The 144179-nt window shown below is 35.6% G+C and overlaps 1 protein-coding gene and 1 long non-coding RNA gene across 2 annotated transcripts; both read right to left on the bottom strand.

Annotated features, from left to right (window-relative positions):
- Window positions 1–31057: 31057 nt before the first annotated feature.
- On the bottom strand, window positions 31058–137475 carry LOC141494740 (uncharacterized). Its single transcript, XR_012470555.1, has 3 exons — window positions 137343–137475; window positions 129933–130116; window positions 31058–31172 (listed from the first exon to the last, which is right to left on the bottom strand). It is a non-coding gene; the product is annotated as an uncharacterized LOC141494740 (long non-coding RNA).
- LOC141494715 (alpha-aspartyl dipeptidase-like) lies at window positions 54722–55378 on the bottom strand. Its single transcript, XM_074195932.1, has one exon. It carries the CDS (start codon window positions 55376–55378, stop codon window positions 54722–54724), a length of 657 nt encoding a protein of 218 aa, XP_074052033.1.
- Window positions 137476–144179: the final 6704 nt, after the last annotated feature.

The following is a 144179-nucleotide window of genomic DNA, read 5'->3' as shown; positions in this document are numbered from 1 at the left end:
TTGTTCAGGGAGGACTAGCACCTCTGATGTGAGGGCTTGCTGAGCCCTTTTTAGGGCTGCTTATCCACATTTGATATCTACCTCCCACCCAATTCACACCCTAATAAACCATTTTGGGAGACAGGCTAAAGTTTTTTCCTCTTTGTTTTCTTTCTTTCCTTTGCCTTTCTTGGTATTCCCAACACTTAGCACAATGCCTAGCACATATAAGCCCTTAAAATAAACATAATGAGTTGATGATAATTTTCAGCAAAGTTCCCATCATCAGTCATATTTCAAAGCAGAAAATATTACTGACACCAGGTTGCAAAGCCCCCTCTCCCTAGGTTACTAATGATATATCCTGAGTATTGCCAACTTAACAATGTCAGAAAAAAATTAGCATGGACATACACCACAGCCCTAGCTTCATTGTGTATTTCAACCCATGAGCATTAAGAATATAAATAAGTCAAATGTCCAATTCCCCCTAATCTCTTTTCCCTTAAAATATTTAAGGTTAAATATGTTATACTACTCATTCATTTATATGTATTATTATAAGATATTTAGCTGAAGCATATTAATATCTGAAAGGAGCTTTGAACTTTTTTCAAATCACATTCCTCTTCCTTCTTGAAAACAAGTTCTATCAAAACTAAAAAGTAAAACTTGTACAGGAAAAATGTTCTGATTCAATTTGAATTCCTCATTTAATGGAGATCTAGAATTTATTCATTATCATTTTGACAAGGAGATGCAATTAAGGAGAAGGAATAGAAATAAAATCAAATAGTTAATCCCATGAAATTTTAATGGTTGGACTTTCAAATTATATTTTAAAAACTAGGTTATCCATATTCAGGCAATGAGTGGATCGGTCAATAAACGTTTATTAAGTACTCTGCCCCAGATATTTCACTGGGATACAAAATTAGGCAAAATTCTGTCCCTGCTTTCAAGGAGCTTACAAACTAATTAGGGAAAGAACATGCAAACAAATATATACAAAGCAAAGTATATACAGAATAAATAGGAAATAATTAATAGAGTGGTGTCATTAGAAGTTAGAGGATTTAGAAAAGACTTCTTGTAAAAGATGAAATTTCAGTTGGGATGTAAAGGAAGTCAGGGATGTCAGAAGGCAGAGTAGAAGAAGGAGGGCATCACAAATGAAGAAATCTCCAATAGGTGGCTGTGATGTTGAGCTCATCACTTTTTGCCTTTAAATCTCAATTTTCCTCATCAAATCAATGAGGTGGGTGGACTAGACCATCGCTAAGCTCCTTCTATTTCAAAATATTCTAGGAAAGAAGACTGTTTCTAATCCAAAAACATTCCTGAACATATTCTATTATTTAGAGATTTGGGTTTAGAAGCTTCTCTTTTGAAACAAAAATATCCCCAGGAAAGTTAAATCTATCAATCATCCACACTTTAGTGTAACCTGCTTAAGACTGATGAATAATTTAATATTTCAATGAAATCAAAAGCACTGAGAAAAAGAGAATTTTGAATGTGAAGACCAAAGAATGTTTTGGGAGCTCAAGAGCACTGCAGGGTGAATAGGATTTGTCTTGTCAGAAGACAACATTGATTAGAGAGAAAAGGTAAACAAATGGAAAGCAGTCTCTCTGGGGGCTACAACTGTTTCTATAAATAGGGAGGCAAAATACTGCATCTGAGGGGACAGAAGTACAAGAGTTGTCAATAGCCTTAACGAAGATGCCAAATTTTCTCTCCTTGGTCACAGAGAAGTAAAAACAAGATAGTTTGGATTCACTGGATTAACATTTGTTATAGGGTGGTCCATTTTATCTCTATTTCAGAACTTATTTGGTTTTTTGTTTGTTTGTTTGTTTGGGGTTTTTTTTTTAGGTTTTTGCAAGGCAATAGGGTTAAGTGGCTTGCCAAAGGCCACACATCTAGGTAATTATTAAGTGTCTGAGGCCGGATTTGAACTCAGGTACTCCTGACTCCAGGGCTGGTGCTCTATCCACTGTGCCACCTAGCCACCCCTTATTTGTTTTTTTTAAGAAAGATCACATTTATTTTTAGTTTTACAGTTTTTCCCCCCTAGTCTTGCTTCCCTCCCCCCCCCACCCACAGTAGGCAGTCTGTTAGTCATTACATTGTTTCCATGGTATACATTGATCTAAGTTGAATGTGATGAGAGAGAAATCATATCCTTAAGGAAGAAAAATAAAGTATAAGAGATAGCAAAATCACATAATAAGATAATGGGTGTTTTTTCCTAAATTGAAGGTAATAGTCTTTGGTCTTTTGTTCAAACTCCACAATTCTTTCTCTGGATACAGATGGTATTTTCCATTGCAGATACCCCAAAACTGTCCCTGGTTGTTGCACTGATGGAATGAGCAAGTCCATCAAGGTTGATCATCACCCCCATGTTGCTGTTAGGGTGTACAATGTTTTTCTGGTTCTGCTCATCTCACTCAGCATCAGTTGATGCAAATGCTTCCAGGCTTCCCTGAATTCTCATCCCTCCTGGTTTCTAATAGAACAATAGTGTTCCATGACATACATATACCACAGTTTGCTAAGCCATTCCCCAATTGAAGGACATTTACTTAATTTCCAATTCTTTGCCACCACAAAGAGGGCTGCTATGAATATTTTTGTACAAGTGATGTTTTTACCCTTTTTCATAATCTCTTCAGGGTACAGAACCAGTAGTGGTATTGCTAGATTGAAAGGTATGCACATTTTTGTTGCCCTTTGGGTATAATTCCTAATTGCTCTCCAGAAAGTTTGGATGAGTTCACAGCTCCACCAACAACGTTGGTGACAATTGTGTTGGGGGTTCCTTCACCTCTGACGAAGTCCCACGATTTCTAGTATGGTCATGAAAAAGAATGCCAGGCTCATCACCACCATAAATTTGAGGATTGTGAAAATGGATCATGGAAATCATTTACTCCAGTGGCTCTTAATTTTGTTGTTGTTGGTGTGCATAAACTCCTCTCAAAGACAACAAAAATAAAAGGCAATATGAACCTTCAGAATAATTTAACATACTACTTATAATATTCTATAATTATTTACTGTTAAAGTTGGCATTAAAGAATTTTTAGAATAGTATCTTTGGCAAAGATACTGGAGAGATTTGCCATTTCCTTCTCCACCTCATTTTAAGATGAAGAAATTGAGGCAAATAGGGTTAAGTGACTTGCTCGGGGTCACAGCTGTTAAGTGCCTGAGGCTGTATTTGAACTTAGGAAGATGAGTCTTCCTGACTTTAAGGCAGGACTCTCTCTTCCTGACTCTACCTTAGTTGCCACTTTGTATAAAAAGTAACTAATGTTCAGGGAAGATTAGCCCCATATTCAAATTCATAGAGTTAATAAGAAGATCAAAACTTCAACATGAGGCTTATCAGCTTTAAAATTAGAGATCTTTCTCCTATGTCTTTCTGTTTGTCTAAGGCGGTTGTTGTCAAGGGAACATCTACTACTTACCTTGTGACATGGTCATCACTGCTCGACCTTGAGTCTGTGCTGCACCTAAATCCTCCAATAATTTGTTGCATGGTCCAGTGTGCATTGGATTCTCCCCTAGGATACTTGAAGCACAGTAGAATATAAATGAAGTCTCATAAGGAAAGCTACCCAGATAGACTTCGCTATTCTGATACAAAAAGATCTTCCTGGGATCTTGTGTCCTCCTTATTAATGCTTAGTATTAGGGACAATTGGGGGTCACAAACTCTAAGTGGTGTAATATGGAAATATGTTAAATATGATTCTATATGTACAGCCTATATCAGATTGTTCACTTCCATGGGGAGGAGGGAAAGAAGTGAAGATGGTAGAAAAAGAATGAATGCTGAAAACTATCTCTGCATGTAATTGGAAATAAAAAGAAATGAAAAAGGAAAAAAACTCAGTAGTATAAGATAGTTCTGCTTTTATAGGCTGACAATAGGTAGTATCAGAAGGAAAGAAATGTTGATGCCTTTTCTCAAGATAATTAGCAATAGCATCTGTCTTTCTGTTCCACAAACTAGATGTTCTTCCTTGATGGTATAAACATTCCTTCCTTGCTAAATGGTACAGTGAGTAGAGTACTGGATCTGGAGACAAAAAAAACTTTTCAGTTTCAGAGACTTATTAGTTATGTGATCCTGGGCAAGTCACAATCTCTGTCTGCTTCAGTTTTTCCCTCAATTGTAAGAGTAGGGATAAGAATAGCACCTTCCTCACAGGGTTATTTTTAAGATCAAATATAATAATAAAAAGGAAACAAAGATGAAAACGAAACAGTCCTTGTCCTCAAAGAGCTTGATTCTATCAGGAAGACAAACCTGTACATTTATAGGTGCTTCTCTTCTATCTAAAATGAAAAGGATAAAATTAGTCCAAGTTCCCTCCTAGGGTCCTTATGCAGAAGAATAATATAAGTAGATATGAAAAGTACTTGAATTCTTTTTAAAAATTCTCATCCCAGTACATTCCTGAAAACTTCAATTCCATTGAAAACTTTTAGTTTTTCCAATTACACATAAAGACAGTTTTCACATTCATTTTTACAAGATTTTGATTTCCACATTTTTCCTCCCTTCCACCCCTCACCTGTCTCCAAGATGGAAGTAACATAATATAGGTTTTGCATGCACAATCATGTTATACATATTTCCACATTGGTCATGTTATGAAAGAAGAAACAGGACAAAAGGAAACACACAAAAAAGAAAATGAAAAGAGTATCTTCAATTCAACCTCCATCAGTTCTTTCTCTGGATTGCTTTTTCCAAGACAATTCCAAAGGACACATGAAGAAAAAAAGGAAACTAATGAACTCAGTTCAATTTGATGCATACATGCTTTGCTTATCTTCATATGTATAATTGATATCCTACTAATTGCCTTTTCAATGAATGGAAGAGATGAGGGAAGAAGAGAATTTGGAACTCAAAATTTAAGAAGAAAAGATTTTTTTTAATTTGACAAATATCTTATTTGTTTCCCAATTATATACCAATCATTTTTTGCAAGATTTTGAATTTTACAATTTTCCCCCTTCCCTTCCTTCCACCCCCCCACAACAGAAGGCAATCTGATGAAGTCTTTTTTTTGTTTTGTTTTGTTTTATAGTTTTTGCAAGGCAATGGGGTTAAGTGGCTTGCCCAAGGCCACACAGCTAGGTAATTATTAAGTGTCTAATGCCAGATTTTAACTCAGGTACTCCTGACTCCAGGGCCAGTACTCCATCCACTGTGCCACCTAGCCACCCCTGATGAAGTCTTTACATTTGTTTCCATGATATGCATAGATCACAATTGAATGTTTTGAGAGAAAAAATATCCATAATGAAGAAAGAAAATATTAGAGATGGCAAAATTATGTAATATAAAAGACAACTTTTTAAAAATTGAAGACAATAACCTTTAGTCTTTGTTTAAATTCCACAGTTCCTTTTCTGGATGCAGATAGTATTCTCTACCATGGATCCCCTAAAATTGTCCCTGCTCGTTGCACTGATGGAGTGAGCATGTCCATCAAGGTTGATTATCACCCCATGTTGTTAAGGTATATAATGTTAGAGGAAAAGAATGTTTAAAATGAATGCATAATGAATTTTTTTAAAAGAGAAAATACTACAGTCCATCCAGACCTTGTGATCTAGCACAGGTGACTGGAGGAGTGAAATGCCAAGGCAGTGGGAAGGGAGATGGAAACAACATTATCCAGTGTGAGTCAGCCCTGAGCTGCTATTTAGAAAAGAAATAAGTAATCCAAGTGATGTTTTAGAGAATAAATGTCCTTAAAAGACAGGTGGTGGGTGAATGTAGTGGGGTGCTGACAAGATTATTAGATATATTTAGTGACCCATCTTCAGAATCTCCCAAGTCATCAAATGAGATGATTCAATGTAAATTGGCCAAGTAAGATGATCTCCTACTTTCTACACTGAAAACCTCAAATTAATTAAAGTCCTCAAACTTTTCATTTTTTTTTATTTATCCACTCGATCCACTTATTCAGTCCTACAGCTGCATAATTAAGGAAGCAATATTCAAGTATCCTGAATCAAATCCAAACATGTCCTAAATGCAAGTGTCCATGGTCAGGAAAACTGTATATACTCCTTTCATCAGTTTTCAGACTAAACCTACTCATTAAATTATTCTATTGAAGAGCAGAAGAATTCTACTTTGCCTAAGTGGATGGGTATCCACACAAATCATTGAAGTTTTGAAATATGCTTAATAGCCACTAACTCTGTATGTATTTTTAGAGGTCACATGTGGAAGTCTGTTTTTTATAATAATCTTAACTTCTTAGACTCCCTAATTTTCTTCAAAGATCAACTTAAGAATCATTTCTTATATACTTTTCCTGATTTCCTCAACTGCTCCCAAAATTACATTGTATAGGGTATTCCAAAAGTTTTCATGTGATTTTAAGCTGTTAATCACATGAAAGCATAAAAATGCACTAAAAGTGAATTTTACCTTTCTTCATATGCATCATATTCTTCCCCTTGCCCTACAATATAAGCTTCTTCAAAGTAAAAACTATTTCATTTCTGTCTTTGTATTCTCTATGCTTAATACCTTGCCTTGCCTATTTCAGACATCTTCATGGCCATGGGAACATATTGCTCTCATCGGTCCATTCCATTGAGAGGTCTTCACATGCTTTGATAGACCCCACTAACTCACCAAAGAATTTGAGAGTGCTCATTTGCCCTCAAACTTTTTAGCCATCTGCTGACACAGGTTACTGGGGCATGGCTGCTGACTTGTGATATACTTCTTGAAGCCATAGGTGAGAGTTGGATGTAGCAGGAAGATACCAAAGGTAGAAAGCAGCCCAGAAAAGGGTTCAGCAACTTTCACACCAGAAGGACTATTCTTCCTTGAACATACTCTACACTATTTTATGGATCACTTATACAAAGAAAGATCTCACAAGGTGATGCAAGAAGCAATAACAGGACTCTCTCAAGGTCTCTACAGAACTTTGGAATTGATTGTGAGATATGGAAGATGCTGGCAAAGTGCGGGGGTCCAGCCTCCGCGGGGTCCTTGGAAGTTGACAGGAGGGATAGAGTCGGCGAAATGAGTTGAGTCAACAAGTGGGTAAAGGCAGGAGCAGGTTGACTGACTGTCAGCTGCTTAGATTTATTTTTATAGTCTCAGAATCATATGAAACAGGCAAACTAAAATCATTTCCTTGGTTACAAAAGTATACAATTTTCGTCATTAATCACATAGTTCATATGGTTACAAGTTTGATCATGTAGTGGTTACAAGTGTGATTATCAATCATGTAATTAATTTTCTTGTCCCTGCTCAGACCGTGATGACCTCAACCTGCCTGTTGCCTAGTTTGTTGCTGCATAGTAAAGTTATTGATTAAACAGAACTTTCCTTAGAATAATCTTTGATATAATTTGTTTAATGGAATGCTTCTATGTTTTTGTACCACATATGTAATGTTTTCAATATGCTCCCTTGACAACCTATAGTGAGGGTAGATATGCTTGTCCACCTGTCCGTTGGCTCCTACAATAACTAATTTTCCTTTCAGCCCTTGTTGGTAGATGCTACGGTTTCTATGACTTTTTATTCTTTGCCAATAAACTAAGGCTGTTAAAGTTCAAAAATTGGTTACCTATACTAACTATTCTCTCACCATCTTTATCATATATTCCTGTGTATGATAAGGGGGGCAAAACTGTTAATTTCCCTGGAATTGTATCTGACCCATCTTGTATCTGGTTTCCCTATATATATTCTGACATCTCCCTGGAACTCCCAGTGCTGTGTCTTCCAAAGATTTCATAATGCTGAAGCCTTTTGTATGTCTCAGGGAGAGGCAGTCCTGTTAAATTTGGACAGAGTTCACAATCTGTTTTATTCAAGGAATTTCTCTGAAATCCTTCCTTTATAGTCATTCCACTATTAGGATGAGTTTTGCAATCAATAATAGACCTATAAATATGGGTATACATGGAATCCCTATATATATTGAAGAAGGAAATGCTGTTCCATCAGGCAGTGTGACTGCCCTGAGTCTTTTTGCCACGACTATGTCAAACAGCTTAGAGACCCTGGCTCCCAACAGCAAAGTACCACTCAACATGTTTTACCCACACCAATGAAAGTGCTGTATCCTATGAGCAAAGCAGAATTACCACTTCAAATGCTTATTTCTGACCAGTGGTGGAGTGTTCTGAACTTGTATTGATCTGATCAGCCACAATCAGATACATTGTACCTTGATTCCTTTGGGTCTCTTCTAAAATGAAGTACAACAATCAACCAACATTGCCTTGAATATAGTAGGCATTTAATGAATCAATGAATAGATTTCTTAAGTAATTGCCCTGGGTCAGGCATATACTAGATAAAAAAGACACAAATATGAAAACAAAATAGTCCTTGCCCTCAAAGAGTTTAATTCTATCAGGAAGATGAACCTGTACATTTATAGATGGTTCTCTCTTCCTAAAATGAGAAGGATAAAATTAGTCCAAGTTCTCTCCCAGGGTCCTTATACATAAGAATAATATAGTAGATGTGAAAAGTACTTGAATTCTTTTTAAAAATCAATGTCATTATTATTGATAACAGAAGTTATTTGAAATATTTCACAAATGCTATGAGCTTTCTTGTCCCTAGTACATTCCTGACAATTTCAATTCAGTTCAAAAAGTCCTTCTTGTGATGTACTGCATAAATAGAAATTATATACTGGGGCTGAGAGAAACCAGGAGAAGCAAGTCTCTAACTGCTGATGAAAATTTATTTTAAAATAGAAATAAGATGATTGAGAAGAATTGAGAATTGATAAGAAAAAAACTCATGTAAAAGTATGAACTGTGTTTTGAATAAAATTATAACTTCTAAGAGGGAGAAGTGAAGAAGAGCTGTACTCAAAGCATTGCACACAACTAATCCAAACATTCAAAGATAGGAAATTGAATGCCATAGATGAAGAACAGTAAAATGATCATCTTCGCTAGGTTGTAGAATACAAAAGTGAGCAACATGTAATAGACTAGAAAGGCATGAAGGGCAGAAAACTGTCTTTGAAAATGACTAAACAAACCCTAAGTTCAGAGAATCATTCGAGACCATTCATAATATAAATTGTGGTTAAAGACTATAGTTTTGAGTTTGCTTAAGTTGGATTCCATCTTAGGGGCTTCTCATAAAACATTCTCTTTGGCTTGGGATTCAACCTAAGGGTTACCCTTAGATCAAGAGACTACAACTCACCTCCAGTTCTCTAGGAAACAGTTAAAAAAAATTCTCAGTTCTCATGAAAACATTCATGCTAATATACAATGAATATAAGATGTTTCATTTAACTTGACTAAAAAAAATCTTTTAAAATAATCTCACAGACTCATGTGAACAGTCTAAACACCTCTTTTCCCTCTACAATAGGCTTCTTCCATATTCAGTAACCTATTCAGTCCTTCAATCTTATACAACCCTTCCAAGGGATTAAGAGTCCGAAAAAGGAGCAACAAGTTTCTTCTCTGGATCTGTGCAAACCAAAGAACTTAAAGTGGTAGAAAAGGGGAAGGTCTGGGTTTGCTTCTTCATCGACATCAATATAATTTATTGTATTGTATATATTTATTGTATAAAATAAGCATTTATTAAGCACCTACCATGTGTCAGTTATATTCCAGGAGAACAATTAATAAAACACACACACACACACACACACACACACACTCAGTTTCTTCCCTCAAGGAATTTACAGTCTAAAGTAGGAGACAACACATGAAAGGAAGCAAGAAAGGGGCATCCTGTTCCAGGGAACTGAAAACAGGCAGGTCAACAGATGCAAAATAGCTGGATCCAGTTTTGGTTATCTATAAAAGACTGTATTGGGAAGAGCTGGTACTCCACCCTCCAACCAGATAATCTGAAGAGAAAGGTAGCTGAGGAGGTATATCAGTCAAGCCTTAAATTAACAGCACAGTGATTAAGATTAGAAGAGATAAGTTTATTCATCTTGTTCCTGAAGTTTTAACAAGTCTAGGCAGCAGATACAAATAACATCATGACATTACATCTTGCTTCTCATCAGCTCTGGTTTCTGATTGAGCAAAAAACTTCTTCACTTGTTTGAAGAACACCATGTTATCCAAAACTTCTTCCTTTTCTCTCCAGGAAGTTTGTTCCAGGACCTTCGTATAATTTAATAAATTTTACCCTTCTTCCAGTGCTGCCATCTACTGTCATCTCTTGTGTCCTTCTTATCTAGAAATACATAGATCTTTGATAGCTATGAGTCCTTGGGGAAGACTACATAGTCTTCTTTCCAAAGAACTAGACCAACTGCTCTCTCTGGCTGCCTCAGTATTTTATTTTAGTCTCTGAAGCTTCCATTCACTACTTTTTCTTTGAGTTAGGTTGACAATCTATTATTCTACTTATCAGCTTTTTTTTTTCAACCTTGAAGGGAGTGCTCTCTTGTGAGCCTATTCTCAGTTTGAGAACAGATCAACACAATTCAGCTTTCTTAGTCCAGTCTACAAAGCTCTTGGCTAGGACATAAAAGGATTTTATAAACTTGTTCTCACCTCCCATCAACAGGAATTCCCCCAGTCCTTTTTCCTGCTTCACTTAGGTCAAGGGAAATATTTTTAACTCTCACCATGGTCCTGGCAACTCTTGTCAGAGTTTTTTAAACTATCCTGAAGCTTTAATGGCACTCTCAAGCAGGCACTTAGAGATGATGGTGCAGGGGGAAAAAACCTTTGCCCTTCACTCATGAAACCAGAACATAGATCCTTTTCATCCTATACCAACAATTACAGGGTCAATATACCTTGAAAATGGTATGATTCTGAAATAAATATCAAATTGTTTTGGACTTGAGCTGAGTTTAACAGAATCCTTGCCTAAATAGGCATTACTTCTGATTTCTTCTTTGTCCTTCATTGTCAATACAATAAAGTCAAATACCTCAGAATTATCTCCTAATGAAAGTCTTTGTTTCCTCTTACTCTGCTTAGTTCAAGGAGTTTGAATCATCCTAAACTACTCTCTGAACCTGATCTGAGGCTATCTATACATTCAAAGATAACACAATTATTTGCAAATGGATGAATTTTTGAGGCAATGACCTTAGGACAAATACACACATATAAATTGATATGAAATTTCCAAAATACTTACAAGACTAACCATAGTACAAAAATAGTGCAAAATATTAGAATTTAGTGGTATATGGGAATATAATTGCTAACCTGTAAACTCTGTCTTAAAACTGATATGTAGTATGGAACAATGTGCCTGTTATGGGAAATCATATTTATAGTCTCAGCTTGAGAAGACTGTTTCATAAATAAGAGATCAAAGTAGAATCATATATAAAAGCCAGTGATACATAAATTAGACCTGTCAAGAAAGAAATACAGATTTAAAATCCAACAAAGGAAGATTGGTCTGTCCCCTCTATTAGCATGGAATAGTGGACTGCAAGCTGCATTTGGAGTCACAAAAACTTGGGTTCCAATACTTTCTCTGATATACTAGCCATGTGATCAAAAGCAAGTCATTTAGGCCTAAATATTAGTTTCTTCATCTGTAAAATGAAGGGGTTTGAACTTGACAGCCTTTCTTACCTCTCTAAATCTATGACCCTACAGTTATGACAATATGTATTAAAACAGAAAAGAAAAGAATTTAATAGAACTGTGTACCCAGTGAAATAATTGGAAGCACTGCTCTATTTGAGGAAGCCTTGACCATAGCTGGAAATTCTTACGTCCCAGAAGTTAATGGATCATATGATCATAAATTCAAAGCAAAGGAAGAGACCTTAAGGCTCATCTAATTCACCGCATTCACTTAAAGATGAAATACTGAAGGAGACTCAGGAAGGTTGGACAACTTGATGACAGTAATACAGGCAGTAAAGAGCATGTCCTCTGATTCTAAATCCAGTGATTTTTCCCAGAGGGAGATACCAAATTATAGTTTGATTTCCTGTCTGATGTTATCTTGAATTTTTGCCACAATGGTACACATCAGACAACCTCAGAATGCTGCTGGGGACCTTCGCTGTTAGATCAGCAAAAGAGAGTTCCAGAAGGACAAAGATGAGGGCACACAAACTCGGTGAACTTCAACTTCCATGTATCCTTGGTTACTGGCTGACTGGGCTGTTAATTCATGTCAAAAATACAGCAAAATCCTGACAATTATTTTTTTTTAATCCTCCTGGCTGGTCTGATGCTAACTGACAGATAACTTAAGCAGTTGGTGACATTGGTAGAGAGATGAAAAGAGAGTAGTTTTAACCCCCTGCATCTATATTGCCTCATAACTATTTCTGAGGCTCCAATGAAGATTTTTGAACACAAGAATGATGTAATCAGAACTGTACTTTGGAAGGCATGATCTGATGGCTATGAACAGGCTTGATTGGTATAGAGACTGGAGAGAGGAAAAACTTCTAAGTAGACTATTGTAATCATATATGCAAGATATAATGAGGTGGGGGCAGCTAGGTGGCTCAGTGCACAGAGCACTGGTCCTGGAGTCAGGAGTACCTGAGTTCAAATCCGGTCCCAGACACTTAATAATTACCTAGCTGTGTGGCCTTGGGCAGGCCACTTAACCCCATTGCCTTGAAAAAAAAAAAAAACTAAAAAAAGTTATGAAAAAAAAGATACAATGAGGTGATGAACTAGAATAATGATAGAGGAACAGAGAAAAGAGAGGGTTGAGGTGGGAGCAAGAAAACTGGCATATATTTGATGCTTCTACTACAGCCTCACTGCTTGTCTACAAAAGAGATTATTCATAATGGGAGTGCTACCATGTAGTGGTGATAATACTGGTAATACAGAGGACCTGAGTTCAGATCTGATTTTTATTACCTATGTGACTTTGGACCTCAATTTTCCCTCCTATAAAATAAGGATATTAGAGTAGATGACCTGCCTATATTCCTTTTGACTCTGGAGAATATCCTTCATATCATTCCTATCTTAAAATCCCATCTAGTCTTCCTTTAAGGATGATGCAATCATTCTGGTAATCTTCAATGGAAGTAGGTTATTGAACTTTCCCTGAGTCTAGTACTTAGGACCATAGCCTTTTGTACCAAGTGAGATGCTTACTGAATAAATATTTAAGGAATTGAATTGAACCAATTGATAACATGATCCTTTGCTTCTCCAACAGTGAAAGATTCCAAATGCCTTCATTTAAAATGATCTTCCAAATTGATAAAGTCCTAACCTTCCAATCATTACCTTGAAATTTCCATGGAGGCTTTCAGCTTAAAATAACAACTTCAAATAAAATCCATAAATGATGGAGAAGAGTCTTCTTTTCCCTGACCATTTAAATTCATAAATTACTGGGGTTTTTTGAGGGCCAGCTCCTGGGAGTGATTTAGCTTTGGTGACCTTTTCCATCAGAGATATGTATGTATGCTTGCTCATTAAATGAATTTGTTGGCTCTCCAGTGAACCCTGACCTGGGACAATCTGTGGTTCTGGAGGTGGCTATAAAAGGGTTTTCTGATAAAGAAGTATGCAGATTTTGAATAAATATTGTAAATTTACCCAGGAAATTGTGAAACTGGGTCTCTTCTAATTGGTCGTTCCTGAGATAAGTTTTTGTTATTAAAAAAGTCTGAGTTTCCAAAAATAAACCAGTAGAGTTGTGTCACGACCTTGGTTTCTATTCGACCTGACTCTCGTTCAATGTTTAGACACACAACAGAGCTATCATGGGTGATAACTGGTGCCTGAAACAGGATGGACCTGGAGGGGAATCAGTCTTGAAAGGAAAGACATTGTCTGGACATCCTGCTGGGTCAAAAAAGAGCACTCTTAAAGGAACAGCAGGCATTAAGGTAAATATTTTTTTTATTTTTTCATCAAGTCTAAAACAGAGAGCATTAATATAGGACAGGGACAATCTAAGGATAGAGGACATTATTTGTAAGTGCTAAAGCAGAGAGTTAAAGAAAGAGGTTCATTAATAACAACAAAACAATTGGAAGAATTTATTGAATGTCTTTGGTTTCCAGAAGAAGGAATACTAAGTACTGAAAAATGGGAAACTGTGGGGAAGCAGGTGTGTGACCATTTTAAAAAGGAAGGTCAGGAGGCATTTCCTATAGAAGTCTTTTATTGTGGAATATTTTTAAAATCTGTAGATGTTCCTTTGGCTCAGAGGATATTTAAAGTAGATGTTCAAACTATTCAGCAGGAAGATAAGAGTAAAAAAGAGAGGTGGTTTTTACCTCCAACATCACCTCCTCTTAACTTTAATAACCCACCTTCTGCTCCTTTACAGTCTAAAGAAGAAAACACTAACAGAGATAAGTGGCATATAAATGTTACTCAAAAAGCAGTGGACAAGGGGAAGAAGAAAGAGTTATTGTTTTCTTTTCCTGTGCTTGAGAGACCTGACCCAAAGATTTCAAGGATTATTTTGAGAGAATATGATAATTTAAATTTTAAAACATTTAAAGAATTAAAATCAGCAACAAACAATAATAGCCCACATGTTTTAACTATGATAGAACTATTAGCTAGACAAATATTAGCCCCAGAAGATTGGACCACAATAGCAAAAAATGCTCTCACACCAGGAGATTACTTAATATGAAAAATTGAATTTTTTTGAGAATTGTATTAGTCAAGCTAAAAGAAATGAAGCAGCAGGGTTAAGAATAATATTTGAAATGCTCTCTAACACTGGTCCATGGGCAAGAGTAAATAATCAAATTGAGTATAGTTTACAAGCCCATGAACAAATTGCTGAGAAAAATGGCCTGAAGAGGAAGAAGGCAATATTTCATTTACAAAAATGAAACAAGTAGTTCATGAAGATTTTGCACAATTTCTTGCTGGGCTGCAGCAGGCAGGTCAAAGGTTGCATGAGAGATCAGATAGCTTGTTTGCTCTTGGCTCCTTTAATCTAGATCTTGAAGTTAACTGAGAGAGGAATTAAGGAAAAGCACTAGATAAGAGAAAGAGAATTGTTTCATGAAGACTTGATTAAATAAAATAAAATGTTAAAAAATGTTAAAAAAGGAATTTATTTCAAGTTTTAGGAATAGAAAAGTGATAGTGAGTATTTGAAGATGAGAAAGGTATGTTTTAAATAAACAATCACAAAAAAATGCTATTTAATTTCAAAAAGACAAGATAAGCAGGTTCATTTTAAAGTAATGGGACACTTGAGGATTTAAAAATAAAAGACTCCCCTTCCAGAAAAGATTTAGGGCTGTTCCTTTAAAAAGAAGTTATTTGGTTTACTCTAAGCTGAAGGGGGACAGGGGATAATCCAATTAGACTGAGGGATTTTTGAGTGACTGCTTGCCTTCTCAAAAGTTATAGATATTTATAGTTAAAATAAAGAAGTATTAAATATCAAAACCTTTGAATGGAAAAATGTATTGTAAAAAATGGAATGTTCTCTTCAGTTTTCCTCTGGTTTCTTGAAGATTTGTCACCTTTGGTGGTGTTTGTTTTTGTTTTCCAGCCAGAGTATTTATCTGGCCAGAGTGTTTATCTGGTATCCTGTTGTTTTTTTGTCATTGTGTAATGTTTAAAGGGAGAGCAAAGTGAGGTTCCCCCGGATTTGGGGGGCCTCTCTGGTTCTAAATGCTCTGACTCTGTTTGTCTATATGTGTTTACTTTAAAATACAGGCAGAGAGAAGCTCTCAAATGTCTCTCAGGCCTGCCGTTCTCTGTGTTCTGATTGGCCAATCTTCTTTCCATTCTCTCTTTTCAAGTTAGATCTTTTTTTCCCCAGAATTCACGATTGGTGGAGCAGCTAGGCTGTGCAGTGGATAAAGCACCAGCCCTGGAGTCAGGAGTACCAGGGTTCAAATCTGGTCTCAGACACTTAATAATTACCTACCTGTGTGGCCTTGGGCAAGCCACTTACATTTGCCTTGCAAAAACCTAAAAAAAAAAAGGAGAAAAGAAAACCAGAATTCATAATTGGTGTCAAAAAAAGGGAGATTTTCCTTGAGAATCATGTTGTTTTTGGAGAAAGGGTTCTATTATTTTCTCTTATTTTCTATTGTCTCTTTTCTGGTCTGATAGACTAATAAAATTTTATTTACTGATTTGGCAAATTATACTTATAAGGGACCTAGAAGAAATTGAAATTGTCCCTAAAATTATTTTTTGGACTTGTCTTAATTAGCATGTTAATAAATATATATATGTATATATAAATTTTGGGGATGAACAAGGAATGATAAACAGTAAAGGTAAATAATTAGTGCATACTACCTTGATATCTCAAAATGTGAGGAATCTCCATTTCCCAGAACATCATTTTGTCAGTGAAGATAGAAGGCTCTTTTAAGTTAGAGCACTGAGAAGTTAGAATAGCACTGATACAGATAAAGATTTGCAAACATTTATATTTTGAAAAGGAAAATAATTTAAGGTAATTTTGAATATGAGCTTGGAATTTATAAGATTATTAAGAGAACTATAAAGAAAACCTTGTAATCATAAAAAGGGATTTTTAGAAACATCTAGTCTCAAGAAATTTTTATGTATTACAGAGTTTTAGGGAGCAAAGGGAATATACATTAAATTGAAATGTGTTATGTATAATTAGTAAATTTTGTACAAGAACAGATTCAGAAAATTTTTTTTGAAACTTTAAGATTGTTACAAGAACAAAAATGAATGAATTGAAGTACCATCCATCACCTTTATAAAGATTTGTTATAAAAAAAAAAAAACTGAATTACCTAGCCATGGGGCCTTGGGCAAGACACTTAACCCCATTGCCTTGCAAAAACTAAAAAAAAAAAAAAAAAAAACTGGAGAATATCTTGCCAACAAGGTTATATTGCTCAAGGTCTTTTGGCCCAAAGAGATTGTGAAAAGCTATGCTCTTCTACCTAGCGTTTCTTTTTTTCTTTCTTTTTTTTTTTTTAGGATTTTGCAAGTCAATGGGGTTAAGGGGCTTGCCAAAGACCACACAGCTAGGTAATTATTAAGTGCCTGAGGTCAGATTTGAACTCAGGTACTCCTGACTCCAGGCCCGGTGCTCTATCCACTGCGCTACCTAGCCTCTCCCACCTAGCATTTCTTAAAGGGAATATTTATATGTAAGATCAAAGTAACTTAATTAATATCTGTTATTTAAGATGAATTATATATGTATACTGTAACCCTAGCATTGGTAAAAATTTTACATTGTATACCATGGAAACAATGTAAACACTGACAAATTGCCTTCTATGGGGGTAGGGGAGGGAAATAAGATTGGGGGAAAGTTGTAAAACTCAAAATAAACAAAATCTAAAAAAAAGAAAGGAAAAAAGTTTTACATTGGATTTTTTTGAAATTATGATATTATAAAACTAAATTCATAGAGAATCTTATTTTCTTTTTGAAAATAGGAGTGTATTTGAACAAGAGGAAAATAAGCTTATAAAACAGAGATGTAAAAGAAATTTATGTTTAACAGATATTTAATTATAAGGTTAACTTTAAGAGAATGAGATATCAGCATGGAAATATTACTTTCATGTAAGTTAAGAATTTAATGTTTAATTTTAAAGAAGCAAAAATGGTAAATTTGGAAGAAGGTTGTATAAGAGATTGGGAAGTATAGCTTAACTGCAATTATTTGTGAGAGGCTTTGAAAAACGATTGGGAAATTGAAAATTATGTAAACCATAATTAGGTAACTTACTGATGAGCAAGATGTTGAAAAGCTATTTGTTTTGTCAATATAAGCTATTTTACTGTAATGATGTCAAAGTCTGGAGTTAATGATTGATTACTTTGAAGAAGTAATAAGGGAAAATACCCAAGTTATGAACCTCTGAGTTCTCTGAATTTTTTAAACAGTGTGATGGACCTTATTCTAGACCTGTAGGTCCAAGCATAAATGCAATAATAGAAATTACAAACCCCTTTTAAATTAAAACAAAAGAGTGAATTATATGCCCAAACCTTTAACATTTTTATAGATATTAAGTATAGTTATGTGGTTAGATACATAGAAACAGTTTTTATTAAACATAGCACTGATGAAGAATTATGTCAACTCCCTAAAGAATTACATGAAGTTATAAGAAATAGATACAATTCCTTTTCTATTGAACATGTACATTCCCACACTGCATTGCCTGGGCCTATATTAGAAGGCAACCATGGGGCTGATCAATTAACTTTTCCACTTCTTATAAGCTTAGTAGAAGAGCAAGCTAGACAGTCTCACAAAAAATTTCACCAGAATGCCTCTTTATTAAGGAAAGAATTTTAAATCACCAGAGAGCAAGCAAGGAATATAGTAATATCCTGTCAACTATGCATTCCATATTTACCTACCCCTTCAAATTATTCTAAGAATCTTAGAGGTCAGGTTTCTAATGAATTGTGGCAGATGGATGTGACTCCTTATGCACCTTTTGGAAAAATGAAATTCATTCATGTTACTGTAGATATATTTAGTTCATATACAATGGCAACACACAAAGTTCAGAGGCTACACAAGGTGTGATTGACCATTTATTATATTGTTTTGCTATTTCAGGGATACCAAAATCCATAAAAACAGATAATGGCCCTGGATATACTTCTATGGCATTTAAAAATTCTGCCTATATTACAATATAAAGCATATTACAGGTATTCCCTATAACCCTATTGGTCAAGTTTCAGTAGAAAGAAAATATAAAGATCTTAAGAGATTTCTGAAAGTGCAAAAGAAGGGGTAATATATAGGGACAAAAGGGAAACAAAAGAGAATAAACCTCACTTTATATACCATAAATTTTTTTAACATTGAATGATAAACAATTAACACCTGCAGAAAGATTTTTTAATAAGGATAGGCAACATGAAGGATCCTAAGGCATCAACAATGAAAATGACTGGATCAATTATTAACCTGGGGCTGAGGGTATGCTTCTGTTTTGTCACAGATGGAGAAACTGTCTGGATACCAGAAAAAAAACATCAAACCATGCAGACCAGATGAATCAAGTAATACAGAAAATGAATAACTTACACTTAAGAACTCAAAAAAGAAAAGACAAGAGGAGAAGGAAGGACAGACCACGCAAAAGGAGACTTTGACATGGACTTACAGGACATTTTTTATGATGCTTACATTACTCATGAACAATTTGGGGACTGTAAAAGGAATTGAATATTGGATTTATGTTTAAAACCCTCCATGGGTAAGTACTCTACAATGGGGAGAGAGTATGGCTGAAATTGTATTAATAGGGAAAGCTGCAAATTATGTGAGATATAACAAAGTTCCTACTGGAGATATCAAAAAAGAGATGCTGATGAGAGGTTAGGCATAATTTTTCTGGTTTAAATACTATGACACCTTTATGTTTTTGTAATAAGTGTACTGTTGAACCACATGTTAAATTAAGTAAAACTAATAATTCAACTCATCCAAATATTTATAACATGGGAACATTTAGGACCTTAGAAATATTAGGAATTCCATTTGTAGAAAGTATTGAAGGAAGAAAGATATTTCCTACAGAACCTCTTTTAAGGAAAGAATTTTAAATCACCAGAGAGCAAGCAAGGAATATAGTAATATCCTGTCAACTATGCATTCCATATTTTTGTTTAAATTTACATGCTTATGAATATTTTCCACCCAGGATTACCTGTCACACCCCAAATAGAAGAATTTATGATCATTTTATTTTGCTACAAGTGTGGAATTTTCCTGATAGAGTTATTCCATGGGGTATTCCAAGCTATATTAAACCAATTATATACCCAGAAATAGGGTTAGCTAATTCAGAAAGATGGAAGGCTATGGCAGCAATAGACGAGATAAGGTATATAAATGGAATAAGATGCTGGGTAAAATATCTTATGCAGAAAAGAAATTGTCTGTGATTGCATGCACAGGACCAGATATTGTTTTCATGATAAGTATCTTTCAAAAATGTCAATATTTTCAGAGAAAAAGGGGAGTATAATATTAACTGTTACAATGGCACTATTCAAGCATGTGTAAATAAAGAAGTGATGGATGATGATGTTGCTTTCATGATAAGACAACCACAATTTGCTATAATACCCACCAAGGTAGAAGGCTGGTATATGTCTCCTGCTGATGAATTCTTAGAAAAAGCATTAAAGAGAATTAAGCATAAGAGGTGTGCTAGTTGCATTGTGTTTGGAATATTAAGTATTGTAGCAGCAATTGTAGCAGCTTCGGTAACTATTTCTGTACAAGCAGGGAATAAGGAAAAAATAAAAGCTAAATATATTCAAGAATTATCAGAAAATGTTACTAGAGCATTAAAGGTTCATGAGAGAATAAATGAAGATCTTTATTGTTTGATTAATGTCTTACAAACCTCTGTAATAAACACAATTGTAATGTGATTATAGGTTTTCTGCTATTTGTGTTACTCCTTTAAAATATAATACTTCACTTATTCCATGGGATAATATAAAAGTTATTTGAATGGAATATGGTATAATGAGTCTATAACTATGGATATGAATCAATTGCATAAAATTTTTAATGATATTACATTGGCACCTAGAATGGAAATGGACTTGGGTACTGATTTGTTTAACTTTGTAAATAGGTTTCATCCTTTTCATTTTATGAACCTATTAGTGAACATGCTTCTTTGGTATCTTTGCATTATTATTGATATTTGTCTCATATGTCTTTCTTCTCTGGGACAAAATATAGATGTCCTAACATACCATCTAAAACTTCAGCATGCCTAAGAAGGGGGAATCTGTTGAGGGTCAGCTCCTGGCAGTGATTTACACATATCTTTAGTGACCTTTTCCATCAGGGATATGTATGTATTCTTGCTCATTAAATGGATTTGTTAGCTCTCCAGTGAACCCTGACCTGGGACAATTTGTGGTTCCAGAGGTGGTTGTAAAAGGCTTTTCTGATAAAGAAGTATGCAGATTTCTAAGAATAAATACTGTAAATTTACCCAGGAAATTGTGAAACTGGGTCTCTTCTAACCAGTCATTCCTGAGATAAGTTTTTGTTATAAAATGTCTGAGTTTCCAAAAATAAACCAGTAGAGTTATGTCAAGACCTTGCATGTATGTCTCTATTCGACCTGACTCTCGTTCAATGTTTGGACACACACCAGAGCTATCACGGGTAATTGGTTTTGTTGTCTCATAAATGTAAATAGCCTCAAGTATTAGTCATTCAGTTCCCATGACAGTTCTTGTACAATTCTGTGAATGTGTTCTTGCATCATGAAGACATAAGAACAAATCCCTTATCCTATATCAATAACCTGACTTCTTACTTCAATTCCTCAATTTTCAAGACTTCTTGAAAATCCTTTTTTGTTCTCCTGCAGATGTCATTCTAAGGTGACAAAAGATGATATCTACCTCTGGAACATCTAAAACTCACAGCTTAAAATGGGGGTGTTTCCAATGCAAACATGTTGTTATCCACGAATCCTGCCATTAGTAAATATGACATTTTATCTACTATTTAAAGATGTAGTTTCATTCAAGACTAGATGACTGCTTTTTCTTTCCTACTTCAGAAGGTAGAACTTTTTTTCTTAAATACCAGTCTCAAGAGACAGGAGTTAACACTCCATGGTACAAATAATTTAAACCAAAACTGAGAAATTATATAATGCAGACTGGCCCCAAAGAATAGATATAAGAAGGCATCTCCCCTTATGCTTATTTGAAGAGGTGGAGGAACATTAACATGGAATAGTGCATATAATATGAGACTTTCAAAACATTGATTAGTGTTGCTATCTATTTTTTCCCTTTAAAGAAATTCTTTGTTATGAAGAGTAGCAATCTGGGAACATGAGGGAGAAGAACATATTGGAAAATATAGGTGATTTTAAAACGATATATAAATAAATTTATTATTAAAAATTAAGAGTAAATAAATTAAATTAATGACTAAAAATTCCAATATCCTATGCTATGCATAGATTTTGTCATAGGAAAACTGAAAAACTCAAAGGGTTTTTGTGTTTTGTGTTTTTTTTTGCTTTAGGATGATATTGTATATACCATGGTCTTAAATTTATGTATCTGTTCTATGTTATATTATGTCTTTTGGGGAAATGATCAAAGACAACAGCATTAGAGGAAAGAAGATCAAAGAGGAAATTTGAGGGACCCATAGTCTCACTGATTATATGATTCTGGGAAATAGTAATTCACATTCATAAAAATTGTATGGTTTACAGAGTATTTTCCTTTAAGATGGAGGAAATCTACCTTACAAGATGAATTAACCTTGTGAAGTAGAATATAGAATCATTTTTATCCCCATTTTATAGATGAGAAGGCTTGGACTAATGGTTGAATTTACTTGCCCAAGGAATCAGATTTGCTATCTCCTAATACTCAACCTAGACTTTTTCTATTACCACATTGTCCTATAACCTGTCTAGGTAACAGAGTCCAGTACTGTGAAGGGACTTGTACAATAGTTTGTGCCTTCTTGCAACTGTATCTGAAGTCTGAAGACTGAGTTCAAATTTCATCTCTAATATTCAGTTACCTACTTAACCTTGGAAAAATCATTCTTTCTACCAGATTCTTCATCTGTTAAAAAAATATATAAAAATATTTAGACAACCTATACAGCAGAGTTGTTGTAAAGATAACATGAAAGAAAGCATGTTGTAAATAGTAAAACCCTATATAAATACCAGATCCTATCATCTTAATTGTTATTTGGAGAGGCTGCCCTAATCATGAAGGCTTCAGAAGAAAGGTGCTATATAAATTCAAAAGGTGATTATTATACATTTTAATGAGGCCATATGTTGTTAGGGAAGAAAATGGTTCCCAGGGCATCTGGAATGGAATATGAATCTTTCTGCAATTTGAAGTCACTTCTAATTGCACAAAGTACAGATTTAATGTTAACCACCCAAAAGAGGGAATGTCCTTCCTTAACCTTCCTTCCTACTTGTCCTTTGTCTTGGGGCTTGCTGGTTTTCAGAATCTTCCCTATGGTGTGCTCCAGGCTGCATAGTCTGATCAATTTCATCAGAGCCAGTATTTTGGATATCCAAGGCAAATTGTAAGAAACTATTTTTTTAAGAAAAGTTCAGCTAAGAAAGGCAAGTAGTAGGGAAGTAGAGATATGGTCAAGTAGCTACAGATCTTGGGAGTCCAGTCACTTTCGGGGAAGTTTCCAGGACAACATAAGGATGATGCCAAGGATGCAGCTGTGGGCAGGGAAGAACTCTTCTTTGAGGACTGCAAATAGTTCCATTTAACAATTTTCTGTTTCAATTACTCTTATTAACTAGTTGTTATGATTATACTTTGGACCCCATATAACCTTTCTCTTGGACTATTACAATAGTCTTTTTTTTTACTTTCTTAGTATTTTCATGTACAATGATTAAACAAAGTGCTTTATAAATTTCAAAACCCTATATTAATTACTATTGATTACTATTATTGTTCTCTAATTTTTTTCTTTTTATGACCTAAATCAACAAGGCAAAAATTTCATTATACAAAGAAAAAAGATTATTCTAGTAGAAATATGAATTATGTACTTTGCTTTTGTTCATTTTAATTTTACATAAAATTTGGCAAAGTAATAAAATTTTTTCATTTGCCTTTTCTCTGTATGAAATGACAAATACAACAATTTTAGGGAAATATGGGAAGACTTGTTAGAAGTGATATAGACTGAATGGAACTTATAATCATTTAAAAGAAAGTGTCTTTGAAAGACCTCAAAATTCTAATCATATAATATGTTTCTTCAGGACTCTGAAGATTGAACATATCTTCTACCTCTTGGGAAAAAGGTGATGAACAGGTTTAGAAGGAGACGTGTTTTTTTTAGACATGACTCTTTAGGCTTATTGAACTTTAGGCAATTGCAAATGTTGCATTAATATTTTGTTCCATTAACCCATATCTTTATTTCTTAATCACAATCAAATCATTTTGCTAATTAACACTTTACAGTATAGCGTGAGAACTGGTACTTCCAGTCCCCTTCTTTACAAAGTCTTCTGACTGATCTCCCTGAATTCAATTCACTTCCCCATTTCAATTCATGTACTACTCTGTTACCAAGGTGATTTTTCCAAAGTACTTACCTGTCACATACATCAGTTACCAAGGTGATTTTTCCAAAGTGCATACCTGTCACATGCATCCTAAGCTGCAGTGTCTCCCTATTGCCTCCAGAATCCATTATAAACTACTATTTGATTTTTAGATCTATTCATAACTTGATCAATTTCTAGTTTTCCAGTTTTTATACACTACTCTCAGTGTACTCTGTGTTCCAGAAGCACTGATCTATTTGCTGTTCCTTGTATAGAACACTGACATTTCCTCTCCTGACTTTTCCCCTGGCTATCCCTCATGCCTAGAATGATCCTCTCTCTTCCATTTCCCTCTCTTACTTAAAGACTCAGCTCAAATTCAATCTTCTAAAGGAGGCTTTTCCCAGCATTCCCAGCTATCTAAGGGGAATGGAGAGTGAGTTATGAGGGAAAAGTCTATTATGAAATTATCTTACATGTATTTTATATACAACTTTTATGTATGTAATTATTTACATGTTGTCTCTTTCATTTCAGTCTTAGGTCACTGAAGGCACAGACTATTTTTTACTTTCTTTGTATCCTCAAGAACTAGCATAGTGTCTACTATATAGTAGGGAACTTGGGGTGTGTAGGGTGTTTAGGAGAACCACTTTCAGGGCTGCTCATCCATTTTTGGTGTCTACCTGATTCATTCATCTCTCACCTATAGCTCCCAGGCAATAATGTAGTGATTACATCATAATAAAATCTCTGCAGATGGGCTAAACCAGATTGAGTATAACTATCAAGTTGCATGTCCATCGGTGGGTTAGAGGGGTGTCTATACCAAGCATGTAAAGTCTTTCCCCAGTGAAAGGGGCAACTGAGAACAATTTATTTCAACAGTCATGATGGCAATTGAAGCAGGTGCTGTGGAATGGTCAGATATTGAAGATAATAAAGTCATCAATTAGATCCTGGACCGTAAAGAGTCATTTTGATTTTTGTACTGCCACTAGACTTTGATGGCTCTGGAAGAGAGAATGATACTAATGATTCTGTGCAACACTGCCTCACTTAAATCCAATTCAAGTGCAAGTCAATGTCACCCCATGAAGTCATTGATTCCCTTCAAAAATGAAGGACAAACAAACAACAGGGAACTAGGTAGAACAGTGGAGAGATGCTGGACTTGGAGTCAGGAAGACCTGGGTTCAAATCCAATCTCATTCACTTACTAGCTAGGTGACCTTTAGCAAGTTGCCTCCTCATCTATAAAATGGGAATAATAACATCATCTACCTAGTACGGTTGTTGTGAAGATTAAATGAGATAATAATAAAGTAGCTGGCACATAATGACATAATGAGTTCTATATAAACACTAACTATTACTATGATGGATGCTTAATAAATGATTGTTTATTGATTTTGCTAAAGGAATACTGTCAGCACTCTATAGCTTCCAATGTCCTAAAACAAAGCTACTGTCACTTATCTGAGTTACAATTCTAATTCACAGTAGTCTTCATTTCCTGACTTAAGTATATCTATATGGAAAGGCAATGAATTTAGGGAAAAGTATGTGAGACAATGATCCAGATGGAAACATCTAATGCTTGTGTTGAACTGTTTGAGCATCCTGTGAGGTACTCATTCCACAGTTTGGTAGGGTAATTTCAGATCATTGACAATTTAGGTTGAAAATCTCCACATTCTACTTGTTCAGCTAGTGGCAGAATAGAAACTCTAAAAATAGATGGATGAACTTTTGGGGATGGAAAACCATATTTGAAATTCCATAGCATTAATCACAAGAACCTCAGATTTAGAGCCAAAAATGACCTTGGAGATCATCTAGTGCAAGTTTCTCATTTGACTGTCAGAGAAGAAGATTAAGTGATTTAATGATCACAAAGCTAACAAGCAACTGAACCAGAATTCAAATTCAATTTTTTCAAACTCAGGTCTGATTATAGACCCTGGAAGTCCAATCTAATACCAAATGAGTTTCATTAGTTTATTGGATGTGAGGTTTCCCAGAAATAAACCACTGTATTCCATCAATTCACACTGAGTAAATAATAATTGTGTAAATTCTAGAGCTGTTGAAAACAATTTTCTATTCATTTGCTAGAGACCATCAAAGAGAATCTCTCCTCTTTGGTAGAGATGAATGCCCTCTTTTGTGTAAAGGGTGAAGTAGTGTTGGCAAGAGTGGCAGTCAAATCATACAATGACACCTTATGCAACATGTGAAGAAATAGCCTTTGTACCATGTAGGACCTCACTAAAAAGTTACCTGAGTATAGTGGATCAAATATCAAATTAGAGTCAGGAAAATATGATTTCAAATTCTGCTTTATATACTTAATATTTCTGAAACTTTGGTCAATTCCCTTAATCCCTCTGCATTCAGTTGTATTTTTTAATTGTTTTTTAAATTTTTTTACAAGTATTCTTGTGATGATAAAATGAGATGCAAAGCATCTTGCAAGCCTTAAAAGTGTCACCAAATACCAATATAAGGTAAAAAAGGGACATGGATTTAGATATAAAGGGTGATTCCTTAAGCAAATTAGGAAAGAAAGGAATAGTTTAATTGTCAGATCTATGGAGAAGGGAAGAATTTATGACTAAATAAGAGATAAAGGGGATAATCTAGGTGGCGCAGTGGATAGAGCACTGGCCTTGGAGTCAGGAGTACCTGAGTTCAAATCTGACCTCAGACACTTAATAATTACCTAGCCGTGTGGCCTTGGGCAAGCCACTTAATCCCATTGCCTTGCAAAAACTAAATAAAATAAAATAAAATAAAATAAGAGATAAAGAACAACATGAAATGCAAAATGGAAAATTTTGATTAAATAAAATTAAAAAGTGTTTGCACAAATTAAACCAATGCAACCAAGATTGGGAGGAAAAAAGGAAGCTGAAAAACAATTTTCATCTAGTGTTGCTGATAAAGGCCATATTTCTCAAATATATATAGAACTGAGTCAAATTTATAAGAATGCAAGTTATTCCCCAATTGATAAATGGGTAAATGATATGAACAGGTAGTCTTCAGATGAAAAAATGGTAGTCATATAAAAAAAAATTTAAATCAGTATTATTAGAAAAATGTGAATTAAAACAACTCTGAGGGATCCCTTCAAGCTATTAGATTGGTTAATATGACAGAAAAGGAAAATGATAAATGGTAGGGAAGATGTGGGAAAATTATAACACTGACACATTATTGGTGGAATTGTGAACTGATCCTACCATTCTGAAGAGCAATTTAGAACTATGTTCAAACATCAGTCAAACTGTGCATACCCTTAGATTCATTACTAGGCTTGTATCCCAAAAAGATCATAAAAAAAGGGAAAAGGACCTACATGTACAAAAAATATTCATAGAAGTTCTTTTTGTGATAGCAAAGAATTGGAAATTGAGAGGATACCATTTAATTGGGCAATGGCTAAACAAGTTTTGGTTTTATGAATGTAATAGAATACTATTGTGCTTTGAAAAATGATGAGCAGGAAGATTTCAGAAAAACCTGGAAAAAATTTACATAAACTGTTGTTAAATAAAGTGAGCAGAATCAAGAGAACATTGTACATAATATCAGAAACATTGTGAGAGGATCAACTATGATAGACTTAGTTCTTCTCAGCAGTACAGTGATCCAAAACAATTCCAAAAGATTTATGATGGAAAATGTTATCCACTTCCAGAGAAAGAAATATGGAGTCTAAATACAGATCAAAGCATCCTATTTTCACTTTTTTGTTGTTTTTTTCTTTTTCATAGCTTTTCCCTCTTGTTCTGGTGATTCTTTCATAAAACAATTAAAGTAGAAATGTGTTTAACATGTACATATACAATCTATATCAGATTGTTTCTTTGGGAGGGGTGGGAAGGTTCAAAGGGAGAGAGAAAAAATTGAAACTCAAAATCTTATAAAAATGAATGAGACATATATATAATTGAAAAAAATAAAATATTATTAAATAAAAAATTCAAATGTCATGTAAAGATCTGCTGTTATTGTTATTATTATTATTATTAAGAAACCCCCAAAATAGTATTGTACAAAGAATTACCACTCAGATAGTTAATGGCAGCCAGGATGATAAAATGCACTGAACTCTCGGTGATAGTGAGCTCTCCTGGAAGAAGTATTGATATGTCAAGAAACTTGGGCTCTAGTCAAGGATTTGCCACACATCTGTGGGGAAAGTCACTTTAAACTTTGTAAGATAAGGGAAGGTGAACTAGAAGATCTACAAGATCCCTTCCATTGCAAATATCCTGCATCCCACACTTACAGAAGTGAATATATATAGTTCATTGTAAACAACAGTTCCTTTCAAAATCAGAGCTCTGGAAAGCCAGGCATTTTCTTGTTTTCATCAGATTTACCATCTCTATTATGGTTCGTTTCAGTTCATGTAAAAAAATCTCTCTGCTTTACCTGAACACATTGCCAGTGATGAAAAGAAGACAAGACAGCAATAGAAATATATGCTGGGTGTCAAGAGAAAGCCAGACTGGTATTAAAAACTTGTCCAGAATAATCTACAAATGAGGTAATTCAGGGAATCTACAAAGAATCAAACAAATCAATAACATATTTAACATGCCAATGCTAGAAGAATACATTCCCCTTTCTTCATTGTATCTCCACCCAGCCCTTAAAAAGGTCTGCACATGACTACAGTCTATTTCAATGCCAAAGCATTCTGAAAGGAAAAAAAAGAATCTCAAACCATTTGACTCCCTAACTTCCCCCTTTCTAAATCCTCCCCAAGTTTCCTTCTCTTCTTGAGGTGACCCCATTCTGAACTCTTTCAGCAAAGGACATTTTTAGCCAACAACACTAGAACTAGGGCTCTCCATCTCATCTCTGAACTACTAATAGCTTGCTTTGTGTGTGCTTGCATGTGATACTAAGTTTTTTTTTTCTTATGCTGAACAGCAGTATCTTTGCTTGGAGCATCTTCTGAAGTGACCCTGGTGATATTCAAGTTATTTTAAACCTTAGCAGTTAAGGATGAGCTCCATGGATCCTTGTGGAATTATATATTAGGCTTCAAGGAGTTTGAGATAATGAGTCTTCTCAGTCTTTTTCCTGTAACATGAAACCAAGTTGTGGAGAAGGAAAGAGATGTTGAAAGAATAGGACAGTTACCTGGTCTCTTCTATATCTTGGTCAGGATCCTTTCAAGCAGAGACTACTCTGAACAAGATTGTAAAACTGGTTGTTTGACAAAGGTAGTAGGATACAGTAAAAAAATGTATTGAATATGGAGTCAAAGAAATTGGATTCAAGTCCTGTTCAGGCCACTTACTAACTGTATGACCTTGGCCAAATCACTGGACCTCTCTAGGTCTAAGTTCCTCTTTTGTTAAGTAAACGTATTAAAAGTCTTGATGATTTCTAGGATTTTTTTTTCCAAGTTATAGCTCTAGGATCTTCATCTTTAAAATATAATGGTGAGACCAGATAAGCTCTGAGGTACTTTCAGCTCTAAATCTCTGATTTTCATTTCCCCTGACCTGACCTCCCTACATGATATGCCACCTTCCCTTCTAGCAATGCAGTGTTCTCAGTCTGTTCTAGGACTCCCCCTGTGGTACTACATTCAAGCTTGTCCTCCCTGATGGCGGCCTCCTCCTACACTTCAAAATTTCCCTATATTGTGCCCCATTGCCTTAAGGATCAACTTTCTTTTAGCTAAGCTTAACTAATTCATTCTGACAAGTCAAAGAGAATGGGCTAATTTATATAACCTTTCCTAGGTAACATAACTGCACTTTCTGTTCTTGAAATGTAACAAGCAAATATTTACATCTTATGGTGTGAATAACTCATTTATATAGTATTACAAAACTATAAATTCATTATCTCCTTTGATACCAACTCTCAAAGTATGGTGTGAATTTGGGGTACCAGCTCAGGGAAGGGAGAACAATATTTTGGGGACATGGGGAAGCACCCTCCTCAAATCCAACTGCACAGAGAATCATCAGCTCACTGGGCCAGTCCTATTTTAGGGCACAGGATGGCCAGCACCTCCAATGGGAACTATGTTGCTCTTTTCTCCCCTACTCTTTATTTCAAGGGTAGATGAGAGGAAGAGAAGGAATAAAAATAATTGGAGCTTTGGGACTGAGGAAAGAATGGAGGTTGGGAAAGGGAGAACATGAAATCTGGCATTCTAAAAATAAGGGGGGGGGAATAGATAAGTGTGAACAAAATACTACAAAGCTGCATTAAATATTCACAGGGCATTTTATTATCTCTTCAAAGCTATTTACAATCATTCCATAGTGTTCCTTGATAGCTTCCAAGGAGGAGACTAGTACTTGCTCTTTGTTTTTTAAGAATGAGCAACCAAGTACCATTTCAAGGATCTGCTTCATGGGACAATCCTTCTGGGATTACAATAAATGTGAAAGAACTGATTAAAGATTGATGAGCAAGACATTAAAATTCTATTCTTCATCACAGAGTTAGTCTGAGAAGCACATAAATGGAAAGTGGGGATGGGAATGAGATTTCAAAATCTCAAACAAAAAAAAATGCAATGTTTAGTTTAGGAATAAGGAAACAGTTTAAATTTTAGCTATGTCCAACTATGTGACCTTGAAACAATCATTTAATCTTCTTAGTCATTTAGTCTCCCTGGGTCTTCATTTTTGAAGATTGGACTGTAGATATCTATTCCAATGCCAACAATGTATGAATTCATTTCCTTTTTGTAAAACAGCAATAATATTAACTCATTTATGTAGTATTACAAAATTATAAATTCATTATCTCCTTTGATACCAATTCTTAAAGTATTGCTGTGAGGAAGGTAGTAAAAGTATTATTGTCATCTCCACTATATAGATGAGTTATCTAAGGCTCAGAGAAAAAAAGTAACTTCCTGAAGGTCACACAGGTAGCAACTGGAAAAGTTGTCCTGATTTCAATTCTTTTTACTTTAAGGCCATTATATAGAAAGGAGGGTATAACAGTTTCCTATTAAATGCAGATAAACATGAACTTACCTCTCTGTTTAGCTCTTGATACAATGGAAAGGGCATAGACTTGATCTCCAGTCCCAGGCCTGCCAATCACTGGGTGGCTTTGGGCAAACTAGTTCACCTCATTAATTATTGGTTTCCTTATCTGCAAAATAAGAATTAAAATTGTACCACCTAATTCAAAGAAGTCTTGTGAGAAAAGAGCCTTGTAAATTTTAGTAAGTTACAGAAAGGATAGTAATAATTATTTTTATTATCAATATGAATAATAATAAAAACAGTAATAGGATCCTGTCATGGGAAAGGAAAGTGGAAGAAGACCAGAGGCTTTCAGGCAAGTCTTCTTCCTACTCATTGTTCTACTGGAACCAGATAGAAAAATGCTGTTGGGAATGATTGCACCCTTCAAAATCTTCAGACCTTCTATCTTGAAAAGATCTTCAGGTCTTTTGAAATTATGACAAAGCTCTTTACTATTATTTTTTGGATTTTTGCAAGGTAATGGGGCTAAGTGACTTGCCCAAGGTCACATAGCTAAGGAAGTATTAGATGTCTTGAGTCCAGATTTGAACTCAAGTTCTCCAGACTCCAGGGTCACCTAGACACTCCGAGCTCCTTACTATTTACAAAATGCTTTCCCATAGCAGTCTTCCATGGAAAATAATGATAATATTATTTGCCCCTTTTACAAATGAGTAAACAGAGAGCAAAATTCAAAGAAGATAAGTGATTTGCCCAAGGTCACTCAGGTTAAATGATGAAACTGGTTTCAAACTCAGATAGTAGATCTTCAAGACAATAGATGATTTTCATTGTTTTTCACTATACCACATTTCTTTTCATTTTCTTATACATCCTTCTCTTCTTCTTCACTGTGACTCTCCATCCAGGTCTTAACACTATAGCATTCCACCTAATTGGAGATTACACCATAGTCTGACTTATCCTTTTTCACTAGCCTCCAAGCAATACTTACTTCTCCTATATCTATTCTCTCAGGAATCTCAGATTAATATTATAAATCAAAGGTTTGTGGGGGTTTTAAAACATTTTTTATTTAATAGAAACCCTTTGGCAGTGGGGTGAGGCCTATAGAGTCTTTCTTGGAATTGTATGTTTTAAATGCATAAAACATATATGCAATCATAAGGAAAACCAATTATATAGCAATATAATGATCAATGTTTTAAAGTTCAATAACTCAAGTTAATATACTTTTACCAAACTAATATGAGTTACTGATCAACAATAGATCAATATGATCTAATCAATCAATTTAATCAGTATGATCAATCCATGGCATTTTAGTAACTGTCTTCAACCACTCTTGGGAATTTCAGATCTAATGATACTTTTGAGCATAGGGGGAGCCCTTTCCCCACCTTTGAACCTAATAGAGAAGTGGACCTTTATCCATGAAAAGAGTATGCTTTCCTACTGCAATCCCTACAGAGCAGTCAATAACAGGTAATTGCAAAACGCATTAGCTGGGGGTGGGGGGAGGATGATTAGGGGGATTGGAGTTCAGAAGAACCTGGGAAAGGTTCCACATTTTGTGATTAAACATTCCTTAGGGTACAACTACTGTGGAAGTTTCTATGCCATGACAAATGAGAGACACCCACAGACTCAGAGAGCCTTCAACACTTGAAAGAACATTGTAAGATAATTGTAGACAGCTGTTTACTCAACCATGGTCCTCACAATTCCAAGTGAATAAAAAGACAATTGATAAAGAAATGATACGAATATAATGAGGTAGACTAAATAGAGTTTAAAAGTAGGAATTAAGTGGATTGAGAACTAAAAAGCTAAAAAGCTTTGATTTAAAAGGGAGGTGTCTGGTTGCTACTGTGATATATGCCAGCTGGCAAATTGATGTTCCTAAAACACCCCACCACCCAAAACTCTTTGGTGACTATCAGTTCCCACTAGAATAAATGCAGAAGCTTCATTCTGACATTTGAAGTCCATACTATGACTCCCATCTGCCTTTTCAGTCAAATTTAATAATACACCTCTTAGCACACTTTGCATTCTAGTCAAGCTATTCAGCTGGATATTCAAGGTAAATTGTTGTTGTCATTCAGTCTTTTTCATTCACATCCAACTTTCTATGACCTCACTTTAAGGAGGCTGGGGGAGGATTGGTAACACCATTGGAATGGTTTTTCATTTCTTCTCGGGCTAATTTTATAAATCTGGAACTGGAGGCAAATAGGTGACTTATCCAGGGTCACACTGCTAGTCTGAAGTCAGCCATCAAAGCCTAAGCCATATGGCACTTCTGATACTAGTGCCTCCTTGATCATCCTCGTCTCTCTTCAAATTGCTTTAGATAATTTTGCATATATGTCATGATTAGATATTGTGTGCCCACCCAATAAAATGTAATCTCTTTGAGGCCAAGGACTATTGAGCTTTTGTCTTCATAAACTCAGCACCATACTTTAAAATGTTTGTCAAATTGAATTAAATTTATATAAGCATTTCACATATCCTTGGGGACTGACATACCAAATAGACTCATTCTCGGTCAAGAATCTCCTACAAGTGGCATAATATTATGTACTTAGTGAGATTGGTGACATGGATTACTGCCCCAAGGAATTTTTTCTCCTATAATTTGTAGAAAAGAGCATTTATTCATGACCTTGATATGGGCAGAAATAGACTTAGATGAATAATAAAGGCTACTAGAAACTAGAAATGACTATAATATATAAACAACAGTTGAACTGGATTTGGGTAAAGGGCTGGTATTTAGGTTCTAACCTTTTTAGCACAAAACTTTTAATCAAATCACTCTGCCTAAAGATCCATGTATAGAAAGTAGCCATGGATTTATAGAATTCATAACTCAAAGAAATGTCAAAGATTTTCTAATTCAATCTTTCATTTTATAAGTAAGATAACCAGAGTTTAAATAGTTATGCATCTAATCCAGAGTATATAGTTAAAATCTGACTGGAGTAGCTAAGTCAAGTCTTGGTGGAGCTTTGTGTTACCCTTTCAGTATAGAGTGATATGATTGGTAGCATGCTAACAACAGTTGTTTCAGACTTCTAGGAAACTAGTCAGGCTGTAAGGTATATTCGAAATGTCAAAAGTCACATTGATATTGACTTAGATGGTGCTTAGAGAAAAAGTATTTGAACATCAAGTAAGCACCAATTGGCAGATGAGCTTTTAACATCTCCAAGAATCAGTTCACGTGTCTGAATCTGAAGAAATTTTATTACACACCAATATTATCATAAGGGCCATAATCTTACAAGTCTCAGTAGCCTGCTATACACCAAGACTTTACCTATAAAATGCCCTTTGTAGACAAGATCTATACTTATCTGCTCACAGGAAAAACCACACTTGATACATGAAAGTATTGCCTCAGTGGAGTGTAGAATCCACATCATCATCAACAACCATAATAATTATACAGACCTGGAACGGTTTGAAACTACATGATAATTCAATCAATGTCACATCCATTTGGAATGATTCCAGCAAGTTCTTGAGTATTGCCTATATGCCAAAATATTGCAATAATCAAAAAATGGTACTCTTACAAAATTCCAATTTAAACCCATCTATATAGTGTCTACAAATTGTGCATCTAAGAACCTAATCTGCCATCAACAGGAATGGGACACCTACTCATTCCTAGATATCCACCCTACATATATACAAAATATTCACCCAGGAGAGATGGCTGTACTTCTAATAAAATCTATGTATTACCTAAAAAAACTAAGTTGTATAGGAAATATAATATTAGACCCAAAATCAGGAAGATTGGAGTTCATAGTCAACCTCAGACTTGTTAGCTGTTTGATTCTGGGAAAGTTACTAAGCCCTTCTCAGTCTTATCTATAAAATGATAGTAACAAAAGCACCTATACACCAGGATTTCTGTGAGAATCAATAAGATTATAAATAAAATGCTTTGCAAAGTTCAAAAAACTATGTAAAATTCTTATTATTACTTTATTATCTCCACCAGTGAGACTTAATGGTCAGTGCTCCATCTCTGTCACAGAATCATGTCAAATTATCAGGCCTTACTTAACAATCATTTTTTACTTCCCTGGACTGTGTAGAATTACATCAGTCAATGCCTCTAGTCATGTTAAGTATATGATCAGATCAAAGATAAAGAGGACCAGTCAATAGACTCTTTCATCTCCTCTCTGACACTGGGTGAAAATAATAAATCAACAACATAGTTCTATCCCATAATTATGAATCTAATTTGGTTGTGGTAAGCACCTAATCATGCTGCTTATTTTCTTTCCAAGCCATAAAATTCCCACTATACCTGAGGCTTTCTATCTGTCCCTCGGGAAAAATTTTTGGCTCTAGTTTTTGTTCACGTTTGTTTATTTGGAAGCTCAGATATTTTCACACAGTGAATTGCTCTATTCATCTGTAACATTTAGTTACAGATTCATCATGACATACCAACTCCAATTCAACAGGCAGACAAGGATTAATCATCTGTTCCCTGGTGGGATTTTTTCTAATTGCTGGCATATGGCAGAGCTACCCTCAAGAAGAAATTGTAGTTTATGGAGTTTTAGAGTTCAAAGGGACCAAAAAGATCAATATATCCACCTACCTCATCCAGATGAAGTAACAGAAGCTGAGAGAGGATAAGAGATTTGTCCAGGACCTTATAACAATAAATCATTTGAGGATTGACCAGATTTTCTAATTCTGAATACCCAAGATCATGCAGCAAATATGTGGTAGATCTAGGTCTTAATGTCATCCCTCCTGACTTTAATATCAGTTTTCTTTTAGCTACAAAATGCACCTAGATGAAGATGAAGAAATATTAGCTGGGGTCTTTATTGAAGTTAGAAAATCGATTCATTTAAAATACAGAATAAAACATTCTCCCTTCATCCTCTCTTTCCAATAGTACTTAGAACACAAGGAATTCATTGATGCAAATGACAAGCCAAAAAGAGGCTAGAGGACAGGACTAGAAAGAACAAGTCAAGACAAAAGCACTGGTGAAAAAAAATAAGTGACAATAGGAAGTTTTTATCCATTTCCATGTTCCTAGATTTTTCCCATATCATATTCTAAAACATGTACAGAATATGAAAAGTGAATAGCCACTACTGAGCAGTTATTATGAAAGCTATGTACATCAGGAAGTAATAACATGAAACTGTGGAAAGAAATCTACATGAAGTTCTTAGGAACTTTCAGTTAAGAGCATTCTAGGAAACCTGATATAGGATGGTTACTGAGTATAAAGTACAGACAGGGAATCACCAAAATTAAAATCCAAATGTCAGAGTGGAACAAAGGGTAAGATATCCTAGAAGAAAGATAGAAAGGTATGTAGTATGTAAAATGGGTGATCAAGTAAAATAGGTAATCAAGAGTGAGCAACATGTCAGGTCAGAGAAAATTAATGACCTGGTAGTTTCATAGAAAATTCAATGAGACTATTGACTTTCATTTTTCCACCAACCATTCACCCATTCACCCAAGTTTGACATCTAGAGCCATACTTGGTGTTTCACTCTTATAAACACCTCATATCCAATCAGTTGTCTTATTGATTCTAGCTCCATAACATCTCTCACATCTGTCTCCTTTTGTCCACTTGCATTGCAACTACAATAATTCAGGCCCCCATCAATAGCTTCCTAATTTAGTCTTCTGGTACTTTGTCTCTCCCCTCTTTAATCCAACCTCCATAATCATCAAATTTATTTTCATGCATCATAGGTTTGACCTTGAAATTCCTCTACTCAAGATGCTTTAGTTGCTTTTTATTGCCTCTTGGAAAGTAATCAGTTAATCAAAGTGCATTTTAAAAGCAATTTTTATTTACTGCAAATCAGAATTTAAACAAGACTAAGATTCTTACGTCTGGTCTGCTTGGAGATTTTCAAAGTTTTGACTATACTATATACTCTTGTTCTAGTGCCAAGTCTCAATGCAAAAAATAAAATTCCTTACTTTGTCACTTCAAGTTCTTCATATTGTGACTTAAACCTATTTTTTATGATCTAACTACACATTATTCCCTTACGTGAATTCTGCTTTTCACTCAAATTAATGTTCCCCATAGTTAATATTCCTTTTTTGATTTCTGTCACTGCACAATCTGGCCCCTTTACTGGAATATTTTATCTTCTCAACTTCTGTCCTTGAAGCCTCCATATCCCTTCAAGTCTCAGGTAAACTATTACCCCCGATAAGAGGTTTTTTTGATTTCTCCAGTTGTTAGTACTTTTGCAGATTACTTTTATATATGTTGTATGTTTCACATATTTACCTAACTATACATTTATATCTTCCTAACCCCTATAGAATGTAGCATACTTAGGTGAGAAACTGCCTTTCTTTTGTCTTTTTTACCTTCAGGGTCTAACATTTTTTTCCCTGGTACATGGTAAATGATTTGCAAATGCTTATTAATTGCTCCTTCCTTCTTTTCTTTCTTACCTGCCTTAATCATTGAGATACTAAGAGTATTATGCTTCCAACAATCTTTTTCTTCTATTTTTGGAAGTGGTCATTTTGGCTCTTTATCTCATCTCTCTTTTACATAACTTAAAGACTGAATGGGCATTGCCTCAATCAAACTGAGACCTGGGAAAGACCTACCTTTAAAATTCAAGATCTCCCACTTGCATCCAGGGTCATCTCCAATCATCCTGATGCCCATTGAGCTGAGGGAGGGGAGTGAAAAGAGAGAGAGACTGCCGAGCTCTGTCCTCTGCCCCTGGAACAGGACTCTGGGGCTCTGACCACATTCAGGTCCTGATCCCAGTCTAGGCCCCCCCATAGAACAACAGGGCCCCCCCCGACCTCGGCCCCGTGGCAGAGGGGGGCGCTTATGTTCATTCACAGACCAGGAGGGAGGACAGAACCTCACACACTGAGACCCTTGTGGGAGTGTCCCAAAAGCTCAGGAAGAACCCCCAAAAAACAGGCTTAGGCTGGGAAAATGAATAAGCAAAGAAATAAGAGGAAGACCATTGAGAAATATTTTGCAAATGAGCCCAAGAAGGATCAAAATACTCAGTCTGAAGATGAGGAAGCACAAGCTCCTGCATCTAAAGACTCCAAGAAAAACAGAAATTGGGCTCAGGCTATGATAGAGCTCAAAAGACACTTTGAAAATCAAATGAGGGAGTTGGAAGAAAAACTGGGAAAAGAAAGGAGAGAGATGCAGGAAAAACATGAAAATGAAGTCAGCAGCTTAGTCAAGGAAATCCAAAAAAATGCTGAAGAAAATAGCATGCTAAAAACCAGCTTAGGTCAAATGGATAAAACAGTTCAAAAAGTTATTGAGGAGAAGAATGCTTTAAAAAGCAAAATTGGCCAGATGGAAAAAGAAATAAGAAAACTCTCTGAGGAGAATAAATCTTTCAGACTAAGAACAGAATTCAGGGAGATTGATGAATTTACCAGAAATCAGGAATCAATACTTCAAAACCAAAAAAATGAAAAATTAGAAGAAAATGTGAAATATCTCATTGAAAAAAACAACTGATATGGAGAACAGACTTAGGAAAGATAATTTGAAAATTATTGGAATACCTGAAAGTCATGATCAGGAAAAGAGCCTTGACATCATTTTCAAAGAATTACTACAGGAAAATTGCCCTGATATTCTAGAAGCAGAGGGCAAAATAGAAATGGAGAGAATCCACCGATCCCCCCGAGAAAGAGATCCCAAAAAACCAACCCCTAGGAATATTATAGCCAAGTTCCAGAACTCCCAAGTCAAAGAGAAAATATTACAAGCAGCCAGAAGGACACAGTTCAAATATCGTGGAGCTGCAGTCAGGATCACTCAGGACTTAGCAGCATCTACATTGGAAGCTCGTAGGGCTTGGAATACAATATACCGGAAGGCAAAAGAGCTTAGAATGCAGCCAAGAATGAACTACCCAGCAAGGCTGAATGTCTTCTTCCAGGGAAAAAGATGGACTTTCAATGAACCAGGGGAATTTCAAAGGTTCCTTTTGGAATGGCCAGAGCTGAACAGAAGGTTTGATCTTCAGATACAGGACTCAGGTGAAGCATGGAGATTGGAGGAGAGGGGGAAAATATGAGGGACTTAATGAGGATGAACTGCATGTATAGAAAAATGATACTGATAATATTCATATGAACCATCTCAGTTAATAGAGCAAGTAGAGGGAGCTTTTATAGTTGAAGCACAGGAGAAAGCTGAATTCGAAGATAAAATATGGTGTAAAAATGGAGTCAATAAGAAAAAAAGGGAAATGGAATGGGAGAAAGAAAAAGGAGAGGGGGAATAGTCCAAGATATTTCACATAATAAGATTTTTTTTTTATTACAATGAGCTATTGCAATGATATGGAAGAGGGGAGGCAAGGGGGAATGAGGGAACCTTTGCTCTCATCAGAGATGGCTAGGAGAGGAAACAGCAAATATACTCAATGGGGTATAGACAACTAGAGTAAAAAGGAGTGGGGAGCAGGGGGAAGGGGTGGGGATGTGAATAAAGGAGGAGAGGATGTACCATGGGGGGACAGTGTTCAGATATAACACATTTTCTTTTTTACTTCTTGCAAGGGGCTGGGATTGGATGGCCTGCCCAGGACCATAGGGCCAGGTGGATTCTGGACCTAAAGGGTAGTATAGGGGCTCAGGGCTTCTTGGCCCCAGGACCAGGGATCTGTCTGCTGCGCCACTCAGTGACCCTACAGCAGAGTCAGAGTGAAAGGAGAGAGAAAATATAGTACACGGTAGTGGAGAAATAAGAAAGGAGGGAGTTGCGATCAGCAATGGCAACATTGGAAAAATATGGAAGTAACTTTTGTGATGGACTTATCATAAAGAATGTGATCCACTCACGACAGAGTTGATGGTTGGAACAAAGACTGAAGCACATTTTTTGTTATTATTATTTGGGGGAGGGTGCAGGGCAAGTGGGACTGGGTGGCCTGCCTGGAGCCACATAGCAGAATGACCTTTGGGTGTCTGAGGCCAGATTCGGACCCAGGTACTCCTGGCACAAGGGCCAATGCTCTGTCTGCCACCAAGCCACCCCTACTATTATTACTATTTTATTTTATTTTGGGTCTTTTTTTTTTCTTTCTTCTTTTTGGTTTTTGCAGGGCAGTGGGGATCGGGTGGCTTGCATGTCACATGGCTAGGTGATTATTGGGTTTACGAGGCTGGCTATGGACTCGGGTGCTCATGGCTCCAGGGCTGGTGTTTCGTCCATTGCGCCACCTGGCCATACCTACAATTATTACTATTATTTTTTTTAATTTTAATTTTTTTCTCTGCCCTTTACTTTTTCACCCAAGCAAGTCTATCTATATTCATGGGGGGGAGGGGTATTTTGTTTACTTGTAAACAAGTATATTTTATTAATGTAAAAAAAAAATTTGTACAAAATGAGAATAAAAAAAAGTTTGAGTGACCTACCCAGGGTCACAGAATTAAAAAAAAAACTCATTTTTTGAAAAATCCACCACAGTGGATTTTGTAAGAGAATAATTCTTTTGTAATTAAGATCATCAATCTCTAATATTTGCTTGGCAAATATGTATTTTCATATTTTCATGGACCTTTATTTTAGGCTATCTAAAACCAGGAGATCACTCAGAGGAAGTAAAATTGAGTTCTAAGGGACACTATAAAAATATCGATTCCAGGACAAAACTGTTATTCAACAGGGACTCTATAGTGTCTTCACAACTCAGCAATGCATCATTAAAGAAACCACCATGAAAACATCAAGATGTCTTACCTTTAAAAGGATGGTGCTTTATCATCTAGAGAATCACCAGAACAAACTATAAATCTCTTCCATTAACCATAGACCAATACCAAAGCAAGATCCAACCTCCTACCTTGGTCTTGGTGCTGTCCATGGTTCTCCCTTGAGATTCAAGTTCTAGGATTTAAACCAGTCTCACTGAATTTTGACTTATTCACAGAACCTTTCCTGTGATTCTTGTCTTTTATCTCAATAATAATAATTATTATTCTTTTTATTAAATTACATACTGAATCATCTTCCTTAGTCTAGGCATTTCTATTATTTGTAATATTCAAATAGGTTTGTGAACATCCAGTGATGCAACTCTTACCCCATTTATGCATATATATGTCTTGCATAACCCTTGTCCAAGTTGTTGCACATGCCTGCAACAGATGATAAACCCAACATCCTGAAAACCTACCCCAGTTTCTTTTGACATCTAAAGGACACCAACGGATCATATTATCCATTGTTTAATCTCTTAGGAAATGACATCTTCATGTTTACATTTTGATGACATTTTATTCTTCTTTCTTTGTAAGTCCTGGTTTCTAAATAAATATCTTCTTGTTCCATCATGTCTTTATTCTGAGACTTCAAGCAGATTCTTTCTCATCCTCAAATAGTAAAGATGCCAGATATGCACTCTTGAATCATGAATAGAAGCTATAACTTGTTCTTTATCAAAATCAAAACAAAGTGGTATAGGGGAAAAAACTCTGTTTCTATAGTCAGAAGACCTAGACTTGGATCCCATCTCTAATTCGTACTAAACCTCTAAGTCTTACAATTACATGATATTGTGCAAGTAAATTAAATTCCCAGGTTCTCAATCTCCTTATATGTAAAATGAGGAGAGACATGATTTCTAAGATACTTACTAGCTCTATATCTCTAAGTCTTGTTTTTAATCTGTAGAATGGAGGGATAAGGCTAATCAAAAGCCCAAAGACTTAATCTACAGAAACTAAACTACAGAAATTAAACAGACTAACACATTAAAATTATCAGTCCAACATCACTGAAGTATATAATGCAAATGTGGAGGTACAAAAGTATCCAGAATATTCTCCATGGATTGGTAATAGAGATTCTTTTGGTTAAAGAAAAATAATATTTCAATGACCTTCTTAACATCAGTATTCACTCTAGTAGTATGATTTCAACACATCCATAATTTTTCATCTCACTAGACTCTCATTCATATCCTTCTATAAATCCTCCATGGTGGTAGGAAGGATATCCAATAATCTGAGAACTTTCCTCTACTTCTCTGGGCATTAAAAAGATAACAATGATCACTTAGACCATTTATCTTATTCATTTCTTGCATTGCATGAATTCCTCACTTCTTTTTCCAGTCATATATCATTTTCATGATCTCATTTATTCTGAGTTTTTATTTTTTGCAAAATCTTTTATCAGAAAAGGATATTTTACAGAAAGAAGAGTAAGTCATGTCAGTTCATACAATTCAACAACAATCCTTCTGGTCAACAGAAGAATATAGGCTTAGTAAATCCCAAAGTACTGGAAAACATTTAATATAAGCCTAGGTGAGCAAGCTCAATATAAGTCAGCATATTGAGTCAGTCAGCATAGCAGTCAAAGGTGCTAATGTGAACTTAATTGGTATTAATTTCTGAATAATAATAATAATAATGATAGGAAGGATGAGACCTTTGATTTCACTGACATAGGAAACTCTCAATGAGGAGAGTCTCTATCAATGTAGGATGGCACTTTATCTGCAATTTAAAATCTAAAAGTATTTCCTAGGGCACTGAGAACTTAAACAACTAGTATGGAGTTGCATAGCCAAAATGTGTCAGATGTAGTACTTGAACCCAAATCTACTTAGTTCCAAGCTCAGTTTTCTATCCACTATGCCATGCTACTACCTTTCTTAATAATACTAATAGAGCACATTTAGGTTTTATGATTTGTAAAGCATTTTAAATTCAAAAAAGCACTTTACATGCATCACCTTCTTTTGATCCTCTCAACAAACCTGGCCATATAAGTACTATTATTACCATAATTTTTTCAGATAAAGAAACTGAAGCACAGAGAGGTTTAATGACATGCTCAGGGTCCAAAAGAGCAAAAACCTAAGGTGGGAGTCAAAATCAGTTATTCCTAACTTTAAGATGCCAGGTCACCTTTTGTATAGTATATAGGCAAAAGGAGACACTCAATTTTGCCTTGTTCGGATCATATCTGGAATTTTGTGTCTAATTCTGAGTGACATAGTTTAGATGGAACATCAAAAATTTGAAGTATAACAGCAGAAGGCACTGAAGATGACAAATACATAAAGCAGTAGCATATAAGGTTCAACTGAAGGAAGAAAAATGCAAATGTTCAATATTAATGAAGAGAATACTTAGGGAAATGTGGCAGCAATCAAAGAAATGTCATCTGTCAAAGGGATTAAATTTGCTCTTATTGGCTCTAGTGAGTAAAACTAATTTCAATGGGTAGATATGATATAGAGATGGACTAATTTTCCTATAAGAAAAAACTTTCTAACAAGTTAAAAAGACCTGAACTGTCTCAGAGAATATTAAGCTCCTTATCAATGAAAATCAAATGGATCTCAGATTTCTACTTTATCAGTACAAAAATTGTGATTTGAGTGGAAGCTAGACTTTTCTGATATCTGAGATTTCTTCCAACTTTAAGAACACATGACTCTTCTCAGATATACCTGCAAAAAAGCCAAAGAAAAGATTTTGTCTGCAACCACCAGAAGATTCATTTAATTAATTATAGAACAATTCTTTTTTGTTTTTTGTTTTGTTTTTTAGAAAAATGTTATTTATTTTGAGTTTTACAATTTTCCCCCCATTCTTGCTTCCCTCCCCCATCCCCCACAGAAGGCAGTCTATTAGTCTTTACATTGTTTCCATGCTACATTGATCTCAGTTGAATGTGATAAGGGAAAAATCATGTCCTTAAGGAAGAAAAATAAAGTATAAGAGATAGCACAATAACATAATAAGATAATGGGTTTTTCCCCCCTAAATTGAAGGTAATAGTCTTTGACTTTGTTCAAACTCCACAATTATTTCTTTGGATATAGATAGTATTCTCCATTGCAGATAGCCCAAAATTGTCCCTGATTGTTGCACTGATGGGATGAGCAAGTGCATCAAAATTGATCATCACCCCCATAACAATTCATTTTTAAAGTTTATTCATAGGGCAACCATTTTCATTTCTTCCCCATTACTTTAACAGATTATTTGAACAATTGACTGAATTGTGCTGTTGTTTTTAATATCTTATACATATAGCTTAAGGACAAGAGCAAGCTATTATAGATTGATAAAGCAAAATAAAAATCAAGGAACCTTATGAAAAGCTAATGATAGAGGCTTGGGAATGGAGAAGAAGGTGAGATAGAAAACTATGAAAGCCAAGTATACATAGTGTTGGGTTTTTCCTAGCAGTAAGTCATTCCTACTAAATCAATCCACCAATAAATATTTATTAAATATCTACTATGGACCAGGCACATAATAACATGTGCTAGACTCTAAGGGATATATATACAAACACACACACACAAACACACACACACACATATATGTATAAGAATGCACACATATGTATTGTTACATATGACCTTTTACAAAGTAATATTTACTTCTGAAGGTATCACAAATATGCAAATATAAAATCCCCTTCCCCACTTCACATCATTCTCAGTCTTTGGGTAGGGGAAGAAGATTAGGTTCAGAGTTTCATCCTGTTCCCATAAAACATAATCTCAGTATCAAGTCCAACATCCTCCTCAGGCTAGAGTACCAGGCACTCTGAATCTCACTGTTTCTTTGCTGGACTACATAGTTGCATCACTCTTCCTTCTATTCTGGTTCCGAGATTATTATGGCTTCAACTCAGGACATGAGGAACATCACCAACATTTGAAACTGAGAAAAAAAATACCACAAAACAGAAATAGAAAGTCCCAGGTCAGTTTCTCAGAGCAACAGTAAAATAGGTAAATAAACAGGAGAGGGTTGTCCTTCTACTCTCATTGACTCAATTCCACAGTGTCCAAGCTAGGCACTGCAAACAAAGTCTCTGAAAAGAACACAGATAAAAAAAAAAAGGTGGAAAGAAAACAATCTTAAAAATGAAGATAGCCACTCAAAAGAGGCTATCATGTGGTAGGGAGATGCAGTAAGCCACATATTAGACAAACTGGGCATGACTGAGGCCAACATAGATACATAGATAGATCGATAGATAGAGATAGACATAGATAGATATAGAAACACATACACATATATGTAATATATAAATATATAATATGTATCTATATATACACAACTAAATGAGATACCTCTACCTCTAAGGAGTTTACATTGCACATTCTGGAGGATAACAGCTTCACAGATAGCATGAAGGTCAAAGAACAATGAGGGAAAGAAGGAATTATCTATGAAGATCTGATGTTTAGTTTCCACATAACATTTCTCAGGGAAATTAAAAGTTTCACCAAGGGTATAGATCCACAAACAGCTTAAACTTGCTCATACCAAGCCTATAAGCCTGTAGTTCTACCAAGTCAGTTGACAATTCAGATGAACCTCATTTACAGAATTAATGCAGTCCTTTGCAAATAATGTATTTCATTAAGAACCATACATCATCCATCTCTTATCTAGCAACAATATATCTGTTCCCTAAGAATGTGACAAATGAAAGCTCATTGTTCAAGAAGGTGGCTGAAGTTCTAATTACTTGCTGCTTTATTGCACCCTTACAAGGAATGGTCACTTGAATTTAGATCAACCATCTTAAAATCCATGTTAGTTGTCTGGGACATGGATAATGTGTTTTTGTGGGCTGAAGGGGGTAAAAGCTGGGTGACTGCCAAGTATCTTTCCCTTTCCCTTCAATTTGAATAAAATCCTTTCCTCCCTCTTGCCTCTAAATTTGTGTTGCAAAAAGTACCAGCTGGGAAGAAAAATGGGCGTTTCCAGGAGGAACTGCACTGTTCTGACACAAATCATCCATCATAGAAAGCCTGAAAAACAAATTCACAACATTAGGAGAAAAGATCAGCAAGTATCAGGAAACTCTAGGGAGTGATCAGTTCTCAAAAATTACCAAGTCATCTGATGAAGGGATGGGAAAGGCAAATAGCTTGCAGGAAGGAAAAAGAGAAGGAAGGATAGGAGAAAACAAAAAGCAGACAGGAAAAGGAGGATAGGGGGAAAAAGAAAACAGGTGAAAGTGAGACAGACAGAAAGAGAACATGGAAGAGAGAAAAGAGGAGGGATTAACAGAGACAGAGAGGTAGACAAAGAAAGTGATATAGACCAAAAGTAAATGGAATCAGTCTAAATTTAACTGAATTATAGTTCAGAGTTTAGATTTTATTAGATAGATAAGACAAAACCACAAAAATGTCCAGGAAAGGTGAAAATATGGGAAGAGCATTAAATTTGGAGTCAAGGTTCCTGAGGGCAAAATTCTGACTGTTAATTATTACCTATTTGACCTTGATCAAATTGTCCTCTCCAAGCCTCAGGCCTTTTCTCAGTAAAATGAAAAAGTTTGCTTAGATCAAGTGCTCTTAACCTTTAGAAAACCTATTCTGAACCCTTCTCAGAATAACCTTTTTTTTAATAATTAAAAGAAATGCTAAATTTCAGTTTGAGATAGTGAAAATAATTTTTCCCATTCAAATTCATGGGCTCCCTGAAATCTATTCACAGACTCCTTAGCATCCATGAACTCCAAGTTAAGAAAACCTGGATTAGTTGGTATCTAAGACTCCTTGCAGTTTTAAATCTATGATTCTATATTGTTTGAAATCAAGGCCAGATATGATAGGAATTGTATCTCCACTTTTTGAGTATTATGAAATTATGGAAATGAACAACTTTAAGCAAAATAACTTCAGCCAAAAGTAATAGAAAGCATGTCTGTAGTAAATAAAAGAAAAATATTATTAAAACAAAATATGCCTTTTCTTACATCCTTTTCCCCAATCTCAACCTGGATTTACCTTCCATCTCCTTCCACAAAATATTCTCTACATCAGATAGTTCAAAGGAATAATATTTGATGGCTGTGTCCATTTTCTGTTCTTTGTGTGGTTGTCAAAGACAAATGATCACACACATAAATGAAATAAACATACCTACACAAATACTAATGAAATAGCAAAGATTTTTAATGCTGGGACAAATTCTAAGGAAATTGAGACTGAATTTTAAATGCTCAACAAAATTGTGAGATTCATAAGAAGTCTTCAGCTAGACAAAGTGTCTTTCCCCTCTAATGACCTCCAAGGATTTCTGCTAGTTAAGGCTCCAGCAGTTTGGATAAATGATAATAAATCTAAAGGTACCAGCAGACGAAATCTTGTTCAGGCCACAAAAAGTGTGGACTGCAGTTAAATAATAGTAAACTTGCATTCTAATTACAACTCTGACAGTAACTATGGGTATGACCTTGGTAAATTTCTTCTTCTCCTTGGCTCTCAGCTTTAGCTGCTCCTTTTGCTGCTGATGGTGGTGGTGGTGATGGTAGAAGTGATGGTGATAGTGATGGTGCTGGTGGTAGTGATTGGTGATGGTGGTGATGGATGATGGGTGATGACAGTGATAATGATAATGATGATATTACTAAGATTCATATAGTATTTTAAACTCTACAAAGTACTTTATAAATATTAACTTATTCTATCCTCACAGCAACTCTGTGAGGTAGATGCTATTATTATCTTCATTTACAGATAAGGAATATGAGATTGAGAGAAATTATACTACTTCCCCAAAGTTACTAGTAAATGTCTGAGGTAAGAGTTTACTTCATATTTTCTTGATACCAGTTCCAGTGTTCTATACTCTCTGTACCACCTAAATACCAGTCACAAAAATATTAAAACATGAGTGAACCAAATGATCTCTAAAGTTCCTTCTATTTTTAAGATTTTATGGGTCTCTTTTGCTTCTTTAGAATCAAGAACCAGGAAGAAATGTTCCAATTTGTTTATTCTAAGTGGAGAAAAACCAAGCCAGTTATTCACAAGATACAAAAGAAATCATTGGAGCCAAGATGGCAGTCTGAAGGCAGCATTTCCCAGGAACTCCTTCCCTCCCCATACTCCAAAAAACAAATAAATGATGACTCTAGTCAAAATTTAGAGTGGCAGAACCCACAGAAAGACTGAGTGATACATTTTCCCAGTACAAGATAACTTAGAAGTTCTGCAGGAAAGGTGTGTTTCACAAGGATCAGGGGGTGGAAAAAAAAGCTGCAGCTGCAGCACAGCATAGCCCAGCCCAGCCCAAAGATCACCAACAAAAGCTATAAAGGGCGATGAGAGAACATTGCTGTACTAGAATGAGTGTGGAATGAGGAACACCAGCCACAGAATCTGGAGAAAGCAGCCTGAACCCCCAGAGGCAGTAAAGGAAGTCTGCAGAGATTTCTCTGCTCTCCCTCGGAGTAGGACTCTGCTGTTTGTTGACACTCAGATCCAGGTTGTAGTTTGGGCTTCCATACTAAGATAGCAGGATCCTCCTGATAGACCCAGGGCCATCTACATATCAAAGCAGAGGCAAGAGAGCATAAGAACTTGGAGGAATAAAGGTCCCAGTGGGTTGTTCCCTGCCCCCAAAAAAAACCCCAAACCCTAGGAAGTGCTGTCTTGGGCTGAGGAAATAAGTAAACAACAGAAAAAAGAAGAATCTGACCATAGAGAATTACTTTAGTCCCATGGAAGATCAAAATCCATACTCAGATGATATCAAAATCAAGGCTTCCATATCCAAAACCTCCAAAAGAAATAGAAAATGGGCTCAGACTATGGATGAGCTAAGAAAAGACTTTGAAAAGCAATTAAGGGTAATGGAGGAAAAATTGGGAGGAGAAATGAGAGTGATGCAGAAAAATCATAAAAACCAAATCAACAGCTTGGTGAAAGATATACAAAAAAATACTGAAGAAAATAATTTGTTAAGGCATAGTGGAAAAAGCTAAACAAAAGGCAAATGAGACGAATGCTTTAAAAAGCAGAATTGTCCAGCTGGAAAAGGAGATAAAAAAGCTCTCTGAAGAAAATAACTCCTTCCAATGCAGAATGGAAGCTGATGACTTTGCAAGAAATCAGGGAGACATAAAACTCTTCCAAAACCAGCCAAAAGTTAGAAGAAAATGTGAAATATCTCATTAGAAAAGCAACTGACCTTGAAAACAGATGCAGAAGAAATAATTTTAAAATTATTGGGCTATGTGAAAGCTATGATCAGGAGAAGAGCCCAGACTTCATTTTTCAAGAAATAATACAGCAAAATTGCCCTGAGATACTAGAAGCAGAGGGTAAAATAGAAATCGAGAGAATTCACCAGTCACCTCCTGAAAGAGATCCCAAAAGAAAAACTTCCAGGAATATTATAGTCAAATTCCAAAACTCCCAAATCAAAGAGAAAATTCTAGAATCTGCCAGAAACAAACAATTCAACTACCAAGGCTCTATAGTCAGGATTACACAGGATCTGGCAGCATCTACATTAAGGGCTCATAGGGATGGGAATATGATATTCCAGAAGCAAAGGATCTTGGTTTACAATCAAGAATCAACTACCCAGCAAAACCAAATATCCTCTTTCAGGAGAAAAGATGGACTTTCAATGATACAGGGGACTTTAAAACTTTCCTACTGAAACAGAGCTGAACAGAAAGTGTGATCTCCAAGGACAGGACTCTGGTGAGCCATAAAGGGAATGGAAGAGAAGGACTAACTATGAGGAACTTAAGGATACTGAACTGTTTGTATTCCTGCATGGGAAGAAGATATTGATAACTCATATGAACTTTATCATTTATAAGAGCTGTTAGAAGGAGCATATATAGTCAGGACACAGGAAGGAGTGGAATATAATAGTATAATATAGTAAAAATATGGAGTCAATGGGTGAGAAAGGGAAGTACTTGGAAGAAAGAAAAGGAGATGAAGAAGCTAAGAAATTTCCCATTAGAGTCAAGAAAAAGCTTTTTCAATGGAGTGGAAAGGGGGAAGGCAAGGGAGAATGAGTGAGCCTTCATTCTTATAAGAAATGGCTCAGAGAGGAAATAACATACACACTTAATAGGGTATAGACATCTATCTTACCCTAGAGAAAAATGAGAAGAAAGGGATGGGATAAGGGGGAATGGGGGGAGGGAGGGAAGGGGGGAATAGGTGATAAAAGAGGGGGAAGATCGAGGGAGAGGGTACTCAGATTCAACACACTTTTGGACAGGGACAAGATGAAAGGAGAAAGAACAGAATAAATAAGAATGGGGAGAAATAGAGTGTAGATACAGCTAGTAATAGCAATTGTGGGAAAAATATTGAAGCAACTTCCGTGGTGGACTTATGATAAAGAAAACAATTCACCCCAGAAACAGAGCCATTGGAATTTGAACACAGACTGAAGTACAATTTTTTTTCTTTCTCTCTATTCTTGAGGTTTCTCATCTTCTTGGTTGGGGGGGTATGTTTAATCTTATTTTTTACTCTTGTAACACATTCAGTTTACATCAATGTATGGCATGGAAACAATGTAGAGACTATCAGACAGCCTTCTGTGGGGGGGAAGAGAAGGTGGGGAAATTGTAAAATTCAAAACCTTACAAAAATGATAGGTACATATTACTATTGTATATAATTGGAAAACAAAATGTTAAAAGGCAAAAAAAAAGAAATCATTGATAGATGGAAAGATTATAATGAGATCTCCCATTTTACTATGATTTCCATATTTCTATGCCTTCTAAGAATATCCACTTTATTCCTAACATTCCATTGCAAATATTCACTCCTACATCTCTAATTATTTATGCACTAACTATAATCAATCAAACAACAAGCATTTATTAGGTATCTAAGCACCAGCCATTTCATGAAACATTGGGAGTCAAGAAACAAACAAAAAAAAAAAAATGCAACAACCCCTACCTTCAAATATCTTTTATTCAATTGGGGCAAAAACTCATACATAAATATACTGAAAAGAGCTGCTCTAAATATTTTTATACATCAGGGTTTTTACCCTTTTTTGTGATTTCTTTGGGATACATACCTAGTAGTGGTATTACTAAATCAAAAAGTATGCAAAGTTTTATTACCCTTTGAGTGCAATTCCAAATTGTTCTCCAGAAACATTGTGTTAGCTCACAACTCAACCAACAATGAATTAGTGTTCCAGTTTTCCCACATCCCCTCCAACATTGATCATTTTCCTTTTTAATTTTATTGGCCAATCTGATAGGTGTGAGGTGGTATCTCAAAGTTGTTTTAATTTGTAGTATGCTAATCAAGACTAATTTAGAGTATTTTTTGCATATAGCTATAAATAGTTTTAATTTCTTCATCCAAGAACTGTCTGCTCATATCCTTTGGGGAATGACTTGTATTTTAATAAATTTAACTCAGTTCTCTAGATATTTTAAAAAGAAGTCTTTGGTCAGAAACAGTAGCTATAAAAATTGTTTCCCTGCTGACTTTCTTTTCATCTTGGTACTGGTTTTATTTGTGTAAAATTTTTTAATTTACTATAATCAAAATTATTAATTTTGCATTACATAATGTCCTTTAGCTCTTGTTTGGTCATGTGACTCCCCTTCTATAGATCTGACAAACTGTTTCTTGTACTCCTAATTGACTTATGACATCACCTTTTATGTTTAAATCCTGAACCTATTTCCACCCTATATTGGTAGAGAGTGTTAGATATTGGTCTTTACCTAGTTTTGCCATACTATCTTCCAGTTTTCCCAACAGTTTTTAATCAAAGAGTCAATTCTGATCCCAGAAACTGATCCCAGAATCTTTGAATTGATCAAACAACAGATTGATATAGGTATTTACTGCTATTTGTTTTACACCTCATCTATTCCACTGGTCCACCACTCTATTTCTTAGCCAGTACCGATCAGCTTTAATGACTGACAATTTATAACTTAATTTTAGATCTAGTATCACTTAGGCATCTTTCTTTGCAGCTTTTTCATTAATTCCCTTAATAATTTAAACATCTTGTTCCTCAAGACAAATTTTGTTACTATTTTTTCTTGCTCAATAAAGTACTTTTTTGGTAGTTTGATTGGTATGGCACTGAATAAGTAACTTAATTTAGGTAGAATTGTCATTTTTATTATATTAGTTCAGCCAAGGTGAAGAAGTACAATTATACACACACACACACACACACACACACACACACACACACACACACACACACACATACATATGTATGCATATATACAAGTACTTCACCTATTTTTTCAGATACTTTATATAATATTGTATCTAATTGTTCCTTCAGTGTTTAGTAGAACTCATTTGTGAATCCATCTGGTGGTTCATTGATGGCTTATTCAATTTCTTTTTCTGAAGTGGGGTTAAATATTTAATTTCCTCTTCTTTTAACTGAGCAATTTATAATTTTCAAAATATTTATCCATTTCACTTAGATTGTCAGATTTATTGGCATACAGTTGGGCAAAATAGCTCTATATTATTATTTTAATTTCTTTTTCAATGGTGGTGAGTTCACCCTTTTTTCATTGTTGATACTGGTAATTTGGTTTTCATCTTTCTTTTTTCAATCAAATTAACCAAATATTTTTTCTATCTTATTATTTTTATAAAAGCTCTTAGTTTTATTTATTAATTCAATAGTTTTCTTACTTTTGATTTTATTAATTTCTCCTTTGATTTTCAGAACTTCTAATTTGCTCTTTAATTGGAGGTTTTAAATTTGTTCCTTTTTAGCTGTTTTTTAGTTGCATGCCCAATTCATTGATCCCCTCTTTATTTTATACATGTAAGCATTTAGAGAAGGAAAATTTCCTCTAATAACTGTTTTGGTTGTATCCCACAAGTTTTGCTATATTGTCTACTTGTTGTCATTTTTTGATTGAAATTATTAACAATTTCTATGATTTGTTGCTTGACCCACTCATTCTTTAAATTACATCATTTAGTTTCCAATTAATTATAGATCTATCTCTCCATGTCCCTTTACTGCATGTGATTTTTACTGCATCATGATCTAAAAAGGATGCACTTAATATTTCTGCTTTTCTACATTTGATGATGAGATTTTTATGCCCAATTACATGGTCAATTTTTGTGTAGGTACCATTTACCACATTAAAAAAATATATTCCTTTCTATCCCCATTCAATTTTTTCCAGAGATTTATCATATCTAATTTTTCTAACATCCTATTCACCTCTAACTTCTTTCATGTTTATTTGAGAGTTAGGTTTATCTAATTCTGAAAGAGGGAGGGTGAGGTCCTCTACCAGTAGAGTTTTGCTGTCTATGTCTTCCTGTAATTCATTTAGTTTCTCTAAGAATTCAGATGCTATACTTCATGGTGAATACAGGTTTAGTATTGAAATTACTTCATTGTCTATTAAACCTTTTAGAATGATGTAGTTTTCTTATCTCTTTTAATGAAATCTATTTTTGCAATTGCTTTGTCTAAGGATTGCAATATATTCTACTCTGTCTTTTGCCTTTATTCTGTGTGTATTTCTCTGCTTCAAATGTGTTTCTTGCAGACAGCGTATTGTAGGATTCTGATTTTCAATCCACTCTGCTATCCACTTCTGTTTTATGAGAGAGTCCATCCCATTCATATTCATTAACTCTTCATTACCTTCCATGCTATATTACCTTCCATACCTTCCACCCTTTGTTTGAACTTTTTTCCTCCTTTTACCCTATCCCTCCTCACCAGTGTTTTGTTTGTGAATACCACCTCCTCTCAATCTGTTCCCCTTCTATCAGCCACCCTCATTTTCTACCCCCTTTCCCTTTTCCCTTTTTTCCCTTCCTTCCATTTAATCAGTCCCTCCTTCCCCTGCCCCTCCTTTCCCCTCATTATACCTAAAGGGTAAGATAAATTTCTAAATCCAACTGAGTATATGTATTTTTCCCTCTTTGAACCAAATGTGATGAGAGTTAGATTCAAGGAGTTCTCACCCTCTTCTTTCTTTCCCTCTACTGTAATAGGTCCTTTACACCTCTTCATGTGATATGATTTACCACATTCTGATTTGCTCTTCCTCCCATTTACCCTTCTTCTCTTTTTTAATGTCTTCATTTTTTTTAAATCATCCCATCAAAATCAACTTATGTCCCCAACTTTAGCCTAAATATGCTCCTTCTAAATAGAATTACAATTCTCAAGAGTTCTGAGAATCTTCCTCACATGTAAGGAGGTAACTAGTTTAAACTTATTGAATAGCAGTCTTTTTCCTTTTCCCCTGTTTCCCTTTTCATGTCTCCTGTTGGAAGAAGAAATTTTCTGTTCTGCTCAAATCTTTTCATCAGGAAAGTTTGAAAGTCACCTATTTCAGTAAATGTCCATCATTTCCCTAAAAGAATAAGCTCAATTTTTCTGGGTAATTGATTCTTGGTTGTAATCCAAACTTCCTTGCCATCTAAAATATCATATTACAAGCACTTCAATACTTAAATGTTAATGTAGTTGGGTCCTATTTAATTCTTATTGTGACTCCTTGGTATTTGAATTTTTTTTTTTTTTAGGCAAATGTTTTGTAGAATTTACTTTTAAGTTACTTCTCTAAAGCCAAATAGTCATAGCTAAAAAACTCATATTGCCAAATAGCACATGGGAGCATGGGGGGAAGGGGGAAAAAGCAATCTTAGTTAAAGTTAAATCAGGTTCATGTGATTAGTATTTGTGATTGTATTTAATGTTTTATGTTTCCTTTACTTATACTGACAATCTTATTTTGATTGTTTCATCATTCACACCTTCAACTATCTTTTCTGCCAAGGCTTGTAGCTTCTAAGAATCAGTAAGGAAAAAACTGAAGTCTGCTCCAGGCTCATGTTCTGTTGGCGTTTGACCCCTTAGAAAAAGTCAAACTTTATTTCTTCCTAAAAGTGTTGCTTTGTTGTCTTCCACCAGTGGCATCGATCCTTCACGTAAACCCAGTACTGGAGGGGTGTCTGGCTCCTCATGGTACTGAAGAATCTGTTCTTCACGTGTCTCACCCATATGTGTGCTATCAACATCTGGATCCAGGTAGTGGGGATTGATATTAAAAGGAACAAATCCCAAAGCCTCAAACAAAGGTGGATATACAATAGGCATATCATTGGTTATTCTGATGCTGATGGTGGCTACATTTGTTCCAGCACTAGATCCCATGTATGGAATACCTGCATGGAGGACTTTTTTCCTGAGCTCAGGGATCAGATTTAAATAATATAATGTCTTCAGAAGTCTGAAAGTATTACCACCACCTACAAATATGGCTTCAGATTTTCTTACAGCTTCTACAGGGTCAGAAGATTCATGAATGCTGTCTAAACCATATCCTAACTTTTCAAATTTTTCTCTTGCAGTTTTGGCATAGGCATCTTGATCATGAAGTACATATGGAATAAAAAGAACTCGCTTCACTTTTCTCCCAAAGAAGCTGAGCACTTGGTCCTCGCAGTGCTCCAGGTAGCCCACCCCGTGCAGCCCCGAGTTGGACACCAGGAGCAGGCACCACAGGAGTGGACCTGCCATGATGCGAGGCCAGGCACTTGGCGATCCACTGCTCTGCCCACCCTCCAGCCGATGGCCGGAGACACCGAGGCCGGAATTTTTTCTTTCTGGTAGCTTGCAAGATTTTTTCCTTGATCTAACAATTCGGAAATTTGGTTAAAAGACTCTTTGGTGTTTTCATTTTGGGATTCCTTTCATGAGGTAATTGGTGAATTCCTTCAATGACTATTTTTCCTCAAATTCCAGGATATCAGGGGCAGTTTTCCTTGACTGGTAGTATCTTTTTTAAAATCTTGGTTTCCATGTAGTTCAATGATTCTTAAATTATCTCTCCTGGATCTATTTTCCAATTGTTTTTACCAATGAGGATACTTTACATTTTCTTCTATTTTTTTCATTTTTTTTTATTTTGTTTAGCTGATTTTGGGTACCTCATGGAGCTTCCACTAGAGCAAGCCTATTCTTCAAGGAATTATTTTCTTTAGTTAGTTTTTGCATCTCCTTTTCCCTTTGGTCAATTCTATTTTCAAAGGAACTGTTATCTTTTTCTATTTGCCCAATTATATTTTAGAAGGAAATCTTTTTTTTTCTCATTTGTCCAATTGTATTTTTAAAGGATTTGCTTTCTCTGTCACTTTTTTTGTTGCAGGATGTTAATTTTCCCTTACCTTTCTTTTCCCAAGTTTTCCATTTGATTTTTAAGATCCTTTTTGAACTCTTCCAACCCATCTTTCTGGTTTTCACATGTAGTACCCCTTTTGCCCTCCTTTTCTGAGGTAGTGTTTTGCCCATCCTTATCTCCAAGGAAACTTTCAATAGACTCTGCTTTTCTTTGACCCTCCTTACTCACTTTGGGATTTGTTACTGCACACTATTCCAAGGTTCTGATGCTGAGATCAGGGCTCACTCACCGGCAGACCTTCAGTGTTAAGAACCTAGAGACTTGCTTACTGGCCTGGGGCTGTTGATGTTAAGAACTCCAGAGGGTTGTTCTTTGGACCAACCAGCAAAGAATGACAGAGGCTCTCTCTCTCTCGCTCTCTCTCTCTCTCTCTCTCTCTCTCACTCTCTCACTCTCTCTCTCTCTCTCTCTGGACCATTTTCACTGGGGATGTCTCCAGTCACTCCCTGGGTCACTGGGAATGGGTGGAACCCCTGGTGCTCTCTTCTGGGCTGTCTGTACCAGAATTCCAAGTCCTTTGCACTGGGAATACCTGGGGCTCCCTGTTGGTTTGGTATCTAGTCCAGCCATGCTGGCTGAATGAGGGTCCTGTCCACCAGTGCTGGAGCTCTCCCAGCCCATCTGCTAAGTAATTAGTCCACTGAGTCAGAGCTGCAATGCCCCCACCAGAGATCTCTTCCATGGAAGGATCACAATTTAATTCCTGCCTCATCCTTCTGCTGGTAATCTAGAGGTTTGTTCTCTGACCTTGGTACATTCATCCTCCCCCATGACAGAGCCTGCTTGAGGATAGGCTTTTTGGTGGGTTTTATTACTCAAAAATCTGCTAAGAGGTTTACTTAATGTCAGTCTGAGGGAAACTCAAGTGAGCTTAGGAAAATCCCTGGCTTCTCTTTACCATCTTGGCCAGAAGTCAAAATTAGGTGAACTTTCAAGGAGCACACAACTAACGCCATGGGTAGAAAAGGAAGAAGCCAGGGGGAAAAATTCCATGCAGATGTTTCTTAAAGAGTTCTGAGTCTAGGTAAGAGTACATTTTAAGCATGGGAGTAAACAATATAAAGAAAGGAGAAGAGATGAAGTGATAGAATGCAGAAAGGTCAGCAGGAGATGTCACTTGGAGAGGTAAACAAAGGAGTTTATATAGTTGATCCTTGAAGTAGTAGTGAGCCAATGGATCTATTGAGTAGAAAAATGTCATCATCAGACCTTCACAATAGGAAAAATCACTTTGATAACTATGCTGAGGCTGGATTGTAGAGGAAATTGACTAGAGGAAGGGTTCTCAAAGATATAGTCTAACTTGTGAATAGAGACAAAAAGCATTCCTTCCAGAAAGTAGATACTACTTAACACATAAAAAAGTGGTGAAATTTTTTTCAAAGGTGAGGAAACCACTTGTGACAAATGTTATAAAAAGAGATTGATGTTACAGAAAAGAAACTGGATTAGGTAACCTGAAAATCTAGGATTCTATGATTTAACCTATGCATGGCACCTAGAAATCCAGGGATTCCCTTTCACTTTGAACTTATAATTTTGTCCATGACTAACCTTATATCAAAACAGAATAATTTGGTCTGTCAAGAGAATATTACTCCATTCCCTACCAAAAACACCTCTCAATTCATTGAGCTTTCTTGAATGATTTAACAAATGCAAAAAAACAAAACAAAACAACAATTCCTTGCCTCACAATTATCTCCCCTTGCAGCCTGATAATACATGAAATTCATTACAGCAGAGATATGTTTATTTCTTTGGGCTAAGTAATTATCCTACATTAAGCTCAAAACACTCCTGGAAAGTATCACTGTTTAAGTTCAGAATTATAAAGCCAAAGCTCAAAAACCTGTTTATTCCTTCTTAGGTACTTGACCTAAAATTAGAATTTATCATCTGCTGATGTTTTGTTTATATGGCCTCATAGCCTACAAAGCTAAACTTTTAAACAAAAAGTCTTGAGGAAAAAGCAGTAGAACTTTCCATTCAATTAAGGATTTTAAAAAATGAATAGAGTTTTAATTAAACTAGGTATGACCATTAATTCATATTGCTAATTACAATAATTTAAAAGATACTACAGTAATTATGGCAAATACAAAGACTTAAGTATGCTTATGAACTTATTTCACCAACCTTTAGCTGTTCTTTGCTCATTCATTTTACAAAAATGCCTTGAGCACCTACTATGTGGAATACAAAAAATCACTGCTTAATTGAACTTTGGTGGTTTTTTCCTTCAGACTCAAATAAACATTCTCCCTTTATCTCACTATGAAATTTTTATCTTTAAAATCTAAAGCACACTGTAAACAAGACTCTGGGATTTTAACAGTTTCACGGGTGTCAACATCCCTAAATCCTTCCTTCTGTTGTTGGTTTCAACTTCCCAAGGAAGAAATACTTTTTATTGTAGCTGACAGACTTTCTCACACTGTCAGCATTGCTCAGCTCTCTCCCTTCCTAACTCTTCTTGTCTCTTAAACCAAGAAACTGTCCTACTTAATCTACATGGTTGCCAAAATAGGAATCACAAGCCTGTCATGTATCTTTATAGGAAGAGTGTGAATGCCTGTTATAACTGTCCTATTACTGGATAGTTTCTCCTCACCTGACCATCTACAACCAGAACTTGGGTTTATGGATTAATTTATATTAACCTTTCCCTTAGCAACCTTCACCTTTATTAACTGTATCTGATGCATCAAATTTCTTTAAAGCTCTAAGCTGGGGGGGCTAGGTGGCATAGTGGATAAAGCATGGGCCTTGGAGTCAGAAGTACCTGAGTTTAAATCCAGGTCTCAGACACTTAATAATTACCTAGCTATGTGGCCTTGGGCAAGCCACTTAACCCCATTTGCCTTGCAAAAACCTAAAAAAAAAAGTTCTAAGCTGATAAGAAGATAACTTTTTAAAATATATTTGAAAGGAACATTATGGAAAGATTTTACAATAGAAATATAAATGGGGGGAGGGAGTTAAACCATAAATGGAGTAGGACAATAAGACTTTATCAATCATTAACATTTAGTCATTCATTTACACTTCATCACAGGATATGGCTCAAGGGTAGAAGGTTGGATGTGGAATCAAGTCCTGAGTTCAGATAACTATTAGTTATGTGACCCTGACCTTAGATGAGTCACTAAACTCTTCCTTCTTCACCTGAAAAATGGAATAATAATATCATCTACCTAACAGGATTGCTGTGAAGATCTAATGAGACAGCATGCTAATGTTCTAAGTATTAAAGAGATTCATAAATGCTAAGTATTATTATTATTATTATTAAATGAATACTTAAGAAATATTTTGCAACTTCTCTGATAGAAGCAAAAATAGTAATGCATAAAGAACTGACTTGATTTGATTAAGCCTAGTCATCCCAAGGACATTTAGAGATGAAACTAGAAATACAAGGAGATATGAATAGAATAGATCTGCCAGTATTTCTATAGCAATCTGTTATTAAAGTCAATAGTAGTGGGAGGACCACAATTGGTCTCGATTATGACTGTATCCAATGTTTTATGTGAAGAAGTAGAAATGGCTCTCAAGAAGATGAAATTGGGAGAACTGGACTCAATTACATAAGAAAGAAATTCAGATTGAAGTAGACACAATTTTTTCTTTTTCATTAAGTGATGCATTTTGGTTTCACTATAAATAAGACACTTCCAAACAATCCCCCTAAATAGGTTTCACAAAACCACCTAGTAACATAATTGAACTTATAGTTCAGTTCCACTTTTGTAGATGTTTTAATTTTATTTCACCAACTTATTCTACCAAAATTGTTATCATCTGTTGCTTTCCAGTGTTGTCTTCATTTATATTGTTGGAGGCATTGTATATTATATATTGTATATTGTTTCTGTGATTCTGTTTTCTTCATTCTGTACCACTTCCTACAAGTCTTCCCATGCTTCATTGAATTCTCTGCATTCGTCATTCTTTATGGCACAATAATATCCTGTTATGTTCCTATATCATAATTTGTTCAGCTAGTCCCTAATCAATCAGTGAGTACATAGTTTCCAATTTTATATAATCACATATAAAGTTACTATGAATTTTTGACTTGTGGATCTCTGCTTGATGATGATGTATAATCTCAGGAGCAGAATTTCAAGCTAAAGTTTATAAACAACTTTTCTTGTATAAATCAAAATTATTTTCCAAATTTATTGGACTAATTCATTGTTTCATCAGTAGTAAATGAGAATATTCCTGTCTTCTCATAGTGACTCTAGCAATAATTTTTTTTTCATTTTTATGATGATGATGCCAATTTAATCTGCAGCTACATGATTACTAGTGATTTTGAATGATTTTTCAAATCTTGTTGTTCAACTGTTTCAGTTGTATCCAACTCTTCATGATCCCATTTGGAGTTTTCTTGGCAAAGATACTAGAGCAATTTGCCATTACCTTCTCCAACCCAATTTACAGATGAAGAAACGGAGGCAAATAGTGTTAAGTGACTTGCTGAAGGTCACACAGCTAGAAACTGTCAGATACAGGATTTGAACTCAGATCTTTTAGACTGCAAGTCTTATAATTTACTTCTTCTTTTGAAAAGTATATGTTTTATTTATTTTACATGGCTTAAAGCATGTAAATTTAAAGATCTCCCTCAAAAATTGATCTGAGAAGAAATAAACATTTTCTTCATGACAGAAAGGTGGAGACTCCTAATACAGAATACTATATATAGTTAGATTCTTTTGTTTACTTATTTTTCTTTGTCATTAGGGATGGGTCAGTCTAGAAGAAAAATAGAAATGATTTGACAGAAAGTCAAACTAGTAACAAAATATTTGTTTTAAAGGAGACTGCTTCTTTATATTCTTTTACCACACTTTCAATAAGGATCAACCATCAGTCTTAAAGGTTTGTGTTAATTCCAAATAAATTTTAGACATTACAATCCTTTAATAATAAAGGGTAAAATTAATAATTTTCTTCTCTATTGTGCCTTCATCTTGTTATAATAACTTTTTTTAAAAACTTAGCACAAACATAGTTTGTTTTCTTTGAAGTCATTTTTCTTTTTTCTTGGTTTCATGTTCAGATATAGATACACTTCAAACCTAGGCTTCCCAGAACTGATCTAGATTGCTTAATTATGTATTTACTGATATTATCTTCTGCCCTTGTCTAGCCTATAGAGTGTAGTTAATAAACCCCCTTATCTATGTAACCCAATCCCTCTATGCCTTCCTTTGAATAGCTTTAACTCATTAGGAAATTATTGAATTTCAAGAAGTACTAGGCCATTTTATCCTTCTCCATTATCTGTCCTTCCTTTAGGTAACATGATCTAAGCATTATTTACTTTCTTAAAGTTATTGTATTTATTTTATTAGATATTTCCCTACAATCATTTTTTATAATTGTAATTCTCTAATTATCTCTGCCCCACTCTCCTCCTTTGAAAGTAAGCAATTTGACTTCAAATATATATGTGAGGTTATGCAAAACATATTTCCATACTAAACTTGTTGCAAAAGAAATCAAACGAAATAAAACAATAAAGATAAAGACATTAAAAATGTATATCAATCTGCATTTAAAGTCAATTAGTTCTTTCTCTGGAGATAAATAGTATTTTTCATCATGGGTCTTTTGAAATTATCTGGAATCATTATCTTAATCAGAGTAGCTAAGACTTTCACAGTTGTGGAAGGATCATTTTTAAGATCTCTCCAAGAGGAAAATTCCAAAAGAATGGAAAGATTATAGATCATATTGTATTATTATATTATTTTTAAGAGCGAGTGACAAAATGTCAGAGTAGAAAAGGACTTTGGTAGCTATCCAGTCTATTCTTTTATTTTACAATTGAGGACATTGAGTCACAGAAAAAATGTAATTTTGCCAAAGGACAAAGGACAAAGTTAGTTTTTTAACCAATATTTGCTGATTCCAGATCTCCCCCACCCCGGCCCCACCCAGGGTAGTTAGGTGGTACAGTGGATAGAGCCCTGACCTTGAAGTCAAGAAGATGGGAGCTCCAATTCTACCTCAGATACTTGGCACTTACTAGCTGTATTACCTTGAGCAAGTCACTAAACCCTGATTGTCTTGCATTCAGGGTCATCTCCAGTTATCTTGATTCATATCTGATCATTGGATTCATATGGCTCTGAAGGAGAAAGTGAGGTGTGGTGATTTAGCATAATCCCTCCTTACTCAAATCCAATTCACTTGCTTGTCCTGGTATCACCTCCTCTGATGACCCAGTCTTCTTTGAGAACAAAGCATCAACATCATCATCATCATCACCTTGACTTCCCTTCTCAATGTTCTTTCCACTATTCAGACTTCAAAGTACCCTGAAAAGGGAAAATAAAATGCTATCTTTTCCACCTAGTCTATATTGGATAATTGGAGGTAGAGAAAACAATAATTATATGACAATCTCCCAACCCAGGGTTATGGCAATAGATGAATATAGGTACATTATCAGGTTCTCAGATGCTCTTTCTGATCCTCCCACTTATGCAGTCACTTGTAGAGACAAATCCTCTTCTCCACAATTATTCTTCCTCTCATTACTCAAACATCAATTATAGATACATATGTCTAGGAAAATAGAACATCTGATATAAAACTTTTTCTCTGGAAATGGGGAAAAGTTCTAAAGAAACAAAAAAGAAAAGCTTTAACCAAGAAGGACCAGTGCTGCAGTTCTATTCCTAAGTACCTAAGGAACAACATAATTTTTGAGAGCACACTTCTAGAACACTTGCAAAGTATTTCTCTCATACACACCCTGTGAGGTAAGTTATGAAATATTTTCCACATTTTTAAAAATATGATTAGATGAGATAGCATATGTAAAGTGCTTTGCAAACCTTCAAGTTCTATATCAATGATGGGATGATGATAATAATGATGGTGATTAATCTGATACAATAAGACTTGTTCAACTGGTATCTAAGATAGAAATCAGAACTGCAAAATCTTGAAGTTGGTAAGAATTTCAGAACCATCTAGTCCAACTCTTAACTGAATAAAATTCCTTTTATGAAAACCCTGACAGCCTTTGTTTAAAGATCTCTAGTGAAATGGATTTCATTACCTTCCAAGATATTCTATTCCAGTTTTACATGCTCAAATTGTTAGGAAGTTTTCCCTTGCTTAATGCCTAAATCATTCTCTCTGTCCTCTACTGATAGTTCCTAATTCTTCCTTCTGGGTGCAAACAGAACAAATTTAATCCTTCTTCTATGTGACAAGTCTTCAAATACTTAAAGACAGTTATCATGTCTTCTTCAATGTCTTTGATTCTCCAGACTAAACAAATCAAATCCAGACTTTCTGATTCTAAGTCAAGGAACTTCATCATATACCAGTTGTTCTTGAAGGGTATGCCACAATATTCACTAACCAAAACCTAGATCTTCCTCAGTTTGCTATCTATTCTTCCAGGTTTGTTGTAAGAAAGGTTATAGTAGTAGTTCTATCCTAAGAGATAAAAAGCCACTTTTCTCCCTAAGGACCTGGGGGAATGAGGGATTAAAAAATAAAGAAGGTGAGTGGATGAGAAAACAGGAAATGCAAAGAAATCCCAAAGACACTGGTAAATCAACTTTCCCTTGCTGCTTGTGCAGTGTGACATGATTTTTTACCCAGATTCTTATACTAAGTAAATTAAATTTGGTAAAAAATAATTGACCTGTACCATGCCAACTGAATGACCAAAATGGAAGAAGAGAAAGAATATCGTAAGATAATATATTTAGAAGTGAAAGGGATTTTAGAAATCATAATATAGATGAGGAAATTGGAGCTTATGATTCACCCAAGGTCCCAGAATAAGTAGCACAGCTGGGATTCATCAATCACTCTTCCCATGCCACCATGTTGTCTCTCTAGGTGGATATATACCCAAAGTAAAAGGGAATGCTAAGAGGGTTAAAGAGGCATAGGTTAGATAGGACTGGAAAGTATTTTAGAGATCACCTTGTCTAGCTTCCTCATTTTCCAAGTGTGTCAACTCAATCCCAAAGAGAGAAATTTATTTCATTTGCCTAGATGTTAGCATTTGAGATTGTCCTAGTCTTCAGACCACCAGTAATGTCCCCACATATACTTTTAGGATGAGTTTGGCTCTAGTATCCTAACACTTATCCTCTAGGATGATTTTGAATTTTTTTTCCTAGGCTGGTCCTGGCATTGCTCCATCTAAGAAATTGAAAGGCTTTTAAAGATACTTAGGGAGGCACTATGATTAATGCCCAATACCAGCTGCTATTTTGGCAGCCCTCTTTATGTACTTCACCTTCATGGGGATAACAACATTTCCCTTGAGAAAACACGTGAGAAGCTCTGGGGAGGACCTGAGAACAGAACTGTCATAAGAGTAGTCATTTGATTTTAGAAATTTAGCTTCAGTGTCAGAAGGCTTTCAATTTCTCACCTGCCCTGTCTGCATTAATATAATTAACAGTCATTTAAGAAGGTAAAACTATCATCTTTGCAATGTGGATTAATGGGCATCAAATCATTTTATCTGGGGCTTATGTAAATGGTTTTGTCTTCCTTGGAACAAGTGGATGTAGAAGGGTTACATTTTTAATGATAATTCTAATGGTCCTATGAGTCATTTTAGTGCAGAAACTGAATAGTTTGTTATTGTTCATTTTTCACTCACATCTGACTCTTTGTGACTCCATTTGGAGTTTTCAGGGAAAAGGATATTGGAATGATTTGCCATTTCCTTCTCCAATTCATTTTACAGATGCAGAGGCAAACAAGGGTTAAGTGGTATGTCCAGTGTCACATAGCTAGTAAATATTATCTGAGTCCAGATTTAAACTCACAAAGATGAATCTTCCTTGTTTACCAAATAAACACCAATCCTCCAGTCTCAAATTAACTTTAAGCACTTAGGATGATTCTTCTAGAACTTGGTCAGTGAGGAAAACCTAGAAATAGTAAATCTTTAGATGATTTCCATCAAAAGATTAAAGAGTAAGACACTTCCTCTGATTGCTTTATAAAGACAGATAGATGCAGGAGAGGGTTCCTAGGTGTGTAACATAAAATATATTGACATATTTTTTCAATGTATTGGTCCATTTTGCTGATTTTTTCTTTTCTTCTTTTTTTAATCTTTTCTTTAAAAAATTATAAGGGATCATTCTCTGGTAAGGGGGAGGAGAAGCAATGGGGAAAGTACAGGTAATATAAAAACAAAAAAATCAAGAAAACTTATTCTAAAAAATAAAGTAATAAATTAATGTTAAATTATGTTTCAAAGGCTCATTTTATATAAAGGACTCTAAATATTATGGAGAAGTAAGTTTTAGGTATTCTTTCATCTTGATCCCAGACTCTATTAGTTGGGTGGCCCCCATTCCAAATTAGTTACAGTGGGTGTTGAAACAAGTCAACAAGTATTTATTAAATTCTTAATCTACATTAGATGATGTGCTAAGTAAAGTGCTGGAAACACAAATGGAAGTTAAAAAATTACAAGGCCTTTGCTTTCAAGGAGCTTATATTCTAATAGAGGAAGAATGACAATCTTTGGACCTTTCTTAAAATGAAGATTCCAGGAGAAATTGACCAATAATAGGAAGGAGTTGCAGGAGTGGATAGAGGATTGTTCCCTCATGTGGAAGCTGCAGAGATCAAGCTATCTTCCAGGGAGGGGAGGCTATTGGTGCATGGAACTCTCTGATCTATCCTCCACACAAGTGCAAAACTGATATTTTTGAAGAATAAATCTAACCACTTTATTTGTCTTTTCAAAAAACTCAAGTGACTCCTTTTTGCATCTAAGGTCAAATATAAATTCCTTTGTTTAACATAACTTTAAAGCCTAAAATCCATACTCAAAACAGAAACTGAGTAGCTTTGAGAAGCAGAAAAGACTCCATATTTTTCTCTTTTCCAAAGAAAAGAATCCATCCTCCAATTACAGCATTGGACTCTACTAGTTCTGACTCACAGAATTGTTCCAAGTCACTGACTGGGATCTAAGCAGAGTACAGTACAAATATCCTTGGCCCAGTAATCAAAAGACCCAGTAATCAAAAGGTTCAATTCAGATTCTGTCACTCATTCATTATGTAAATAGGGGTGTGCTGGTGAATGTTTAACAATAATCTGAAGAATAAAAAAAAAGCATGCTTGAAACACTAGTAATTTTTTTTCAGTTTAATTACCAGACCTTTATTAAATAGTTTCCAAGGGCTAGGAAGCATGTAAAGTATTTGCAACACAAAGGCAAAATTAAAACTATTCCTATTCTCAAGAAGTTTACATTCAACAAAGTTAAGTATTTAGATAACTAATTATAAAACACATGCAAAATAAACATAAATTCATTATGGGTAGGAAGAAAACTACCAACTGGAAGAATATGGAGAGGATTTTTAAGAAGTAGGTCTTGAGCTGAGTCAAGAATTTTTTAAAAAATTTTATTGATTTTATTTTTATTTATATAACATGGTCGAACATTTATATAATGGTATAATTATGGCATAATTATTATGATGGTATAATTATTATTACTATACATTAGAAATTTTAATCTACATTATTAATTATCTTAATCTCTTCTTAAGAATTTCTCATTATCTTAAATCTAGAAATCAACAAAATGATAAATTAAGCCCTGATTTTTTTTAGCATTTGCTGATTTCTGAGATAAAACTATTCACAAGAAAAATTTAACAATCTACTAGAGACAGTCTGAGATGGCTCCAGTATATGTGTATAAGCATGGACAAAGCATCTAATCTCTCTGGATTTTTCTTTCCTTAGCTGTCAGAAAGAAATTATAATACTAATTTTATCTCCTTCCCAGGATTGGTATGGAGATCATATAAGAAGATAAATGGGAAAGCATTTTAATTCCCACATATAAATTGTTATAAATTGCTATACCAATGAGCATAGCAGTCAACTAGGTAACTCATTGGATACAATGCTAGACTTAGAGAAAGGAAGACCTGAGATCAAATTTGATCTAAGTCACCTACTGGTTGTGTGATGCAGGGGGAAGTCACATCAATTCTATATGTCTCAGTTTCCTCAGCTGTAAAATAGGGATAACAGCAACAACCTCTGAAGGGTCTTCTGGGTGAAAGGAATTAACCAGCATTCTTATCATTGTCATATAAGCTTCTCAATAAGGTAAGTTGTGAAGGTTCAGGTGTTAAGAGGAACTAATTAGAGTAGATAGCCAATGTCAGGAAGAACCAACAGATATCTAGTAAAGCTTCCCAAAGTCAGATAGCCATGGTCACAAGAACCCAAAGAAATATGTAATCCAAACAGTGGATACACAAATGAAAGAGTGGTGGATGCCTCACATTCTCAAAGGCATTTCCATCCAGAGCCTGCAACCTGGTATTAAAATATTATCAGTTGTGTGAACCTGGGGAAGTCACATATCCTCTCTCTGCCTCAGTTTCCTCAACTGTAAAATAAGAATAATGACAGCATCTATTGCTAAAGGTATGAAATGTTTATAAAATGCTTACCAAAATGCCTTCCTTCTTTCCTATCAATATTGTATAATGATGGTCACATAAAGGAGACATGACAGTTTTAAGAGCTAATACCTCTTTAGAGATCTTCAAGAATCTGAATGGCATTTATCAAGTATATTGCACTGGTAAGAAAGTCTATCCACTCTCTGTTATGGCTAGTGCAAAGGGGCTATCTATTATACCACCACCACTAGAAAAATAAGAAATGTCAGTTAAGTCCCTGTTTCCTTTAGAACAAATTATTTAGCTCCATGTAAAATTTCCCCAAAGCTCCAATTTCATGGTAACTCTCTGGTCCAAAAAGGGAACTTATCATTATTTAATTTCCCCTTTTCTCCTTTTTTAACCACTGTGTGAAATCAAGGAAAGAGCACTGGATATGGAGTTCAATGGATCTTTATAACCTTTGTGGACCTCATCTGCAAAATTAGGCAAGAAGATTTGATAACTTCTTCCTGTACACCAGGCATTAGGGATACAAAGATTTTTAAAATAAGCAATCTCTGCCCTCAAGGACATTTAATTGAGGGTAATAATGTTAGTTGCATACCTCTCAACATTGTTGTTGGGTAAATTATATTCTAAAATATAAAAAGTGCTACAAAAATGTGACATCATTATTATCAACCAAAAATCCAACATTGGATGTCTCAACTGTCTACAGACATGTCAGCTTCAAAGAATCATATTAAAGGTGACAGCTTTATCCAATAGAGAGAGTACTTGAAACGGGAGCAGAATGTGTTGTCAGAAGGTGAAAATATACCATATGTTTCTTGTCCAGCTGACTCCAGGGAACCCATGTCTGGATAAAGAAATAAAGATCACCCCACCCCTGAGGGAGCTGCCTGAACCCATTGAATCAGAGGATTCAGAGTTTGAAAAGGTCTCAAAGATCATCTAGTCCAACCCATGTACATGCAGTTTACAAATGAGGAAGATAAAGCTTTGATAAATTAAATAATATGCATACAGAGTCAACATTTGATTTCTGGTCCTCTGGCTCTACTGTCCCTTGGATCCATGAGAAAAAAAAATATTAAATCTTTCTCCTTCTAGATTCCAAGGACATATTTCCATCAACTACACACACACACACACACACACACACACACACACACACACACACACACACACATATACACTGCTGCCACCACCAGTACCAAATAAATCTAAATCCTAATAAATAATAATAATAAATAATATAAGGTACAGACAATGAGACTGTGACCAATTTAATCAGTACAGCTCTACAACTTCACAGCCTTAATTAAGACAGAATGAGTGGAGTTTGTTTTCCCAGGGTGCTGAATTTAAAGGACACTGACAAGATCATAAATTTAGAACTGGAGAGGACCTTAGGGGTTAGCCTCTCATTTTACACATAAGGAAATTTAGGCTTTGAGAGGTCAAACTCAGGCAGACCTGAGTTCAAATCCAGCCTCCAATATTTACAAGCTTTGTGATCCCCTTCAATTTACCTCATCTCTGCTTGTCTCGGTTTCCTCATCTGATAAGTATACCTACCTCCCCAAGTTGTGAGGATCAAAACTAGATACCAGTACTTAAGTCCTGGATAAAGATAAACTAGTATTAGACTTGTCTCATATCCTATCAGTAGTATTTGAAGTGAGATTCAAACCCAAGTTTTCCTGACTCCAAGCCCCAGAAACTATTTCCTGTACAACAATGCCCTTTTCTGTCAAGAAATACTTCTGCAAAGAACCATCAGAATTTATCACCTGGTTAGTAAGAATTAGTTTTAAAAGGAAGTTCCTTTATGGCAGGCTAAGATAAACTCTTTTCCCATTCTACCCCAAAGATCCATCTCAGGAACAATTGTCTCTCAGCAGCAACCTTGAGCTAATATTCAAGGATCCTTGTCTCCTATTTTATATTTAAATGAAATATTACTGCTCTAAGTTATATTCTTTGGATACAATATCTGATATTTACCTCAAATGCAAAAAATTTTAATGATAATTCTACTGAACTTGAGGCTCAATCTGTGCAATTCCTCTAATACAGTTTTATCTCTGTAATATTTCTTTCACACTTTTGAGAATTTATTTTCCCTTCTCCTCAATAACTCTAGGAATAGAGATATCAGTAGCAGAGATGCAAGTGGCCTGGCAAGGCATGATGAAAGGAGACCAGCTTCAAGAGTACCTTGACTCCAACTCAGGAAATCACTAGGGAGGTCTAGGCTGTCTGCCTGTCTGAGAGAGAGAATCTGCAAAAGGTGGAGTCTCACTGCTCAAAGCTTTCCATCGGCAGTTCAATATATCCTCTCACTCTGGGGATTCAGCTCTAGGGAACTACTCAAGTGGTTTAGAAGATAGCTCAAACCTGCTTTTCCTGGAAATCAAACAACAATCAGTATGTAATTGATGTGGCTGGGGTTGGGCTCTTCCCCACTGATCCATCCCGCTTCAGATTCCCATCATCTCTGCTTCTGATTTGGCCCAGAAAAGTTATTAGAACAGCCTTGTGATATCTTTTGGCTCTGTGGATTATAGTTTTCCCAATAGGCAACACAAGTTGAAAATGAAAAATAAGGCAAATTTTTCATCTCCCTTTCATGTGTTGGACTAAAAATTGAATAATCATTGAAAGGACTTAGGTATTTTTCTCTCATTCCATTGCTAGTTCTTCAGTCCCTGCTTACACACACACACACACACACACACACACACAAACATTTTAGAGAAATGCTAGTTTCATTAAAACATTTCTAAAGTATATCTTTCCAATATATTTTAGATAATCAAAAGTTAAGAATTTCAAATTTTTAGTGACCAAATGAAAACATGCTTCAAATAACTAATAATAAAAGAAAAATACATTGAAACTAAAGTTTAATTTCATCTTCTAAACATTGACAAAAATGACCAAAAAAAGGAGCTGATATTAGAGGAACTGTATGAATATAAGTATATTATATTATTGATAGAGATGTGAATGGACCTAAAATACTGGAAAATCATTTGTAAATTTTTCAGAATGGTAGGTAAACTATTAAAAACCGTTTGAGTCAATGATCTATATATCCTCTAAAAAACAAACATACCAAAAAAACACAGAAAGAAAGGTACAATATATACCAAAATATTCATAGGAATACTTCCTGAGGTAGGAAAGAAATTGAAACAAAGTGGACACCCAATGATTTGAGAATGACTAAACAAATTCCAGCATATTAATAGAATACTATTGTACAGTAAGAAATGAAGATTGCAAGGAATCCAGAGAAACAGAAAGATTGATAAGAACTAACAATAGTGAAAAGAGTGTAATCAAAAGGATTTATATATATATTTATATATATATATATATATATACACAAATTATATATATACTACACACAAACACACACACACATAATGACTACAACGATGTAAATCTTAAAATCACTGAAAGGAAACAAAACTAAATAACTGAAAAAACAAAGATGATCCTAAGGGACAGGTAATGAAACACTCTCTGTCTTTCATAAAGAAAGTAGAAGTTCCAAGAGTTGAACACTGAATAATTGTGAAATCAGGTCACTATATCAAGTGTCTCTGCTTAACTAAGTTGCATTGTTAGAAACAGAAATTCAAACAGGTGGCAGGCAAGGGAATGAAAATAAAGAAATGAGAGGTAGGTAAAGGTAAAAGGCATCAATAACACTTTTATAAAAAATAAAAATCAAATGTGCTTCAGCCAGAGTTGCTTTTGGATTCTTGTCAGCTCCTGAAGCCTTATTGCTGGTTCTTGAATGTATATGAAAGGTCAAAAACTTTTATTACTCTAGTCAGCTTTTAGCAGATGAAGCATAGTTATTCACAGATATCTCTCAGAAAGAAAATTTTCACATTATAATATAGGATAGCAACATAATATAATGGAATGAACACTGGCTTCAGAGTGAGAAGATCTAAGTTCAAGTTCAACTAAAGACATTTACTTAGCTGTGTGGCAATTTCCCTGGTATTCAGTTTCTTCATTTTAAAAATGAGAATGCTAGACTAGAAGGTCTCTGAGGTCCCTTCCAGCCCTAGATTTCCTTCTAAAATCCAACTACTACTGTATATTATATCAAAGTGGCCTTATTCTTTGTCAAAACTAATCCCACCTGTTCAAGTGATCACATTCTATCACTTCTTCTTCAATAGATTCCCTCTGTCGTCCTCACCTCCACTTGTTTTTAATTTAATCCCTGATTTCTGGTTTCTCTCCTATTGTTTACAAATGTGCCCCCAGTTCTCATCCTCAATTATGCTATATCTCTTCTGTCCCTTTTGTCTAAAATCCCTGAAAAGACTGTCTACAACAGGTGTCTCCACTTTTTCTTTCATTCTCTTTTTGACCCTTACTTAGCAGGAGTGGGTCATTCTTGACATTTTCTACCTAAGGTCATTTGGATATTTATAACACCATTTATGAGTAATACAAAATTATCAGCTTAAAAACTAGCCTGCTGTATTTGGTCAAACATTTAATTAATTCACCCCTAAACCATTCCTAAATTTATTGAATTCCAAGTCCTGCCTGTGTTTGCCATGGTGGCATCAGACCAAATGATTGATTTCGTAGACCTTTGGTCCTCTTTTCAAACATTCCTTGCCCTTGTACTTACTATCTTTCTAACATAATCATTCTGCTGAAACTGCCCTCTCCAAAATAACCAATGATATCTTTATTGCCAGGTCCAATGACTTTTTCTCAATCCTCACTCTTCTTGAGCATTCTGCAACTTTTGACACTGTTGATAATCTCTTCCTTGATACTCTCTTCTCTTTAGGTTTTAGGAGCATCACTCTCCTGGTTCTCTACTTATTTGAATGATTCTTTTTGGTCTCCTTTACTGGAACTTCAACCAGAAGGTCTTTTAACCATAGATATCCCACACCAGGTTTTATACTATCCTGAGTACTCTTCTCTTCTCCTGCTATGCTGCTTCATTTGGTGATTTCATGAAAGTTCCATGGATTTGACCACCATACTATGTGGATTATTTTCTTATCTACCTATCCTTCCCAAATCTTTCTGCTGACCTCCAGTTTCTCATCTCTAACTGCCTTTCAGACACCTCAAACTAGATTTCAGTAGATATCTTAACATGTTCAAGATCAAACTAAAATTCTTTTCCCCTTCCTACCTTACCTATTATTATAGAGGGTAATACCAGCCTTCTGAACTCTCAGACTTGCAATTTAGAAGTCAACTTCAACTCTTCACTAACACTTCCTATATCCAATCTATTGGCTAAGCCTGAATCTCTTGAATATGCCCCACAACTGACATTGCCAACATTCTTATGCTAAAAGAGAGATACTCAATAAACTACAACAGCTCCCTATACCCTCCATCAAATACAAAATTCCCTGTTTGGCATCCAAGGGTCTTCATGACTTAGTCCCCTCTAACCTGCCCAGTTCTTTTCACCTTATTCTCTTCCATGATCCAGTGATACTGATCTCTTTGCTATTCCATAAACAAGATACTCCATCTCTTAGTTCCATAAATTTTCTCTAGCTTGGAATTCCCCATGCTTAGAATGTTCTCCTTTCTTGTCTTCTCCCTAATTTTCTTGAAGTCACAACAAAAATCCCATAGCCTATAAGAAGACTTCCCAAACCCTCTTATTCTAGTGCCTCACCTCTCTTATTTATTTTCTACTGATCCCACATATAGCTTATACATATTTATATGCTTGTCTCCCCCAGTAGATTGTGAGTTCCTTGAGGGCAAAGACTAATACATAGTATTTTATTTGCACACTTAGCACTTAGCATAGTACCTGGAATAAGAGAGGGTGACCTATTCCTATATTCAAGGAAAGCTACAAAGAATTCTTAATAATGCTACTTGATATTCTAAAAGATGGCAGCATGAAGGCAGGAATTCCTGGAAACCTGTTTCCCAAAAAAAACTCCAAAAGCAATCAAATTATGACTCTAGCCAAAATTCAGAGGGGCAGAACCCACAGAAGGACTGAGTGATACAACTTCCAAGTCCAAGACAACTTAGAAGTTCCACAGGAAAGGTCTGTTTCACCAGGACTGGGGCTAGGAAAAAACTACTGGTGCAGCCACAGCCACAACCACAGTTACAGTACAACTGAGTGCCTAGATCCCTAGGGGAACTGGATCTGTGGCAGAGGGGGCAGTTTCCAGACCTCTTGGCCCCAGGATCACCAGGAAAAGCTTGAAGGGGTGGTGAGGGAACTCTGCCACCCCAGAGTAAATACAAAGGGACCACTGGCCTCAGAGCAGCCCTGTGGTGAGAACTTGCAGTGGAAATTGGGGAAGCCAACCTGCACCTCCAAAGCACAGCCCACAGATGGTAAGGTCTCTCTGATCTCCTTGGGGCAGGACTCAGCTGTCTAATCACACCCAGATCCAGGTTGCAGTTTGAGCTTCCATACCACCATAGCCCAGCAGGGACCCTCCTCATAGCTCCAGATCAGAGGGGAGTACCTGTGGTCATCCACATATCAAAGCACAGGCAAGAAAGCATAAGACCATGGAGGAATTAAAGACCCAAGAATTCCCCAAAGCCTTGGAAGTACAGTAAATCAGTCATAGGCTGAGGAAATGAGCAAACAGAAGAAAAAGAAGAATCTGACCTTAGAAAATTACTTTGGTCCCATGGAAGATTCAGAAGATGATAAAATCAAAGCTTCTATATCCAAAACCTTCAAGAGAAATAGAAAATGAATTCAGGCTATGGATGGGCTCAAAAAAGACTTTGAAAAAAATTAAGGGAGGTAGAGGAAAAATTGGAAGGAGAAATGAGAGCGATACAGATAAATGATCAAAACCAAATTAGTAGCTTGGAGAAAGAAATACAAAAAAATACTGAAAAAAAAATAACACATTAAAAACCAGTTTAAGCAAAATGGAAAAAGCAACACAAAAGACAAATGAGGAGAAGAATGCCTTAAAAAACAGAATTGGGGGTGGCTAGGTGGCACTGGTGGCTAGGTGGTGCAGTAGATAGAGCACTAGCCCTGGAGTCAGGAGCACCTGAGTTCAAATCCGGCCTCAGACACTTAATAATTACTTAACTGTGTGGCCTTGGGCAAGCCACTTAACCCCCATTGCCTTGCATAGTTCCAAATTTCTCTCCAGAAAGGTAGAATGAGTTCACAGCTCCACCAACAATGTAATAGTGACCCAGATTTCCCACAACCTTCCAATAATGATCATTATCCTGTCTGGTCATATCGGCCAGTCTAAGAGGTATGAGGCGGTACCTCAGAGAAACTTTAATTTGCATTTCTCTAATAAGAAATGATTTAGAGCAATTTTTCATATGACTATGGATTGCTTTGATCTCCCCATATGTAAATTGTCTTTGTCTCTCATCCTTGATACATGAATGGATCACCTTATTTTCTGACCATAATGTCCTTGTTGATATCTTCCCAGCAGAAAATTGTGAATATGTCAATATCCAAGTAAAGAATCTGGGAATTCCTATAGCACCACTAGGTAAATCCTAGGGAGTTACCTAAAATACATAGAATCAAATCAACAAGTATTTATTAAATTATTGCCACTATTCTAGTTGCGAGGGATTAAAAAATATTAAACAGTCCCTACTTGGTGACTATTGATTCCCTACCTACCTAGGATCACCCTAATTTGAGGAACTCATTCAAACTATTCATTTCACTTCCAACTCACTATTCAGTCTGCTACACCTCCATACCTGATAGCCTTATCACATACTTTTTCTTCTTCCATTTTGCTTTCCTTTCACTATTAGAAGATAAGCTTATTAAGAGTAGTCACCTTGTTTTCTTGTTTTTGTATTCCTGGGACACAGAAGGTTCCTTGGCATATGTTTAGGACTTAATAAATACTCTTATTTTTTTTTCAGGTTTTTGCAAGGCAAATGGGGTTAAGTGGCTTGCCCAAGGCCACACAGCTAGGTAATTATTAAGTGTCTGAGACCTGATTTGAACCCAGGTACTACTGACTCCAAGGCCTATGCTTTATCCACTGTACCACCTAGATGCCCCAATAAATACTCTTATCTTCCTAGATACCTATCTATTCAATCTTGCTCCAATTAATCTTCTCAGTCACCGAATAAATCTCTAAGACCATAAGTTCTATGTTTAGCTGCATTAACAAGAGGGAGTTTCCTCACTAGGAATTCCAGCAACAGATAAACAGATAAAAATGATAGAGAGAGAAGATAGATGGATGGAGGATATGACAATCACTACAGGTGAAGAAGTAAGGTGACATAGTCAAGACAGGATAGGATAGGCCAAGAAACCCTGGGTGAAAGTCCTGCCTCTCAAACATATTGGCTATATCCCTGGGAAATCATTTAACCTCTCAGGGTCCCAAGAAACTTACTAAATCTATAAACTGGAATGTAGATGCTCATCTGCATTGGTAAAGAATGGGATTCCCCACCAGGAGCTCCCTGCTCTTTATCAGAAGGAGAAAGAGAGAGAGGCAGAGAAACAGAGAGAGAGAGAGAGAGAGAGAGAGAGAGAGAGAGAGAAAGTAGCCCTACATGTATATCATTGTCTTGGCAGTATTTTTCATCATCTTTGTCTTTTTGGCAAAGATAATAAAAATATTTTTCTAATAGTTTGATTTTTAAGTTGGACATAATAAAGATTCAGTTTCATACAATGTTCTTTTTCTGTTCTACATTGTATAGGGGAAAGTTCTAAATAAATTGGGAATAAAAAATTAATATTTTAAAAACAAGATTGCATAGTTGCTCATTTTTGTGGTATTCCAGGATTTAATGCAAGAAACTTATGAGTTCTGGAAAACATTTGGAGAATATTACCATTAAAAGGGAATCTTTTGGTTTAGATTTCATCAAAACATTATCTATAGCAACAGCAGACATCTTAGGTTATCAATTATATTATTTACTCTATAAGAGAACAAATAGCTAAAAAGACATAGTTTCTAGGGACCAAGAAGCAGGAAAAATTTGCTGTCAGAATCTCTATTTATTATAATGCAAAGAAGACAAAATGTTTTCTGGACACCTTGTCAAATAAGACCATCTAATCATTCAGCATCAGAGTCACTAGTTTGAATTTCTCCTAAATTTAGGCAGAAGGGAAATTAGTTCATTACAAGCTCTACAGTCTTATTCAGTAAACCAAAATTTAAGTAGACTTCAGAAAAATTATACAACTCCCTACACTCCAATAAGGCATAATCCCATTTTGGTTATTCATGGTGTGGAATTAAGTGTTGCTTAGTTTCATTGGAAGGACAACAGATATGTTGATAAACTCTCACATTTGAAGGTTTTTTTTTCAGTTTACACATCAAATAGTAAACAAATAGTAACTAAGCACCTACTATGTGCCAGAAACTGTGTTAAGTTCTGAGAATTTAAAGAAAATGAAAACAATCTCTTTTCTCAAAAAGCTCACAGTCTAATAAGCACTTACACATAGATTGTATATTTTATCAGGTTGAGAAGGCATAGAATACAGAGAAGAGTATTAGACTTGGAGTCAGGGTTTAAATCCTGTCTAAGATACTTACAATCCCAGTGGTTTGGGGTAAGTCACTTAACCTCTCTGAATTTCAGTTCCTTCACCTAGAAATGGTGGCAATATCTGTAGCACTGATTACATAGAGCTTTCCTGAGGGTCAAATAAGATAATGCATGATAAAGTCTGTTGCAAATTTTAGCATTCTGTATAAATGTCCAATATTATTTTTAAGCCTACATAGGTTTTTAAGATAGGCAGGATATATTTAATTTATCAACCATTTAATAAATCAGGAAACTGAATCTCCAAAAGGTTTCATTTAATTAATTAGTTTACTCTGAATTTCAACAAAACTAGATCTGTAAAAGGAACAAAGATGAGGTCACATATAAGCTCCCTATGCCTTTCTAAGTTCTTCATTTATGTTTTTTAAACATTGGAGTAGATGAGTTTTTACCTAACCTTTCTAAGAGTACAGGAAACATTTTAATGAGTTTTCTATTATTGCTGCTGTTTTAAGTATATGTATTCTTCTTAGAGATAATAGATTCATAAACTGAAAGAACTTGATGTAAACCTTTCATTTCATATGAGAAATCTGGTCAGATAAGGCTACTCAACTTGCCAGTCACATATATCAGAGAAAATCATCTTCTAATAGCTCTTAATTCTATGTATCATGCCTGTGCTTCCTGCAACTTGTCTTATTCTTGACTAAAACTGGGTATGAGAGGCAATTGCTGGATGATGTAATCACAACAGCTGGTAATAGGAAACAGATTTCATCATTTATCAGGCTATTTTGTGCCCATATAATAAATTAGATTGGTGCTCTCTCCTAACAGCCTGTGCACCACGTCAATATTCTGAGAAGCATATCATCTATCACTTTCATTATTCAGCTCTGTTATAGTCACCCAGAAAGACATCTGGACTTAGAAAGACTCAAAATAATACCCAAATGAGCATCCAGATAAAATGTGATGTGAGTGGGAAAAAACACTGACCTGGGAGTCAGGAGACCTAGGTTCTAGTCCTGACTTTGCCATTAACTGACTGTGAGATCTTAGGTACTTATTCTTTTTTCTTTTTCTTTTTTTTTGTTTTTTCAAAGCAATGGGGTTATTCCCATGGTCACACAGCTAGGTAATTATTAAGTGTCTGAGGTCAGATTTGAACTCAGGTCCTCCTGGGCTGGTGCTCTATTTACTGTGCCACCTAGCTGCCCCTTAGGTACTTATTCTTTGCAAATTTCAGTTTCTTCCTTTGTTAATTAAGAAAGTTGTATTAGATGATCTCTGAGTCTTTCCAGCTCTGACAATCTTTGCTGCTATGAAAATGGTCCCTTGTCAGATCTCTTAGTAAACAGTGCTGCTAGTTGCTTCTCTCCTCCATATCTGCCTACTATTTACTGAAATCATAGTACTTTGTCCATGGTACTGAACTCCACCAAAGCAAGATGAACAAACTAATAATGGACAAAGTCTAAAAATCATGCTTAAGATAGTTCCCTGCTCTTGATAAACATAGAGAGAGGGAGAGAGGGAATGATGATGATGATGATGATGATGATGATGATGATGATGATGATGATGATGGTGGTGGTGGTGGTGGTAGTGATGATGATGATGGTGATGATAATGATGACGATGATGATGATGTATGACTGAAGATTGACTAAAGAAGTTTGTTTTTTTTTTTATTAGAAGAGTAGCATTGTCAAACCTGAAGCAATGGGTATACAAATACAAAATCAGAATCAGTCATTGCCCTCAAGACACTTATATTCTAGCAGTAAATGGCAGTATTGATCATGGTTCTAATACTAGAAAGGAGTGGGGGAGGGAGAAGGGCAAAGAGCACACACATATAGAGGCAGGAAAGCTATCAAGAATATGGGTTCCGAATAAAATGAAACATTACCGCATCTGCCTAGATATAGTGAACATCACACTGATGAATGTGAAAAACAATCAGAACAGAGGAGTCAGAGAAGAAATTGCATAGCTCAAAAAGTTAATCTTTTCTGGGCATGGTCTTTAGTCTGAGAATGATACACAATGGTAGTTGGTGAAAAGTTGACCTAAAGTAAAGAGAAGCTGCCTAAATATAGTGAACTCTATGAGACATTAATCAATCAATTGAAATATTGTACATAAAGATCACATTAATAAAATAATGTGGTATGCTGGAAAGAGAACTAGATTTAGTCTCAGAAGACTTACATTCAAGACAATACATTACATCAAGGTCCATTTCATATTATTTATGTAACATTAGGTGAATCAATTAACCTCCCTGGACTTAGGGCCTCATCTGTAAAATTAAGGGATTGTACAAGATGAAATATTATTCCTTTCATTTCTAAATGAATCATCTTTCAATGATTGATCATTTTGTCCATTTGGATACTCCCTCTTTCAATTCAATCCCTCTATAATATAACAGATGTTTAAGAAGTGATGAAAAATTCACCAACAAGGTAAAAAATCCTCTGACTATAGCTATACTTGCCTACTAACAGACAACTATTGTTCTAATTGTTCTCCATTCTTTATGCATTTTTAAATTGATAATCCCTGTCAAAGTTTTCAGTTCAGGGGCATTAACCTCTGTACTATGGTCAGAAATTAACATAGGCCTCTAAAAGAAGGCAATCTTTTTTTAATCAACCTGTTACTCCAAAAGTAAAGTCCTGTCCTAAGGCAACAGAATGTTGAATCAGGTAATTAAATGATCCTCCATTACTACAATTTCTAAGGAAGAAACAAAGACTGAACTCATTGCTGATGAACTCAAAAAATTAAAAGCCTATGCCTTAATCTATTTGCTCCATAGACTACTTGGTGCAATACTTGGTGCTATCTCTTCATTCTAATCTTAAATAACAGAAGATAGAAAATTAAATAAAAGATAGCTGTCCAAAAGCAGGACCTTAAGTTCCACATGGTTTAAGTCACCTTTCATGAGACATATTAATCTGAAAAAAGCAGACTGATTATTCATTCATACAGATTGTCATAGGGTCAGAAAGGAAATGCAAACCTGAATTAAATTTAAAACCAAGTATTTTATTCAGTTTGTGAATCCAAGGAATGCTTTTCCTCTGGAAAAGATGACTGAAAGCAAGATAGCTTAGCCTAAGAAAACCAATAGGTCTGCAATAGGTCCATTTGGATCTTGTTGTCCATAGTACATGAAACAAACAGTTTGCCCTGAGGAGATATACAAAGTTCCATCTTTAATCTTCTAATCAGTTCATCATCATATAAGAACATGAGCTGTTTTGTACAAAAAAAAGTTATACCCTAACAGCTTTGAGCTTTTGACTCAGAAAGACCTTGATTAAGACTAGTTAACTACAACACACACACACACACACACACACACACACAAAACCACAAACACCCAGACACATAAAGGTCTATAAATATAAAAGATTTTCCTCTCTTTCCTTTTAAGGACATACAAGGTCTGGATCAAATTACTTATAAGTCATAGAATTAAGTCAATTTAAATCAATAGAGGATTAGAAAAAGTACAAAAGATACCTCATGCACTCAAAAATGGACTACCAGAGCAACCGCACAAACTTTATACATACAAACAAATTTCACCTCTAGTTTGGAACTGCCATGTCTTCTCACAATAGCAAGAGTTACACCCTGGACTCTCTCCTGCTCTCAAGTACCTTCTGACTTTTAAATAAAGTCATTTAATTGGTTTGAAAAAATTTTTGGCATGGATAATGAGTTCATTATTTCAAAATTGAATTACTTTTCTAAATGACATCTCATAGGACCTCAACTCAGAGGTTGAAAAAATGTCAGCTTGGAAAGAAAGTTATGAGATCATCTCTTCCAATTCTCTAATTATTACAAGTGAAGAACAGATATCCAGAAAAATAAAGGAACTTGCCCAAGGTAGCAGAGCAAGTTGTTGACTATCAGAAACTAGAATTCAGTCTTCTTATTCTCAAACAAGTTCTCTTTCCAGTAACATGGTCACAGATTAAAGTTCTGCTTCTATTTAAGCATCCAAAGCCTATGTGCCAATATTCATTACAGAGGGCAAGCAATACACTATGGATGTATAAATCACTACTAAAAGAAATACAAGTGAAATACTATATAAATCTCAGCTTAGTCATTTGATGAAATCAGGACTTAAGTAAATTTAAATTAACAAGTACCTATAGGGATTATGATATGTCAAGGACAATATGAAGCATTGGGAATATATAGAAAGGACCAAAAGAAGTTCCTGCTCTCAAAGAACTCACAGTCTAATAGGGGAGTAACATGCAAACAACTGTATACAAACACATATAGAATAAATTAGAAATAATAAACATACAGAAACACTAGCAACAAGTGAATTGGGAAAAAAGAAGCATTTATTGAATGCCTGCTATGTGTCAGACACTGTGCCAAATGCTGAGAACACAAATACAAGCAAAAAAAAAGTCCTTACACTGAGGAACACTCTAATTGGGGCAGTCAATACACAAAAGGAAGATGAAAAACAAGGAGGAAGTAGAGGGAGGAGAAAAAGATAGTCATTTTCAAGGGACCAGAAAATCAGAAGAAAAGCTAGGAGGGGAATGAAAGTTGAGCAGCATGAAGTTCTGCACAAAATGGAATGACCAGTGGAAAGAATGGAAAGGAGGGGCAGTTAGTTGTTGCGGTGGCTAGAGCTCCAGCCCTAGAGTCAGAAGGACCACAGTTCAAGTCCTGCTTCAGTTATTTAATAATTATCTATCTGTGAGACCTTGGGAAAATCACTTAACCCCATTGCCTTGCAAAAAAATGAACAAAGAAGAAGAAATGGAAAGGATTCAGTCTAGCAAATAGATATTCAAGGGTTAGTTGAGTAGATTTCCCAGAGCAAGGAGGCTTCAGGTGCTCAGGGAAGTTCCAGAATGAGACAGAAGCTAAATCATGGATATAAAGGCTTTGATTATGTGAGGAATATGGAGGTGTTCATTTTCCACAAGAATGTGAAGGGAGGGGCGGCTAGGTGGTGCAGTGGATAAAGCACTGGCCCTGGAGTCAGGAGTACCTGGGTTCAAAACCGGTCTCAGACACTTAATGTAGCTGTGTGGCCTTGGGCAAGCCATTTAACCCTGCTTGCCTTGTAAAAAAAAAAAAAAAAAAAAACTAAAAGAATGTGAAGGGAGAATTGTTAGATTACATTATAGATACTGAGGTCTGCCTGTATTGTTGCCTATGGGCAGGTACTGAGTTAAGACAAAAGATTTAGGCTCAATCGTATAAAAACCTGAGATTAGGTCAGGTCTGCCCCACCTTATTTGGAATTAACTAAAAGTCTGTGTCCTTTTCCTTTGCCCATGTTCAAGAAGGCAGCTGTTCTTGCTTGTTAGTATAATGAATAGGACAGGAAAATGTATAGGGATGAATAAATCAATTAGATTTGTGACCCTAGCCAATGATTTAGCATGAAGGGGCAGGAACAAAGTCTTTCAAAATGCATATAACATTTAACATTTCTGGGATTCCGGGCCCCTCTCCCCTTGAGAGAGGTGTGTCATTTATTAAGATGTCTTAATGAAAACCCATTTTAATCACTCTGGACTAAGTATTCATGAGCCATTTGTAACAATTTAGCTGGAACTTGAAGCAAGCCAGGAAAGTCAGGAGATGAAAATGATGAAGGAGTTGGTTTAGCCATTGGAAGATAGACAATGAAAATGCATAGAGTCAAGAGATAAAGTATCTTGTGAAAGGAACAGTAAAGAGGTTGATGTCATAGTATGTGGGGAGGAGTAACATGTAAAAAGACTGGAAAGGTAACAGGGGGTTAGATTATAAAGTATGTTGAACTTCAAAGGATTTTTATTTAATTCTGGAGGTTATAGGAGTAAAGGGTTAATACCCATTCTGATCTTGGGTAAAGCCACATGCTAGTTCACCCACCCAAGGTTCCCCTTCACTTTTGCATGAACTTGGTTGTCTTTGCATGTGCCAGATACTCCCTTTAGGAAGTAGCCATTCCTGGAGGTTGAATCTTAGGAGGGTTGGCTACCCATCCAGAGGTTCAATGGTTAATTAATTTCAGAACCTTGGCCATGAGTCTTCCCAGGTCATGCAAATACTCTTCACATGTCCTGGTTAAATGACAAAAAAAACTTATATAAGCCTATTGGTAGTGTGTCATCTTTGTCTGGGACCCCTTAGCACTGAGCAGCCCCTCGGAGTTCTGCCCATGGAAAGGACACTTTGCCTGGGATGTTTTCCCAATTGGGACTCTGAAGGTTGTACCCCCTGGAACTCCCCAGCTACTATTGATTCAGATGTTGGTGCTCCCCAGATTGGTGATGTTTCTCTTGCTTTCTCCTCTATACTTATAGTTACCTTAATTATCATAGGGGCATTGGTGTTGCTATTTGTATACTTATGCTATGCTTTTAGAAAGTGTTCTATCCCATGTATGTTATTATGATTTTACTTCAGTGTCTTTAATAAATTCATTATCAGTCATTTAAATTGGTGAGCGTGTCATTTTGTGGGAGCGAATACTGAATCCTTAATCAAACAAGGAGTCCCTGGAGTTTATTGAATTGAGGAAGAAATGACATAGTCAGACTATCACTTTTGGTAGTAGAATGGAAGATGAAGGAGTAGGAAGAGTCTTAATACAGAAAGACCAATCAGAAAGTTATTGCAATGGTCTATGTGAAAGGAAATGAGTGCCAACACAGAAAGGTGGCAGTATTAAGGGACAGACAAAGTACATTAAAGAAATGTTACAAAGAGAGAGTGGAAGGGAAGGGCAAATCATAATGAACAAAAGGGGATCTAATGATATTGAACTGTTTGTATTCCTGCAAGGGAAAATGATACTGAAAACTCACATAAACTTTTTCATTAATTAGGGCAGTTAGAAGGAGAATATATATAGACAAGATATAGGAGGGAGTTGAATATGAAGGTATAATATATTAAAAAGATGCAGTTAATGGAGGAGAAAGGAATGTACTGGGAGAATGGGAAAGGAGAGGTATAATGGGGGTAAGATATTTCACATATAAGAGGTAAGACAAAGTTTTTGCAGTGGAGTGGAAGAGGGAGAAGGGGAGGAGGAAGTAGATGTAGTAGTAGTTCAGAGAGTAACTAACATACACACTCAATTGGGCATAGAAATCTATCTTACCCTAGATGAAAATAGGAGAAGAAAGGAATGGGAGAAACAGAATGGGGGGCCATGGGAGAGGAGGGGTGTAAGTGATAGAAGAGAGGGAAGATTGTGGGAGAGAGTAGTCAAATGCAACACACTTTTGAGGAGGGACAAGATGAAAGGAGAGAGAGAATAGAATAAATGGATGTGGAGGGGAATAGGCTGGAGGGAAATATAGCTAGCATTAGCAATTGTGGGAAAAATACTGAAGTAATTTTTCTGATGGACTTATGATAAAAAATGAACTCCATCCCAAAGATAGAGTTGATAGTATCTGAATATAGACTTTATTTTTCTTGAAGTTTCTTTTTCTTTGTTGCGGGGGGGGGGGGTATGTTTGCTTTTTTCAATATGACTATTGTAATTTTTTCATGGTTACACATTTTCAAACTAAACCAAGTAACTTATTTTCTCAATGGGGGAGTGGGGTGTGAAGAAGTGGAACTCAAGGTTTTGGAAGTAAACATTGAACTTGCTTTTGCTAGTAGCTGAGGAAAAAATTTAAAAATTAAAAAACATAAATCATTGACAACTTGGGACAGAATGGTTTCAATTGAAAAATAAAGTCAGAAACCGGACTGCAGAGAATTAAGAAGAAAATAAGAGAAAAGGAAATGGAGACACCAATTATAGAAGACTTTTTCAAGGAATGTAGTCATGAAAGGGAAGTGATACGGCATGCTAGCTAGTAGTCAATGGATGTTAATGAAGCAATCAGTAGAGATATTGAAGATTAGTATGATAAAGTGGGCACTTGCACATGTTAGTCTTCTTGAAGATAGGTTGCTTCTTCATATGAGACAAGAATGAAAGAAGATACACTAGCAGAACACATCTGAGTGATAATGATAAGAAAGATGGGAAGAAGAAACTCTTGCATAATTGCTTCAATTTTTTCCATTAATATGTGAATTAAGATTCTCAGCTAAAAGTGTAGAGGAAGGAGAAGCAATGGGAAGTTTGAGGAGGGAATAAAATAATTGAAAAAGTTGCTGTGAGCAGTTGGATATTAATTAGGGAAGTGACTAAAGATTATTTTGCACAGCAAGGACCCAGTTGAGATCATGTAACTATAAATTTGTATAAATATTTTTTATACTATGTATTAATTCTTATCAATATGTTATCAAAAGCAAGACTTGAACCACAGGCCTCCTGACTCCAAGATCAGCACTCTATCCACTATATTGTGCCTCCTGTTATATTAACTCATTAATGGAAAAAAAAAGTTTTCATCCAGTGTTGCAGTTAACATCAAGTATATAAAACCATTCAAAAACCCTTGATCCATGGTAAAATGGGAATAATTTTATTTTTTACTGGTCAAATTTGAGGTTCAGGCTAAATAGTCTACCTGGGTCATACTTCATTTCCTTCTCCCTACTCCCTGACTTCTATGGTTCGACCATAGAACAAATCAAAATATTAATGCCACCAATACACTATTTCACTTTTTCTCCCCAGATCCTCAACTGTGACAACAACCAACTAACAAGATTAAGAGAAAATGGATTATTTTCTCATAAAAGCATACCTTGATTTTCTTCAGCATTTTCCTAGAAGTACAAATTGACATTTTTATGGAAAAGACTGAAACACTGGCCATGCTGGTCTCTCCCATATGCTATGCTGTTGATTTGCTAACTTAAAATTAGACTTCCATTCAAGTCACCTTTCTTAATCCAAGGAATTTGTGGCTTTCCTCCTTTAAAAATATTGGCAAAATATTCAAAGTAAAATTCATCTTCAAAAAGGAAATAATAATAATAATAATGAATAGTATTGGCATAATATACTATTAGTCTGTTCAGTTGATTTCAAAGCTTGACAAAAAAAGATTGATAGCATTGTCAAGTCACTGAAGTTGCTTAAATATGTAATAGAAGAGAATACAGTGAATTATACACATAGATATGAACTAAGTTCCAGGTTGAGATCTTCTCTTGGAATTTAGCCAAATGTTCGCTCCCCTTCTCTAATGATTAATAAGTCACATAGGAATGATTGTTCCAACCTTCCCAATCACATTTAATGAACATATATTAGGACAGGTCAGTACTTCAGAAAATTATACAGCCACTTCAGAATAAACTCTGATCTTACTTTTCATAAGTACTTCTCTGGCAGGAAAGATTCATTTATATTCTGAGTAGTGTGTTTTCTTATTTTGAGCATTCATTTCACCCTCTGAAAACATGCTGTCAGATCAGTCCTAGATACTACCTATTAAAATGTTAAGCTACACCTGATAAAATATAATTATAGTATTTCTGACATTTTTATAGAATATACACTTGCTTCAAGCCAATTCTTCTGGAGTTAAGTTTATTCCTTCCAACATGAGAATAAAATATGCAGCTGTAAAGAAAACTGATGTAGGGGACCATAAGTTATTTGGAAAACTGACTCTAAAATAAAGAAAACAAATCATTCCATATAATAAATGAAAACAAAATTTGGGAAAGGTCATCTGGGTAACCAGTACAATCAGTTAGAGGATAAGATGACTTGCAACAAATGTAGTGATTCAAATGATTATGAGTTGACAAAATTCAATATATTTAGGGGAATATAAGAATGACAGGAGTTTGAGGTTATTTAAATAAGTGATCTTAGGAATAATTAAATAACCAACATCCTGGGGACTCATCAGAGCTATTGTTAGAGTGAAAATTCTACTGGTCTCTTCTATTCATCTGTTGAAAGAAATAGATGTTAATCTATCATGAAACAATCTTCATTAGTTAGTATTCATAGAAGATAACTTTTCAAATAAAATGAGGTTTCAATCACCTGACATTTCCTTGCTGTTCAGTGACATATATTACATCTTATTTAAATGGATAACATTGTCTCCTCATATTTTTTATCCTTTTGGAAAATGTTAGATTCTGTTTGTTGTTGCTTTGGTTTATCCTTTCCTAAATCAATATGACTTTTCTCTCAAAATGCTTAATCTGAGGTTATCAATCAAATTTCCTTACCTAACAAATTGATGACTTAGATTTTACTACTAATACTACATTCTACCCTTCCTCCATTGCAATATTTCTTTCTTCCCACCAATATCTTTGTTATCATCATTCTCATTCATTATTCAAGAGCCACATATCTTCTTACCTACTTATTCCTTGGATTAGGGCATAGTTTATAATGTTAACATTGTCAACAATACTAAATTGTTTCCATTTTTTTTCCCTTTCCATTTAGAGAAATATTTTAGGTCTCTTCAGTAACATGGTCATACTTTTGATTCATTTGACTTTTATTCTACTATCCTATACTGAATGGAGTCTGTTAATAAAAACTGTGCTTTCTTATACTCCATATACTATGTATACTAAATTAATTACACTATGAAAGTGAAGTTATTCAGTTTTCATTGGGGCAAATACAGGGAAGGATTTGGGAGATTAGTTATTTGTTACTTTCAACATAGCCACCACTGCCAGGGAAACAACTGCATGCAAAGGGATCAAGGTATAATGAACCAGCCTTATAAACAAGTGTTAAAAATCAACAGGCTTGATACATGACTTACTACACTATAGAAGTCATACTCATAGTAAAGCAATGAAAATCAACAATATTCTCTATGTGGCAAAGATTAATAATTATCATAAATACATAGATGAGCTGTTTCCAAGACAGCAGTAATCTATATATTTCTCCCATTCTGCACTTTTTAAAATTAAGTGGAATGTCTCCCCTCTCCTTAGGGTCAGTTACAGGCATTTTCACCAACTCTGCAAATTTCATCTTTCTTCCTATTTGCTTGTATGAAATTAACTTCAAGAATGTATCTGGCTCATAAACATGGAACTTTTCCTCCGGGAGGTAGAACTGGTTGACATTTAGCACAGTTGGGATCTCTAACTGTTTGTTTGTTGGCAGGTTCTCAGGACACCAGTGTTGCTGGTGAGTACCAATCTGGAATGTGGGATTGCCAAGGATTCTGCTGTGAACCCTACTTTATACTCACTTGTCCAAAGAGAAACATATTTCATCTATGAATAGAGCTTTTCTTTTTGCTTTTCACCTTCTCTACCCTCAGGCCAGAGGTAAAGCTAGTCTGACAGTCTCATTCAACTATAAAGAGGCAATTTATTCCTTATAGGAGAGGAGGACTGGGGGGAAAGGGGAGTTAAGGAAGATTTTCTTGGCTTGTTCTACTGTTTCCTTCCTTGTTCTACAATTTAGATTCAAATGATTAAACTAATTCAATCAAATTTTTTAGAGAAAGAAAAATTTCCATCTCATCTATTCCCTATGTTCTTAACAGAACATAGAGACCTGATTTGGAAGACAGAATTTTCCCATTCTGATATTCTGTCACTGACTTCTTTGTTGAGCCCTTGGTGAACAAGATTTTTCAAATGTTTCATATTCAAGGCACTGTACCAAGTGCTCTGCAGGACTGAGAAACACTCCTCAGGAAGCTTACCCTGTCCTGTGGTCCAGATAGGCAGGAACTGTCATCTGGTCACATCTCTTTATTTGTTTTCCCTTTAGCTTTGACTGCTTTGCTTTGGGATCTGTGATTGTCTCTAAAGCTGCAAGAGACTGAATCAGTAATGGAATGACATCTTGGAAAAGATCTTGAAGATTATCTAATAGAATCTCCCTATTTTATAAGATAAGGAATTAAGTCAGTGAGTCAGTAAGCATTTGTGAAGCTACTATGGTATCTCCTATGTACCAGGCATTATATTAAGGGCTCAGGATACAAAAAAAAAGGCAAAAGACCACCCAGACCTTCAAGGAGCTTAAAATTTAATGGGAGAGGGAAAAAAGCGAAAAATATGTACAAACTATATATCTATATCTATAAATGTTAATGTATATGTGTATACATATATACATATGTAAAGTATATACTATACATATCAATTATATATTCACATATTAATTATATATATATATCAATAACATATATAGGATAATTATATTTATGTGATCTTATATATAGGAATTAAGAAAAGGAAAACACTAAAATTAAGAGAGTTGGGAAAGGCTTCCTATAGAAAATTGAATTTCCTTTGGGACTTGAAATCAGAGAAATCAGGAGATGGCAATGAGAAGTGAGAGCATTCCAGGCCTAAGGAATAGCCAGAGAAAATGCTTTAAGCCAAGAAATGGACCTTCTCATTTGTGAAAAAGCCATGAGACCTGTGTCACCAGATCCAAGTATACAAGACAGGAAAGTATAAATAAAGTAGAATGAGGGGGTGGGAGCTTAAAATATGAAGGGCTTTAAACAACAAACAGAAAAGTTTGCATTTGATCCTCAAAATGATAGAAAGCCTTAAAGAGAGAGGTGATATTGTCAGAAAGGTGCACTTTGGCAGCTGAATGGAGGATGAATTGTAGTGGCAACAGACTTGAGACAGGCAGTCCTGCTTCAACCTCTCTGCTGATCTCATTTCACATTTCCAATTATCTTTCAAATATCTTGAAGCAGATTATTATGAAGACCTGCACTAGAATGTTGGCAGTGTCAGAAGAGAGAAATTTGAAAGATGCTGTAAAGGTGACTGAAACCCATAGATCATGCCAACAGATTGGATATGAGGGGAAGAAAGATGAATTGAGGATAACACTTAAGTTGTGAACTTTGGAGACCAGAAGAATGATAGTGCCCCCACAGTAACATGGAAGCTTGAAAGGAAGAAAGCAAATGAGTTTAGCTTTGGACACATTGAGTTTAAGATGTCTACCAAACATTCAGTTTGAGACATCTGTCAGTTGGAAATGTGAGACCAGAGGTGGGCTGAGAGGTTAGGGCAGGAGAGATATATTTGAGAATTATCAAAATAGAGATCATACTTAAATCGATGTGAGTTTATGAGATCACCAAGTCAAGCAGTATAGAGGGAAATGAGAAGTGGGGAAAGAACAGAGCCCTTTGGGGAAAAGGAATGGGAATAAGCATTTATATAGGATCTACTATGTTTCTGGCACTGTGGTGATTGATGCTTATGCTTTGTTCTCAAATCAGGGAAGTGATACTATGTCATGCAAGTGAATTGAATTTAAATGAAGTGGTGCTGTACAAAGTCATCAGTCTCAGGTCTTCCTCCAAAACTAACTAGGATTAGTGGTCAGATATGGATCAGGATGACTGGAGATGACTCTGAATGCAATAGGAGACCTTGGTCTTTTAAAGCTAAGTCTTTCCCATCCAATAATGAGATTGCCCATCCAGTGATGTAAAAAGGACAAGAATAAACACTTCAAAAAAAAAATAAGTTGGGAGGATAAGACCCCCAGAGTTTCTCAGTAATTAAAGCAGGTAAGAAAGAAAAGAAGCAAATGCTGGAAAAATAAAAATGTGTTGCATTTGCTTTCTCTAATTTAATTAGGTCATTTTGAAAATTGAAAATAACTAGTTCTATTTTTGAAAGTCCATAGATTTGTTTTTAGAAGAACCCATCCAAATAATAATGCTCATTTGGATCCTTGACCTAGTCTGCATCCAAATGGTTCATTCCAAATACATATATCAAATCCCACATCAGAAACACTCATTTGGGGCCTCGGGAGTTCCCATGTTTTTTCCTCAGCACACATTTTCAAGCTTTTCTTCCTTTTATTAGCAAAAAACCCTGCACAGTAGTTGTGATACCCAAAGCTGGTGCCCCATGGGCTTTTCAGGAAATTTTTCCTCAGTATTACCCAATAATTCTCATTTTAATGCTTACTGTAACTTTCTTCTAAAATTAGCAATGTAAATTTAATTGCCTGTATTTGATAATGAGCCTTTCATGGTAACACCAGAGGGCAGCGACCCACAGGAGGTCAAGAGTAAGCTGCAGGAGTCAACCTCTGGGTGGTTTCTGGTTTTATTTGTACCATATCATGGTGCTGTCAATAGGCCATCAAGGGAGGACTGCAATAAAAAGCATCTTATTAAATGAATTTGCTGCAGCACAGCCTCTCTGTGCCTGGAATTATGTCAGTACTCATTCACAATTTTTTTTTAGGTAAGTGGGATGGCAGAGGAACTGGATTGGAAAATGATTTTACCCTCCACCTCACCTTTTTTTTCCTTTGAGAATTGAAGGGGCAATAGACTCCTTCAATGACTGCAGCAAGTCCCACTTACTTTTATTCCCTTTTCTCTGAGCAGGCACTATTAATATGACCACAGAGATATGTCCTAGATTTTGATTTCATGTGTTTTGCATATTTGTGCATATTTGTAGTGCACACATATACACACAAAAATTTTAAAAGTGTTGGGGAAGATAGATCCCTAAAGACTAAGAACTCCTGTTGAGACAAGAACAATATAAACCTAATGACTAAAACACTAAATTTACCATGCACTTCCCTTAATTTATATTTGTGAACCTTAGAATACCTTATAAATGTTAGATATTATTATTTTTATTAATTCCACTCCTCTAAAATAAAAGAGTTTTCCTTTTGTAAAGAGAATAGTCTTAAGGCTATTTGATTTTTCAAACTTCATTTTTGTACCCCAGTTCCTTACACATGGTGGTCACTTAGATCTTTTTTGTGGGGATGGGGAGTTGTGGGAGAGGGAATATTAGGAGTTTGTGACTTCATCAATGTAGAAAGTGCTGAGTGGAAATAATTCTTTTTACTGAAATAGATCAGCAGCTAATCTGTAATGGCAAACTTAGAGGGTCCTGGAGCCCATGGGGGGTTATGTGACTTATTCAAGTTCACACAACCAGCATATGTCAAGATGGAACTTGAATCTGGAGTGCCTTAACTCTGAGACCGACTCTCAGTCTGACTCCTGTTACACATTTCTTGAATTCATCTGAGGTTCAAGTCTCATCTGGGAAATTATCCTCCTATTTCCAGTTAAAGTAGTATGTTCAGAACCAGTTGTTAGCCTTGCATCATTTCTCTGCTAGCCCATTTGAAAAGGATTTTGCCACATACACAGAAAGAATTGTTGGAATTAAAATGAGCTGCATAAACACACAGCTGTTGTAAATAATGATAATACAGTCTAGCTACAAAAGCCATTCAATTTTCATTCCATCTAGGACAGATCACTTAGTGAGAGGTGATTCAGTCTTGGGTCTGGAAAACAGATAGATTAAGAGGAGGAGAGAGGAGAAAGATGAAAAAGTATAATAAAAATTATTTTTTTCTCTTTTCTATGTGAATACTTTCACTAAAAGCTTGTTTGCAGTTTCCTGGGGAAAAAAGATAGTGTTTTGTAGTGCTCAAAGTGACTGTAAACTGAAACAGAAGAGGGGCTCAGAAAAGTAAGGATAATTGCTGACCCAGATACAGCCCATATACCTGTGTTGGTATTTAGGGGAAGTGGAAATGGTTATATGATCCTGCAACTTGAGGTATATGGGACTTCTGCTCTTTGGAAATTTCTGGTGGGGCTAAAGCATTGATACATTGAATTTGGACTAAAATATACATTTAAAGCTGCCCAAAGAGAGGTAATAGGGATGCTCCTTCCTTAAATGTCCTCAAGCAAAAGATGGATGATCCCTTTTCCAGTATGTTATGATGAAATTCCTTTTGTCTGTGGAGTGGACTAGAGTCCCACTGAGATCCCTTCCAATTTTTTTTTGCAAGGCAATGGGGTTAAGTGGCTTGCCCAAGGCCACACAGCTAGGTAATTATTAAGTGTCTGAGACCGGATTTGAACCCAGGTACTCCTGACTCCAGGGCCAGTGCTTTATCCACTACGCCACCTAGCTGCCCCTGATCCCTTCTAATTCTTAAAAACATTGTAGCAGGAAAAGTTGCTCTTTCAACTTTCTGTGTTTTTCTCCTCTTGAGGCATCTTCTTCCCCTTCCCAGCCCACTCCACCTCCAGCAAAGGGAGAAATGACTTAATAAACCAATGCACACTGAGATATTTATGCTTTAACACCTGCACCATAAGTAGGAATTTTTGCACCTTGTCCAAAGTGGTAGTGTATAGGAACTTATGAGAGAATGGGGGGAAAGGGAGAATTCAACTAAGATACAGTTGCTAAAGAGAAGTGTATCCTAGGATCTTACAAAATTTCAACATTGGTAAAGAACTGACTTCTGATGTGGAGGCAGCAGGTTGCGACTAAAGACGGAAGGATGAAGGAAATACACCCTGGGACAGTGTCCTGGTATAAAGCCCAAGTTGCCCTGTCTTGGTTATAACTCTGCTTAGGAATCAAGGAATGCAAATATTCATTAATTGTCTACTACATGTCAGTCCCTTATGCTGAGCACTAAGTGAATGAAAGCATTTATTCACCAAGGATGCAAAAGCAGAAATGAAACACTCCCTCCCTTCACAGAGTTTATTCTAACATATGTAAGTATATACAAAATAAATATATAAAGACATGATATTTGATGGGAGAGAAGGAGGCTCTAGTGTCTGAGATGGTGTTGATAGGAAGGAAGAAAATCTTCATATGAAAGGGTGATGCTTGAGCTCAGTTTTGAAGGAAACTAAGGAATGTAAGAAATGAAGGTGATATATGTTCTATGGATTAGAGACAACTAAAACAAAAGTATAAAGATGACATAATAGAAAGTTCTATGTGAGTAGTTTCAAGAAAACCAGTTTGATTGTTCTATAGCTTTCAAGATGTTAAACAATGTATAACAAGACTGGGAAAGTAGATTGGAGTCTGTATTGTATCCTTGAGGCAATATCAAAGGTACTGGAGTTTACTAATGGAGTGACACAGTCAGACATATGCTTTAGGAAAATAGCTTTGGCAGCAGCTGTGTGAAGAATGGATTGGAGCCTAAAGTGATTTGAGTCAAGGAGACCAATTAGGAGGCTGTTGTCATAACTCAGTTGAGAAGTGATGAAGGGCCAAGCAAGGCTGGTTCTGTATTATTGAAGAGAAGGGACCAGGTATGAGATATTGTGGATGTAAAAACTGATAAATCTTGTCAACTAATTCAATATATAGAAAGAGTGACAATGAGGACTTGAAGATATTTCAGAAGCTGTAATCCTCTTGATGACTGGTTGCCTCAAAAGAAATAGGGAAGTTTAGAAGGATTTGAATTTGAGGCAAAGATGAATTCTATTTAAACTTTGCTGAGTTTCAGATGCCAATAGGATATAATTTTTTTTATTTTTGCAAGACAATGGGTTAAGTGTATCAAAGGTCACACAGTTAAGTAATTATTAAGTGTCTGAGGCTGGATTTGAACTCAGACGGTCCTGACTGCAGGGCCAGTACTCTATCCACAGCTCCACTTGGTTGCCCCAGGATATTAATTTTTTTTTATAAATTTTTTTTTTAGTTTTTGCAAGGCAAATGGGGTTAGGTGGCTTGCCCAAGGCCACACAGCTAGGTAATTATTAAGTGTCTGAGATCGGATTTGAACCCAGGTACTCCTGACTCCAAAGCCGGTGCTTTATCCACTACGCCACCTAGCCGCCCCCAGGATATTAATTTTTAAAATGTCCAATGAGTAGTTAGGCACTTGAATTCAGGAGAAAGAGTAAGGATTGGCTATATGGATCTGGGAATCATCTTCATAGATGGGAACTGAGGGGGTCACTGAGAGATTATGGAAAGAAAGAAGAGAAGTGAGTCTAGGACATAAACTGGAGGAATATTTCCATTGTTATGGGGCATGACATAGTGATTCAAGAAAAGAAACTGAGGATCAGTCAGAGAGATAGTAAAAATGACCAAAATTTTTTTAAAAGAGCAAAGTCACAAGAACCCAGAAAGTACAGAGCCTCAAGAAAAGGGCCAGTGATAAATATTAAAGAGTGGGTAGAGAAAGATGAGAATTAAGAAAAGGTCATCAGATTTGACCATTAAGAGATCATTGATAACTTCAGAGGAAGAGTACATTCATATGAAATATGAAAGTCAGATTACCAAGGGCTGAAAAGTAAAATATAGAAGCAAAGAGAGTAAATAATTTTTTCCTATTCATTTGATGTTGAATTGAAAAGGAGATTTAGGGCAATAATTTTAAGGGAAGGTAGAATATGGTGAGGATTTTTTTGAGGATGGAAGAGACCTGGAAGCATTTATATGAAGTTAGGAAAGAACCAATAGATAGTTAAACATTGAAAATTAGAGGGGAGAGGTAGGATTGTGAAAGCAGTCAAGTGAAATAGAAAGGAGGGATGAGGATCAAAGTTATATGTAATAGGACTGTCCTTGGTAAGGCATTATCTCTTCACCAGTGACTAGAGCAAAGGATGGGGCATGAAATTGGAAAATTTTAATATGTGGATGAGGGGAAAAGAAAGCTCACTGAAAATGCTTTACTTTCTTAGGAAAATAAGAAGAAATATTCTCAGCTATGAGGGAGAGGGAAGGGAAACAAGATAAGTAAAGTTTGACATAGCTGTTGTAAGGGAACAACATAGAGAAGAACTTCAGGATATCTAACATATTACTCTTCCATGAATTATTTACATTGGGACATCTTGGAGAGGGCTACTTTTCACCCTTTTATTGATGGGATAGTGAAATTTCAGGTATGGAATTGGAAAGATGAGGTTTTCAAATTATTTGTGTTATTGTCAATTCCACCAACCCATAAAGCCAGCCCTAAACTGAGAATGTAGGATGGGGAAGGTCTCTGAAGGCCTCTCAACCAATCCCCATGATGATGGGCCATTAAAAAGAATGTCATAGCCTCAGATCACTGATGCTTTTTCCATTTTACTTCCCACTCCTAAAAGTGGAAAAAGAGTATACTGTCCTCAAACTACTCAGATACTTCCAGTATTTCCAGTACCAGGGAATAGGAACTTTTTCAACCATCAAAACTATCTATGACTTAGTAGATACATCCTAGGCAGTTGTCTGAGCAAATACAAATTAAATGATCTGCTCAAGGTTAACAAGTATCAGAGATTATATTTGATCTAGTTCTTCCTTGTTCCAAGATAATCACGGTAGAACAAGGAAGTTTGTGACAGGGAAGGAAAGTAAATTCAAAAGAATCCTTCTATGTCACTGATGCTGTGCCATATGACTAATCCCTGTATAATTACTCTGATAAAGTGCCTAGTACATAGTAACCAATAAGTATTTATAGATTTATCAAGTAAAGGCATTCCATTTGAGTGTTGCATGAAAATCTTGATGTTAAACTTTAGTTCAGATATACCACAGCACCAGTGAGCCCCTCATTCTTGATAGATAATCTTTTGGCAGCTAACAATTTGATGACACTCTCTCTGACACATTTCTTTCTAGATAGTCCCTGAACAACAGAGCAGTTAAGCAGCAGTAATTTCCCCAGACTTGAAGCTGAAATCCTGTTCTTACTCAGCAAAGCAAGGAAGAAAAAGATGGATGTTCAACATGTGAAAGGATGGGAGTTGTGTAATGATGAACTCAAGGTAGGTTAAACCCAGACAGCAATCATTTCCTTGCAGGTTTCCCACTGATGACTCCACAAATGGGGACCATCTATCACAGGCAGTGGCAGCTAGAATGATAAAAGTGCTTGTGCTGTAATGATTTCCCTTCGTGTTTATTGTGAAGAAGATAATCAATCAGGACAGGAGCACTCCATGGGTCATACTAGATCACTGATTAGCACAAAAAAACAAGCCTAGCTAGAGGCTAACCTACCTGCCTCTAGAGTCACAACCAGTCTTAGGAGTCAGATGCCATTTACATGTAAACAAACAGAGGAAATTAAAAGCCCTTTCCTGCCAAAAAGGATTCCTCTTGCTAGCCTGGCAAATTATCCGGATTTCCATGTTTTCCATAAAGCTCCTAAAAGTACCTAATTTGGTTGAGTTAAATGTCTGAGAAGGTATCAAATCAACAGAATTTTACTCATTTAGTCCTTTAATCATAAAATGGTGGAATTCCATGAGGAAAACCAGACCAGAATCTGATAAGTTTGAAGAAGAGAAACAGAAAAGAAACAGAGATCTTTAGAAATAGAGATGAGTCAGGGTTCATCAGGAGTAGAGGAAGATCTAGAAATCCAGAAGCATGAGAATACTTGAAATTTATGAGAGAGCAAAACAGGAGCAGCACACATCAGCAAAGGGATAAGGGTGTAGAAAAGGTTAGATGCATGCTGAAAACCAAGTTAGCTGTTAACCCCATTGTTGCCCCTGTAACTACCAGATAAGTAGGATTGAAGAATACATTCAGTCATATAAAAATGTAGTCTCTAATTTATACAATTTAGACTATAATATATACTATTTTTATATATTTATGTTTGTATATCAATACACATTTATAAGGTGCTGGCTATGTATCCAAATTGGATGCAATCTGCAGAGTCCAAACAATCCTCTGAAATTTACCTGCCTAGCGTTCCAAATTCCTGAGTCACAAAAACAGATGAGATACTAACCTACTACAAAGCTTTAGCTATGACTAGAAAAACCTTGACCAATCTTTCTTTCCAGTTCCTGTTGAGGAAAACTGATCACGTAAGGTTTGGAGCCAGTCAGCCCCTGGGTACCTAGTCTGGGGAGAATTATGCAAAGTACATTGTTAAGTACATTGATGCCATCTTGTTCTGATATAGTGCTAATATTCTAATTAAGTTTTTATGACACAAAGTTTTGAATATAGGCCATGTGAGTTTTGTTTTACTTAACCATGCATATTTGTAACAATGGTTTTATGTTTCTCTTTTTTGTTTCTAAGGCAGGAAGGAAAGAAAATAGATGTTTGTTTTTTGCATTTTTTTAAGCATGCAATACATTTTGTAAGTGACTGTTAATAGAAACATAGTGTGTTAAGGGAGGAAGGAGATATATTACTAGTAGAAGTGGTGTTCCAAGTCATGATCTGATTGATAAAATAAAATAAAACCCTTGAGAAAATGTTCTTAACCTTTTTAAGGTCAAGGACCCCTCTGGCAATCTGGTGAAGCCTATGAATCACTTCTCACAAATTTTCTTTAAGGTAAAAAATAAACACATAAGATTATAAAGAAAACTACTTATGCCATTATCAAAATATTAGTTTTTTTTGTTTTATTTTGTTTTTAATGGAATAAAACAAGCATTTCTATAATATATCTTTTTTAAAAGATACTTACATATGAAACTGCAAACCTATTATGTACCTCTTGCTATCCCTGTTAAATATATAATATCATCATAATTTTTTTTCAATTTTCCCTTACCCTCTCCCTAGAGATGGCTACTATTAGATACATACATCAGTATATACATATATATGTATATATACACATTTATGTGTATATGTGTGTTTGTATGTGTGTGAATATATAAAAGCATTCTATGCATACTTCTGTCTCTTTCTCTTGATATAGATAGCAACTTTCATCATATATATCCTTTATTTTTGATTTGTATATTTATAATAGTCAAAATGACTAAGTCATTCATAGTTGTTCTTAAAAAAATATTGCTGTTAATGTACACAATGTTCTCCTAGTTCTGCTAATTTTACTCTTCAACACTTCATGTAAATCTATCCTTGTTTTCCTAAAATCATCTAACTCATCACTTCTTATGGGACAGTAGTATTTTATCACAATCATACACTACAATTTGTTCAGCCATTCTCCTTTTTAAATTTTTTTAAATGTTAATTTAAAAAAGCAAATTCATGGAGTCCAGCTAGGTTAAAGATCCCTGATAACTATAGGAATCTTGAGCAAAACCCACAAAGGAACTGGAGCTGAACTGAGAATGGAAGCTTACTCTCAGAAATCCTAAGGTATGAGAATCTGAGTATAGAATACTCTCTAGTGGTGAGAGCTGAATATCACAAGTAGAGTGAATATAGAATTATAGATTTAGACCTGGATGGGACTTAAAAAGTTTTCTAAACTAACTTTTTATTTTATAGGTAAGGAAATTGAGGCCCACAAAAGGTTAAGCAACTTGCCCAAAGTCACAGAGGCAGTAAATAGCAAAGCTAATACTTGAACCTAGGTCCTCTGAGCCTCTTTTTTCCATTATATCTTACTATCTTTCATTTGATTGACAAATCATACTCTGGGTCTTACTAATGAAGAGAATTGGTAACAGTCACAATATACTTCATATCCCCAACACTACTATTTCAATATTTAACCTAGGACAAAACCTGTCCAGGTTTCCATTAAATGAGCTAGTAGGGGTTTGCCAGGACAGGTCTGACTAAAGGGGTTTTTTTTTAGGCTATGACAATCTTATTTCTAGATTTCAAAGTCATAAGTCAGGATTCCTATTCCTGATAACAAAGTATATTACTGAGTTAATCTTGATAAAGACAATAAAATAAAAATCTCAAGATTTTAGCATGAAAATCAGGGAGCTCCTTCCCAGTAACCTAAACTCCTTTGAAAAAACATCAAATTCTTCTCTTTAGTGACTTCTTCCTGTCTGGCAGTGTTCTGGTGAGGGAAAAGAAGCAATGCTATAAAAGAGACAATACAGAGACCTGTAACCTTCCCCATATGGTGCCTCATCACTTATTCTTTCATTTAAGGTGAAAGAGATTGGGTAGAATTATGACTTTGTGAGTTTCCAAAAGTCAGAAAAGAAAGCAACCCAAGACCTGGAAGTCCAGGACTGGAACCCAGGTCCAGCTGTCCATCCAGTCCAATATATCAATTCCTTGAGGAACAAGGAATAACCTTTGGAATCCAGCCCAGGTATAGCTGACACAAAAGTGCATTCAGTAGTAATGCTGAATTTGGAAAATAGTTGGTCTGACTTGAGGTCATTGTGAAATAATGGAAGGGTAAAGCACTTTGAAAAATCTGTAACATTGTAATATATGTCATCATTTTAAGACCTCTAGAATACAGAAATATAGTGGTATTTAGAAACAAGTAGAATGAGCACAGATTGCATTTATTGTTACTTGACTAATAAGAATGGCACCTAATGTACCATATTAGACCCAATTACTTCCCCTATCACTCTGAGTCTCAGTTTCTTCATCTTTAAAATAAGGGAATTGGACTTTAAAGTTCCTTCCAGGCCTTACATCCCACCTAATATAATTCATTATAACAAGCATTTATTGAATGCCTACTATGTGCAAGGCTCAATACTAAGTCCTAGGTATCTAAAGACAAAACAGAAAGCTTACAGTTTTGCTATGACTTTGTGATACAGTCTATAACTCTGATTTTATATCACTGGAGGCCAAGGACCTTGAAGCAGAACCACTTACTGCCATCCAATGAATAACAGTTGTCATGCTCAGCCAAGAGACCCAGGCAACTAATTTCAACAACTGAAACATCATCAGAGAGGAAGTGAGGAAAGGGAGTGGACTGCCAAGTGACAGAAGCAAAGCAGAGGGGGCGGAAAAAAGCAATAGTTGACATCTGAGGTCCAATCTTAAAACCAAAGTCAAAACATGAACTAGCCAAACTAAGAAATACAGTAGCGGCAGGTGTATAGGAGGTACAAGACAAATACAAAGGAGTTGGGAGACCAGAGCAAAGAGACTGAGATGAAAACAATTTTTTTGAATGAGTGTAACTATTACACCAGGAGATCAAGCCTTCTTGCTCAGTCTAGAGAATAATCATTGACAAACATAAGCATACATATGTACAATGTCTTCTGTTTCTTAAAATGAATTCAAACCTCTGTTCACATACTAACTTCATATCTTCCTACTTTTATGACTTTAGGCAAGCTCCTTAATCTCTCTGATCCTCAGTCTCCTTAAATGTAAAATGAGGAGGTTAGACTAGGTGATAATCAAAGTCTCTTTCTATTCTAAATCATGTGAAAATATAAACCTATGGTTTTATGAATTCTGATGGGAGAAGATGAAATAAATGGAATCTTTTTTTGACTGTAGCTCTATGAATATTGTCCTTCAAACCCACATATATACACACAATCACACAATGATCATTATGTCACCAGGAAAAATTTTCTAATTCAAGGCACTAATGAAGAATATAGCTTAATGGGTTTTTTAATTTCCTGACCCCTCTAAACAAATCTCAACTATTAGACTTCTAAGAAAATATTCTCTCTATTCAAAGAAAATCAGGGCTTATGATACCAATCCCATAAACTTCATTATTCAACGGTCAGGGGATTATCATAATACTTTCTCCTGCAATCACATGAAGAATAGGAAATATTTCAGATTCCTTGATTTATATTCTTTACCCACTTAAGTCTTCATAAGTTTCATTGAAACTATTATCCCATTACGGTCATGCACCAGCATTTGTTTAGTCATTACACAAAAATTTGGTAAAAAATTCTCAGAGTGAAACTATATCATCTCCTTTTACATGGAATTAAATGAAAATCTTTGTGGCTGAAGAAGAATTTCCCTCCATTCTGCCTTGTAAATTTGGTGGCATCAATAAAAACTCATTTCATTACATCTTCGGTATATATCACACAATGATAATCACATGCAGCACCTTGGTTTAACCCAATTCCATTCTCTTTCTTTCTTTTCTTATTCCTCATTCAACTCAAACTAGGGTAACTAAGTTCTTCGTTCTGACCCTTCAGGTTGTTACCCAAACTATTGTACAGTTGGCTGAAAATGGCATTAGAGATCTGGACTGTATAAAATCTCCTTCCAAAGGTAGGGAAAGTAAACAGATATCACATTTTCTATAAAATTCAATGCATTGCCTAAGAGAAAATGCAGCTGCAGCATTGACTAGAAGTAAAAAATGTTCAAAAGAAAGGAGCATAGGACAAAACCAATATTCTATATCAATAGAGCAAACAACTCATATAATGCAATTTCAGAAATCCTGGAAAAGTCTGACATTCCCTCCCTCCAAAAAAATCTTCCAAAATAATCCTTGCCAGTCCACTTGCTGACATCTACATCTCTACCCTTAGAGCTTTATTCCTTTGAATTTGCTCCCAGTTTACATGCAAATTGCCTCCAAGATAGCATTCCCATCTATAGTTAGTCTTCTGCACCTTAGTACCAGTGAAAGATCTCAAAGGTCTTGAAAGTAACACAAAGAGAACATAAATACATGGAGGATCTAAGAGGGGAAAAAAGGAACCTCTAAGATGGGAAGGTAGTACAGAATGAATAGGTTGAGAATGGTCAAAACAAACTTTGCCTAATAAAAACAAAATGAACTGATCAAAAATGGAAATAATTCAGGATTATATTGTATAACAGAAAAAGTCAAATCTTTTGGAGCACCTGATTCTTTCATCCAGAGAACCAAAATTTCATGGGGGATTAGCAGTACTCATTGGTCATTAGCAGTATAAGAACAATTAAGCTTAACATCTATTTGGAAAGGTTAGTTAAAATAAGAAGCTCTTTTTCCCTGAAGTGGAAATGCCTCATATAAACTCCTCCATGAGATACCCACTTTAAGATGATGTGCCCTGGGCCTTATGGGAATGCCAAAGTCTCCCCCTTGAAAGTTATCTCTCAACTGAATTTGTCTTTAAAAGTTGGTGCAGTAAGAAGCATGCTTTAAATGGAGTCAGAGGATCTAGGTTCAAATCCCAGCTATGCCACTTACTACCTATGTGACTTTGCATAAGATAATTCATCATTCTGAACCTCCATTTCCCTCATCCATAAAACAGAAGAGTTGGGTCAGATGATCTCTGAGGTCTCTTCCAACCCTAAGTCAATGACTTAAGAATTTGATGATAAATTTTACACCATTTGCCTTAAAGGTACTGGTTATAACTCTGCCAAAATAGGTAAACCTTGTGCAGAAAACTGATGGTGGATAGCACATGTGACAAGTTTCCTCACTAGGAATGGATTGATAAAATCTTTGTGTAACAAATGACACACAATGTCCCAACAATACTTTTGGAGAAAGGCATAATTCCCAGTCAAATTGAGCATGATGGGACAGATAGGGCAAATCCAAGATTAGGAAAATTTGTTTCTATTTCTCAATTTATAAAAATATTATTTCCTCTCTCTTCTACATACTCATTGAAAAAGAAAAGGGAAAACTTTGTGTCAAATATGCATAGTCAAGCAAAACAAATTCTGCCATTGGTCATGTACAAAAAATCCATTTGTTTCTGCAACCTGAATCCATCATCTCTCTGCCAGAAGGTAAGCAGCATGCTTCATCATCAGTCCTCTAGAATTGTGGTTGATCATCAGAATTCTTAAGTCTTTCAGAGTTGTTGCTATAGGATTGTCTCTAGTATACAAATTGTTCTCTTGCTTTTGCTCACTCCACAATGCAATAGTTCACTTAAGTCTTCATAAGTTTCATTGAAACTATTATCCCATTATGGTCATGCACCAGCATTTGTTCAGTCATTACACAAATGTTAATCACTTCCTTAGATCCTAATTCTTTGAAACTACAAAAAAAAAAGCTACCCAAAATATTTTTATTTGTAATTGGGAAATCTTCTGAGGCTCATTTGGAAAAGGACCCTGGTTTCTTGGTCAACATCAAAAATGATGATCTCTCTGGCATCTACAACAGTAAGGATTATTCAGGACTGATATAACTGAAGGTAACTGGCTCATGCTTTTGAGATAACCAGGGTAGGCCAAGAAAGAATTACACAGTTTGTTTCCTATATTTGATTCTTTATAGGGATTTGTGGAGGTTTTTAACCCTCTGCAGTCATTGAGTGGTCTGAGATCTTGATAGAATATTTTCTAGAAGCCTAATAGTTGAGATTTGTTGGGAGGGGTCAAGAAATAAAAGAAATCAATAATGGTAGGCCTTAGGCAACAAAGGAAAAAAAATTCCCAATGAACAATACAAGAGAAATTTTCAGCTGATAAAACTGAAAATTCATCCAAATTCCTCCCTCTAAAGCTTAAAACTCTTCACAATCTACCTCATACCAATCTTTTCCAGATTTTATTTCATATTTCTTCCCTTTACTGACTCTACATTCTAGTCAAATGGCTTAGTAGCTATTCTCCAACCTCAATAAGCCATAAACCATCTCCTTGCCTTTGCATTATCTCCCAAGATTGCAATGCATTCCCTTTTCACATTTGCCAAGTATAATCCTGTGATGCCACAATCTGCCTGAATTCTTTCCTAATCTCCTTTCCTAATGTCCTTGTCCTTCTCAAATCACCATCCATACTCTATAATCCCCATTCAATTCCTTGAGGGCAGGGACTATGTAACTTTTGTCTTTATATCCCCAGCCCTCAGTGCCTACTCTCTGCAAGATAGTGGGTACAAGTTTAAGTTGAATTGTTGAATTTAATTTAATTCTTGGTTCCTCCTTCCTAACAATAGAAACAACATCACACTACTACTTGTGTTGACCTTATTACATAGGGCAGAGAAAGCTTACCACTTTTTCATTCAAAACATCTTTCAAAAAGGTTTAACCCTTAAGAAAGATGAATAATGGATCAGGGACATGAGGTAGCAAATTTAACGTGAACATATAATCAATGTTTTATAATGTTTTCAGAATAGGACTGTTTCTGTTGTCTATAGTTCCTTTCTCAGACCTCATAAATAAACAATGACTTTAAAAAAAAAGCTTTATAAGTCAGACCTTAAGAGTTTTCATTCATTACAAAGGCAGTGTATACTGTTTTATAATAATTTCATTTATAGTATCTAAAATAATATCATCTAGGGTCATGATATTTAACTTATTAATAATGTATCAGTGTACTTTGAAATGAAAGCCCATTCACCTAGTACAAGCACAGATCCATATACTAAGTAACTAAGAAAAGTGGGGAAAAATAAAGGTGAGACCCATCCCCCTTTATGGTCATTTTAATGAGGTTCATTATTTTCAGTATTGCCAACTGAAAACATAAAAGCAACAGCTTTAACAGAAAGTTGGCAGCACAGTTTCCCAGAGCTTATGCAAAAGATTCTGCAACTCCATGGCAAAAGTCAGATTCACTTTCCCCACAAAACCAACCTTGTCCACATGTCTTCCATGCAAGTGTTCCTAGTGAAAGCAGAATAGGGCAAGTCATCATTTCAAGTGTGACATCCTGACCTCTTGTGAGATCTTAGGGGAAATTAGACAAGTTCTCTTCACAGAGATTAAAATTAACCCTTGTCATTTCATGTTTCATGCCAACTCAGTGGCTCTCCTAATGAGTATAAATGACTGCAGATGAAACAAGTCCTATTTATCCAAGATGTGCTCCAGTGCTACAGAATGCAGAGCAGCATGAATCCAAACACATATCTCAGAAGCTTCAGGGGGGTATCACTGTGTTTGTGAGACATAGAACAAGAATCAGTGCCTGTCAGGAGCTAGATTTCAGGGTTTTCAAACATCAGATGGGAAAAAAATCCTACTGTTCCATTTAGAAGCAAATTTATTTATTATTTCCTAATGTAGGGGGAGAAAATTGCAAGAAAGGGAAAAGAGGGGAGAGAAAAAACAACATTATCAGTAGTAAGATATCATTTAAGAACGGTTTCTGCTCTTTGTTGATTTCAAGTTTGTTTATTCTTTTTCCCCCCCCTCTGCTCTTCTCTATTACATTAAGAGCTTTGTGAGAAAACTAGATTCTGGCCACCTTTCCTGTTTGTTTTTATGATGATGAACTGTTTCTCTATAATGATTTATGATCTCAGAGATTCTCAGGGTGAGTCTATTTGGATCAGACTTGCACTTTTATCTTAACTACTGTCTTAGATTCTGCATCTCCAAATGAATAATTGCACAGCATGCCCAAACTTGGTATAATAAAGAGTCTGACATTAGTTGAGTGATGCTTGAAGGGTTCCTTTTAAGACTGGAAGACAAGAGATCAATATTGGTTGTAACATCTCCATATTGTACCACTTTAAATTATCAGTCCCTTTGTGCCCACCTCCACAAACATCCCAAAACCCTATACCCTTCTTTCAACAACTCTAGGATCTCTCCTTTTTTCCAGTTTGTTTCTTCTAGCTATGTCAATGCTATGTTGATGACACAGCAGACAACTTGATCTCATGATTCTTTTTTATCTTCTGACCTTACATCAGTCACAAATATCATTACATTTGGTCACAATTCAGTACTTGATCATTACAAGTCTTTGCTCCTCTTGGATGACTTTAGAGCTGGGAAGAACCTCAGAATTATCATTTTATAGCATAGGAAATTAAAAAACAGAGTATGTAAGTGACTTTCCCAAGGACACAGAAATAATAGAGTTAGAAATCAAACTCAGGTATAGTAACTTTACATTCAAATCACACTTCTTCAGTCTTCTTTAGTATTCCCCTTCTCTGACCACAATCTCTATAAATTTCCTACTCTATACTTTCTCCCTGACATAATATCATTCAATCCCTCTTATTTCACATTTAGAATAGAAGCCCTCTCCTAATCAAGACTGGGACTGCTTGGTATTCCAATCCTAGCATTTCTAACTGCTTGATAAATATCTCTCTACCTAGAAGTTCCAATTATACCACACACTCAACATATATAAGCCTAAACTCTTCATCTTCTTCCCCAAGAGTAAAGTAAAAGTCTCTATACAGAGATTTTTGGAGACCATAATGGTGAGATTAAACTATGAAAAAGCTCCAGATTAAGATCAGTGGATCTAAGGATACAGAAGGAACATCAGACCACTACAGAAGTATCTATCTAGTGACCAGGACTTAGGAGAAATGGGAAAAATTAATTAAATATCCAAACAACTGCTAATGGAATACATATAAGTTGTATTTTGTATTCAAATTATGATGTCCTATGTACCTGGTTCACTTCAATTTGAATATTACATTCACTGATGCAGTGATTGTATTATATGTATTATATGCATTATATGTATTATATATATTATATGCATAGATGTTTATGATTTATATTTACAAATACCCCATACAATAATAATGTTTTTGTCCTTCATTTTCTTTTTTTTTTTAGGTTTTTGCAAGGCAAATGGGGTTAAGTGGCTTGCCCAAGGCCACACAACTAGGTAATTATTAAGTGTCTGAGACTGGATTTGAACTCAGGTACTCCTGACTCCAGGGCCAGTGCTTTATGCACTGTGCCACCTAGCCGCCCCTGTCCTTCATTTTCAAAGAAGACCACAATATCAGGGAAGTGATACATGACAAGCACACGAATTGGATTTGAGTGAGGGAGATGATGTGCTAAGTCATCAGCCTCACTTTCTTCTCCATAGCCATCTGAGTCCAGTGGCCAGATATGAATCTATACAACTGGAAATGGCCCTGGACCCAGAAATCTGGGTTAAAGGATCTTCCAAGGGTCATAGAGCTAATAAAAGTCTGAGGCTGGCTTTACACTCCTGTCCTCTTGACTCTAAAACCATCTAGCTCCCCTAATCCATACACTAAGTGTAATTTGCTTAAGTTTTTTATTTATTTAAGGCAATGGGGTTAGGTGACTTGCCAGATTTGAAGTCAGGTACTACTAACTCCAGGGCTAGTGCTCTTTCTACTGTCTCTTTTTTACTGTGCCACCTAGCTACCCCCAAGGAGAAACTTTTTTTAAAAGGGACAAGAAACAATTGGGAACAGGTTATCCTGAATGAAAACTCTCCATTGTTCATACAGATTCACAATGATAAACCAATGGAGATGCTATTCGTTTAATACAATACAGAATGTGAGAATTCTAAGACATCAGAATGGAGCAAGTGTCAAATGACATGGATTTGAGAAACAATAGGGAGATAAAAAGCCACCTGTAAATGGGGACTAGAAAGTCAGAAGAGAAGGAAGTAAAAGATAGGGAGATAACTGAAAAGGGAAGTTCAGGGAGACTTGGAGGTATTCCCTAGTTACTATGAGATGGGCAAACTACAACCCATGGTCAGACCAGAGAAATGGAAGAGATGAAAAGTATGTGGAATGAGGTTGCTAGAATTTCCCCTAACTCAGGCAATTCCTGAAAAATCCTGTGGAGCCAATAAAAAAATTTCAGTAGGTTCTATCAAATAACACATTTCCAAGGCGGTCACTGAGTCTCCTCAGATGGGGGCTGCCTGAAAAAATCTTCACTTTGTCTGACTGCTCATTTAAGAACATTTTTCCTTATATAATTGTCAGTTTTTTTCTCTGGAAGGAGACTATTTCATCTTCTATCTAGGAAATTTCCAGAGATGCACCCATTTGTTTATAGAACAGTGAACAATTCTATCTGGGGTCAGGAACACCAAGGTTCAAATTTTTCCTCAAACACTAGTTTCATGACCCAAGGTCAACCATTTAATCATTTAACCACTCTGATCTGAAAATTACTTCATAATTGGTGTCTTAATTAAATTCTTTGGCTATTGGATTTATGACTTGCAGAAATAGAAATGATATTGTCATAGATAAGGGCTTGATCCATTACCAATGGTAATGTATTACATAATAGAACAAACTCAAATCTGAAAAAAATAACAAGTCAGAATTATCAGAAATTTCAGGAGTACCACTTTCTATTTGTGTCCCTATATCTCACCCCAAACCAACTTTTTGAAAGTATAGGGACAAGTGCTGCTTTTCATTATTATATCCCAGTATTTAACACAGTGCAATAATCTCAACAGGAACCAGTTAGAATTGAGCTTAATTGAGTACACAGGACCTTTTCATATTATGCAATAGCTAGTCACTAACATTTATAATCATCTAGTATGTGCTAAAGCAGTGCTAGGCACTGTGGTAAGTACTGGATAAATTACCTCCATTTTAATCTCCAGCAATTTAGTAATAGCTAACATTTCTGTACTATTTATATTATAGCATTTGATCCAAATAACAAAACTGAGAAGTAAATAATAGAAATATTATTCTTTTGCAATTAAGAAAACTAATATTCATAAGTTTTAAGTGATTTATACATGGTCATACAAGTAGCAAGTGACTAATTGATTCAATCCCAGATCTCTGCTGATTCTCATTACAATGCTCTCTCCACAATACCATAGGATCTTCAAGCTTCATTTAACCTTTTACACTAAGGCAATCTGTTAATCATCATTCCTGAATCAATAGTGGCATCCAGCGCATTGCTGTGCAGACCCACCCACTACAAATTTAAGTGATTCACTTTTATTTTTGTCTTAGCTCAATAATCACCTCACCGACTTCCTGACTCATTCCCCTCAACAGTTTTTCTAGAATTTTCCCCCTACATAGTCCTCAAACCACTTGTCTGTCCTTCAGAAATGATGACAATCTCTTCTTTAAAACAAAATTTTCCAGATATCTCCAGATATCTCAATTCAATTTATCTCTAACCAAATATATTCTCTCACTCTACTTTTTGCTTTCAAAGTTTATTTCTCTTTCCTGAATCTTAAATCACTTTCCATTTTCTTAATTTTGACTTATTACACATGCTTTTCTTCTGAAATATGTTCATTCTTTTTTCCCCTATCCTACTCCGTTCTCTCTTCAACCAAAACACACCAAAAAAGGGATTCTTAAAAACAAACAACAAAACCCCTTTCCTCAAGCCATAGCCCCCTGCAACAACTTCTTTATTCTTTTGTAACCTTAATCAAATGAATAGTTTATAACTACCACCTGTTTCTTCCTTTCCAACAATTTCAGTATCATTTAAGATCACCAGGTCCCACTTGGCAAACCCAGTGCCTTTTTTTCAGTCTTTATTCCCCTCAGTCATTCTGCATCATGTGAGACTTTGACCTCATAATCTTTGAAACCCTTGTTTCCTTGTCTCTAGTTACAAGCAGACTCTTATGCTATATCTGACTATACTTTCATCTGTCTTCTCTTCTAAGTTAGCCTAAGTCTTGGACCTTCTGCTCCTCTATTCTCCAGAATTTAATGGTCACATGGTGATAGATCCCAAATCTGTACCCCAGCCTTAAATTCTAATCTATGACTGGCCATTCATTACCTCTTGGGTGTCCCACCATCAACTCAAGCTCAATACATGTAAAAATACAACATATCATCTTCCTTTAACTTCTAGTTGCCTTTGCTTTAAAATTCCACTATTTATGCTATTAGGATCACTCTTCTCTAGGTCACCTAGATCTAAAGCCTTGTAGTCACCTTTAGAACCATGGAATTTTTAAGCTAGCAGGGAGATCATGAGATCATAAATTGGAAGGGATCTTAGAGGTCATGAATTCTAACTCATCCAGTTGAAGAATCTTGGTTTCCAGAGATGTTAAGTAACTTGCCTAATATTACACAGCTAGTAAATGACTAAGGCATGAACTTGAACCCAGTTCTTCAAGTCTAGGATTCTCACCCATATAATATACTGATAAGGTATGAGCAGGATCCTGGAAATTATAGATTTAAAACAAAGAATATCAGAATATGGATCCCTCATTTTATAAATGAAGAAGCTGAGGTTGAGTGATTTGCTAAAAGTCAGAGAAGTTGAACCTTTTCATTTTAAGGTGTGACGACTAAGGTCTAGAGAGGGGAAGTGATTTGTCCAATACCAATCAACTAGTTAGTAACAAAGCTAAAATTCTTCCTCTAGTCCAATGTTCTCTCTATCATACCATGCCACCTCTAACTACTATCATGGTAAATTGTTTCTTTGTCATGATTTATGAACTCAGGTGTTCCCATGGTAAGCTTGTCTAGATACAATAACCCTGTACCTCTATTTCTATTGGTAGAATTATGATATGAGTGTCCACAACTCCAAATAATGGAACACATGGCATACCATGTTCGGTCAGTCACAACATTCTATCAATTCTGCCTTTGAAATGTCTTTTAGATTCTGCTCCATTCTCTTGGTGCTATCTATATAGTGTCAATGCTACTATATAGATACTCATGAACATAACCCAGATCACTGCAATAACCTGCTAAATTATCTTAATGCTTCTACTCTCTTCCTCTTCTGATATATCCTGAACATCTCCTGACATATGGAAGTTTCTAAAATAATAGTTTCATCAAGCATTCCATTCAAAGACCTATTGTGGCTCCCCAGAGCCTATCACATTAAGTGCAAATTCTTTAACTTGGCAGACAAATCTCTCCATCCATCCATCCATCCCTTGAGGGAATTACATTCTCTAATGGATGAAAGGCCCTCTCTGTCTATTCTGATAAAGTTACTAGACAACAACTCCCCCCCCCAAAAAAAAACCAGCATCAAATTAAAAAGGGTAAATTCTATCTGCATTAGAGCTCTGCTGCATAAAGCAAGAGAACTATCCATGTAGAATATATCTATATATGTCTTATGTGTCTATATAGATGGTTGGGAGTCACAAAAGTGATCAAAGATTCAAGTTTCATGCCATTTTATCTGCACTTCACAAGATCTGAGCCTCTATAGATCCTCTGTGGCAATATTAGATCTGACTGCTCTAGTCACTGTTTTTATACTTTGCTACTGTGCCTGCATTGCTCTGCTCCAGCAGGGTTGGAAAAATGCCATCTTTGGGAAAGGAACCTTTGTTGTCAGGGCACTAACAAGAAATTGGAAGGTGCTACCCTTTTTTAAATAGAAGCAAAAATTGTGTATGTAACACTGTTTGAGGGTCCAATTATCAAATTTGCCCCTGCAATTAAAAACTGACACCAGATAATTGGGTAATTGTATACCTAAGTGCTCAATTTGTGTGGGCAAATGAGGGAATTATAGATGCACATCAATATGCATGTAAATTTTGGTCCATTAAAATTTAACTGTCACCTCATGTCAATCATGGGGACAGCCAATCATATCACATCAGCCTGAGTGAATAGTGTCTGCTGAAACTAGTGTAAGCACATTTGAAATTCTCACTAATGATATGAAAAAACTAATGACACAGCTTAGGTAACACCTATAATTAAATTTAAATCATATCATCTTTCCTGAAAAAGAATAGAGCCCCTCAACCATTGTTTCATAGACTAATAGAACTGTCCACAAAGTAGGCTGTACAGACTTTGCAGCAGAGGTTAGTGAAGGCAGGTCCAAAAAGAGATCAGATTAAGAGATTAAGCAATATTTTAAACTTTTATGGAAGTCTTTTGTTTTCAGACAACACTCATTTCTGTATTATATGCTTTATTTTCCATCTCCTTCACAACTCATGGAGCCTTTTCTTAAAACAAAGAGGAGGTTCTTTGTTAAGCAAAAACCAACCAACACATAAACTGTGTATGGCAGCATAAGAAGATTCCACACCTATATACACCGCTTCATGGAAAAAGACTTGGCTCTTGAATTGGAAGACTTGGGTTGAAACCGCACATCTGCTGCTTGCTGTCTTTTCTATATTGGGCAAATCATTTAACTTCTTTAGGCTTCCATTTCTACTTTGAAAATGTGGAGATGGGATGAGATAGCTTTTGATAAGTACATTTATCTCTTTATCTATAATTCCTTATCTGAGGCAAAACTTTGTCATTATAATTATACAATATGCCATTTGATGTTAGTGACTGGACTATTGGTTAAAATTGTAATACCTCACTTTTAGTGATCTTGTTCTACATTTGAATGACTGGTCTGGTTCAAGCAGGGTAGAGCAGAAAAAATGCAAGACCTATAGTCAAAAGATGTGTTAGAATACTATCTCTTGCCCCTTACTTGCTTTTCTGAGTCTCAGGAAGGTTATCAATTGCTTGTTTGCTTAAACATCCTATAGTTTTTAATGCTTATTGAAGGCAGAAAAATTAGATTTTCCAAGCATAAATATACTTCGCACCTTTAAAAAGTCATAGGTAGTTCAAAAAAGCTACATCATCTTGGACCAAGATTGAAATGATGGCTTTATTTTACTTGAGTGTTCTTAAGTCACCAATCTGCATCTCCCCAAAGAAACAATGAAGTCATTTGATCTGCCCTAAGAAAGAAAGATAAATATCATTTTGAGAGTAGAACAAAATAACTTTGGGAATCCTGAATAACTGAAGCAAGATATATCATCAGTGCCTTTGTCTTCATAATTCTCTCCCAAGACAAAAATTCCTATCTCTACAGACAAACTACATATCCTATTGAAAGAAATCATTCAATGAATTACAGCTTTGATGGTCTCAAGATGCCTATATGTGTAACATGAGCTAAAAGAAATCATTCCAGTGAACTCCCTAGATTCTAAGCATCATCCATAACATAACATAACATGACATGACATAACACAGTATAACATGACATGACGTGATGTGGCAGCCATGTGTTGTGCCATGGCTGTCATAAATGACATGTGACATGGCGTGGCACGAGTGAGGTTTGTGTGGCATGGCATGAATTGCATGAATGGCACAACTGACATGATATGGCATGATTGGGACATAGAATGACATGAATGACAGGATCTGACATGGCCTGATATGACATGACATGAATCACATGGCATAAATGACATGACATGACATGAATGATGCTTGATCTTTGACTCAGTGTCCTTCCTCCCCGATGAAATATTTTGTGAAGCAAAAATGACACCCCTATGAATAGACTTTCATCATGTTCATACTCATAGAGGAGGGTCTAGATAGCTAGTTACTGAGCTCTGATAGAAAGCACTGGACCTGTAATCAGGAAGACTTGAGTTCAAATCTGCCTTCAGACACTTATTAGCTGTGTGACTCTAGGAAAGTCACTTAATCTGTTTGTCTCAATTTCTTCAACTATTAAATGGAAAAAATAACAGTACCTACTTTGCAGAGTTCTTATGAGACTATAATGAGAATACCTGTGACACACTTAGCATTTGCCTGGCCCATAATAGGATCTATATAAATGCTTATTCCTTTCTCTCACTTTTTTTCCTCTCTGTCTAAACATATGATGATGTCAGTTAATAGTTGGTTGGAGGTTGTTCTATGCCTGATTAGGCATAAAAAGATAATCATTTTAATAAAGCCAAGGTAATGATTTTATTTGTGTGTGTGTGTGTGTGTGTGTGTGTGTGTGTGAATGTGGGTATAAAACCTATTAGGGGCAAAGCTTTACAAATATTCATTTGATCCTCACAACAACCTTGGATTCAGATCTCTCTTTTGATGTTTCCTTTTAGTATGATAACTGGTAAGTCCTTTAATAATCCTAAGCCTCAGTTTCCTCATCTGTAAAATAAAAGAGCTGGATAAGATAGTTTCTGAGATCCTATCCAGCTCTAGATCAATATAGGAACCTGTTTGCCTTGATTATGTAAATGTGTTATGATGGTTTGGTTTGGTTTGATTTTTGTTTTTTCCTCAGTGAGGAGGGAAGTAAGAGGGAGAGAAAATAAATGCTTGTTAATTGAAAAAATAAAATTTAATTGTAAAAATATATTATATATGGGATTATAAAATACTAGAATTAAAAGGGGTCTTTAAGACCATTTAATCCAACTTTTACATTTTATGAAGAGAATCAAGTCCTAGAATGGTAAAATAATTTTTATCTAAGTCACACAGCTGAATTATAACAAAGCTGAGACTAGAACCATGCATCCTAATTTCTAGTCTAATAGTCTTTCCACTACACCACACTGACTCCAAAAAGCATTAAATTTTAAAATAATTTTGATATGATGGTAACCCTGTTAACTTTGGGATCAAGAAACACTCATAAGATGTACATTCATGCATAGAAAGTGGCACTAGCTTCTTTGAATATTTTAATCTGAAGTTTTTCAGGGTAAAAAGTGCTTTCAGCCAGATGTGAACTGTCATCTAAGCTTGAAGATAAAACTTTTAATTGTACTTAGCATTTCAAGGCCTTTGCCAGCAGTGGCAGCAACACAAGTGCTGAGGCTGATATGATAAGGATGGACCATGACCAAAGCTGCCACCCACTTTGGTATCAGAAGATCTCAGAATAAAAGGTGACTTTTGTACTGATACATAAGGAACTGTGTCCTTAGTCTTCTCATTACAAAGATTTAGGCCCCATGATTCAACTACTAACACTAGTGGCTTTTCATTCCTCCATCTGCTAATCAACCTGACTGGGTAAATATCAAACTATCAACAAGTAAAGATCTAACAGTTCATAAAACACACAATTCTAAAATGAAATTGTCTCCCAAAAAGCAGAGGCAGAAGGAAAAGAGACAATCAAATAAGGTTATTAACTCTCTCTCTCTCTTTTTTTAAGTTTTTGCAAGGCAATGGGGTTAAGTGGCTTGCCCAAGGCCACACAGCTAGGTAATTATTAAGTGTCTGAGGCCAAATTTGAACTCAGGTACTCCTGACTCCAGGGCCGGTGCTCTATCCACTGCACCACCTAGCCGCCCCAGGTAATTATCTCTTAATGGTATAGTAGAAAAGAATAGTAGAAAAGAGTACATATGGCAAAAAAAAGCAAATAAAGTCATTATTATTGTTATTATGATTACTGTCATTATTGTTGTTTATTGCATCTGGGATTACAATTGGTTTTGCTTATTTGTCAATTGTTCTTTATAGCAACCTTATGAGGTTAGTGCAACAATTATCCTCATTTTACAAATGAGGAAAATGAACCTGAAAGAATTTAGCCATTTTGCCCAGAATCAAATAGCTAGTAAGTGTCTGGGACAAGAGTGGAAGTCAGGTCTTCCTGAATCTAAATCTGGCATTCAATTGACTATGTTCCCTAGGATGAGCCTATAGGTTCATGAAGTTTTTCTGAATGAATGAATGAATATATTCTTCAAGTGTTTGCCGCATGTCAAACACTGCACTAACCACTGTAGATACAAATTAAAGATAATCCCTGAACAAAAAGAAATGATGAGAGTAGTCTTTCTGTGGCAATAATCCTAGAGATAAGGGTAAGGGAAAAAATGAATAGATGTCAGTTACAAAGGACAAAAGGAGGGGTGGAAGAATGAAACAAAACAAAACACAAAATAAAGATTTGGGCACAGTGCTGTCCATGGTAGCAAAGTACTGCTTAGCACCACAAAATTAACACTTCCTTTGAGTTTCACAAGCATCCTTTCAGAAAACTAGTGTTAAAATTATGACATATCAGCTAACAATGTAATCAACTCCTTCCACTAAAGTCCTACTCCAATATTTCAGTATGCTCAAAGGTTAAGCAAGTAGAGGTCAATTTTTGGCAAACTCTCTCAGGTTAGAAAAACTTCATATATCTGGTGGCCTCAGATTACTAAGAACCCACCTAGTTCAATTTATAGACTCATACTAGATTGACTGCAGGGTGATTTTTTTTTGTCAGAGACAACTCTTGAGGATTTTATATTGAATTATAGAGTGTTTGCAATCAAATTCAGAGAAGGGAGTGCCAATGAAACCAATGAAATTATAACTCCTTGGAACTGTTGAAACATGTAGCCAACTTTAAGACACAGCAAAACTTAAACTGACAATAAATTTTGACCAGCATCTTGATTCAAGGAAAATGGGCCTCAAATCTGGCAGATTCATCTGTAGTAAATATAACACCTAGTCTTTGAGTAGAGTTAATTTCTTTTTACCTCTCATCCTCATTGTCTCTCTATTTGGATCAATTTTCTCATACTTCTTTGCCTTCTGTGCCTATAAACCTTTACAAATTTAATTTCAAAACTAGTTTATCCTGTTTACTAGTTTTCCATCATTTTACCCAATTAAATAGATTGTCTATTTTCTTGTATACTATATCACTTCTATCCCACTTCAATTAAATTTTGAATAGTGTTAAATATTTCAACAAAAACTATTAAAACATTCAGAAAGTCTTTTTTTTAAACTAGAGAAATACAATCACAAAGTAAGGAATTGTCCACTGATAAGGGTGTTCAAAAAAAAGAATTAACAAAGGAATCACATATATGAATAATGTTGAAGAGTTGTTGCTCCCCTCCCCAAAAGGTAGACTATACATTCAAATCAATATTTATTGAGTATCTTCTTTGTGCAAGGAATTTTTAGGGTTTGAAGGAAAAGGTATATTAGATATGGTCCAAACTTTCAAAAAACTTACAGGTTATTAGGAAAAATAAGTTATACACAAAAACCCATAATACAAATTAGAATGTGGTAAGTGTATAGGAGAGCCATCAAATGCATTATACAAGTTCTAGGATAAAGAAATCATTTGTGATATGGCATTTGAGTTAGGTCTTGAAAACAGACTCAAAAGACAGAGATGACACTGGAAGTAAGTTCCAAGGATTCATGTAGCCAAAAACATGAAAACATGAAAGTGTAGAATAGTATTAATAGTTTCACTGAACTGCATACATATATATATACATATATATACATATACATATATATATGTATATATATATATATATATATAACCTATTGAAGACTTTTCAGTAGATGAGTGATGCTATCAATGATATGTACATTAGGAAGCTTAATCTAGCATCACTGTGTAGGATGAATTGGAGGTAGATAGACAGCCATTTTTAATAGTACAAATGAGAGTTAATAAAAGTAAGAGTAAGGTAGTGGTTCCAGGAATAGAATCAAAAAATACTGAGGATGTAGAATTCACTACACTTTTGACTGTTTGGATAAGGAGTGGGAAATAATAGGAAGCAGAAATCTAGGAAGAGGAGCAGTTTGGGTAAAAGACAAATGAGTTCTTTTTTTGGTCATAATGAATTAGATTATTCAAAGAAAGAAGAACATAATTTACCTTGAGGTAGTAAAGTCATTTTAATGAAACATTTAAGAGACAGGATACCACAGTATAGTCATTGATTGAATGATCACTATTTAAAAGGAAAGGAAAGGGAGGGAGGAAGGAAGGAAGGAAGGAAGGAAGGAAGGAAGGAAGGAAGGAAGGAAGGAAGGAAGGAAGGAAGGAAGGAAGGAAGGAAGGAAGGAAGGAAGGAAGGAAGGAAGGAAAGAAGGAAGGAAGGAAGGAAGGAAGGGGGGAAGAAATAAATTTTACCTAAATTAGGATCTCCTTAGCTCTCAATATGCCCATTACATATAGCTTGGAGTTAAGGTCATGCACCATTGAGTAAATCCCTATAATGTAACATGACTTGGGACCAAGATATTTTTTTCTTCTGCCTTATTCTCTTACTGTCCATCTTTAGCTCTTGTGTCACAGCCATTTGACAGCCATAGCAACAGAGATATTTTCTTTCTCTCTGAATTTGTTTTATTCATGGTCTTTATCCTCAAGTATTACCTCATTTTCTATTGTTACATTTAGTCCATTAGTCTTACTTTAAAATTGGTTTCTTTTCTAGTATTGTCTCATTTTAGTTTCTCATTACTTGAATCTCTCATTTTTGCTACAGAGTTTATCACATTACTCATTTGACCCTTCTTCTGGTTATTAGTCTTCTTATTCAGTATTTGTCTCCTCTCCCATTCTTATTCACAGCATTAGGTTTACCCTTCATGCTTGTCTTATTCTAATCTTCAAACAGTCTCAATTTTTGCTCTTTTTCATAATTTTTTTCTCACACTATTTATTTTGCTTTTACTCATCCTATTATTCCCATGAATCTCATTCCAGGTCTTTATTGTTCTTGATTTGCTAAATGTTTTCTCCATTCCCTAGATCTTTGTTTTTCACCAAATCTCCAAGTGCCTGATTAGTAGGGCTAATAACACCCATTAAAACTATAGAAGCATCTGTCCTAGAGAGAAAACTGCTTCTCTAATTCATCTCCAGAAACCCCATGAAATCTATACAGCAATGGCCACCCCCTGGGCAAATCTTTACCCTCAGAGTAGGGAAGCCAACAATCCCCTCAGACTCCCTGCCCTGTGGGAAACATACTCCCTGCAGGAGGGTGCTATAACAGCTGCCCACCCAGCATTTTGCCAAAAATCCCTCAAAATGTAGCATCAACTCATCAGAGAGCTTGTTTCTCTTACAGCATGCTGCAAATCCTTGAGAGTCATCTGGGTCTACAAAGTGTCGTTCTGAAGTCAGAAATTAATCCCAGGGAAGCAAGAGCTCCTCAATTCCAGCAGCTAGCAACAGAATCCATCACTTTTCCTACCAAGGTAAGCTGAGTGACTGAATGAAACTTTCTGTTTCATTTCCTATGATAAAGAAAAGTAATAGGACTCTGCCTCTGAATCAAATGCCCTTCTCTCTCACAAGGGAGCTTGTCTCTTGACAAAATGGGTGGTCTGTGTTCAGTAGTCTGCTTTTCTTTGTCTTAACCACTATCCACCAGGCACTAACTAAAAAGCTACACAGAACCCTCACTAATGTCAGATTCCTAGTTTGCCCTCTCTTCCCTCCCATTGAAGCTGACATGTCCTAAGTCTATCACCTCCAGCCCTACTGAATGACTAACTGCTCAGGCAGTCACTTCTAAAAGAGGTATTTCCTGATTCTCTACTACCATCACCACCACTGCTCAAATTATTAACACTCTCAGCAGATAGAATGCAGCTTTTCTAGTTAAGATTCACTTAGTTTAAAATAACCATTTAAATGCTGTTTCAGATATTTATTATACTCAAAGTTAATAAGCTCTGCACCTTAGTTTCCTCATCTGTAAAATGGAGTTAAAAATAGCACTAATCTCACAGACTTGTGAAGGTCACCTGCGATAATATCTATAAAAATTTGCAATTATTAAGGCACCACAAAAATAATATTTGTTGTTATAAATATTTTTACTGAAATCACTTTGTACTGAATAGTTTTTGAAAGAATAATAAAATAATATACCTGACACAGAGTAATCCCTTAAATGCATTAAGGCTGATGGTGGGGGAGCAGAGAAAGAAATCACTTTGGGTTTACTTGTATGTATGGCATATCCTACCAACACCACTCCCACCTATACAATATAATACAAACTCCTAGGAGGGAGGGACTATGTTTTTATGACTGGTCAAAGGATGAGTGGTAGCTGGTCTTAATAAGGAAGACCTGAGATCTTATTTTTTAAATTTTATTTATTTAAGACATTAGGATTAAGTGACTTGCCCAAGGTCACACAGCTAGGCAATTATTAAGTGTCTAAGGCCAAATTTGAATTCAGGTCTCCATGACTTCAGGGCCAATGTTCTATCCACTATGCCACCTAGCTGCCCCTGGGATCCTATTTTTGATGAATATCAGCTATGTAAGCTCCCTGAACTTTTGGTAAGTCTCAGTTAAAACTATCCCAATGATTTATACTTAGTGATTAATAAATATTTGTTAAATGAATTTAATAAATTTATCTGAATTAATATATTCAATACAGATGACTTAGAGTGTTCCTGCACAACATTTGCATTTCATTTGGGGTCTTCTATGCTTTAAACTGAAAGAAGAGACTAAAGTAATGTGGAAGTCATGACAGAGTCAGTGGAGAAGATATTTGAAGAGAAAGAGGTAGAGAAAGGGGAAACTGATGATTGATGAGCTTTTAACCTGAACAACTATAATAAAGAGAAAGGAAAAGACACCTTTAGACCTTCTAGGGTGTCTGTGTCTGTGTCTCTGTATTTCTAGTTAGATGTACCTGGATCTATGTGTCTATCTGTGTATGTGACTTCTCTATTGGTTATGGACCTGTTAGAAGGACTTGCCTGGTATCATTCAACCAGTATGTATTGAAGGCTTGAACCCAGGTAATTATTTTTTTAATTTTTAAAATATTCTATTAATTTATTTCACCAATTATATGCATGGTTTCAACAATCATTTTTTTAAGGTTTTGATTTTCACATTTTTCTCCCTCCCTCCCTCCCTTCCCTCTCTTCTTCCCCTGACAGAAAGCAATCTAATAAAGAGTATAATGATGTTAAACATGTATTCATATTAATTATGTTGTGAAAGAAGAATCAAATCAAAAAGGGGGAAAGTCACAAAAGAGAAAAAACCATAATTCACAAACCAAATTTTAAAAATTGAAAATTATAGACTTTATTCAGCCTTCAGATTCTATAGTTCCTTCTCTGGATGTGGATAGTATTTTCCATCACAAGTCCTTTAGAATTGTCTTTGATTATTGTACTGCTGAGATGATCAAGTCCGTAATAGTTAATCATCACACAGTGTTGCTGTTAGTATATACCGTGTTCTTCTGGTTCTAGTAACATCAATTTATGCAAGTCTTTCCAGACTTTTCTGAAGTCCCTCATGATTTCCTTCAGAACAATAGTACTCCATCACATTCATATACCACAATTTGTTCAGTCATTCACTAATTGATGGGCATCCCTCAATTTCCAATTCTTTGACACTTTGAAAGGAGCTGCGTTAAATATTTTTGTACATGTGAGTTTTTTACCCATTTTTTGTCATGTATTTGGGATACAGACCTAGTAGTGGCATTGCTGGAACAGAGTATGCACCATTTTGTTATCCTTTGGGCATAGTTCCAAATTGCTCTCCAGAAAGGTAAGATCAAGAACCCAGGTACTCCTAACTCTAAGCCAACCCCCTAACTATTATGTTTTGGCCACCTAAATAGACTCTCATATTCTCAGTGATTTTTTTAAGAGTTTCCAACCCCTGTCATTGTGTTTTTTCTAAAAATTTTATCCAACCACAATAGCATGAGAATAGATGATACATGTTAGGTTTTCTTTCAATGATTGTTGGGCACTGATTTAATCTAATATTGTTCCTCTTTCCCATCTAAATCCAAAAGTTCCTAAGGCAAAGAAGAGTCAGACTCTACAACTCTTTCAATACAACAGGATGCTCAATTTTTAGCTTGGCTAAAAATATGACTGAAGGCAGACTTAAAATACCTTGAAGCATCCAGCTTTTAATATATCTATCAAAAGAAAATCGAAACTCACACAAAATGCAGATTTCAAATAGTGAGGATTTACATTTCTAAAGAAGTTATTTTTTATTTAAGAAAGTATCCACATGAATTTTTTTAAATAGTCATCTCCAAAGTATTTAAGTGCTCATATACAGAGTACTGATTGATTGATTGGGGCAATTGTTGGGAGAGTGAAAGTTCAAAGTCCATTGTCAATTGTTTGTCCATCACCAAAGAACAATCTCTAAAATCACAAAATGTATGTCAATGAGAATTCATTTCAAATTACTCAGTTTTTCATAAATATATCTTTGGGGAGCAGCTAGGTGGTGCAATAGATAGAGCGCTGGCCCTGGAGTTAGGAGTACCTGAGTTCAAATCCAGCCTCAGACTCTTAATAATTATCTAGCTGTGTGACCTTGGGCAAACCACTTAACCTCAATTGCTCTGCAAAAAGAAAAAAAAGAAAACCTCAAAAAACCCATAAATATATCTTTGATATGAAACCAGATCCAACTGTATTCTTATGGTTATTCAACCAATGAAGAGTAGAAGCCTGGGAAATCTCAGCTAACATTCACAATTCCTGCTTCTTATGCCTCTTTTAAATTAATGAGGTTCATCTCCCATTGTGAAGGTAGAACTGCATCTTCAAATGGGATGAGGGCTGGGACAGTGGCTGCTACATCTGTCCTGATACTTTGAGAGTGGGTGGAAAGAAAAAGGCTGTAGTTCCAAATCATTTTACCTAAAATTGTCTGACATGTGTCACCAAGGATGGATTCATGACTTCTCATGAAACCACACCCTTGCCAGCAATGTTTTTTCTGGTTTCAGTCATAAATGGCAATATATCATACTAAGAAGAGACCTGGAGCCCTGAATAGGAAGCACAGGAGATCTGGGGTCAGACCTTGATTCCTCTACTTGCAAGTTATAGAAAGATGAGAAAGTAATTTCAACCTCTAAACTTCATATAAAGTAAAGTTACTGACTACTTGAATTGCCTTTATCACAGATGTATTATGAGCCAAGTATTTCATAATCCTTTTCCACCCTGGACTGAACCAATAATTCCAATGGTGTTGGGAACTACTGTTAAAAACAATTCATTCTACCAAGGAAAGTTGGTGAATATTTTATTATTTTTAGTCTCAGAGTATTTTCTGAGCTACTGGGAGATTAAATTACTTGACCAGATCCCACAGATAGAATGCTATGAAGGTACAACTTAAACTCAAATTTTTCTGACTCCAGAATAGATCTCAATACACTAAGCCTCACTACTTTACTTGCAGATTTTTAAAGATGAGAGCTATGATTATTGTTCAGTAACATTTTGAGTTTTCAAATAAGTACAAGGACAATGAAAGACCAAAAATACTTCTCCATTCCACCCCATGTCACTGACCTTATAGTGGTCAACCCCTAGTGATATTCTGGTTGCTGTGATTGCCACAGCTGCAAAAAAAGGCAGTTCATACTTGGTTGGCACTGTTCCAAACAAAGAAATGTCATATTTTCCAAAAGTCCAGATGTAAAGATTTCTCTCTATGATTTATATGTAGGTTATTTTTTGAGGGGGAAATTGAATCTCCTTATCTCACAGAGTCTAGAAATACAATAGATAGAGGCCTAATAATATTATTAATCATGATGGAAGTTTTGACTTGTTCCATTTCTGACCTGGCCTAGTTCACCCTTTCTTAAATAATCTTGTCCCCACCCCTTCCTCACTCCCAGGGTTCCCTATATTGGTGCCAAACTTAGTGTGGACACCTAATCAACTTTGCCATACTAACTCAGAATCTCTAAATTCAAGTGCCTCCACCACCCTCAACCTCCGGCCAGCAAGGATCACAGGAATGTGCCATCATGCTTGGCCTATGCTATTCCTGAAAATGACAATATTGATCATTTCACTCCTATAAATTTGATCCCCTAATTCTCACTGTATGAGAGAGTTTCCTCTATGAACTTAGACTTCCTCAAAGACCTATTCCAATAGGAATATGAGCTTTCTTCTTCAATAATATGCTATTAGTTTTTCAATTCTGGGAGATTGTGCTACTAACATAATATATATGTTCTGTAAGGATCCATCTAACTAATAGTGGAGACTTACCTACTATTGTAGCTTGAACTCTATGTTATGAATGATATGACCATGAAGAGTCAATAAACAAAAAGAAATATCTATGGTCTATTTGGAATGGCCAAAAAAAAGATAGAGGATACTAATAATCCTTTACTTTTTAGACAATCTAAAAATATTAATTTAATTTCTGATTTTCCAAATATAAGCTCTTAGGTTCATATGACCAATGAATCCATATATTTTGGGGAAAGTTAATAATATCAATAATGACATTAATGAATGAAATCAGATCAAATAAAAAAACTTATCCAAATTAACAGATTCTCCTTGGAAAGGCAAACAAAGGAATTGGACCAATTGGTTTCATCATGTCTCCACACCTCCCAAAACATAGACTCTATGAGACCCAATTTATTTTACAGATGAAGAAACCAAAACATACAAAGATTTAAAGAATCCTGTCTTGGGTTCCAAGATTAGAACTCTGGTTGAAGAGCCATTGCTCCTTCTACTGTACTAAACTGTATCCCATTTTAAAACACAATTTCATGGGACTCTTGGCCATCTCACTTCAAAATGCTCATGATGAAAATAAACAAACTCATTAAAAAAGAGACCACCATGAAGATAATCACAATTTACATAATTATGTAACTATTTTTGCAGAAGATGAATTAGAGAGATGTTAATAGCATTCTCCAAACCAAGTCAATATATGCTTTGATAGCTGAAGACTTCAAAGCACAGAAGATAACAAACTATTTGTTGAAAGTATGGCTCCAACTTGAGATAAAACAAAAAAAGTCAAAGGTTATTGACAATTCAGAAACTTCACACCTATATATTCTGAATTGTTTCCTCAATAAGAGAATCTAAGGGTATAGGACTTGGTGAGTGCTGAAGAATATCACCAACAATGAAACATACTATCTCAAAAGAGAAACAAAATGACCATCTATCTAAGATAGTAGATAGAGTACTAGACCTGAAGTTTGAGCCTTCCCATGTTCAAATATGGCCTCAAGCACTTTCTAGTTTACTCTGACCCTGGGGAAATCATTTAATCTCTGTTTGCCTCAGTTTCCTTATCTATAAAATACCTCCTAGGGTTATTTTGAAGATAAAATGTGATATGCAGAAAATGTTTTGCAAACCTTAAAATCCCATATAAAAATGCTTATTGGTGACTGATCGTGAGCAGCCAAAAATTAAAAATTGATATTAAATCAGAAAAAAAAGATTTATCATTATAATCACAGACTTGGAGCTGGAAAAAAATTCAGAGTCTACTTAATCCAACCACATCAATTTTGAGATGAGAAAACAAAGAAGTGAAGGAACATCTGTGTGGTATAATTCCAGATCTGCTGCATGAATAGAACATTGACCTCACTAGCAAACACTCAACCATACTACTTGCCAAACCCTTCTGTGCCTGCTCCTGCCCCTTGTTGATCCCTAAAGAGGTTATTCTTTTAAGGTAGACATGCTGTCTACCATTTCTCCCTTGGCTCTGGGATGGTATGAAGGCAACTTAAAAAAAACTCTACTTGTTAAGAATTAAATAAATACCAAATGCATGGTGAGAAGTAAAAAATCTCAGGCCTGTAACATTTTCCTAAAGAAGTTATCAAGCAAACAATCCTTTCTCTTCCTTCCCTCACACTAATGGGAAAAGAGGAGTCCATCCATAACCATGACAGGTTCTTGGCTTGCTGCTGCTGCTGCTATATCTCACTTTGTATTTAGACAGAGGTCAAATGATATTGGCTAGGAAATGTCAACTTCTGGTAGAAGAAAAGAACTGGGGAAACATGGGAATGAAGCCTCCTCTTCAGTGTACAGGAAACTCCCCTTCTCAGTGCACTGAAAATGAATGATTATTTGGAGGTCCTGTTTTGACAGTGATATCATTTAGATTTGGGAAGAACAAACTTTATTCAGATACATAATGTTATAATATTTAGAAAATGAAGGAAAGTCATAAAATTGAGAGTGTTGGATACTACCTCTATATTGATATCTCCAACTAGACATTTTCTTTCCCAGATCACTTTCCCTCAGGGAGATAACACTGGTAATTAAATGAGTTGTATAAATTGTTCCTAGGTAAAAGACAGAGAAGGGAAGCAAGTCATGGGTTAGAGCAAGGGAAAGTTGTTTGGCTTCTTTAGTTTGCCCATCAGAAAGTAGAAGTCAAGGCAATGATCAGGGAACCTGCTCAGATATTTTAAACTTCCCTTCTTTTGGTAATGGATTGCCCCACAGAGGCTGAAGATTTTTGTTTTCCCATGAAAAACAGAGATTAAGTATTTTCCTCTCTGCTGAACACACACAGAAAGCCTGGCCTAGAAATGGGATACATACAGTGGGGAAGAGAGTCAATTTCTATCCCATCATGAATCCTCTCAGCAGGTAAATATTGATTACATTTTCCCACTGCCTCAAGCCATTATGTCTGATACCACAGCCTGCTACCAGATATAAATTTTCCCCCTTGTCACCATGGGGATATCAGAAACAGTGAGGCAGAAATTTTCCCAAAAGGAAAACAACAGAAATGTAGCTTCTAATTATGAACATTTAACATGAATCCTCAGTGCCAGTATTCTTGGAGAAGTACTATAAGGGGCCCAGCATAAAGATAAATGTCAGCCAAATAATCAGAGTTGACCTAGATGAATAGTAAGAAATCCCCAAATCAAGTCTAAAAGAGGAAAGTAAAGCAGAGGCCTAGGGTTATTGATTATCCTATGAATTATTGAGATAGCAGCCTTAGGGATTCTTGGGGGGGGGCAGGACAGGGAAGGAACAGGTATTGACCTTGATGCAGCAAAAATACCACTGGATATGAAGTCAAAGGAACTCCAAAACTCATTTATGCAATATACCATCTGTGTGTCCATAGGCAAGACCATGTAGCTGTATAGGATTCAGTTTCCTCAACTACAAAATGAGAGGATTGGACTAGATAACCTCTAAGACCTCTTCTAACTCTAAGTCTAATATCCTAAGTTCTATGATATTATGATCAAAACCACTGTATATTCCTTGACCACCAGTTGCTGAGTCTGAGACAAATGATAAAATCCAGGTTCATTGCATAAAAATCTGAGTATGAACAATCTCATTTTGATCCTCTGCCTCCCTACTTTCGGCAGCAACAGTGTCTATTTTGATTACCCTTTATCACTGTGCCCCAAATATCACTGTATTACAAAGCTTGATTCTAAATAAAGGATTCATGAACCAGAATTTGTAGCTAATCACTCAAATAGTTATGATATCTTGGATAAATCACTTAATCTCGTTGACTTCTGTTTTCTCATCTGTCAAATGGGGACAACAATCCTTGATCTGTCCACCTCACAAGCTAGGTGGCACAGCAGATAGAACACTGACCCTGGAGTCAGGAGAACCTGAGTTCAAATCTTATCTCAGACATTTAATAATTACCTAGCTGTGTCGCCTTGGGCAACCCACTTAACCCCAATGCCTTGCAAAAACCTAAAAAAAATTATACATGTAAAATACACATACATATGTTTTCTGAGTTGTGATATATAAATGTAAAGGATTAATATTAAGAAAGGACAGTCCACCTAAATAGACATCTACCATTTCTGTGTATTATCTACAAAGAATCACTAAACCAAAAACTTTTTATCAAAAACAAAAAGTTTGGTATCTAGAGAGAGCAGTGAAAAATGACCATTAATTTCAGAAGCAAATGGTCTTTTAAGAGAACCAAGTTATATACTAGAAAATAGTTGATTCTTTGGCAGTTTTCCCCTTTTCTGTTGCAAGCAAATGAGGGGGACTACTTGGGACATGGAATAAACACCTTAGGTACTTCCTGAAGGCCATATTCCTTCTCCACCCTCATCCAACAAACTGTGGAGGCTTCACTTAGAGATATTATCAATGAAAAGTTCCTTCCCACCAACTTTCCAATGAAAAAACTTAGGGTTGATTTGCCTATAAGCTTCTCCATACTTAATATTTCCCCCTGACTTACAGATAGCAAATTCTTACAACTATTTCTCTAATTTCTGTCATTCAGAACCATCTTCTGTTGTAATGAAAACCTTTGTCCCAGGCAATCTTTTCCCAAATTCCAATTTCTATTAAATTCATTTCACCTTTATATTCACTTCCAATCATTAGCCCTATCTTCTGCCCTTGTCAGAGGAGGGCCTTTGGAAGACAATCCACTCTATTATTAAGCAAATACGTGTATTCCAGATCTTTTCTTCACACACTCTCTCCATATTTTGACACCCTCTCTAGCTTTGGTCATTAATTCTATCCAAATGATTCAATCTGATTCAATAAGCATTCGTTGTCTTTTGAATGCAATACTCTGTACTAGGAACTGAAGTTACAAAGACAAAGAAGAAAAAGTCACTTCTGTTGGGGAGTTTATCACCCTCAGTGAGGATATCACCTACAAAATAGTTAATTGCATGAATGATCATTTGAAGAAAAGAAGATATTAACAACTAAGGGGATTAAGAAAGGTTTCCTGGGGACAGCTAGGTGGTACAGTGACTAGAGCACTGAACCTGGAGTCAGGAGGACCTGAGTTCAAATTTGACTTCAGACACTTAATAATTACCTAGCTGTGTGACCGTGGGCAAATCACTTAACCCCATTGCCTTGCAAACAAACAAACAAGCAAAAAAGGTTTCATGGAATAAATGGTACATGAACCGAACTTTGAAGGAAAATAGGCATTTTAGAGGTGGAGATGAAGGAATAGCCTGAGCAAAGGTGTGGTGATGAGAAATGGGATGCTGAGTTCAGAGAACTAAAAGTAATATTGTTTTACTAAAACATTAGATGTAAAAAGAAGCAAGTGAAAAGAAGTAAGGTTTTAAAAGGTAGACTGAAAACAGATCATGAAGTTTTTGCATGTCTATACAAAGATACTCAAAATTCTTGAGTAAGAGAATGATTTGGTCATTCCTGGCTGCTTTGTTGAAAAATCAATTGGAGATACTTTTTTTAACTTTATTTTTCTTGGAGGAATTGTCTGTTTTCTTTTGTAATGTGGCTAATATGGAATTCTACATGTATAACCTGTGGTAAATTGCTTGCCTTCTCAAAGAGATGGGAGAAAAAGGAGGGAGGAAGAAAATTAATTTCTAAAATTTTTAAAAAAGCAAATGTTAAAAATTATTTTCACATGTGATTCTCAATTAAGAAAAGGTTTTTTTTTTAGAAAAAAGAAAAATCAATTGAACAACAGAGAGACAGGATACCATGAATGTAATTAGGATGTTGTAACAATAGTCAAAGCAAAGGATGATGAGAACAGGTACTAGCATGATCATATGAGTAAAGAAAAGCAGATCTATTCTACCTCATACCTCAATTAGTCCCTTCCTGCATCACATCAATCCTTCCATTCATCTCTAATTTACTCCTTATCATAGGCTGTTCAAAACTCTTTCTCTCCTCTATCCCCCATTTCCCCATTTATTCACTATTTCAACATAACTCATTATCTACATTTCTGAGAAATTTGAGATTATTTGCTAAGAACACCATCTTCCCTTCAAAAACCCATCTACAATTTCATCCATCTTTTCTTCCTTTGTTCCAGTTTCAGAGGATAAATCAAGACATGCTAATCTCTCTTCTTGTGTCTGTGTTCACATCCTCTTCCATCTCCTCTGAGAGCCTTATTCTCTTTCATCTTAACTCATCCAATCTATTGAGCTTTACTCAACTTATCATTTAATAGCCTCTATGATTCCAACATTCTTTTAGCTTATATCCCATTAAAATCTACATACCAACCAAACTATACTGTCAGTAATTTTCCAAAACCAATATATCAGTTCCCACTTCTCTATACTTCCCTTAGGTATCCCCTAAATAAATTATTAGAAAAGACCAGAATTTTGCTTAATATGATACCATTTCCTCACAGCCTTTCCTCTATTCTCTATCTTCCCTTTCTTTCATTGCTGAAACTCTTAGGAAAAGTAGCTTATACTTTTTGCTTCCCATTTTTCATCTCCCTTTCATTCCTGACCCTTTGCAAACTGGCTTCCAACCCCACCATACTACTGACACTTCTCTTTCAAAGGTTAACACTGACTTCTTAATTTCTAAAACTGATGAAATTTCATCCTCAATCAAAACTACCTTTCTGCAGTGTTGATCAGCACCTTCTCCTGGGATATTCTCTCTTACCTTAACTTGTGCTCATTTCTGATTTTCCTCCTACATGTCTTCCCACTTCTCATTTCCTTCACTGGTTCATGAAGCTTTTCCCATCTCCTGAGTAAGTTCAGAAATAGATACTGTGTTTCCAGCAATGTAGAGTTGGAGAGAGGTGAAAATTCATAAGTGCCTTTTGCTCTCTCTGGTGCCACCCCTAGAGAAATAAAAGTTGAAGGTAAGACAGGTTTTGCCTCTGTTTTATATCCTGGTGAATTCTTAGATTGCTGCTTTGATTAAAGAGTTAACCTTCACTGTGTTGCTTTGAGCTCTGTTCTGGTTAAGCAATACAGAATCCAGGTGATTAAATTACTCTAGGCTGGTCTATCTAGCACAGTAACCATTCTAATGAGCTTCTAAGTTTTTCTGGTTTAAAGGGAATTGATATTCACATTAAGAGATAAGGCTTTCAAAATGTCTTTTTAAGAGTGATTGTAAGTTAATAGAGTTTTAAAAATGTCAATTCTGAGTGTAGAAGAGAAGAGAATATAACCAGCTGAAGAGTGGTAAAGACCAAGAGATAAGTTGTGAACAGAGAAGCAGTTTTGCTTGGTGTGGATTTTCCCAATGGATAAGTGACATAGTCCAGAGTCGTGAGTTAATCCACACATGGATTTTTCTCCCTCATGTTCAATGTCAGGTTCCCATAAATGTGTGCCCACTCCCCACACTGACAGATTTTGAATGCATTAATGGCAGTGTTACTAAGTTTAATGTATGGATTCTGATGTAGTCAATCATACATGCACTCATTTTAATATATAAATATCTGTGATATTATTTCTTTTGTCTTATTGTCAAGAAACTGGTTATTTTTAAGATCTGTTTCATTATTGTTAGTAGCTGATAGTATAAATATTAATGCATTAATAGGGACTCAAGAGTTAGAGTGGAGAATAGGGGGAATGTTTTCCTTCAACAAGAGAATCCCCCAAAACTCTGAGAAAGTTTGAAATGTGGTGAGGGTATATATTCGGGAATCTAAATCTGCCAGAATGAGGGTACCTTACCCACATGCCTCTTCCAAAAAATGATATGATTTTATACTAAGATGATAGAAGGTATGAGCAAGGAAGAAGAAGGCACATAGAACCAAAGAAATGACAATTCTTTTAGTTTTCCATCAGTTTCAATCAGCCCAACTGGGCCCGCTCCAAACATAAGGCAGTATTGTATAATAGTACAGCAAATATACTACAATTACATTTGGTTACTGAAATATGATTTAGATGGTGATTTGGATTTCAAGGTTTCAGATACAAAAAAAAGAAAAACTTTTGGTCATGGAAGGAGTCCATCTAATGAGGGACAGGAACAATATAGTTATCAGGAGATTTACAATCAATCAAAAGAACTTTAAATAAAAATGAAGGAGGAAGAAAACAAAAATACTAGCATTTATAAAGCACTTGAAAGCTTGCAAAGCACTTTATGTATTGTCTAATTTGTTCCATAAAGAAATCCTTGTAAGGAAAGTGCTATTATTATTCTCATTTGCAGATGTAGAAAATAAGTCGGAGCTAAGTGACTTGTCCAAGGTCACAAAACTAGTATCTGAGTGCAACACTTGCATTTGAGTCTTCCTGATTCAAAGTCTAGCACTAACCCACTTAGGTGCCTGGTCAGTATGTTTCAAATCAAATGTTGTAAACATTTGTGGATAACAAAAAAGAACCTTGGGAAAAGGATATCAGTGGAAAGGAGTAATAATTCTTATCAAACAATATCTAAGAAGAGAGTTTGTATATGTACATTTACACAATGTGGGGAATTAAAGGGAATTAAAGGTCTAAACAGTGAGATTTGGTGGAATAAAATGGATGATTAGATTTGGTAGAATAAAATAGACTAGATTTTGGAACAAAAAGTAGAGAAAGGACCCAAATAAATATATTAAATAAGGAGTCAACAAAGCAACATTGCATATTAAAAGGATGTATTCCTGTAAGGAAATCACAGAGTAGAGACAGATGATATGGAAAACAGCTTTTGAATGAAGATCAATAGAAAACAGCTACAAGGGACATTTTGGTCAGAAAAAAGAAATTGATTCTGAGTTAAAGAAATAGATCATAAACTTGGCTTCACATATTAGCAATATGAATCTTCTATTATCTGGAATTTGCTGGAGTGCTTTCCCATTCTTAATTATTTCCTATTTATCCTGTCTATACCTTATTTATACACATTGTCTCTCCCATTAGACTGTGAGTTCCTTGAGAGCAAGAACTGTATTTTGCCTTTCTTTATATTGCCAGGATCTATCATGATGGCCATAGTAGATATTTAATAAATAGTGGGTATTTAATAAATGTTTCTTGACTAACTCTGCCAAAAGCAGAACAGAAGATAAAATTTTGACCAACCTTGATCATCATGTCATTTTTCAGAAAATAGAATAGTTGATGGAAGAAAGAACCAGGTCCTGAACATTTAGAAATAATGTCTTTGTTAAAACAGAAATAGTGGGAATCTTCAGGAAAGGATGGGGGAAATCTAAGAATTTATGATAGAGGAAAGGAAAACTGGACATAGCTTTTCATGTACCCTAGCTATAGGGAGAGTAGATTGCAAAGAACTCAGAAAGAATATAAATAAGATCCTATGGCCCAAAATTCTATAGGAGAAATCAGTCTAAGAAGAATGAAAGAAAATCTAAAGAATGAAATTCTGCTTACACAAAGAGAATCAATTATGATCTGTAAGAAAAGAGGAAATAGTCTAAAGAGACTGACATGAATGCACAGGAATCTCATCAACCAGCTTCAATTTTTAAAAACATATAGCTAGAAGATAGAAGGGACTAGGTAACTGCGAATGAATACAAAATAGTGATATGGTCTTAAAAGAATAGTCTCAGGAGTGATAAAGTTCATAGTGAGCTGAAGTTGGCCATGAATGCTAAGAATAACATAAAAAAGAGTTCCTGTAGCTATGATGGAGGCAAGTAAAATCAAAGGACTCTAGGTAGATCGTAGAATAAAAATAGACTAAGAAGAGAAGATAAAAATGATTAAATTCCCATTTTGATCCTGTTTTCTTTATCATAAAGATCTCTCTACTTTTCTTTATTATATATTTAGAATACCTCAAAAAACCTCATTTAGAAAAGGCAGTTATCATCAGTAAGAGCCAGAATGGCTTCAAGAACAAGCCACGACAAACTAATCTCCTTTCATTTTTTGACAGGGTTACTAAACTATTAATATAGGAAACTGCTCTAGACATAGTAGTAATAGACCTAGATTTTAGTTAAACATTTGACAAAAACTCTTACTGACAAAAACTCTTCACTGACAAGACATAGAGATGGAGGGTAGGTAATGGTAGGAATGCATTAATTTGGAATTGCCTGAAAGATTGAATACAATACATAGTCTTTAATGAATTAGCATTAGTATGAAGAAAATTCTTTAGTCATTTACTGTCAATAAATGTTTATTAAATACCTACTTTATGTCAGGCATAGGTAAAAATATACAGAGAAAGACAAAAGACTGTCCCTACTCTTAAGGAGTTCACTCTCTAATGGAGAAGACAACCTGCAAAAAAAACCTATGTACAAGAACTTCTGGGATGGAGGTAGGTGAAGCTAGCCTGGATTACAACCAAGAATTAACTACCCTGAAAAATTCAGCATATTCTTTCAAGGGAGAAGATGGATTTTCAGTGAAATGGAGCATTTTCAAAACTTTCTGATAAAAAGACCCAGAATTGAACAGAAAATTTGATCTTCGACTATGAGACTTGAGAGATGATTAAAAAGGTAAACAGAAAGAGGAACAAAAGACTAACAAAGAACATCAAACTGTATACATCCCTACAATGGACTTCTAACTCTTGAGAATATTATCTCTCTTGGAATGGTCTGAAAAAAACTATGTAAAAACAAGATATATTTAAGAGAAGCTAGAATTAATCAAAAGAGGGAAGACAATAACATTAAAGGAGATTGTAAAACATTTCTCACAGAAGGTAGGATTTTAAAAGCTGGGACTTGAAAGGAGTCAAGAAAGTCAGGAGTTGGACTTGAGGAAGGAGAGAATTACAGACCTGAGGAACAGCTAGTGAAAACACTGGGAGAACCTGACCTTGACCCTGTTCTATTCAATAGTGACTTGGATGAAAAGACTAATGTTATTCTTATTAAATTTTTAATGTCACAAAATTTACAGGAATTGCTTACATGTTGAATCACAGAAGAGGAATTCAAAAGATCCTTCACAGATTAGAATCATTAGTCAACTGGAATTGATCTCTCTAAAATGCAAGTCTGACCATGATGCTGCCCTATTCAATAAATTCCAGTAATTCCCTGTTACTTCCAAGATCAAATACAAAAATCTTCTTTTTGACTTTCAAGATCTTTCATAATCTTTCCCCTTTATACCTTTCCAGTTTTTTACTTATACTTTATTCCTTTCCATGTACAGGGCAATTAGGTGGTCCAATGGATAAAATGTCAGACCCGTAGTGAAGACTCATCTTTCTGAGTTCAAATCTGATCTCAGACACTTACTAGCTATGTGGTCCTGGGCAAGTCACTTAACCCTGATTGTTCAGTTTCCTATCTGTAAAAATGAGCTAGAGAAGAAATGACAAACAGCTCCAGTACCTTTGTAAAGAAAATTCCAAATAGGGTCACAAAGAGTTGGATGTTGTTAGGGACTGTTGTGTATGGGAGCATTGTAAATTATCTTCACCTGGTGTCCTTGAGCACCAGAGCCTTATCTTACTGAATGCCAGAGGAGTGGGAATGGAAGTGGATTAGAGACTGAGGGGGGGGGATATTTAAGCACTGGTATTTTGGTAAATAAATGGAGCACTCGGAGATCTTGATGAAGTACTTGTCTCCTTTGTCATCCTTGACTCCCACCCCTCCAACGCTCACCTGGGGAAGATTGAGGGAGTCCAGAAGTGGGACTCAATATAAGAGTGCAGAACAGGGACTCAACAGGATGTGACTTGAAACAGCTGAACAATAAGCCTTCCACAAACACAGAAACCCTTTTTGTCCTTTCCTCAATCCCTTTTACATACACTACATTTCAGTGACATTGACCTCCTTGCTTATCCTCACATAGAACATTCTATCCCTTAACTCGGCATTTTCACTAACTGTCCTCCATGCCTAAGACTCCTCATCTCCATTTCCTTGCTTCCTTTACTTCCTTAAAGTTTCACCTAAAGAGCCAACTTCTAGAAGAAGTGTTTCACACTCAAACTTGACTTTATGTATGCTGTCCCTCTGAAATGAACTCCAATTTATCATATAAATGCTTACACTATAAGTTTATAAAATATATGTATATAAACATATATACATACATATATATTATATATCTTCTTGTTAAATAATTGTTTGAATATTATCTTAGACTGTGAGAGTAGGGACTATATTTACCTTTCTTTGTATCATATTTAGTGTTATATCTAGTAAATCATTGGCACATAATCAATGCTAGTTGACTGACTGACTATATAAGATGAAATTTACTAGGGAAAATCTGAATTCCTTTATATGCCAAAAAAATCAGTCACACATATAAAATAATGGAGATGTAGAGAGACAAAAGTTCATGTGAAAAAGATCTTGACTTGGTTGGATGGAAGAGTAAGAAGAGGACAGGACAGAGAGTAAGTTGGTGTACTATAAGATTAACGTAAATCAATATTTTGACACGGTAGGCTTAAAAGCTAATATAACAAGTATGTGTTCATTGACTTTGTATTATATTTAAGACAATACATATAGCAACTGTGGCCTCTCTCATATGTGGGCCCCAAGAAAATCTTCCTCAAATTCAAGGTGGTCTTTGGATCAACATACACTCTTACTTTTACCAGTCACAGAACATGGTGGTAAAAAAGCAAAAGACATTTAATTGTATAGCACAGAAAATAAAATAATAAGGAAAATTTCCCTACCTCCCCATTTACAATATTATATATTATCTAACTAATGAGGAAAAATAGTCTTATAGAGAAAAACCTGTCTTGCAGAGAACAAATGGGAATATGTATAGATGGAACATATATAGAGAATGTGTGAGGCCAAGAAGAAAGCATCAAGGGGCCCATGTTGAGAATTCATGTGATCAGGCCACACATGTGGAAGACAAAAATGTAGGAACACAATATGATCAGAGAGTTCAAGTGGCAATGACAGATCACACTTTGAGTGCTGCAGAACTTCCGGTGTCCTCAGGTGATATATATCATCATATTGCTTTCTATTGGGCATCAAGCATTATATTTCCACTTTCTAATGGATGGCTCTCTGTTTTTTATTTGATTGCCTCTCCTGGTAGTATTATGGTCATATAAATGTTCTTGGCTAGCATCTGTTGGAGCTATGTTGATAGATAGGACATGGTCAGAGATATTTTTTGTCTAGCTACTTTGTAATAATTAATTCCTGGTCAACCTTGGAAATCTTCACATAAAGGCTAGATAACAACTCATCTGGATGTTATAGATGTGATTCCTTCATTCAGTACAAGATAAATTTCTATAATTTTTCCCAATTCTGTGACTCAGTACACCTAAGTTGAGGGTTCTAGTTCTCAGAACCTAACTAAAAGTATAAGCATGCCTGGGCCTTGTTTTGAATCTCAGTCTTCCCTTTTTACTTCCTTCTCTAAAACCCTGTTTCTAAGGTTTTCACTATAATGAAAAGAGTTTGCAGCATTTTTCCTGTCTATTCTTTTCTTTATCCCTCCCAAGATAATAGAGGTAATGGATGGATGATTCTGCTATTAGGTATATCAGGTCAATGGGTAAAGCCAATGTTACTATCTGCATTCCTTGTTGGTTCTTTCGATTCTGCTTTGAGCTGGATTTTTATCTACAAGAACTTTATAATTTTTATGTTAACCCTCTTGAGCCCAAGGATGCATGCATGCATCCTTCCCCCTCTGTGGAACAACAACAACAAAAAAAAAAAAAACTAGGGTTCATTTAGACATTTGGAGTCCCCACTAATCATTGTATTTCCCTGAGGTAGCTAGAGAGGGTCAAAGCACATAAATCTTTCAGAGATAGAAGAGATTAAATCAACCCAATGTTGGTTACATAGTTTCTCTCTTCCTTCTCTTTATTTAAGTGAAGAAAATGGAATACCTTGTGTTTTTTTCCAAGGAAACACCTACTGGTATTCAAATTCAGATCAAGTAAGTCAGTGACCAGTGACTTCTCCCACTCTACTCTTTGATCCAATTGCCAAACCAATACTTCCATGGCCTTACTGTCCTTTCTGCCTTCTTTTTTCCACCCCACTCCCCCCAACTTCAACTCTAGGTTATAGCATGGAATCAATTGCAAACCAACAAGATGACACCAAAAATTAAGTACTCAAAATGAGTACAAAAATTAAGTACTTACATTTACACTCACAAGTCATCCTTAAAGATTTCAGTTCATGTCCAAATTTCAAGATGCCTTCATAAGCCCCAGACTAAAGGTGCTGATTCCTCATTCATCTGCTGTCAGATCCTTCCTGAGGAGTTGCCAGTCACGAAGACTGTCAGAATCAAAAGGAGATAAGCATATGTTTGCAGAAGAGAAGAAAACAGTCCTATATGTATGATGGAATACAGTCAAAATAAATCAATAGGAGTAGTTACAGACATGAACCACAGAGAAAAACTGTTAATTACTAGGATTACAGCTGATGCCTATTCATTCGAGACTTTTGTTCAGGGGAAGGCAATTTCTTTGTACTATTATATAACCAAAATCAAGAGAATTTTTTTAAAAGTCTCCTCTAGAACCCAGACAAAAGAATTGAAGGGAAATTAGACAAATGATATTTTCTGGGGATTTACTTAGACAAATCAGCTCAGAGAAAATATGAATCTTCTCAGAGTGTTAGCTGAATATCACCCATTCTCACATTAGACACATTCTTTGCATACAAATTTCAAGTTTGAAAGATCCTAGACAGAGACTCACTTAGGAGATTTCCTTCACATTCAAAGGTTTCCTACTTAATCAACAGAGTTTTTTTTTTTATTTTGGGACTCATAGCCTTTAAAGATACAGGGGAGAAAAGAAATAGGCAAATGTCACAATGTGCTAAAGCATTAAATTTTGTTTCTCAAAGAATATGCAAAAAATATGTGGGAGGTTATCAGGGTCTTTTGCTGAGGCTTAAGAAGTTTCACAGAATTAGAGAAGACAGTTTGCTAAAGCAATAGCATCCCCCTCTCCTTTTTTTTTTACTTGTTTGAGACAATGGCATTCAAACATACTCCTAATATTAAAAAAATTTTTGAAGTATGTATAGTCAGAATGTGCATACTACTTATTCACAAATTACATGCATTCTGTACTTTATTAATAGTTATGGGGGTGGCTAGGTGGTACAGTGGATAGAGCACCAGCCCTGGAGTCAGTAGTACCTGAGTTCAAATCTGCTCTCAGACACTTAATAATTACCTAGCTATGTGGTCTTGGGCAAGCCACTTAACCCCATTTGCCTCACAAAAACCTAAAAAATATATAGTTATGTAGGGGGGTGAGCAGATTACCAAAGACAATTTGTAATTTTATATGATTCTATTTGTGATAGCAATGGTTAAGAACTCATGGTTTTACTAACACTAGGCTGACTTAGAATAAATGACTGATTGAACTAGTTTCCTCATCTTCAGTTAATGCTATGTCAGTTGAACATCTGGAATTCATGCAGTATACATGGTTCATTGCTTTCTTTTTTTTTTTGTCTTTCTAAGAAAGGATATTATTCCAAGGAAGCATACAAAAATAGTGACTCTTAAAAGTACACTTTAGCAACTGTTAAAGATATCAGAGTGATTATTGGTGTGGGAAAGTTGAAAGTTTCAAAGATTATCCAAACCCAAAATGAAATAGGATTTATTTGGTTTAAAGCACAAAGAAAATTGTAATAGAAAACAAAAAAAGTACAGGTAAAAGAAACTTTTTATTGGCTAAATAGCCTAATTAATGCTCAGAAAACAAACACAGATTTTCAGAGACCTGATAGCTAGACAGGTATATGCTATAATATAGAGAAATTAATATAACCCCTCTAGCTGCCAAATTAAGATTGCAGTGAGAAAAAGACTTAAAAACATGGCTATTAACCTTTTCCTTTTAAAAAAATCTTCACTTTTCCTAGACTGTAGTTCTACAGTGAGGAGACACCTAACAGGTCAATGAGTCCAACTCTCTCATTTAACATATTAGGAAACTGAAGCACAGGGGGTTTAAACAACTTACCTATGGTTACTACTCTAGTAAGTGTCCGAAGCAGTATTTGAACCCAGTTTACCCTGACTTTAAGTGGAGAGGAAGGAGTTGGGAGGGAAAGGGATTAGGGACTGTGGACTAAAATATAGTCAATCACAATCAAGGAATAACTGACCATTTGGTGCTTCTTCAATGAGATAGGGAGGAAGACAAGATTGTTTGGGGCTAAGGTAGAATGACAGCCTTTCAGTCTCCCTGTTTGAGGAGGAGTATAAGCTGCTAATTGTTCAGTGCAGCTCATAATAGTTGTAGTCAGAGATGTGAAGTGACCCTGCACATCAGTGCAATGACTCTGAAGAGTTGCATCCTTCTTTTGTTCTACATTGGTGTGCCCAAAAAAAATTGTAGAACAAAAGAAGTATGTGTTTTGCACATGGGGAGCTATTTTTGCACATGGGAACTATTTTCCTACCCCTGGAGGGCAATGGCAGGGAGATACCAATCCTCTAGGAAACTAAAAACTTTATCCTGACTCCAGAAATGGAAAGTACCAGAAAAGGGTTAAAGAAGAAAGAATGATAGCAGTAGAAAGTGGGAAATAAGGTAAGGAATAGTCATCCTGCTGGTCAGAGAAAGATCAGATCAGTTGAGAGGAAAAGAGAATGTTCAACATATGATCCTAGATCTGATTTTTAGAAGACAAAAATCTGATACACTAAGAGTTTTTGCAACTGCCACCAAATTGGCACTTGGTTATAAGTTAGGCATATAATCCTTATGAGAAGATGCACCTTAAAAGTTGTCCCATTTGTGACTTCATTTTTTTGAAAGATTTTGTTTATTTTGAGGTTTACAATTTTTCCCCTAATCTTGCTTCCCTCCCCCCACCCCCACAGAAAGCAATTTGCCTGTCAGAATACATTGATCCAAATTGAATGTGATGAGAGAGAAATCATATCCTTAAGGAAGAAAAATTAATTATAAGAGATAGCAAAATTACATAATAAGATAACAGGTTTTTTTCCTAAGTTGAAAGTAATAGTCCTTGGTCTTTGTTCAAACTCCACAATTCTTTCTCTGGATACAGATGGTATTCTCCATTGCAGAAAGCCCAAAACTGTCCCTGATTGTTGTACTGAAGGAATGATCAAGTCCATCAAGGTTGATCATCACCCCCATGTTGCTGTTATGGTGTACAATGTTTTTCTGGTTTTGCTCATCTTGCTCAGTCATAAGTTCATGCAAATCCCTCCAGGCTTCCCTGAATTCCCATCCCTCCTGATTTCTAATAGAACAATAGTGTTCCATGACATACATATACCATAGTTTGTTAAGCCATTCCCCAATTGATAGACATTTACTTGATTTCCAATTCTTTGCCACCACAAACAGGGCTACTATGAATATTTTTGTACAAATGATGCTTTTACTCTTTTTTCATAATCTCTTCAGGGTATAGACCCAGCAGTGGTATTGCTGGATCAAAGGGTATGTTCATTTTTGTTGTCCTTTGGGCATAATTCCAAATTGCTCTCCAGAAAGGTTGGATGAGTTCACAGTTCCCCAACAATATATTAGTGTCCCAGATTTCCCACATCCCTTCCAACATTGATCATTGTCCTTTCTGGTCATATTGACCAGTCCGAGGTGGTACCTCAGAGATGCTTTAATTTGCATTTCTCTAATAAGTAATGATTTAGAGCAATTTTTCATATGATTATGGATTGCTTTGATTTCCTCATCTGTAAATTTCCTTTGCATATCCTTTGATCATTTGTCAATTGGGGAATGGCTTGTTTTTAAAAAATATTTGACACAGTTCTCTGTATATTTTAGAAATGAGTCCTTTGTCAGAAATACTAGTTGTAAAGATTGTTTCCCAGTTTACTACATTTCTTTTGATCTTGGTTACAGTGGTTTTGTCTGTGCAAAAGCTTTCTAATTTGTAATCAAAATCATCTGGTTTGTTTTTAGTGATGTTCTCCATCTCTTCCTTAGTCATAAACTGTTTCCCTTTCCATAGATCTGACAGGTAAACTAGTCCTTGATCTTCTAGTTTGCTTATAGTATTGTTTTTTTTATGTATAAATCCTGTATCCAGTTGGGTCTTATCTTGGTATAGGATGTGAGGTGTTGGTCTACTCTAAGTTTCTTCCATACTAACTTCCAATTTTCCCAGTAGTTTTTATCAAAAAGAGAGTTTTTATACCAATAGCTGGACTCTTTGGGTTTATCAAACTTGCACCTAGTCTATTCCACTGGTCCACCACTCTATTTCTTAGCCAATACCAGACAGTTTTGATGACTGGTGCTTTATAATATAATTTTAGATCTGGTAGGACTAAGCCACCTTCTTTTGTACTTTTTTTCATTGAATCCCTGGAAATTCTTATCTTTTTATTTCTCCATATGAATTTACTTACAACTTTTTCTAACTCATTAAAGTAATTTTGTTGGAATTTTGATTGGCAGGACACTAAATAGGTAGTTAAGTTTTGATAGAATCGTCATTTTTATTATATTTGCTCGACCTATCCATGAGCAATTGATGTTTGCCCAGTTATTTAAATCTGATTTTATTTGTGTGAGAAGTGTTTTGTAATGGTTTTCAAAAAAGTTTCTGAGTCTGTCTTGGCAAATAAACTCCCAGGTAATTTGTATTGTCTGTGGTTACTTTGAATGGGGTTTCTCTTTCTAGTTCTTCCTGCTGTATCTTGCTAGTCATATATAGAAAAGTTGAGGGTTTATTTTGTATCCTGTGACTTTGCTAAAGTTGCTAATTGTTTCCAGTAGTTTTGTAGATGATTTTTTGGGATTCTCTGGGTATACTATCATATCATCTGCAAAGATGTGACTTCATTTTTAAAAGACAAAGATCCCAAGTTTCATTCTCCAACACTTCCATGGCAACCATCTCTATATAAGCAAATACTGACTACAATGAAGAATTCCCTGCATGACTTTTTATTAACATTTTATTTGTTTTCCAATTATATACAATAGTAATATGTATCCATCATTTTTTCAAGGCTCTGAATTCTTCAATTTCCACCCCCTTCCCTCCCCCCCCCCCCCACAGAAGGCTGGCTGATAGTCTGTTTCCATGCCATACATTGATGTAAATTGAATGTTTTATAAGAGTAAACATAAGAGTTAACATAAACCCCCTCCCCCCCCAAGAAGATGAGAAACCTAAAGAATAGAGAGAAAGAAAAAAAAATTGTACTTCAGTCTGTATTCAGATTTCAATGTCTCTGTCTCTGGGGTGAGTTGCTTTCTTTATCATAAGTCCACCAGAGAAGTTGCTTCAATATTTTTCCCACAGTTGTTATTACTAGCTGTACCTCCACTCTATTTCTCCCCACTCTCATTTATTCTATTCTCTCTCTCCTTTCATCCTGGACCTGTTCAAAAATGTGTTGAATCTCTTCCCCAATCTTCCCTCTCTTCTATTACCTATTCCCCCCTTCCCTCCTCCCACTCCCCTTTATCCCATCCCTTTCTTCTTACTTTTCTCTAGTGTTAAGATAGATTTCCTTATCCTATTAACTGTGTATGTTATTTCCTCTCTACGCCATTTCTGATGAAAATGAAGGCTCACTCATTCCCCCTTGTGTACCCCCTTTCCACTCCAAAAAGCTTTTTCTTGATTTATGTGAAATTTCTTAACTTCTTCTTCATCTCCTTTCCCTTCCTCCCACTACTTTCCTTTATCACCCATTGACTCCATCTTTTTACTATATTATACCATTAGATTCCACTCCTTCCTGTGCCCTGTCTATATATGCTCCTTCTAACAGCTCTTATGAGAAAGTTCATATGAGTTATCAATATCTTCTTCCCACCCTGTATGACTTTTTTTAAAAGATTTTATTTATTTTGAGTTTTACAATTTTTCCCCCAATCTTACTTCCCTCCCCGACCCCCCCACAGAAAGCAATTTGCCAGTCTTTACATTGTTTCCATATTGTACATTGATCCAAATTGAGTGTGATGAGAGAAAAATCATATCCTTAAAGAAGAAACATAAAGTATAAGAGATAACAAGGTCAGACAATAAGATAGCTGGGTTTTTTCCCCCTAAATTATAGGGAATAGTCCTTGAACTTTGTTCAAACTCCACAGTTCTTTATCTGGATACAGATGGTATTCTCCATTGCAGACAGCCCCAAATTGTCCCTGATTGTTGTACTGATGAAATAAGCTTGTCCATCAAGATTAATCATCATCCCCATGTTGCTGTTAGGATGTACAATGTTTTTCTGGTTCCGCTCATCTCACTCAGCCTCAGTTCACCTGCATGACTTTTAATGTTAGAATAAGATGAAGAATCATTTTGCTGAACTGCTATACTTTTTCCTCACTTTCTCTTCCCTTCTTAATATTTGTAACAAGGGAAAGATCTTTGGGTATATACTATATACAAAACAGTGAAGTAAAATGGACCTGATACTATTCACCTAGAAGTCTATAAAGGAGTTAGAGATAATATAGACATATAAGACAACAAAAACACATAGTATAGAAATGGAAGAATGAAAAATCCTTGACAATTTTCACAACTTATTGTACATGCTATTTTTAATTTAGAGGGGTATCACAGCAGAATGGGGGAGGTAGCTAGGTTGACCAGTGTCAGTGATCAGTGACCAGAGTGCTAGGTCGAGAGTCAGGAAGATTCATCTTCCAGAGTTCCAATCTGATTTACTAATTGTGTGATCCTGTTCAAGTCACTTAACTCTGCTAACTCAGTTGACTCATTTGTAAAATAAGTTGGAAAAGGATATGGCAAACCACTCCAGTATCTTTTCCAAGGAAACCTCAAATGGGTCACAAGGAGTTGGACATGACTGAAAAACTGAACAACAATATGTTACAGTAGAATGAAAGTTGGAACTAGAGTCAGAAAGACCTGGTTCAAGTCCCCACTTATACTTTTAGCTGTATGACCTGTAGCAAATAACTGATCCTCCAGTCATTCTCCAAGATTATCAGTTATAGTGAGGT

The sequence above is a fragment of the Macrotis lagotis genome, chromosome 8 (genome assembly GCF_037893015.1).
Source record: "Macrotis lagotis isolate mMagLag1 chromosome 8, bilby.v1.9.chrom.fasta, whole genome shotgun sequence".
In the NCBI taxonomy this organism is placed as follows: domain Eukaryota; kingdom Metazoa; phylum Chordata; class Mammalia; order Peramelemorphia; family Peramelidae; genus Macrotis; species Macrotis lagotis.
The sequence above is the reverse complement of the archived record's forward strand: the minus strand, read 5'-3'. Positions and strand labels throughout refer to the sequence as shown.

Bases quoted from the DNA above. Each gene is read 5' to 3' on its own strand.
- LOC141494715 (XM_074195932.1), bottom strand. From the start codon at position 55,378: ATGGCAGGTCCACTCCTGTGGTGCCTGCTCCTGGTGTCCAACTCGGGG.